We start from the raw sequence: 133,673 nt of genomic DNA, 5'->3' as shown, positions 1-133,673 counted from the left end.
GTGCCCAGGCTCTGGGGCCACTAGTAGACCCTGCGCCTTCAAACTCTGGGATGAGAACCGATGACAACCTCGTGGATCACCTAAGACCACGTCCAGCAGCAGCTGGTGGAAGGCATGGCCATCCCTGAGAATCATGTGCAGATCATTTATCTTCCTGTATGACGACAATGTGTCCCCACACCCAGCCAGCTCCAACTTTTGGGTGTCCTTCATTCTATACCCCCAGCTTCTGCTTTTTAAGCCAGCAAGCACCTCACCTAAGAAGACGCCTTGACTGGTTGCTTCTCTGCAGAACCAGCCCACAACAGGACACAGTGAGGCTAGAAAGACTGAGGGACTCTCACCAACTCCTAGGAGAGCAAGTGGCAGAGGGAGGCAAAGGCCCTGGAGGCCCCTCCTATGACTCATTCCTATCACCCAGGTCAGGAAGGGCTGGGAGGCAGGGGGAGTACAGGTAGACAGACCACATATTTTAGCCAAGCCCTGACTCCTGAAAGCGGGGCAGGGGCCTCCAGTCTCGGCCTGCACCCCGCCTTGGGCAAACAATGACCAGAATGCACTCTGAGATAGCTTGCCTGGGGAGCTGGCCTTGTCGCTTAGATGTTCAGATAGGGCTGCCTGCCCTTCACCCTACTCACCTGAGTCAGGTGGGTTTCCAGCCTTCGATTCTGGGGGAGGGGCCCTGACCCTCTCAGCGGGTCTCCCCACAGGGTGTCCTGTATGCACAGCCCCCTAATTGTACTGGAAGAACAGGGGTTTCTGGCCTCACCCCCAGGCAGGTGGGGAGGGGTGATAGATGAGAAAGCTGCCCTAAGGTCACCTTAGGGCCCTTTCTGCCCCTCACCACCTGCTCAGCTCTGTCCTTCCTGTGTTAAACACGAGAGACCCGAGTGGCCAGCGTGCGTTCTCAATGGGACTGAAGCTAAGAGCTCCCCACCGCTTCTCTGCTGTCATCTCACAGCGATCCTACCAGGCAAACGCTATTACCACTTCCACTGTTCAGACTTTGGACTACAGCCCGCTGAGGTCACTGCTAAGAGGCTGAGACCAGTCCTGACCCAGGCAGGTTGAGCAGGTGCCCAGGCAGGGGAACCACCCCTGCAGAAATGTTCCACCCCCCACAGTCCCATGTACCCTCCAAGATGGGTCTCCCCAACTCCCCCAGCTACATACAGGTTCTCAGACGCCCCTGTTCACCTTTGGAGTTTCAAAGGGCCACTGTCCCCTGAAGATGCTTGCATTTCAGCACATGCATGCATGCGCCCTCAGTCATGTCTGACTCTTTGCTACCCCATAAACTGTAGCCCACCAGGCTCCTCTGTCCATGGAATTTTCCAGGAAGTAGGTTGAAATTTCCTTCACCAGAGGATCTTCCTGACCCAGGGATCGAACCCAAGGCTCTCCCATCTCTTGCACTGGCAGGTGGATTATTTTATCACTGTGCTACCAGAGAGTATGTGTGGGCACCAGGACCCCATCCTTCCCACCCCGGATACACTTCCCTCAAGGAGATTGTTCTTCCAGCTAGGGTGAGAGAACAGACCCCCAGAGAGTGGACACCCCCTCACAGTCTGGCTAAAAGGACCTTGTATTTTATTTGACACAGCCACACCATCAGATGTGTTCTTAAGTCCCACCGACCTGCCTGGCTCCAGAGTCACCAGGGCCTCAGCCAGCCATGGTGGCTCATGCACGAATTGAAATCGATTTGAAACTCAGGTCTCTTCTCACCTCGCTGTTGGTTACCCACTCCAGTACAGAGAATGACCTCACCTCCTATTTCTAAAAAAAAACTTTTCTAAGGACTAAAAATTTAAAAAGGGAGGAGGAGAAGGAAAAAGGGAAGAAGTTGTTTAGAGGAATCTCCTGCTTGGTTGTCCTCGCTGGGTTCTTTGCTTTCTCCTGGTCCTTTCCATAATACAAACCTACCTCCATCCTCTTGGGCCCTAGGGAGTTGGGGGAGGGGGTAGGAATGAGGGCGGGGCCTTCCCTTGCCCAAGCCCCGTCCTCCTCCCAGCATCCCTTGCGGCCCACAACCTTCAGCCGCCACCTGCTACCTGCTGGGTTACACCTCAGCTCCCGCCCCTCCAAACAAGACCAAGGTCAACACCGATGGAGCCACAGAGTAACAGCAAGACCCAAATACAAGAAAACAGCAACAGCCCCAATCAAACCAAAAAGACCCCAAAGCTCTCCGCCCACTGTGCTCTTCCCCTTCACAGCCAGACTTCCGGGAGAATCGTCTCCAGGCCCGTTCAGAGCTGAGCCACTTAGAGCACGACAGTGGTCACCACCAACCTATGAGCTCCCCAAGGCAAATAAGCTGGAATTCAGGTGATAGGACTAACCTCTTCTTTTGTGTGAAACCTAGTTTCAGTGGCCTACAGGGAGCCGTGTGCAGATGCCTGGCACCTAACACCTCACCAACACCCTGATTGGCAGCCACCTTGAGGAGAAGCTGCGCCCCGCAGTCAACCCAAGATGGCGGTAGTGGGCCGTGTGCACAGACGCTGCCCCGCCCGTCAGTCTGAGGTTCAGGGAGCAGCGCGCCTGCGCCAGACCTCCAGGAACACGCCACGCCCGCCATAGCCCAGAGCCTATAAAGTAGTCCCGCCTTTATTGAAAATTATTTCCCTGCAAGCATGAAAGAAATTGCAACTCTGAAATCTTGAGTGCAATAGGACAATGCTTCAGACACACACACACACGCACGCACACACACTCAGATATATATTTGAATCTCATTATTTGCAGTATTTTGGTAAAGTTACCACAGACACTGGCTTAGTAAATAGTGAACTACTTCTCCTAGGGTAAATATAGGATCGGGTTCTGTAAGCCTGTGGTCACTACATTTTCACCAGCAGGCAAATACATCATTTGTTCTATCTGTTTCTATTTAAAGGTACCTTGTTTAATGTAATTTGTTGATTCATTCACATTGAACTCACGGTCAACAGCACTCTAATTTATTCTTGAATGAACCTTATTAACACAGGCATTTTCTCTGTAAGGCATATTGCAGCTTTTTGGTACTTAGTCAACAGCAGCCAGCATTATGCTTGGGCACTATTTGAAAAAGCAAAATAACCAACACAAGGCACAAAAATGCAAAACACATGGCACTAAATGGACCATAAAAAGGATGCTTGATATCAGGACAAGGGCTGAAACCTGAAGGCAGAGCATCACCTTGTTCAACCTCAGCCAAAAATTGTGTATCAGGCAAGTCAAGTTCCTAAGTAGTCTGCATATGTCCACATACGGCTGTAGAAGTGCCATGAGGGTTGATTTGGGAGTTACAGGTGAAAATTAGCAAGTGGGTCAACTCACAGTACAGAACCAGAATTAATGAGAGGCAGTTGCACATATGGCTTCCTTGGTGGTTCAGTGGTAAAGAATCAGCCTTCCAAACGAGAGACACAGGCTCAATCCCTAAGTCAGAAAGATCCCTTGGAGAAGAAAATGGCAGCCCCCTCCAGTACTCTGGCCTGGGAAATCCCATGGACAGAGGAGTCTGGCAGGCTACAGTCCATGGGGTCTCAAAAAGTCAGACACAACTGAGCAACAACAACAGTAATTGTACATATCGTTGAGGAATACATGACTGAAGTTGTATTCAAGACATTTGGCAGATACAAGACCTTTTTGAATTTATCCTCCCAGTTTGTGGTTTGGCTTTTTTTTTTCTTAATACTATCTTTTGAAAAGCAGAAGATTTTATATTTATGAAGACAGATTTACCAAAAATCAGTCACCACCTGCTCCCTACTGGGTTACACCTCAGTAACGGCACATTTTTGTGCTGTTTGTGTTTCTAAGACACCTCAGTCTTTGCCTACCCCAAAGTCTTGAAGATTCTTTTTCCTACACTATTTTCTAGAAATTCTATTGATCTAACTTTTGTGTTTAGATCTACGTTCAATTTTGAGTTAATTTTTGTGTGTAGCCTAAAGTGAGATTGATATTTTTTTTTTCCTGTACAAATATCCAAGACTTCCAGCACTACGTGTTGAAAAGACTATGCTTTTCCTCATTGAATTACCTTGGCGCCTGGGTCAAAAATCAGTTGGCCATATTTGTCAAAAATGGTTTCACAATATGCTTGTAGTCTATTTCTGGATTCTTTTTTGTGTACCCCCTGATTTGTGCTATCTTTTAGTCAATACCACACTGTTGTACTTTTATAATAAGCCTTGAAAACAGCTATTGTAAGCCCTCTTTTTCCTTCTTTTTCAACATTGCTTGACTCTTCTAGGTCTTTTACATTTCCATATCAATTTTCTGCCTAAGGAGTCTATGATTGGGATTGCGCTGAATCTACAGATCAATTTTGGGAAAACTGACATCTTAACAATAAGAATCTTCTAATCTTTAAATGTGGCATATCTCTCCATTTATTTAATCTTCTTTAACTTCTCAGCAACTATTTTTTCTTTCTTTTCTTTTATTTTTGATGGTACTGAAGAATTTATTTGCAGGGCAGCAACGGAGAAACCGACATAGAGAACAGACTTATGGACATGGGGAGAGGGAAGGAGGGGCTGAGATGTATGGACAGAGTAACATGGAAACTTGCATTACCATGTGTAAAATAGATAGCCAATGGGAACTTGCTGTATGTCTCAGGAAACTCAAACAGAGGCTCTGTATCAACCTAGAGGGGTGGGATGAGGAGGGAGATGGGAAGGGGGTTTGAGAGGGAGGGGATATACATATACCTATTTTGGGGCTCCAAAATCACTGCAGATGGTGACTGCAGCCATGAAATTAAAAGACGCTTACTTCTTGGGAGGAAAGCTATGATCAACCTAGATAGCATATTCAAAAGCAGAGACGTTACTTTGCCGACTAAGGTCTGTTTAGTCAAGGCTATGGTTTTTCCAGTGGTCATGTATGGATGTGAGAGTTGGACTGTGAAGATGAAGAATTGATGCTTTTGAACTGTGGTGTTGGAGAAGACTCTTGAGAGTCCCTTGGACTGCAAGGAGATCCAACCAGTCCATTCTAAAGGAGATCAGCCCTGGGATTTCTTTGGAAGGAATGACGCTAAAGCTGAAACTTCAGTACTTTGGCCACCTCATGCGAAGAGTTGACTCATTGGGAAAGACTCTGATGCTGGGAGGGATTGGGGGCAGGAGGAGAAGGGGACAACAGAGGATGAGATGGCTGGATGGCATCACGGACTCAATGGACATGAATCTGAGTGAACTCCGGGAGCTGGTGATGGACAGGGAGGCCTGGCGTGCTGCGATTCATGGGGTCGCAAAGAGTCGGACATGACTGAGCGACTGAACTGAACTGAGCTGATGGCTGATTCATGTCTAGGTTTGACAGAAAACAACAAAATTCTGTAAAGCAATTATACTTCAATTTAAAAACAAACAAATTTAAAAAAAGAGAGAGAGAGAGAAACCCGAAAGAGGGAGGGACCCAAGAGGAACTTCCATGGACAGAGAGAATGTAGAAAGACAGCCACAGTGTCTGTTTCATGCACCTTCCAGCTGCCCTCTGTGGACTTGGAGGGATGGAACCAGAGGGCAGACAGCAGAGAGGGGCAGGGCCTGGGTCATACCAACTTGGCATCCATCCTGGTATTGTCCCCCAAAACCTGGAATGATGGATGCCTGCTGGGATCTTGCCAAGCAAACCACAGTGGCCATGCTGTTTTGGGGGAGGTGAGTGTCATCCTTGAAAAAAAAAACTTATTTTGAAATAACTTAAGACTTGAAGAAACTGCAAAAATAGTGCAGAGAATTCTCACATTCCCTTCTGTTACGGGCTGACTTGACATGATCTTACACACATTGTCAATATCCTTCCTTTTTATGCTACTGTATATGACATTTTCATTTTAAATGTTTGGTGCTATATGTGGAAATGTAATTGATTTTTGTATACTGATCTTGTATGACCTTGCTAAGCTCATTTAATAATTCTAGTAGTTTTTCATAGATTCTGTGGGCTTTTATATAGATATAATCATGTCATCTGTGAATAAAGACATTTTATTTTTTCCTTTTCAATTTGGATGCCTTTCACTTCTTTTCCTTGCCTTATGACACTGTCTAGGACCTCCATTACAACACTGAATAGTTGTAGTGAGAGTGAGTATTCTTGCTTTGTTTCCAATGTCAGAGAGAAAGCATTCTGTCTTTTACTACTAAACAAGGTACTTGTTGGAGGTATCTCACAGATGGTTTTGGTCAGGTTAAAGTTGTTGAAGTTTTTGTTTTTTATTTTCTGAGAGATTTAATCATGAAAAGTTGCTGAATTTAGTTATATTTGTCCAATGCTTTTTCATCATCTGTTGAGATAATCAAATGGGTTTTCTTTAGTCTGTTAATATGGGGAATTACATCAGTTGAATTTTAAATGTTAAACTAACTTCACATTGTAGAATATGCTCCCGTTGGCCATGATGTATTTTTAATGGATTTGTAGAAAAATGCTTTTTGTTGAATTCAACCTTCTAATATTTGCTAAAGATTTTGTGTCTTTTGTGTTTTGGCTTATAAGGTTTGTTGTTCTATAATAGTCTTGTAATGTGTTTGTCTAGTTTGAATATTAGGGTAAGGCCTGTCCCATAGAATAAGTTGAGAAGTTTTCTCTCCGTTTCCATTTTCTGAGTTCTGCAGGATTAGTATTATTTTCTTTTTAAAATGTTTGGTTAAATTAATCTGCACCTGAAGTTTTATTTGTGTGATAGCTCACATCTATCTGTTCAGTTCAGTTCAGTTGCTCAGTCATGTCCAACTCTTTGTGACCCATGAATCGCAGCACGCCAGGCCTCCCTGTCCATCACCAGCTCCCGGAGTTCACTCAGACTCACATCCATCGAGTCAGTGATGCCATCCAGCCATCTCATCCTCGGTCGTCCCCTTCTCCTCCTGCCCCCAATCCCTCCCAGCATCAGAGTCTTTCCCAATGAGTCAACTCTTCACATGAGGTGGCCAAAGTACTGAAGTTTCAGCTTTAGCGTCATTCCTTCCAAAGAAATCCCAGGGCTGATCTCCTTCAGAATGGACTGGTTGGGTCTCCTTGCAGTCCAAGGGACTCTCAAGAGTCTTCTCCAACACCACAGTTCAAAAGCATCAATTCTTCGGCGCTCAGCCTTCTTCACAGTCCAACTCTCACATCCATACATGACTACAACGAGGTCTAAAAGCTGCTCAGAAGTTCTAAAATGTGGTCTAGAAACTCAAATGGGGAATCCCCTGGAGGGTCGCTAAAGGATATTGTGGATGGGCTGTTTGGTGAAGGAATCTCAACATCACTATCTATCCCAAGAAAGCTACTCCTTTGCAGGTCACTAATTAACTCCTGCTCACTGAATGTAGTTGACCTGAGGTCAACCCCAGTCTTCCTGACCTCTCATCAGCAGTTGATACCATTGGGACTCCTTGCTTCGACACTGCTTCCTTCCTGGGCTTCAGTGACTTCACACTGTCCTGTCTCCCATCCATTTCTCTGGCTTGGTGACCTGCAGCATTCCATGTGAAGCTACCCTGCTTTCTGCTCTGTGTCCACATTCTTCCTTGAAGAAATCACTCACACCCGTGGGACGATGCCTTAGTCCATTTATCACCTCCCTTTATCTCAGCTCCAGATCTATGGACACAACTGCCTACAGAGTCTTCTAACCCCTGAAAGTCATGCCTCCATTTGATTGAGCTGTTTGTATCTTTCAGTAGAGATTTACTGTTTTCCCCTTAGCAATTCTGCACATTGTCTCTTATGTGTGTTCCTGTGTTCTTTATAATTTGTGTTGCTATCATGGCTAGAATCTCTTTTATGTTACTGGTCATTCTGGGACACTGGCCACTTGACAATTTCCTATGGGGTTGCCTGAATCTGGCCATCCTAAGCCTCCCTTGTATTTGCTCTAAGAGTTTGTCCACTGATCTTCTTGGACTATGTCGGAGGATCATGTCCACTACAAATGAAGACTGGGTCAACCCCAGGGTCAGAACTAATGGTGGAGGAGTGGGCATGCATGTCCTATTTCATCCTTAAATGGAAGGAATGTTTCTAAGGCTTCACCCTTAAGTTCCAGGTTTACTCTGGTCTGTACGATGAATCACATTAAGGAAATTCTCTTTCCTCCTAGTTTGCCAAGAGATTCTTTTCAAGAGTGTGTGTAACTTTGATCAGTGTTTCGGGCCTCTCTTGGAGCAATCCCAAGGTTTTCTCTTTTAAGCTGTTACTTGTTACAAAGAGCTGGACACGACCGAAGCAGCTTAGCATCCATGCACTACTAAATTAAACTGATAGACCAGTGAACCAATTCAGAAGCCATTGTTCTGGCAGCCTCCTGGACACCCTAACCCCATCATGTGATGATTTTTCCTTCTCAGGGGATCAGACAGAGAGAATAAACCAGGGCTCATGTTCTCAGGCTGGTTTCACCAGGATCTGTGGCACTCACATAGCAGCATTGCGTAGATCTGCACACTTTCCATCTCTAACCAGTCTTTGAAGACCAGGCTTGCTTATTGTTTAGAGAACAGTTTCATTCCTCATGTTCTGAAGGAGGAAGGAGCCAAGGTAGGCTGTGCTCCAGACCTGTGATTTCTGCTTTCAGAAAGCTAGCACTCAGAACACCCCACCCCCACCCTCAGTCATGCCCTTGAGACCTGGCTATGGATTGTAGGCAAACCCCTCCAAGTCCACCTCTGGATCAAGGGTGCCACCGACACTGGAGCCCAGGACATTCAGGCTCAGGAGAAATTGCACCTTGGGTAGAGAGATGGTAGGGATGAGCAGTCCTTTGGCCTCCGTGTCGTGTTGTCTTGAAACTTTGCTCCCAGACAACAAAGGAATCAAAGAAAAGCTTTACCCAGAATGAGGAATAATTCCAGCAGGAGCCAACACACTAATGCTGTAGTGTTCTTTATGTAAGCCATAATTTATTTGGGATTTTTCTTTGGATGCACATAAAGGGTTGATAGAGTTGTCTTTTTATGTGTTGCCCAGCCTTGGGAAGCTTTAAAGAAATACAGCCCTGGACCCAAGTCCTGGAGAGTCTCATCCATTTGCCCCAAGGTTGATACAAGAATCTGTACTTTTAAGAAGCTGATTAGAGTGTTATTATCAGTTTTTAACCATTTTTAAAATGTTATTTTTCGTGGCACTGGGTCTCCAGTGCTGCGTGTGGGCTTTCTCTAGTTGCAGAGAGTGGGGCTGCTCTTCACTGCGGTGTTCGGGCTTCTCCTCATGATGGCTTCTCTTGTTGGAGAGCACAGGCTCTAGGCCATGCAGACTCCAGGAGCTGCAGAATGTGGGCTCGGTAGGTGCGGCTCTCAGGCTCTAGAGCACAGGCTCAGCAGTTGAGGCACATACGCTCAGCTGCTCGGTGGCATGAGGTATCTTCCCGGACCAGGAGTCAAACCCCTGTCCCCTGAATTGGCAGGCAGATTCTTATCCACTGCACCACCGGTGAGGTTCATTTTTTAACCACTTTTAAGTGAAGTATAGTTAATTTACAATGCTGTGTTAGCTTCAGGTGTACAGCAAAGTGATTCGGTTATATACGCATTTGTGTGTGTGTGAATGGCACCCCACTCCAGTACTCCTGCCTGGAGAATCCCACGGAGGGAGGAGCCTGGTGGGCTGCAGTCCATGGGATCGCTAAGAGTCGGACACGACTGAGCGACTTCACTTTCACTTTTCACTTTCCTGCATTGGAGAAGGAAATGGCACCCCACTCCAGAGTTCTTGCCTGGAGAATCCCAGGGACGGGGGAGCCTGGTGGGCTGCCATCTATGGGGTCGCACAGAGTCGGACACGACTGAAGCGACTTAGCAGCAGCAGCAGCATACATATATTTGTGTGTGTATATGTGTGTATATGTGGAGTTGGGCAAAAAGTTTGTTTGGGTTTTTCCGTAAGATGTTACAAAATACTTGAACAAACTTGAACTATTTGGCTAACCCAATGTATACTTTTTCAGAGTCTTTTCCATTATAGGTTATTACAAGGCACTGAATATAGCTCCCTGTGCTAGACCAGTGGTCCTTGTTGTTCACCTGCTTTATACATAGTAGCGTGTATATGTCAAGACCAAGCTCTTAATCTGCCTACCCCCACCCTCTACTGTCCTCTCTGATAAGCATGCATTTGTTTCCTATGTCTGTGAGTCTACTTCTGTTTTGTAAATAAGTTCACTTATATCATTCGTTTACCCCCACATATAAACGATACCATATGATATTTGTCTTTCTCTGTCTGATTTACTTGACTTAATATGACAATCTCTAAGGTCATCCATGTTGCTGCAAATGGCATGACTTCGTTTCTTTTTATGGCTGAGTAATATTCTACTGTGGGTGTTTGCATATACATATATCTCGCATCCTTTTTGGAAGGCCCTGATCTCAGCATCGTTATCACTGAAACCTAGAGTTTCACGGAGGGTCTCAGAGATCACCTGGACACCTTACAGCCTGATCCTCTAGGGCCAGCTCTAGCCAGAGTGAAGCAGGAATGTGTGTGTATGTGTGTGTGTGTGTGTGTGTGTGCGTGCGCGCGCGCGCACATGCACACTGCCAAGTCCAGCTCTCCTAGAGAGCTGGGGGGCTTTCTGATTTTATAAACCTATGGCCCTCACCCCGAGGACCCTGGGGACTGGATCTGAGCATCATCTGTAATTCAAGCTCCTACATGCCCTTTAGCGCTTTTTTTCAGATATGTGTAGATGTGTTTGTGATGCTAACAAGCATCATTTAAAAACATAACCAAATTCAGAGCAGCTTTCTGTTGGTTTTTATTTTCTTTATCAGCAATCATTAGAACTGCATCTACTCTTAGATATATCTCGGGGAAGGAGCCAGTATATGGTTTTTATTTTTTATTTTCCAGATTCTAAATAGAGATCTTCATCCATGGAAAGGCTGGGGATTCAAGGGGAGAAGATCTCTCCAGAATCAGCAATGGCCTTTGAGTTAAGGAGCAGTTGTGTGGCCAGCAGCCATCCCCCCCCAGCTCCGCCCCACTGGGGTGACCCACTGGCCAGATGCCATCAGGGATTTGAGCCACACCAGTCTGTGACAGTGAGGGCTTCATAGGAAGGGAGGCTTCGGAAGGGAGGGAGCCATTTGACCCATGCAGGAGAGGGAGGCAACCTGGCGGCCATCCAAGTGGATGCCTCCCCACCCCACTGAGGCTGACTCACATTCTTAGGGGTTTCTCAGCATGCCCAGCTTCTGGGCACTAGCAGCCTCAGCCTGCTGTAAGGCCCCAACACACCAGAACAGGCCCTCACTGCCGAGCAAACTCAAGGCCCCTCTCTAGGTGTGACTGAGCAATGAATGCGGAGAAACCCAGTGAGCGTAGACTCCCAGGCTCACATCACATGTGCTGGCCACTGGAAGTCCCACGTGGCTTCCTGCTGAGGGGAGGGCAGGCTTTGTCCCTATGAGTCCCAGGACACAGAAGCCCAGACAATGGTGCCATTTGAGAGTAGGCAGCAGTGTGAGTGCGTGTGTGTGTGTGTATATGTTTGCACACATATGTGTAAGTAAAAGACTGTATTTTCCTGAACTATCTTTTTTCAAAAATACATATTTATTTATTCACTTATTTGGCTATGCCAGATCTAGGTTGTGGCATGCAGGATCTTCCAACTCTGTTGGGGCGTATGGGATCATTTGGCAACCCACTCCAGTATTGTTGCCTGGAGAATTCCATGGACAGAGGAGCCTGGCAGACTGAAGTCCAAGGGGTCGCAAAGAGTCGGACATGACTGAGTGACTGAGCACGGGATCACTGGGCTTCCCAGGTGGCACCAGTGGTAAAGAACCCGCCTGCCAGTGCAGGAGACGCAAGAGACCTGGATTTGATCCCCGGGTCGGGAAGATCCTCTGGAGTAGGAATTGGCAACCTGCTCCAGTATTCTTGCCTGGAAATCCCGTAAACAGAGGAGACTGGTGGGCTACAGTCCATAGAGTCCCAGAGTTGGACACAACGAAGTGACTGAACACACACACACACGGGCTCATTAGTTGCAGCATGCAAACACGTAGCTGCAGCCTGTGGTATCTAGTTCCCTGACCAGGGATTGAACCGCAGCCCCCAACATTGGGAGCACAGAGTCTTAACCACTGGACCACCCAGAAGTCCCTCCTGAACTGTCTTGAATCTCCACCCTATTCTCACGGCTTTTCCCCCAAGCCCATTCGCTCCAGCTAGGAAGTCCTATTTGTCCTGCTGAGCTTCTGAAAAATCATCCCTCCGACCTTCTCAAGGGAACCTCAGGCCTTGTTGTTCTCGCCCCTGCCAACCAGTGCTCTGTTTTGCAAAAGCTGGCACGACACATGCTCAGATCGCTGCTCTTGTGCCCACTCTCAGAAGTCTGGTCTCCGAGGATCTCCATTTCCAAATCCTGAAATACTCATTCTTGCTCTAGTACTTTGGAGCAGTTTCTTTGGAATCTGCCTTCCTGCTTTACAGCTTAATAACAGGAATTCCCTCAGGGTTCTTTTTAGCTCAGTAGAAGGGAAGGAGGGACTAGATGGGACCCAGTGTTGGGAGTGGTTTATTGCTCTGTTGGAAGCCGCCAGCTTTGGGCAGAAGCTGCCAGGGAGGGCTACCAAGAAAGCTCTGGGTAGGAGGGAGGCTCTCACCAACCCTGGGAGCAGAGGGTGAGGGCTCTTGGAAGTCTGCTCACAGCTGGTGGGCTTGGAGTAAACAGAAATAAAACCCCCAGGGTGGTGGGTGAGGACAGCTGGAGGTTGGAGAGAAGTCTTGCTCCCCACTAACAGCTTGGGACTCAGAAGGGGAGTGCTACTCACATTCCCGTGGGGCCTCTGGAAAGGGCTGGACAGGTTCAGGAAGGAAGAGGCTGCAGATGGCCGGAGAGGCACGTCACCAAGCGGGACTTCAGGAAGGGGTGCGGCTATGGGGGTCTCTTCTGAGGACTGCTGTGGTCCCAGCATTGGCAGAGGGCCTGAGGTTAAAGTCCCCTTTAAAAGGACACACACGGGTTTCCTGAGGGCCACAGAGAACATGGCTCGTGGGCTTCAAGGAATGACCCTGGCTGCAGGGATGGCAATCCCCCTCACCCATGATGCTCCCTGGTAGCTGCCCAGAAGACGTGTCCCGGACCCAGCTCAGGAGGCAGACGGAACATGTACTGGGCCTCTCTTCCTGGCCTTCAGGATGATATGCTTTTAAGAGTGTTTGCTGGTGGCTCAGTGGTGAAGAATCCACCTGCCAGTGCAGGAGACACGGTTTGATCCCTGGTCTGGGAAGATCCCACGTGCTGTAGAGCAACCAACCCCATGCACCACAACTACGGAGCCTGTGCTCTAGAGCTCTGCAGAGGAGAAGCCGCTGCACTGGGAAGCCTGTTTACCACAGTTAGAATAACCCCCATCGCTGCAGCCAGAGAAAAGCCCGCACAGCTATGACCACCCAGCATAGCCGCAAATAGATAAATATTTTAAAAAAAGAGTATTTGTCAACATGAATCTTAGTAACTGAGCTCCTATGAACCAGAGGTCATCACCACTTCCATAGCGACAGCTCCATTTGTAGGATGAAAAATCTTACCCTGATTGTTTGGTTATATCTGCGATGCTCCCAAAGAGAGAGACTCCTAGTTTAAGTTTACCAGACACTGAGCTCATCCCCAGGAATGAGATGAGACAAAAATACTACCACCCTGCTGTGTGGGCCCCTACAGATTCCCCCAGAAGCAGAGACAACTTTCTTTCTAAGAAATCACCATTGTCCAAAGTGAAACTTAATCTCAGGACTTACAGCTGCTTACTCAGGCAGGGCTTCCAGTGAGGGTCTCATGGCTGTGTCAGTCTCCTGAGTGAGGGACCCGGGGTTCTGCCTACTGAGTGTCAGGAACTGTTCCCCATGAGCCTGGAATAACAGTCTCAGCCCCAGTTAATGAGCCGCTTGGTATACCCTTGTTTTATTTTTATTTTTTTTTGCTTTTTTTTTTAAAAAAATATGTATTTATTTATTTTTGGCTGCACTGGGTTTTAGTTGCAGCAGGTGGGATCATTCCTCGTGGCGTGCAGGCTTCTCTCTACTTGTGGCATGCCAGTCCAGAGCACGTGGGCTCTGCAGTTGCAGTGCGTGGGCTTTGGTGGCCCACGGAAGGCGGGATCTTAGTGCCCCGACCAGGGATTGAACCCATGTCCCCAGCATTGGAAGGTGAATTTTTAATCACTGGACCACCAGGGAAGACCTATCTCCTTGTTTTAGACCCTGAGAAGTAACAGCAGCCCCAGCCCACGCAGCTGGCTTTTTCTGACTTCTTCATTGGCCATATGGCAGAGGTTGGACTGAGTCTTCCATCAGTTGAACAAGGAAAGGTTGTTTTCTTTCTGCCCCTTAGCCCGTAGGCTCTCTCTTTGCATCACTAATCAAAGAAAGAACCTTCTGAAGATTTCCAATGCCACCTAATCACCATTTGCAAGCCCTGCAAGAGAGGAAGAGAGGCAAATGGGATTCTTTCAAGGCTAGTCTTTGTAGTCTTCCAAACATATTCCAGATCTGGAATATGTTTGACTTGAACTGGGATGCTGCTGCTGCTGCTGCTAAGTCGCTTCAGTCGTGTCCAACTCTGTGCGACCCCAGAGATGGCAGCCCACCAGGTTCCCTCATTCCTGGGATTCTTCAGGCAAGAATACTGGAGTGGGTTGCCATTTCCTTCTCCAATGCATGAAAGTGAAAAGTGAAAATGAAGTCGCTCAGTCATGTCCTACCCCTAGCGACCCCATGGAGTGCAGCCCACCAGGCTCCTCCGCCCATGGGATTTTCCAGGCAAGAGTACTGGAGTGGGGTGCCATTGCCTTCTCCTAGTAGGGGACTATAGCTCCTAGGAATCCCACATCTAGCAGTTCAAGTTGGAATGATTTACCTGTGTAGTGGGCAAGCATTTCCAACTGCACAATATTTCTTTGAGAAGAGAGATACTTTCTACTAGAATGATCAGTTTCTACAGGGTAGCAGGTACTGCCTCATTCAGTAAACAGAACAGGGACTATTGGGGGAGCTCTGCCTGCCCCCTGGTGGTTGTAACTATAATTTCTTAAATGCATTTTTATTCATTCCGTTTAATCTGAGCTCGGTCTTTGTTGCTGCGCATGGGTGCTGCCATGGGCTTTCTCTAGTTGCAGTGTACGGGCATCTGGTTGCAGCGGCTTCTCTTGGTGCACAGCAGGGCTCCAGAGCGCAGGCTCAGCAGCTGTGGCCCAGGGCTTAGTTGCTCTGAAGTATGTGGAAGCTTCCCGAACCAGGGATCAAACCTGCATCCCCTGCATTGGCAGCCGGATTCTTGACCACTGGACTACCAGGGTGGTCTCGTAACTGTAACTTTTTAACCATTTTAAAGACGTTTCATAACGAAGGACACATGTTTAGAGTATACACTTTGGAAAATGTTGACATTGCATGTACAGTGAAACTATCACCTGAGTCAAGATAATAAGCATACCCGTTGTTTGCAAAAGTTCCTTATACCCTTCTGTCATCCCTCCCTCCACCCTCTCCTATTCCCAGGCAACCGCTGATCTACTTTTTGTTACTATACATTAACTTGCACTTAATAGATTATTACAAAAAAGGAATCATACAATGAGATAAATCTTGTCTGGCTTGTTTTACTCAACACGGTTATTTTGAGATGCATCCATGTTGGGTATGTATCCTGCTTATCTCTGAGCAGTAATCCTCATGTGGACATAGTCCAGGGCATGTATACTTTCACCTGTTGAAATATACCTGCATCGGTCCAGGTTTTGCCTATTATGATTAAAGCTGCTATGAACATTTATACTCCAGTCTTGGTAAGGCTTGCTTTCTCTTGAATACATGCCTAGAGGGAGAATGGCCAAGTTGTAAGTGTATCTTTGACATTTAAGCTGTCAAATTGCTTCCAAAGTGGGTGTGCTAGTCTGCATTCCCATCAGCAATGCACAACAGCTTCAGTTGTCCCAGATGCTCACCAACATTTGACAGTAAATCTTAATTTTGGACATCCTAATTGGGGCATAGTGGTATCTTAGTGGTTTTTATTTGCATTTCCCTAATTATTGATAAGGGCTTCCCTGATGGCTCAGTGGTAAAGAATCTGCCTGCCAATGATGCCAATGCAGGAAAAGAGGGTTCGATCCCTCGACTGGGAGGATCCCCTGCAGAAGGAAATAAGCAACCCACTCTAGTATTCTTGCCTGGAAAATCCCATGGACAGAGGAATCTGGTGGGCCATATAGTCCATGGAGTTGCAAAGGGTTGGACATGACTTAGCAACTAAACAATTCTTAATAAACATCTTTTCAAGCCTGTTTACCAGTGCTATATCTTCTTCGGTGAGGTGTCTGTTCATGTGTCTTGTCCATTTTTTATGGGGTTGTTTCCTTTCTTATTGCGAGTTTTCATAATTCTATATGTATCTGAGTACAAGTCCTTTATTAGACAAGTGATTCGTGAATATTTTCTCCAGCCTGTGGCTTATCTTTTCCACATCCTCAACAGAGTCTTTGAGGAGAAGAAATTCTTAAATTTGATGCAGCTTAATTTACCAGTATTTCATGGATCATGTCTTTGATATTCTATCTGAGAAATCTTTGCCTAACCCATGGTCACAAAGATTGTTCCTCTCTTTCCATCTGCAAATTTTGGATTTGGGTATTACAAATAAGTCTAGGAAATATTTTCAGTTAGTTTTTGTATATGGTTTGAAATATGAATCAAAGCTCATTTTTTGTATATGGACATCCAACTATTGTTGGAAGAGGGTGTTGCTTTCAACAGTGCACTCTCTGGGCAAAACTCTATTAGCCTTTGCCCTGCTTCACTCTGTACTCCAAGGCCAAATTTGCCTGTTACTCCAGGTATCTCTTGACTTCCTCCTTTTGCATTCCAGTCCCCTATGATGAAAAGGGATCTTTTTTGGGTATTAGTTTTAGAAGGTCTTGTAGGTCTTCAGCATTGCTGGTTGGGGCATAGACTTGGATTATTGTCATATTGAATGGTATGCCTTGGAAACGAACAGAGATCATTCTGTCATTTTTGAGATTGCATCCAAGTACAGCATTTTGGACCCTTTTGTTGATTTATTATTTTCAGCCAAAGATAGAGAAGCTCTATACATTCAGCAAAAACAAGACTGAGAGCTAACTGTGGCTCAGATCATGAACTCCTTATTGCAAACTTCAGGCTTAAACTGAAGAAAGTAGGGAAAACCACTAGACCATTGAGGTATGACCTAAATAAAATCCCTTAAAATTATACAGTGGAAATGACAAATAGATTCAAGGGATTAGAGCTGATAGACAGCATGCCTAAAGAACTACAGATGGAGGTTCATGATATTGTACAAGAGGCAGTGATCAAAACCATCCCCAAGAAAAAGATATGCAAAAAGGCAAAATGGTTGTCTCAGGAGGCCTTACTGAGAAAAGAAGAGAAGCTAAAGGCAAAGGAGAAAAGGAGAGATATACCCATTTGAATGCAGAGTTCCAAAGAGTAGCTAGGAGACATAAGAAAGCCTTCCTCAGTGATCAATGCAAAGAAATAGAGGAAAACAATAGAATGGGAAAGACTCAATCTCTTCAAGAAAATTAGAGATAACAAGGGAACATTTCATGCAAAGATGAGCACAATAAAGGACAGAAATGGTATGGACCTAACAGAAGCAGAAGATATTAAGAAGAGGTGGCAAGAATACACAGAAGAACTACACAAAAAAGATTTTCACGACCCAGATAACCACGATGCTGTGATCACTCACCTAGAGCCAGACATCTGGAGTGCAATGTCAAGTGGGCCTTAGGAAGCATCACTACAAATAAAGCTAGTGGAGGTGATGGAATTCCAGTTGAACTATTTTAAATCCTAAAAGATGATGCTGTGGAAGTCCTGCACCCAATATGCCAGCAAATTTGGAAAACTCAGCAGTGGTCACAGGACTGGAAAAGGTCAGTTTTCATTCCAATCCCAAAGAAAGGCAATGCCAAAGAATGTTCAAACTACTGCACAATTGCTCTCATCTCACACACTAGCAAAGTAATGCTCAAAATTCTCCAAGCCAGGCTTCAACAGGATGTGAACCGTGAACTTCCAGATGTTCAAGCTGGATTTAGAAAAGGCAGAGGAACCAGAGATCAAATTGCCAACATCCGCTGGATCATCGAAAAAGCAAGAGAGTTCCAGAAAAACATCTGCTTCATTGACTACACCAAAGCCTTTGACTGCGTGGATCACAACAAAGTGTGGAAGAGATGGGAATATCAGACCACCTTACCTGCCTCCTGAGAAACCTGTATGCAGGCCAAAAAGCAACAGTTAGAACCAGGCAGGTTCCAACAACAAACTGGTTCCAAATTGGGAAAGAAGTACGTCAAGGCTATATATTGTCACCCTGCTTATTTAACTTAAATGCAGAGGACATCATGGGAAATGCCAGGCTGGATGAAGCACAAGCTGGAATCAAGATTGCAGGGAGAAATATATATAACCTCAGATATGCAGATGACACCACCCTTAAGGCAGAAAGGGAAGAGCCTTGATGAAAGTGAAAGAGGACAGTGAAAAAGCTGGTTTAAAACTCAGCATTCAAAAATGAAGATCATAGCATCCAGTCCCATCGCTTCATGGCAAATAGATGGGGAAACAGTGGAAACAGTGTCAGACTTTATTTTGGGGGCTCCAAAATCACTGCAGATGGTGACCGCAGCCATGAAATTAAAAGACGCTTGTTCCTTGGAAGAAAAGCTATGACCAACTAGACAGCATATTAAAAAGCAGAGACATTACTTTGTCAACAAACGTCCGTCTAGTCAAGGCTACGGTTTTTCCAGTGATCACGTATGGATGTGAGAATAGGACTATAAAGAAAGCTGACCGCCGAAAAATTGATGCTTCTGAGCTGTGGTGTTGGAGAATACTCTTGAGAGTCCTTTAGACTGCAAGGAGATCTGACCAAAGGAAATCAGTCCTGAATGTTCATTGGAAGGACTGATGCTGAAGCTGAAACTCCAATACTATGGCCACCTGATTTGAAGAACTGACTCATTTGAAAAGACCCTGATGTTGCAAAAGATTGAAGGTGGAAAAGATGGGGACGACAGAGGATGAGATGGTTGGATGGCATCACTGACTCAATGGAAGTGATTTTGAGCAAGCTCTGGGAGTTGGTGATGGACAGGGAGGCCTGGCATGCTGCAGTCCATGGGGTCACAAAGAGTCGGACATGACTGAGCGACTGAACTGAACTGAACTGATCCAACTATACCAACACTGCTGGTTCTATCTTTTTCTCACTGAATTGCCTTTATATCTTTGTTGAAACTCAACTGATCACATTTGGTGGATGTATTTTTATACTCTATTCTCTTCCATTGATCTATTTGTCTATATTGATGCCAACACCATACATCTCAATTTCTGTAGCTTTTGAGTCTGTGCTGTGTGCTATGCTGAGTCACTCAGCCGTGTCTGACTCTATAGCCTCCCCAGACTCCTCTGTCCATGGGGATTTTCCAGGCAAGAATACTGGAGTGGATTCCCATGCCCTCCTCCAGGGGATCTTCCCAACCCAGGGATTGAACCCAGGTCTCCCACATTGTAGGCAGATTCTTTACCATCTGAACCACCAGGGAAACCCAGCTTTATAGTCTACTTAATCCCAAATATTTTCTAATTTGCCCAATTTAATTTTCTCACAGCCTTGTGCTATTTACAATATTTTCCAAATATTTGGATTTTTCAGATATTATTGATTTCTAATTTAAAACATTTGATCATAAATACACTTTGTATGACTTGAATCCTTTTATACTGGTTGAAACTTGTCTTCTGGACCATAGTGGTAAGTGTCCTAAATATTCTTGAATCTAAATGTAAAACATAAACCTCTTCAGTTCAGTTCAGTCACTCAGTCGTGTCCGACTCTTTGTGACCCCATGAATCACAGCACACCAGGCCTCCCTGTCTATCACCAATTCCCGGAGTTCACTCAAACTCATGTCCATCGAGTCAATGATGCCATCCAGCCATCTTATCCTCTCTCATCCCCTTCTCCTCCTGCCCCCAGTCCCTCCCAGCATCAGGGTCTTTTCCAATGAGTCAAATCTTCACATAAGGTGGCCAAAGTACTGGAGTTTCAGGTTCAGGATCAGTGCTTCCAATGAACACCCAGGACTGATCTCCTTTAGGATGGACTGGTTGGATCTCCTTGCAGTCCAAGGGACTCTCAAGAGTCTTCTCCAACACCACAGTTCAAAAGCATCAATTCTTCGGCGCTCAGCTTTCTTCACAGTCCAACTCTCACATCCATACATGACTACTGGGAAAACCATAGCCTTGACTAGATGGACCTTTGTTGGCAAGTAATGTCTCTGCTTTCGAATATGCTATCTAGGTTGGTCATAACTTTTCTTCCAAGGAGTAAGGGTCTTTTAATTTCATGGCTGCAGTCACCATCTGCAGTGATTCTGGAGCCCAAAAAAATAAAGTCTGACACTGTTTCCACTGTTTTCCCATCTATTTCCCATGAAGTGATGGGACCAGATGCCATGATCTTTGTTTTCTGAATGTTGAGCTTTAAGCCAACTTTTTCACTCTCCTCTTTCACTTTCATTAAGAGGCTTTTTAGCTCCTCTTCACTGTCTGCCATAAGGGTGGTGTCATCTGCATATCTGAGCTGAGCAGGCCTCACTCACCCCACAGTCCCAGGAGGCCACCCAAGGCTGGAGCGTCCACAGCAGGACTGTATGCACAACGGGGTGAGCCACGGAGGCACGCTTCCACCAAGGATGGGTTTCTCCTGGGCTGGGAGATTTTATTTGCTGATGAAAATTCTAGTTCCTTTTTGAAACTGTTTCCTTCCCTAGGATTGCAAGGCCCCTTTTAAGAGTTCAAAGTGAGGCAGCGGGGATGTACACAGATCATCCTTTGGGTGCATGGTGCTCCAAGCATCAGGTGCTAAGTCGCTTCAGTCACTTCAGTCCCACCCTTTGCAACCCTATAGACTATAGTCCACCAAGCTCCTCTAGCCATGGGATTTCCCAGGCAAGAATACTGGAGCGGGTTGCCACTTCTCTAGAGGAACTTTCCAACCCAGGAATTGAATCCTCATCTCCTGTGTCTCCTGCCCTGGTAGGCGGGTTCTTTACCATTAGTGCTTCCTGGTAAGCTCAGATCAGCCTTTGATTTGGGTCAGATCCCAGGTGCAACTTGCTGGGCAGGTGGCAAATTCTGCTGCAGAGCTACAAGGTCCCACCCCTCTTTGGGACAGGGAGATTGAGTCAGATTAGTCTCAGGGCTGAATGGGGGGACAAGACTAAGTTGAGATATGCTTTATACTATTTAGTTTGATGTAGTTACTTTAAAAAGACAAAAGAAGGGGAAGTATTTTTAATCTTAAATGAGAAGAGGAAAAACTCTTGAGTTTTTCTTTTTCTACATCCAGGATTCAAACCACCATGGCCTGTGTTTTTTAGCAGGTTTGTCTTCGAGGCAACTAACACCAATTTTTAAAGTTCTGATTCAATGATGAGGCTCATTAACACATACAAGAGAGCAACAGAAGATGAGATGGTTGGATAGCATCACCTATTCAACGGACAAGAACTTGGCAATCTCTGGGAGATGGTGAGGGCCAGGGAGGCCTGGCGTGCTGCAGTCCCTGGAGTTGCAAAGAATTGGACACAACTTAGCGACTGAATAACAACATATACACAATTTTGCGTCTTTTCTCCCGAGCCCAGCCTGCCTTTGGCCTTTCCAGCTCTGCCCCAGGAGCCACTCTGGTCCCCACAGAGATCACAGTCTTTCCAGCCTTCAAGACTCTCCAGGCGCACCTTGCCCCCCTCTTCTTGCTCAGGCTCTCCTCCCTGTCCTCTCGCAGAACCCATCTGTGCCTGTTTCCTTCTGTCCTGAATGTCTCGGCTCTTCCCCCGGGTTCCCCAGCAGAGTGGCTCTGACCCCCTCAGAGATTGCCATATCTATCCGGCAGCTTCCCAGCGTGAGGAGCAGGGCCTGACCATCCTCCGGGGCCAGTGCCTGCTGCTCCTCTGCAGGGAAGGCTGCCTCCTCCCTCCAGGTAACCACTGCTCACTCCTCAAGGGTCCCTTCCTCCACAAGCTCCCTGGACCCCGAGCCGGAGCCAGGCTGGGCTGGTGGGTGCTCTTGGGTCTCTTCTGCGCTCTCCTCCCAGCATCAAATGAGGTCATGTGAACAAAGAACCTATGGGGTCCTAGGCACTTAGCAAGAACTGGGCAGTGCTGGCTCCCTCCCCGCTCCAAAGTTCAAGGCCAAAGTGACTGCCCTTAATCCATCGCCCAGCAGCTCCAGCACGGAGTGCAGGGACCACGGGGCAGGGTTCCCAGTGCTGGCTCCTGGGGCTCAGGGAAAGGGGATGGGAAGCCAGAGCGAGTCTCAGCACCGGCCCTGCAGCTGTGGGCAGGACTGGGAACTGGCGCTTCCTGGAGCCTGGAACCAGAGGTCACAGATGCTAACTCACCCAGCAGAGAGACGAAGAAGTCCGCCCTGAGGCCAGCTGGAGCAATGGTGAGGGCAAGAGTGTGAAGACAAGGAGTTCTGAGTGCTGGTTTTTGACAGAGATCATTATTAAGGGATGGTGACCATCGCTTGCTAAGACCCAAAGTGTGCGAAGCGCCTAGCCGAAGTGGTTTTGTTAGGCTCGAGTTTGGAGGTGGAGTGCAGACCTGGGACGCAGGAGCCAAGTCCCCGCCCCTACTCCCGGGTGGTTCAGGGCGAAGCCCGACGGTCTAGGGCGGTGGCAGGGCCCCGCCGGCAGCGGCCTGGGGGTCCTCTTTCCTTGGCCCCGAAATTCCGGCCTCAACCCTCGCGGGTGCACCTGGCTCCCGAAGCAAATGCTCGGTCAGCGCGGAGCCAGAGACGCGCGCCTCTGATTCCGAGGTGGACACCCGCGCGCCTGCATGGCCACCGGAACGGCTTCGGGCGGCCACAGGCTGCCCAGGGGTTCCGCGGTCTTCACCACCTTCCCCGACCTGCTCTTTATCTTCGAGTTTGTGAGTCGCGGAGGACCAGGGAGGGCGGGCTGGGACGGGATGGGGTGGGCAGTGCCGCGCGCGCTCTCCCCGGGAGAGCGCCCTGGTCTGGGCACTGGGTGGGGTAGAGAAGGAGAGTGAGGACTGTCTCTTCCCCACAGCCACACGCAGTCTTCTGGCCCCTTCTAGCCCACGACGACGGGGAGACCGTCACCGGGGCTTAGCTGGAGAAACCAAACACACGGCTCAGTGGTCGGAAGCTGGCCCGGGTCCACCGGCAGCGGGCCGGTACCAAAGCTGCGCTCCCAACTTGCTTCCCATGGGCTTCTTGGAGATCGACGTCCTTGTAGAGGCGCCCAGCTCTCTCCATGGTTAGGAATTTGTTTTAAAAATATAAAAATCGGCAAAAGAAAGATGAAGTATTACCAAAAGAGGTGTGGGGATAGGGCTGGTGTTGGAGGAGAAACCGAATCCGGATTATTTTCTCTTGGACGTTTCTGGCGAGTGAACGGAATTTCGGCAATCTGGAAATGATAAAAGCGGCGTCGTTTGCTCGCCACAGTCATTGTGCCCAGTGTGAAGGATGGAGGGAGGGAGAGGGGCCTGTGAGAGCCGGGTGACCTTGAGCATCCAAGGTCTCCTTCCCCTGCAGTTGGTCCCTCCTTACACTGGAGCCGCACAGCTTCAACCCGCGGCTGCGGGAACGCACTTCCTCCTCTGGGCTCCTGTGAAGTGCTCCCTGTGGGACTCAGCCTAAACTTCCCAGGGCCTCGCCTAAAGGCGGTGGAGGGGTGGCAGGCAGGCTGTACTCCTTCTGTGGCTTTAACACCAGAAGCCTAGAGTCTCAGTTCCCTGCAACCCCACCGCAGAAATGGCAGCCTGGAGAGTCCCTTGGAAAAGAAAACGTCCAAACCTGTTTAGAAACGGGACCCCAGCTTCTTGTCTCCTGATTGTGAAGGAGATGTGAACAGCAAAGGAAGCAGGTTCTGTCTTCCCTGGAGGGTTGGGGGAGATGGCAGAAGGGGTCAAGGTAGCCTGGTCAAGGAGCTGACATCTAGGAGAGGCCCTGGACACCTCTGGAGCTAGCCAGCCACACCATTTGTAGGTGGAGACACTCAGGCCCAGAGTGGAAAGGACTGGCATCCACTAGAATGTCCCTTCCCAGACCACTCATCTCCGCTTCCAGTCAGCACTGAGCCTGTGCTTGCTCAAGGTTTCTGGAAATGATCCTGTAGAACCTAAGACCAGGGAATAAGTAGTAAATGGCTGGTTCCTTCAGAGCCTACTGTATTTACAAAGGCAAGTTTTGTGACCGAAAGAGACGCTGGCTAAAGGTGAGGTGCGGCGGGGCAGAGAGAATTTTTCAGCAACAAAAGGACTTGCTAGTGTCTCGTAGGTTGCCCTGATGAGCGGCTTGCTCTGCCTTTGTAACTGTTTGGGGGGCATTATAACAAGAGTCAGGAGTGTGTTAGCTGGGCTTCATGCAGAAGACTCTGGTGCACCCTCCTCCTCTTGCGCGGACAAGGTCTGGCTCAGGTGGCAGCAAGTGTGTGTGCTGGGGGTAGGGGGATCCCGGCATCACAGAAGGGACCTCCCAGTGCCCTCGGCCTCTTTTGTCATCACAGATTAGTGGATGGAGTGCCAGAGTGAAGGATGAGCCCAGCCTGCTGGGGGGAGTCCTAGATGATGAGGAGGATCTCCCTAAATCAACAAAAGTAGAAAACCAGGTGTAGGAAATCTCAGCTCTATGGACTACCTGAAATGCGTCATTTTGATGCCTGCAGATAGTAGCGGCTTCTAAGAAAAATGTCTCCTTTACCCCAGATCCTTCTCTCACACCTGTCTTAGAAGTAATTTTTTTCTCTTCCCCATCAGCCCCTGCTTTCAGGATCACACCCCTCCCACTTCTAGAGGGCCCTGATGCCTCAGTGTCATCCCAGATTTTTTACTTCCTCCTTGAATTGGGGATGGGCTCACTGGGTGCCTGGGAGGGCAGAAAAGAAAGCAGAGGCCCGTTCTTTATATTTTCGTCTGTACAAGTGGTACACATACAAAGCTGTACGTGCTTTGATGTGTGGAAAGAGAACTAAAGGGCCTAGGAAGGAGCTGGTCAATCTGGGAGGGTTGTTTATGTTTTTTTAATTATGAACCGTTTCAACAACAAAACATATACAACCCAGTTAAGAAGATGGACAAAGGACTTTGGAGTACACAGTACTCCAGAGAAGACATGCAAATGGTCAATAAGCACGTGAAAAGATACCCATCATCATTCATCATTAGGAAAATGAAATCAAAGCCGCAGTGACTACTGACCCGTTGTGCGACAGCTACTGAGCCTGCAGGCCCCGGAGCCTGCGCTCCTCAGCTAGGGGAAGCGCTGCCAAGAGCAGGCTGCGCTGCAGCTGGAGAGGGGCCCCGCCCCACAGCTAGGGAAGAGCTTCCGCAGCAGTGAAAATAAAATGAAAAAGTGAAATATTTTAAAAGCACAATGAGCTACTACTCCACGTGAAATTAGGACTACTGTTATCAAAAAACTGGGAAATACGTTACGGCTAAGATGTGGAGAAATTGGGACCCTCAGACATTGCTGGTGGGAATGTAAATTTGTTCACCTGCTATGAAACACAGTTTGGTAATTCCTCAAAATTAATTACCAGCCATCATCACAAAAATCTACAATGATGGAGAGGATGTGGAGAGAAGGAAATGCCTCCTGCACTGTTGGTGCAAACGTAAATCGGTACAACCTCTATAGAGAACAGTAGTATGGAGACTCCTTAAAAAACTAAAATAAAGCTGCCGTATGATACTGCAATCCCACTCCCGGGCGTATATCTGGAGAAAAACATGGTCTGAAAGGAAATGTCCACCTCAGTGTTCTTTGCAGCACAGTGTAAAATAGCCAAGACATGGAAGCAATCTAAATGTCCATTGACAGATGAATAGGTAAAGAAGATGAGGAAATACATGCAGTGGAGTATTACTCAGCCATTTAAAAGAATGAAATAGTGCCAGCTGCAGCGACATCAGTGGGCCTGGAGATGACCATACGAAGTGAAATAAGTCAGATATCCCATGATATTGCTTATGTGCAAATCCAAGTATACAAATGAACTTATTTATAACAGAAACAGACTCACAGAGAATAAACGGCTACCCGGGGGAAGGGGCAGGGGCAGGGATAGATTGGAAGTTTGGGATAGACATGTACACACTGCTATATTTTAAATAGATAACCAACAAGGACCTACTGTATAGCACAGGGAACTCTGCTCAATATTATTTAATAACCTAAATTGGAAAAGAATTTGAAAACGGATAGGTGCATGTGTATGTATAGATGAATCACTTTGCTGCACACTCGAAATGAACACAACTTTGTTAATCATCCATCTTCCGATGTAAAATTAAAATTTTTAATTAAAATTTCAAAAACATAATAATAATCACCACATGACCCAGCAAGTCCAAACCTAGGTTTATGACCGAAAGAATTGAATACAGAGAGCTGAATAGGTTCATAAATATGCATGTTTATAGCAGCTCCATTCACAATAACGAACAGGTGGGAATAGCCCAGATGTCCCATCAGCGGGTGAATTAATAAAGAAACTGTGACATTCCATGCAATGGAATATTACTCAGCCTTAGAAAGGAATGAAGCATTGATCCAAACTGTAGACCTAATAAATCTGAAACCGCCATGCTCAGAAACCGACACAAAAGGTCACATGGTGCAGGATCCCATTTATATGAAAGGCACAGAATAGAGAAAGCTATAGACACAGAACACAAATCAATGGTTTACCAGGGCCTGAGCAGAGAGGGAAACGGGGAGCAGTTTAATGGGCATGGTGCTTCCTTTTGGGGTGATAAAATGTTTTGGAGTTAGAGATGGCAGACTGCACAGCATCATGAATGTATTAAATACCACCGACTGGTCAAGGTGAAATGGTTCATTTCCTGTTGTGCCAATTCCACGTCAGTTTGTTTTTTCCAGGTTCGATGCATGAGACAGGGTGCTCGGTGCTGGTGCACTGGGATGACCCAGAGGGATGGGATGGGGAGGGAGGTGGGAGGAGGATTCAGGATGGAGAACACATGTACACCCATGGCGGATTCATGTCAATGTATGGCAAAACCAATACAACATTGTAAAGTAATTAGCCTCCAAAAATAAATAAATAAAAAGCGAATCTAAAAATAAGAAGAAGAATAATTTATTTATTTGGGCTGAGCTGGGCCGTCGCTGCTGTGCGGGGTCCTCTGGTTATGGGAGTGGGCTGACTCCCACTGTGGTGTGTGGGCGCCTCCTCTTCTCGCCACGCACAGGCTTGAGGGCATGCGGGCCTCAGCCGCGTGGGCTCCAGGGCACAGGCTCAGTAGCGGCCCACGGACTTAAGTGCTCCGAGCCACGAGGGCTCTTCCCAGACCAGAGTTCAAACCGGCCTCTCTTGTATTGGCAGGTGGGTTCTTTACCACTGGGCCACCAGGGAAACCCCTCCACTTCAGCTTCTTAAAAATTAAGAACTACTTCAAACATTATAGAAAAGTATATATAATATTTTTGGAGAAGGAAATGGTAACCCACTCCAGTATTCTTGCCTGGAGAATTCCATGGAAAGAGAAGCCTGGCGGGCTACAGTCCATGGGGCTGCAAAGAGCTGGACACAACCGAGTGACTAACACTACACTGTATATAATACTTTAATGAATACCCTTGTACTTATCACTGTTTTGTCAAATCTTAATGTTCTGCTCAGTATTAAGGGAATAGAACTTTCAGATGACATCTAAGCCCCCTGGATACTCTGCTTATTACTGTCTCTTCTTCCAGCTACAGAACCACCCCTAAGCTGAATGTGTGTTCAAGATTAAAACTTGACTGCACCCCTAACTACCTATGATTACACGTGGTGTGGTTTTATGTTTTCTCACTTTATGAAAGTTTTGTTGCCCTGTACATATCCTTGTGCAACAGGCTTTTCATGCAGCCTTGTTCTGAGGTTCGTACATGTTGACGCTCTTTACGCATCTTCTGTTGATTGGCGTTTGGGCGATTTCCAATCTGCTTCGTTTTGATATTGCAGACGGCACTGCCAAAGAACATTCTTGGATGTTGGGAATTTCTTTCAGGAACACACACACTGGGTCATAGGGGTTGCACATCCTCCTATTCCCAAATGTTAGCACATCAGTGTCCAAAAGGGTTATTCCCCCTTCCACAGCCCAGGAGCGGAGTTACCAAGAAGCTAATAAATATTAATTAAGCTCGGGACCCCTGCTTGCGCAGACTGTTTCCAAGACCCTGGCCTGCTTTGCATTCTTTTAGAAAGAAGGTTCCCATATTGTATAACCTTCCTGACTCCCACCAGCAGCTTATCAAAGGCTCCATTGTTCCCAGACCTTGCCTCACTCGGTAGAGTCAGACTTCGTAATTTTCTGCTAGTCCAACAGGTGTGAAAGGCTTGATCAGTTTTTTAAATCTGTGGTCCAGTGAGTTGTTGCTTACTCCCAGGCCATACTCCCATACCTGACTTCCCAATAGCCCGGGAGTTGCAGATGCCAGACCTTCAGCCTCCAGGTCAGCAGGGTGGACACCACTCCCCCCGCAAGACCAGGACACTGCCGGGGAGCAGGGAAGAGTGGTATCTCTGGTGGGGAATGGCAGCTCTCCCCGGGCCTGCACCCCTACCCTGGAGCTCCTGACCTCTGAAGGCTGCAGGGCCGTCACAGGAAGAGGGAGACAGGCACGACCGGGTGCTGTAAGCCTGTCTCTCTGAGCCACACACACCACGCAGCTGTTGCCAGAAGTGGGGTCACGGGGGGTGGGGGGGGAGGGCCACTTCCTCTGCAGTTCACCAGCCCCAGGGCCGAAGGACAGCTGGCAGCAGGAGCAAGGCTCGTGGGGCCGTCTCCTCGCCACCACTGTGGCTCTTCTCCCGGCCATTCTAGAGCCGACCCTACATACGAGGGCAGTGTCATGGTGAGCTGCCCTTGCGTCACCTTGTGTAAATGTCTCACACACGCAGGGGTGTGTGACCTGGGCTCCACAGCCAGCCTGTCGAAGCTGGCACTCAGCAGCTGTGGCGATGTGAGCAGGCAACTGTGCCTCAGTGTTTGCATCAATAAAATGGGGACATGGCAATATAAACCTGTGGGATGCTGTGAGGAATAAGCGAATGTCATATACACAAAGCTCTTAAGACAAGTGATGCACACAGTTACTGCTCAGTAGCAATCAGGTGCAATTATTAATTTATTAATGCCTCAAATGCATGGTCTGAGATCACCTGGCTAGTGTGTGCTGAAAGTGGGCAAGTGGGGAGAGGGCAGGGGCAGTAAGGATGATCCACACCACCTTTTCTTTAGAGGCCCTTCTCAGGCAGGACGCTGAGTAGATTCGGGGGTGGGTGAGGCTGTTGAGGGAACATTCAACTTGTCTCTGGGTCAAGTACCACACAGATAACCTATCTCAAGAAGGGTGTCCCAAAGACTCTTCTCCCCAAAGAGGGGAAACGGAGGGCAGAAGTGGGCATGTCCTCTGCCAGGAGCCGCTCTGGCCAGCCTGACCAGGGGTGGTGACCAAGGAGAAGAGGATGCTGTGGCTGCCCCTCCGGTCTTGTGCCTTCAGGGTGGCACCAGCACGGTGCCAGGACCCTGGGGAAAGCTCTGTGAATTCTGAGCATGTATTAATAGCAAACTGCTATATCTGCCAGAAGGCGTAGCAGCAGTTACCACTGGGCCTGTCGTGTCAGTTTATCACCGTCTGGCAGGACACTGTTTCAGGGCAAGGGCACCCCTGGCACTAAACCTTGCCCCCAATCTCCCAGAGCCTCCATCGTGCCCTCCAGCTGCCTGCTGATAAGCCAGACACTGTGGATCGAGGGACCTGGCCAGAAGGGGGCCACCCTTCCAGCTCTTACGTCTTAGGACTCCTCCCTAAGACAGACCAGCCCTCAGTGGCCGCCGTTCACGGTGCCCCACTGTGGGTGCCGGTGTGGCTAAGCCCTTCATACCCCGCTGACCTGGAAGCCCACTCTGAGAGCACCCTTTCCTGTGCTGCAGGCCAGTCCTGGGGTCTGTTCCCTGCCTGACATGTGACTCTGCCCATGTCCCTGGCACACACACGGGGCTCTCTGAGACACTAGTTCTCAGCATGCGTCCACAGGGAAGGGACTGGCATTTATCTCCTACCTGGCCAAGGTGTATGAATCAGAAGAGAATCCGCGACCACAAGGGCAGAAGGGTAAAACTGATGCCCACACCCTTCCCAAAGAGAGAGCCTGGGGCCCTGCAGAGCAGTGCCGTTGGCTGGGGCGCTCTGCTCACTGCTGCAGGCACACTGCTGTGAGCTCACCACGCTGCCGGCCCCCTGGGTGCCTCCCATCAGATCTCCTGTTTTTCTTGCACAGAACCCACTCCTGTCTGATCTAAGCGTCCAAGGATTTTTTTTTTTTTTTGTCTCTTACGGTTGACATTCATATTTTTCATGAAACCTCCTTATTCCTCTGTATCCTGCTGGGTAAAGCCAGTGGGCACAGGGAGAGAAGAAGGTCCATCCAAACGAGGGCAAGCCTGTCTACAAGCCCTTGGCTTTGTGGATCTGAGGTCATGACCTCTACATCTGTCCTTACGCTCCTGGAGCTCCCTGACCCTGAGGACAGCAAGCAGAGTGTCTTCTGGATAATGACGAGGAAAAGAGTACTTCTCTCATGCCTGCCCTAGGTCATCCAAGACCAGGCCCCCTTGGGTCCTTCCCACTCCTGCCATGCCTCCAGTAGATAGAGTGCTTCCTGGACTTGGTCATTTAGGGGCCAACTTTTTTTAATGCTAATAGCATAGTGTAGCTAATTCATTTTGCAAAGTAAAAACCAAAAGGATCAACTAGTCACTACCATTTTATAAAAGAAAGGATATTTTTATATCAAAAATACTTGCTGTTATTCAGTTGCTCAGTCATGTCCGATTCTGTGACCCCATGGAGTACAGCACACCAGGTTTGCCTGTCCTTCACCATCTCCCGGAGTTTGCTCACACTCACGTCCATTGAGTCAATGATGCCATCCAACCACCTCATCCTCTGTCATCCCCTTCTCCTCCTGCCTTCAATCTTTCCAGCATCAGGGTCTTTTCCAATGAGTTGGCTCTTTGCATCAGGTAGCTAAAATATTGGAGCTTCAGCATCAGTTCGGTTCCAATGAGTATTCAGGGTTGACCTCCTTTAGGATTGACTGGTTTGATCTCCTGGCAGTCCAAGAGATTCTCAAGAGTATTCTCCAGCACCACAATTCAAAAGCATCAAGTGTTTGGCACTCAGCCTTCCTTATGGTCCAGCTCTCACATCTGTATATGATAACTGGGAAAACCATAGCTTTGACTATATGGGCCTTTGTCAGCAAAGTGATATCTCTGCTTTCTAATACACTGTCCAGTTTTGTCATAATTTTTCTTCCAAGGAGCAAGCATCTTTTAAAAGATTTCATGGCTGCAGTCACGGGATTTTGGAGCCCAAGAAAACAAAATCTACAACAGTCTCCACTGTTTCCCCATCTATTTGCCATGAAGTGATGGGACCGGATGCCATGATCTTAGTATTTTGAATGTTGAGTTTTAAGCCAGCTTTCTCATTCTCCTCTTTTACCTTCATCAAGAGGCTCTTTAGTTCCTCTTTGCTTTCCAAAAATTAGGAAGGATATAACCTCAGAACTAGCTCTTCTAATGATAAAACTGGATGGCATAAGTCCTTTCTAGTGCTAACAAAATTTTACCTTGTATATGACTCAGTTTGCCCATCTCACAAATGGTTCAGTATGAGGATTAACAGAATTAATATTTGTGAAGAGCCCTGGCTCCCCAGAGTAACCTCTGGGCCTAGGCTCTCCTGGTCTGACCGTCACCCCTTCTCTCCCTCCCTCTGCAGGTCTCTGGGGGGCTGGTGTGGATCCTCATTCTCTTGACCCAGGTGCCTGTCCCCCTGGTCCAGGGCTGGGTCCTGTTCGTGTCTGTGTCCTGCTTTGTAGTCACCACGCTCCTGCTTTTCCTCTACACTGTTGGTGCCCATAAGAACTGGAATTTCTGGATCACCCTGGTGAGTCCAGCCCTGCATGTCTGGGGCAGGGGGTAGTGATGGACGCTCTCCCCCGGGAGGCGGGCTTTCCCAGTGCTGGGTGAGGAGCCCTGTTGGTGTCTCCCGCCCGCTCTCCAAGGCCGAGCGGCCCACAGCAGCCCGGGGCTCCCGCGGCAGGAGGCTGACTGACACTGTCCCTGCCTGGGTCTCCAGGGCCTGCTCTGCCTTCTCCTCTGCCATCACCCCTTTCCTGGAAACCAGCAGCCCAACATCCCTCCCTGTCCCTCCCGCACCTGCCAGGGCTCGGTCGGCCTCTCCCACCACCCAGCAGGACTGGCTTTCGCCTCCAGGGAGGGGCCGGGGCGCCGGGGGTGGGTCCCGCTGCCCAGTGTGAGGCGAGCTCACTGCCCCGCTCCCGTCCCCGCCTCTAACGCGGGGTCACCAGAGAGGAGCCTGGCCGGGGAAGAGGGATGGCCTGTGATCTCCCTTCCGCATGAATTCTGCCTTGAGGGCCGTGAAGAGGGGAAACTGACACCTGGGCCACCTGCGCTGACCTCCCCTGGACGGGGGTGGGGCCGTTAGCCAGGCCTCTTCCTCTCCAAAGGCCTGCAGCCTAGACTTTAGAAACCCCCTCCATTCACAACTACTCAAAGCCCCGTTCTAGTACTTTTCTCCTTTTAACTATCTGGAGCCCCACTAGACTGCTCCCCAAAATGAACAGTGAAACAATGGACAAGGCCTAACCTTTCCACTCTGCACTGGCGCCAAGACCACATCTTAGCTCCGAACTGTGACCGTGCATAACACATCTCACGTCCCAAACTGATCTCCAACAATCCAAGAGGCCCTCTCCCAGCCCTTACTAGATCTCGTCTCAGGTGAAAGTCCCTGCTCCTTTAAAGTCCTTACTCTGGCTCCCAAACCAAGGAGCAGCCCTGGTTAGTTAATCAGTCCTTGTGAGGAGGGGGCTGGGGTGGATCGGAGGTTGGGCGGGGAAGGGGCAAAAGGAAACCATGGAGGGTAACAGAGGGGCCTGGCCAGGCAGCGACAGGTGGGGTCAACGGGCCCCCCTGGGACCATAGGTGCCCACGCCACCACTGGCACCCCATCTCTGATGGCCCTCTCTGACCTGCAGGACACAGCCTACCATTGCCTCGCCGCCCTGTTTTACTTCAGCGCCTCTGCCCTGGAAACTCTGGTCACTATCGGCCTGCAAGACGACATATACAGACATTACAGTGAAAACATCTCCGCTGTGGTGAGTCCTCAGCTCAGCCTCAGTGTCCACAGCTCCGGCTGCCCACCGACGGGGCTTCTGAGCAGAAGGGTTCCTGAGTCCTCCCTGGTGGTTCTTAGTTTGCTTAGTTCTCAACCAAGTAAACCTTCCCCCTCGTTTCTGGAAAAACAAAGCCCCAGACGAGGGAACTGATGCGCCCAGACCCCCTCGGGCACAGTCAGAGCTGCAGTGCCCAGGCCCGCGCTAGCCAGGGGTCTGAGCCTGGGCGGGCTTTGACGGGGCAGACGTGGGAGGGGGCGTGACCGTGGGGGCCTGGCGCTGTCGGAGCGCCTGTGAACAGTCTCATTTTCCCCTCACAGCAGCCCGAGAATGCGGGTGCCGTTATCACACCCATTTCACAGACGGGGGACCAGGGCCCCGAGAGCCTGCACAGCCCCCCCCAGGGGTGACCAGGAACTGGAGGGGCCGGGGGTCCAGGCCAAGTGCTTCGTCACCCACACTCTTAGCACAAGTGTGAGCAGAGAGTCTGCCCACCTGGGCTCCAGGCTGTCCCTGAGGGTCTTCCAGGGAAGCTCGCGGTCAGGGTGGGGGCAGTGTTGAGACCAGGGATGGGAAACTGAGGGCCAGTGCCTCCCAGGCCCTGGCTGTGGGGCTGCGGGGAGGCCCCTCCAGGCACAGCGTGTCCAGACCTCCAGCTGTGGGTGTCTGCTTCTGGGATTAGCCCTTTGTCTCTTGTCCACGGTATCTCCTTCCTGACTGCTCTGCGAACCTGTGCAGTAAGAGGGTGTGAACCTCACACTCATTCTTTCTGCGAGTCTCTTGCGCCTTCCGAGCCTGTTTGCTCACCTGTAAAATGAGATAGCAGTTCTTTTTGTTTCCCTGGAGGATGAGAGAGCTATTAAACCACTTCTTTCCAAGGCTTCCCAGGTAGCAATGGGTAGAACAGGGGCTGGAACCTCCCTCACCCTATTAGAATAGATGGGGTGAGACTGTGTCTCAGGGGCACCTTGCCTGCAGGTCCCTAAGCTCTAAAAGGAACATCCTCCCACTTCGGGGACAAGACCCCTTAGGGGGCCATGAGTTCATGACTTAACTTTCTCGTTGCTGAAATGGATCAGAATGACAGGGAGTTCAAGAGAGAGGGGACATATGTATAACCTGTGGCTGATTCATGTTGACGTATGGCAGAAACCAACACAATACCGTAAAGCAATTACCCTCCAATTAAAAATACATAAATTAAAAAAAGAATGGCAGGGAATGAGAATGTATTGTTTCCTAGAACTCTTTTCCAGAGTTGTGCTTGTGTAGGCTTGCATCAGGGTGCTAATTCATATGAGATGCATTCCTAACCATAAACATTGTTTAAAAGGCAAGAAAAAGTTGAAGAAACATTACTCCTTACTTAGATTTCTAGGAAATCCTAGGTCATATGTGATGACAGACCACAACATGACCATCCCAGGTGCCAAAGCTGTGTTCCCTCACACCTTTTGGGAAGGGTAGATCAGAGGGCAGCAGAGGACGAGATGGTTAGACAGCATCACTGACTCAGCGGACATGAACTTGAGCGAACGGGAGATGGTGAAGGACAAGGAAGCCTGGCGTACTGCAGTCGATGGGATCACAGAGTCGGACACCACTGAGTGAACAACAGAACAGAGATTGAAATAAAACCCACGGAGTGGGCGCCGCGGGGCTCTGGGAAGGGGGTTAGTGTGGGTGCCCTTCCTGCTCCCAGAGGAAGGGGTCCCGGGGATAGAGCCTCGAAGCCTGTCTGCTAGCCTCCAGGGGCCCATCCCCTTCCCTGGGGAAGCCACATGCTCCCCTCAGCTCCCAGCCGCTCCCCAGTTCCATTAGCAGGGCCCGCTCATGGTCCCTGGGACCCCCCTCAGCTGTCCCACAGAGTGGGAGCCTCTCCCATACGGGTGCATCTCCCAAGCTGGCGCCCAACTACAGCAAGGCAGCACCTGGGCTGCTCCTCCTCCCCTTGGGAGGGTCATCCGCCTCCTCCGTCACCTTCAGATGACTGTTTCTACACCCCACAGTAGAGAACCCGTAGGTACCTCCCTCATCCCAACCCCAGCAGCTGGAAATCTTGACCCCACACCCAAGGCCAAGCCAGATGCAGATGTTTGCTTGTGGGCAGGCAGCCCTCAGGGCCAGCCGCTCCGAGCTGGGTGATAGGCTAGACGGTGCCCAGGTGAAAAGATGGCAGGTCAGGGCCTTGACCAGGCACAGTGTGACTGTTTGCCACATTTCTCAGCCTCTGCTCCCAGCAGCTTTCTCAGTAAGCCCCTTCCTTTCAGTAAAAGCTCAACATTCCTCCTTCCCATGCCAGTCCCTCACTTCCTGTGTCCTGGCTTCCTGGCCTATGGTTGTGAAATTCAGGATCTTAGCGTAAAATTCTGATGGGGGTCTGAGGATGTCCAGGCAGCAATGAGACCTTAACCAGAGCCAGCAAACCCACGCGGTCATATTCTCCGAGCCAGGCTGCTGGAATCAAAGCTGGGGGACTCTGGTCGTCCTGGTGTGCAGGAAGGAGGTTTTCCATGAAGAGCAGGGGATATTTGCCTGCAAATATCTTTGGAAGGGTCTCTGAGGGCCCTCGTTTCCAGCTGGGTGGCACCAAATGGAGATGTGTGATGGCAGATGGTTGACTTTGCATGCCAAGGTCAGGGAATGCAATAGGTCACTGGAGTCAGTGCCTAGAGCATCCTGGGCTACACTTGGGCTCTGAAGGAAAGGATGACTGTGTGAGTGATGGGAAGCAATGGCTGTCCACACACTTCAGGGCCAAGTGTCATGCGAGCAGCCAGCCCAGCTTGGAAGGCCCATGACTTGCCCTCTCACCAGGCACCCCCGTTAATGATTATTTTTCTTGGTTGCAGGTGTTTTCAATCATAGCCACACTGCTGTACATGGTCCATGCTGTGTTTTCTTTAATCAGATGCAAGGTTTCCTACAGGAACAGAGAACATTCCTGAAAACAGACAGTGGTCACTAATCAGGCCGTCTTCCAGCATAACATTTGAGGCTGCAGAATTGCTCTCGATTGTGGAAAAATAAAACAAAAAGCGACGTTCTCTCTCTTTGTGGGTACTGTGTTGACTGTTCATGTACCTTAGTGTCAGGGTAAAGGGCTTGCTACCTGTAGCCTCCAAGAGTTGAGAAGTTTTTCTAGGGTCATTTCCTATTGAAGGCGGTGGTGGCGTGGGAAGTGGGGACTGTGATCTGAGAGACCACAAAACAAGGATCCCCACTGGTCTCTGGACTGAGTCCTTGTTACTGTCAATTGCAATTTTCCATGGGCTCTTCTGAGTATTCATCTTGCAGTGTGTTTCTAGGTCTTCAAGGATATCTTACATCTTCAAGGATATTCTAGTCGTCACAGAGGAGAAAACTCTCCCAGCAAATATTTACCGATGTGCAGGAAGAAACATGATAAACTCTTCAAATAATTTATAAAGTGCCTTTATGGTCAATACTCTCATGGGGTTATTTTTTGTTTTTTTTTTTAATTCTCCCATGTGGGCAACACCATCATGTCAGCTTTCTTTCTAAGGAATCCTTGCTTAGACCAAATCTCAGAAGCAGCATCAAAGGGCAGTTCAGATGACAGCTGTTTGTTATTCCAGAGTAACTGTACCAGGAAAGGCCACTTTCACTGAATCTACTTAAACCTTCAGCTAAAATGTTCCAGTAGGGACTTCCCTGGTAGTCCAGTGACTAACACTTCATGCTGTCAATGCAGGGGGCCCAGGTTCCATCCCTGGTCAGGTAACTAGATCCCACATGCCACAACTAAGACCCAGCACAACCAAATAAATAAATTCTTAAAATGTTGCAGTAAATTAGGGGCAAAAGATTTGATCGGGGCTTATCCTGAAAATTTTGAATACAAAGAAGTGATAGGAAGTTTCACATGTTTAACAAAAATTGCAACCAAGTGTTGACCGAGGAAGTCCCATTTTTTCATAAAGTACCAGTGATGCTAACACAGGCTCATGTTCAACCCCCCCCAAAAAAAGAAACTGCAGGCTTAGCTGAATTTCCCAAGTTTTCTCAAGGTTTTGAAATTTCAGTCATTCTCTTTATAAGGAAGCTGTGACATGCTCTCTTTCCCCCTTTTCAGCTGCCAGTGGTCTAACACTAAAGCCTCGTTAGTCCCAAGCTTTGCAGAAGACTCTCTGACGTGACTTTCTCACCCCTCGTATCCTGAGTCATTTTTATAATGTGCAGTTTTAATGGCATTTGATTTGCATCCTCTTCGCACTGGATGTAATGAAGATGGGAAGCCTCAGAAACTGCCCTCCCTGTTTCCCTTCACCCAGACCGCTGGCCTCCCTACCCCCAGCAAACCTTGGTCCAGTCTTCCTGCTGGTGCATCTCATTGCTCAGCTCTGTCTGCATCCAGCTGTTTAGGAAGTGTCTGCAGGTACAAGTTCTGGCCAGTGGGCAGTCCTCCCTGCTAAGTGCAGTGCTCCCAGGAAACCCATGTGGCCTGGCGAAGAGGGCATGTAAGAAGCTGGGCAATAGCAGAAAGGTCCTCAGACCACAGAGACTGGATGCTGACGGAGCACCTACTCTGTGCTGGGACCTCCAGGTGCGAGGTGCTGTCTGCTCCCCAAGCCCCTCATGGCTAGCATGCCTCAGTTCTTCAGTTCTGCCCTTGGGTCTTGAGCAGGAGGGAACGTCCTCTGGGGCGAAACTCATTGCTCTCCCCAAGGACAGTGGGACATGCCTCAGAGGTTGTCTTCTTGGTCCAGCCCTGTCCTGGACCAAAGGGCTGGTCACACCAAAACTCAAACACAACTGCCCAAAGGACCCACATTGCACTGTGACCTTGTTGCCTGCCACATTTGGAGCTCTTGCCTTGGGCCAGGCAGCTCCCGTATAGAGCACCTCCTGTCATCCTCCCAGTTGGGCACAGGACACAGCCACAACTGTCCTTTCACAGGCAGGGAGATGGGTGCACTCGCTGGTCAGAACTGGAGCTGGTGGGGCTGGGCTCCTCTGCCCTTGAAGCTCTGTAGTCACTCCCTGTCCTCAGGTGCCCAGACCTGTCCCCACGAAGGTCTGTCCTCTGGCTTCTCAGGAAGTGACAATGAGACAAGACCTTGTAGTGGACCTGAGGCCAGTGGGCAGAGGACATCGGGGGGGTGGGGGGGTGACACTCGGCACAGGGAAGTCCTGGACCACCAGCAGACTCTGCAGGTGGCCACGCGGCTGGGTCCAGGTCCTGGGCACAGTGCACTTCCTGAAAGGGCTGCCTGCTCTGAGCAGCAGTCAAGGCCAGGCCCGTTCAGGCAACCACCGAGCTCCACATTGCAGCCCCCATGAGGCCAAAGAACCCTGTTCAACCGATGCTTTGTGAAGGTGTATACTTGGGTGTTTTTAAGTTCATGGAACCAAGACCCAAGACCCTCCTTGGGCCAGAGAAAGGAGTCAGAACCTGATGTCTCTGTGTGACCAAGAGTCAGAGGTCCATATTGCAGCCCCCTAAAATCAAAGCCCCCACCCCCAGTCCAGCTGGTGCTTTGTGAAGAAGTTAACTGCATGTCTTTAAATTCATGGAACAAAGAGCCAAGTCCCACCCAGCCTGAGCAGCCAGGCCTCAGCACCCTCAGTCTGCCCCACGCCTGCCCTAGGGGACAGCAGTCCCAGGAGGGGCTGGGGCCACTACAGATGGAGAACAGGAGGCTGCGGGGCACCAGACTGGCCAAGTGCGCCCACTGGGTTGGTGCTAGGGCTGGCACTCGCGGCGGGCCTCCTGGGCACCCTCTGCCCGCTGCTCCGTTGCCTTCCTGCCCTACTGCCCTCCATTTGTCCCCTCCAGTTTTACTAAGATCCAGTTGTCACGTAACACTGGAGAAGCTTAAGGTACACAGCATGAGGATTTGCTCCAAAGAAACCAAAGGCCTAAATGTAAGGCCCAAACTTGTAAAACTTTGAAGAGAACACAGGGCAAACGCTTCATGACACTGGATTTAACAATCATTTCTTGTACAGAATGCCCTGCTGCTGCTGCTAAGTCGCTTCAGTCGTGTCCGACTCTGTGTGACCGCATAAGACAGCAGCCCACCAGGCTCCTCTGTCCCTGGGATTCTCCAGGCAAGAATACTGAAGTGGGTTGCCATTTCCTTCTCCAACAGAATGCCACAGATGAATACAATAAAAAACAAAACTAGACTTTATGAAAATTAAAAAATTTGGCACCTCTCCCATCTGGAAATTCATGTGTACCCTTTATCATATCCTTTTATACCAAACTGGCAGGCAGAAAGTCATAGCAACTTCTGATTTATAGTTATCAGTCCGAAGCCTAGTAACAACCAGACTTGCGACTGGCTATGAAGTGGGGGTGGGCCAGTCCTGGGGAACTGAGCCCTTAGCCAGGGGAGTCTTGACGTTAGCTCCAGGTAGGCAGTGTCAGAACTGAGCTAAACTGTAGGACACCCAGCTGGTGTTGCAGAGGATTGCTCGGGAAGGAAACACCCCTCCACTCCACCCCCACATCTGCTATCAGAAGTGTGGGAGTGTGGCCAGCATGTGAGTAAAGGGAATACACAGGAGGGCAGCTTGGCTTCGCCCCACTCAGAATGGCAAAAGGGCTCTAGGAGTACCAGGGAAGAATGACCGGGAGAGCAAACCATGGGTCAGTGAAATAGGCTCTTCTTCTTCTTGAGCTTCGATATTGCGTTTGATGGTTGAAGCAAAAGTATAATGAGTCTAACGTGGTTCTCAGTGCAGGCAGAGGAAATTCTAAAACAATTATACAAACAGGGGAGGTAAAGGGATTTGAAGACAGGTAAGGTTCGTATCCTTCACTCAAACCAGTACAAAGTCAACACCAGTAAGTGACATAAGCATAATGTAATACCTAGTGTGCGCACACTAAGTCGCCTTAGTCCTGTCCAACTCTGCCACCCCTTGGACTGTAGCCCGCCAGGCTCCTCTGTCCATGGGATTCTCCAGGCAAGAACACTGGAGTGGGCTGTCATGCCCTTCTCCAGGGGATATTCCCAAACCAGGGATCAAACTGGCATCTCCTGGAGCTTCTGCACTGCTGGCAGATTCTTTATCGCTGAGCTATTAATAATACCTAGAGCAACCACCCAAACACAGATACAGAGGTTTACTAAAAAGAGAATTTCTAGAGTCAAAAAGAACTACGCTTGCATGTTTTCCTCAGCTTTCTAATTGTGTTACAGTCAAGAAACTGGCTGCACATTATTTTTTATCAGGTCAGACTAGAAGCCCTGCCTCCCCAATGCATTTGATTTTTACTAGTTTAAATAAATATTTGAAGTAGTTTTTAACTAAGACACGTATGTAAAGTTCCTATCATAGTGACTGGTATGTATGATATGCTCAATCAATTACATCTGCATTTTTTATTATTTGTAAATAAAGAAATGTAAGGTTGGCCTTTCCTTTTTTAAAAAAAACCCAACGATCTCAAGTGTGAGAGAATGAGTCTCTCCCAGGTGCGGGAAGCACCCAGTGCCAGGCTGGCTGAGGCAGGAGGGAGGCCTACATGGCAGCTCTCTTTAAACCTGACCACACAGAGCGCTTCATTCCCTGCATGGCCTTGACGTCGTCCCAGTCCAATTTGATGTCTGGAACCTCATCTTCCGGCTCCGGATCCTTTCTCAAGGCCCCCTGTGGTGAGGCAACCACGATGGGCAGAGGGCCACATTCCTCCCGGAATTCCACAACATGAAGACTCTTCTTATCAGCCAGCTGTTGGTGGGTTTCCTGGGCACAACCAAACAGAGAGAACACCACGTTAGGTCTGTGAGGCTGGTCTTACGTGGTCTGCCCCTGATGTTCACCTGGCCTGGCAGAACTGTCTGCCTGATTAAAATGTAGCAACTCTTAAGAGTTCATTAACTGAGGGTGATTAATACAGCAGGAAATGTGGCCCAGGTAATATAATATCAGGTTTATTAGCTAACTGAATACATGTAAGAGTGATTGAAAGTAAGATTTTACTTAAAAAAAAAAAAAGACACAAAAAAATCTGAAGTCTTTACCTTAAACAGCAGGAACTTCCTGCGGCTATGCTAATGGTGACCTGCTAGGGGCAGCAGCATCCCACCCCACCTCCCCACCCCCAAGGGGCATGAAGAAAGGGCCTTGGCCTCCGGTCTCCTGTTGTCCCCACCCTCCCAGTCATGTGCCATGCTGCGCCCCAAAGTGAACTTGAATCTCATCATGCCCCTGCTCTAGCTGCCAATTTACGGGACATGCAGGGAGAGAGGACGTCAAGTATCCTCAGATATCCAGCACCAGACTGGGACAAACAACCCGATTTCTTCAACAACAAAAAACATAGAGAAAAAAGAAAAACAGAACTTCCAGATTAAAAGTGATTTAAAAGACACAGCAGAGATTTTAAATGTATTGATCTTTTCTGCCATCTGATTCAATAAACTATATAAAAAATGTTTTTTAACCTGACATGGATACATTTCTATGAACACTGACTAGATGTTTGATATTGAGCTACTGGTGATTTTTTAGGCATGACGGTAGTACTGTCTGGTACTTTTTAATCCTTATCTTTTAGAGATACATGATGCAATATTTATGTGTGAGATAAACATGTCTGAGATTTGGTTCAAAATGACTGGGGGTGGCTGGGGGTGCATGAGCAGCTAACTGTTGGTGTGTAACAGAGCCGTGAGGATTCATAACAGATGGTAGCCATAAAAGTCTGGACACAGGGGAGTAAACTCGATAGACGGTTTACAGATAGTATATTAAAATACCTAAAACACCGTGAGGGTAGTACACCTTGCACTATTCTAATTCTGCATATATTTGAAGTTAGAAGAGAGAGGTGCTAATTCATAAACAAATAAACAAACTGGAGTGTCTTATCATCAGTGGCACGTCGCTTGCACTGGTGTCATTTTCTTTGAGTAGCACAATGCAACTTTTTATAGCTGATGCCATTTTAGAAGAGAGGATACACAGTCACTGTAGCCAAAGATTCAAAGTACTAACACAAAACAAAATATCACACAGAAGAGCAGGTCTGCTTGACCATAAATATAACCCCAAAACAAAGGTTTTAAGTTACACCCAACAATTAAGTCTCTAAAAGTAAGTTTAAATTTAGAAGTGCTTTTGAAAGATGTTTTCAGACAGTACTAACACACAGCTGATCAAAAACGTTCTTTGAGGCAAAGCTTTTCTTTCAATTAGTTTTCCTGTTTTGAACAGTGACCACTACAATTACTCCCTGGATCACTTTATTCAGAAACAGCCAGCGCACTCTGTCCGCCCGCCGAAGTCCGCAGCAAATGGAGGCCCGTGAATGCCTCTTGAACCCGGCTATCCTGCTCACCCAGCCCTGCTGAGGTCCACCCAGCCCTTCTTTCAAGGGACAAGCCAGCCCTGCAGACCTGAGGAGGGGCCCCTGCAATGACAGCCCTTCCCCCCTGCCACTGGTGCGACTGTGAGCCCAGCCCAGGCTGAGGGTGAGCTGGGCAGGGGCCCGGTGGCCCCATCTCTGTGGAGAAATAACCTGAACCACCGCGTGCACGGCTCCTACTGACTCAGATGTCGCCCTGAACAACCTCTGCCGGCGACATGAAACTGACTCGGGACCACTCTCGAGTGCAAGTGCCCAGGGGTCTCCACCCTAGTTCCAGCTGAAAGGACAGAATTAGCAAAGGGACTTTCTCTTTTTATTTAACATTTTTATGTTGTCGGAGTTTTTGAACAAGCACATATTCTTTCCATAATAAAAGCAGATTATAATTACTGGCTTTTAAAAATACTTAACTTTAAAACTTCAAAAACCCATGCAGCTTTTTTTAAAAGGATAATCCCCATGAATTACCTCTTCAGTTGGATTAATTAACCTGATGCAGCCAGAGACTGCCTGGTCCTCAGGTGGCCCAAGAGCAACTCCAGGACTGCCCAGGAGACGCTGGTCTCAGAGCACGCCACGGAAATACAAACTGGCTCCTCAGTTTCCGAGCGCAGGGCTGACCTACCTGGTGCGAGAGCCCCTGGAAGAGGCCCCGGGTGAGGTTGAGCATGTTGATGGAGCCAGAGACCTTGGCATACATGTCTTTGATGCCGATGAGCCGGCAGATGGTGGTGATGGCTCGGTGGCAGCGGAGGCCATAGCCTGCAAAGAGGAAAATCAAGTCAAACGCCTGCCCACTCGCCCACGGTGCAAGTGGCGCCACCTGCTGGCTGCACATGGCTTCCAGCTCTGGGTTCAGATGTTGGTTCACATTCTGGGTTCATCACTTCCCAGCTGGGTGGCCTTTCACAACTTCCCAAACTTCCAGGATGACACTGATTTAAACGAGATGCTATAAGGACCAAGTAAATAATATATATGTTTCTGGACTTCCCTGCTGGCTCAGTGGTGAAGAATCTGCCTGCTAATGCAGGGACCGTGGGTTTGATCTCTGGTCCAGGAAGATCCCACATGTCTCGGAGCAATTAAGCCTGTGCCCCACAACTCCTGACTGTGCGCACACCGCAACTAGAGAAAGCCCGTGAGGAGCAACAGAGATCCACACAACCAAAAACTAATTAAATGACTAATTTTAAAATATACATACCTATAAGTTTGTTAAACACATGGACAAAAAAATAGGGCTGTTAAGACTAACAGAGAGCCTGAAGTTTCTTGGCACCCCATGTCCATGTTAGCTAAGGCTCACCAGGCACCCCTGTTCTCACCCTCCTTGAATGGTCAGCTGCACTGAATAGAGACATCATCCACTTCCTCCTTCCGGAAAAACTCTTGGCTTCAGTAACACACCCTCCCCCAGATTGCCTCCTAGTTACTGGCCCGCCCTTCTCACCTCCGTGCTGGCCTCTAAATCTTCAGTGGTTTCCTCTCCAGCCACTCACCCTACTCTTGGCTACCTGTAATCCCTTCCCATGTTGTTGCTGGTTAGCTGCTCAGTCATGTCCAGCTCTTCATGACCCCATGGACTGTAGCCCAGTCAGGCTCCTCTGTCCATGCGATTCTCCAGGCAAGAACACTGGAGTGGGTTGCCACTTCCTTCTCCCAGGTATCTTCCTGACCCAGGGATCGAACCCGCATTTCCTGCGGCTCCTGCATTGGCAGGCAGATTCTTTACCACTGCACCACTTGGGAAGTTCTCTAGCACTCTGATTAGCCAGGCATAAGACTCAGCACATATCTTAAAGCTGAGCTGAAAAATACAGCTTTAATCAGAAGACAGCAAAGATTAAAAAAAAAAAAAAAAGTAAGTTCTGCAATTAGAACCAGCAGTCTTTCAAAAATCATTCAGATAAAGATGTATCCAAATAACAAGTCTAACAAAAACATTACGCAAGCCACAAATGCAAGCCATATATATGTTTCCAAATTATCCTGCAGAAACATTTGTACTTGAATTACATTTTTACTCAATTACGTGAACAGCTTATCCGGGAACAAAGCCAAAGATTTTGTTTATTGGTGACGTGATTCATAATGCTGGACCTCATCGGGATAAGAAACTCAAGTACTACATCCCGGAAGTTGTTTACACTGGCGTCTACCCGCCTTATGCAGGAGGAGGCGGATTCCTCAAGGAAGCAGATTCCTCTACTCCGGCCACCTGGCCCTGAGACTGTACAGTGTAACTGACCGGGTCCTTCTCTACCCCATCGATGATGTTTATACTAGAATGTGCCTTCAGAAACTCGGCCTCGCGCCAGAGAGACACAAAGGCTTCAGGACATTTGATATAGAAGAAAAAAGCAGGGGTAACATTTGTTCCTATGTAGAGTTGATGTTGGTACATAGTAGAAAACCTCAAGAGATGATTGATATTTGGTCTCGGTTGCAGAGTGCTCATTTGAAATGCTGAATTATGTGCAAACTACATTTTACATAGAAATGTATCTCAAATAGTTCCCATTTGCGTTCTCTTTCATTAGAGGTTATTACTATGTAAAACCATCAAAATTGCCTTTATAGGTCATGTCCATTTGACGGCCTCTAAACCCTTCAGTTCAGACGGTAAAGCGTCTGCCTGGAATGTGGGAGACCTGGGTTCGATCCCTGGGTCAGGAAGATCCTCTGGAGAAGGAAATGGCAACCCACTCCAGTATTCTTGCCTGGAGAATCCCATGAACGGAGGAGCCTAGGGGGGCTACAGTCCACGGGCTTGCAAAGAGTTGGACACAACTGAGCGACTTCACTCACTCACTCACTCACATATTTAAAAGATGTTTTCAAAGGAGGTATGTCTACAACATTATCATTTCAATATGCCATCAATACCATAATATTTTTGAGCTATTCCTTATTTATTTATTTTTTCATATGGAGTCTTTGAAATCTGGTGGTATCTGACACAGGGGCTCCCAGAAGCCACCTTTCAAGTACTCAAAAGCCAAATGGGACAGCACAGGTTTAAACCTTAATGTCCAAATGCTCAACTCAATACTTTTTCTAATGATAAATGTTTGTATTATCTGGCATATGAATGATTACTCATGATTTTGAAGCAGAAGGCAAGTTCAGGTGCACTAATATAATTGGTGCTGCATTTGATTTTTTTTTTTTCTTTCTTATTTCCATGCCATGACTCTAGCAAAGCTGTACTGAAGCTTTGGCATGAAAAACTTAAATCCTGTGTGCATTCTATCTCCTGAGCCAGACTTTTTCAGATATTACCTAGAGTTACGCAAAACCATTTTTACTGTAGAACCACAGGTGAAACACACATCAGAATGTTTAAGAATTCCACTGCCTGAGTATACTGGGCATAACTGGCATAGCCCCATGACCCTAAATTCTGACTGACTGCTCTTCCCAAGACAGGACAAGGGCCCATCTCCAGATCCTCAGAGCCTGGTGTGCACCTGGCTCACCAAAGTTGTTCAATTCACACTTAATGATGAGAGGAAATTAATGGAACTGAATACACTATTGGAAAAGAACCATCTGTAGCATCCATCAGTGAATTCTCTAGGAGTAACCAATGCTTTTGAAGAACTGATGCTTTTGAACTGTGGTGTTGGAGAAGACTTTGGAGAGTCCCTTGGACAGCAAGGAGAGCCAACAATCCATCCTAAAGGAAATCAGTCCTGAATATTCATGGGAAGGACTGATGTTGAAGCTGAAACTCCAATCCTTTGGCCACCTTATGTGAAGAACTGACTCATCAGGAAAAGACCCTGATGCTGGGGAAGACTGAAGGCGGGAGAAGGGGACAAGAGAGGATGAGATGGCTGGATGGCATCACCAACTCAACAGACGGGAGTCTGAGTAAACTCCAGGAGCTGGTGACGGACAGGGAGGCCTGGGCTGCTGCCGTCCATGGGGTCGCAAAGAGTCGGGCACGGCTGAGCGACTGAACTGACTGACTGAACCGATGTTCCCACTACAAACTCAGCTGCTCCCCCAGCTGCTGCGTCCTGTTCACCAAGTGCTCTTCCCACCTACAGTTGCCCCTGGAATGCGTAATCATATGAGTCTAGGTAGGTTGCCTACTTTTTTTACAAAAAACCATTGAATTATACATTTAATTCATTTACTTTCTGTCGTGATTTGCAGCACGTGGGATTTCAGTTCCCCAAATGGGGATCGAACCTGAGCCCCCTGCATTGGAAGCTTGAGGTCTTAACCACTGGCCCACCAGGGAAGTCCCAAGGCTGACTGCTTTTTACTTCCCCAAAAACCTAATCTACTTAAATCTAACTTAGGCCTGTCCATTTTGGTGTTTTCAAAATGAGTTTAGGCAAAGGTGAGCAAAAACAGGGGTCAGGATGAAACTGGTACAGTTTCTCTGCTTTCCCTCCAACACATCATAGGAATTTTTTAGTTACCTCTGGGCTGTTTCTTCATCTTGATATGTGTCCTTTTAAATGTTAAGGAAATATCATGGTATACTGGAGGGTAAAAACAGAAACAGCAAGGGTTAGGGGTACAGCTTTAATGCCCTTGCAAACACCACAAAGCAACCGACACGACCCCAAGCAGCCATCATGCGTCGGCCACGGATGAGCAACCAACTCTGATTTCACTCATTACTAACCTTCTCATGAGAGCAATTTCGTTTCTACATTTTATATATTTATATGAAAGAAGGTAGTAACATGCAGAGAAACACAAAAATACCCACAGAGACATATTGCCACACATAAAGAAACAAGTGTGAGCCTGAAAAGTTTAAAAGAAACGATAAACACTCACTGGTATGGTCTTCATATCGTTCTATATAATGCAAATAGTGAACGGCTCTATTCTTTGCCTGAAAGAAAGAAGGAAAATCATTTTCTTAGATCTCTTGTTGGGAATTTACATTTTCTCAGAGATTCAAAAAATACCTTTTATAAAATATTTTATTATGGAAACTGCAAATTTACACCAAAATTTCAGTAGATGCTTCCAAAGGTCAAGGATTTAATTTTGAAAAAAAAAATAATAATAATAACATCACTACCACAGCAAAAAAAAAACCCAAAACCAAAACCAAATCAATAATTCCTTAATACTGTTTAACATTCTGTCAGTGTTCAAACACTCCCCACTATCTCATAGTCCCAGTAAGCAATCACAAGTTCAGAAATGATGCAAGAACACAGGCCCTTCTGAAATTGCCTTTTATGAGATCAGTAACTTTTGACAGTATTTTTCTATGGTTCCCACGAAGTCTAGCACAGACATTATTGATCTTTTACTGTTAACAAAGAAAAACATGTACATACTTTTCTGAAAGCATCTGCCCGTTCAGCGGCTTTCCCAATGGCAAAACCTTTTAAAGAAAAAGTAAAGATATTTGAGGTGGCAATTTCACTGCAAGAAATTTCCCCTATCAGTATACTTGCAAAAGTACAATAAATGACATGCACAAGCAGCTCACTGTTGGGCTTCTCCGGCGGCCCAGTGGTAAATAATCTGCCTGCAGAAGATGCAGGCATGACCCCTGATCTGGGAAGATCCCACACGCGGTGGAGCCTGTGCACCTCAGCTACTGAGTCTGTTCTCTGCAGCCCGGGAGCCACAGCACTAAAGCTCCCGCACCCAGAGCCTTCTCTGCGACAAGAGAGGCCGCTGCATGAGGAGCTCATGCACGGCAACTAGAGAGCGCCCCGCTCAACAACGGCAGTGCAAAGCCCGCGCAGCAGCAGAGACCCAGGACGGAAAAAATAAAGAAACCAGGTCATCTCTACAGAAAATATATGGTGGTATAGGAGAAAGAATTTCTGGGTAGAAAAGGAACTGTTCAAGAGTCGTTTCCTTTGGCAACATTCTATCTACAGGTATTATAAATAACTGTTTTATCAAGTGTCAGTATGAAAAAATAAATAAATAAAGTGTCAGTATGGATGTAAATAGGCAGTTTTCCAGTTTTCTTTCCCTTACACATTCATGTGTCCATTTCAAAAACAGATGTTCACTGTGGAAACTTTACTGAAGAGTATCAAGAAGAAATCTGAGGAACCGGCAAACATACTAATTAAACATTCTTAATCTTTTCAGTGCATACTCTTCCAATCCTTATAGGCTTTTCTTTGCACATAAACATACGTTTTAAAAATGGGATTATGTTAGTCTTACGTGAAGTGGTTTTCAGTTTGTCTGTTCGGCCTAACGCTTCTTTGGTGAGCAATTTCCCGTAACTGTTTACTGGCTGTAAAGTGCCACAATGCTTGGTCACGCACGCTCTCCTGGTAACGGTGTCCCTGCTGTGGATATTTACCGTCTCTCTCCCACCCCCAGTCTTCTTTCACTATTACACATAATACACCCGGGTCTTCAGCCTTTTAAAACAGTCGCCGTCCTCATGGGGAAAAGCAGGTGTGGGAAGAGCTCTCTTTTCCCTCTAAGGCATTACTTGGGCTCACCACAAGGTCTGCGAGCCTGAGCCACTAAAAGACAGTCAGTGGAATCAGCCTGAAGCCACTGAGGGCACAGCTGCGCGCAGGCCGTGCCCGTCCAGCCCCAGCACCAGCTCCTCATGCCCTACCCCGCACCTGCGGCTCCTCGGCCGTTGCCCACAGCGACCAGGACGCGGACGGATTTCTTCCTTCCCTCCTTGGCGGTCATGTTGAAAACATTTCTCACCTAGAGGACAAGATGGCCATACATGTTACCCCTTAAGGAAATTCTGGAGTAGGGAACCGGAGGAGCCTACAGACACACAGACACAGACACACACACAGACACACACAGACACATACACACACAGACAGACACACACACACAGTGAACACACACACAGTGAACACACACACACACAGAGACACACAGACACACACACACAGTGAACACACACACACAGACACACACACACAGTGAACACACACACGCACACACACACACAGTGAATACACACACACAGTGAACACACAGACACACACAGTGAACACACACACAGACACATACACAGACACACACACACAGACAGACACACACACAGTGAACATACACACACACAGTGAACACACACACAGTGAACACACACACACACAGAGACACACAGACACACACACACAGTGAACACACACACAGTGAACACACAGACACACACACACAGTGAACACACACACAGACATATACACAGACACACACACACGCACACACACACAGTGAGCACACACACAGTGAACACACACGCACACACACAGACATACACAGTGAACACACACACACAGACACACACACAGACACACACAGAGAACACACAGACACATACACACACACACACACAGTGAACACACACACCATCCCTCACTCCCACGAGCACAAACAGCACACTTCCTCCACAGGAAACCTCCATCTGGGCTCTTCAGGAGTAAAATGGAAATAGGACTTTCTCTTCTTATTTTACAAGCTGGTTAGATGATCTGACTGAGATAACTTCTAAAGAGATTTGAAACTGTAAAACACAGTCTATCTTATTTTAATGAAGGCACCACATGAAAGAAAAAAAGTTGCTGATTAGACCTGAACACAGTTGGTAATCGACTGACTGACACATCCCAATAGCAGAGATGCTAAAATATGAAAAAGTGTCAATCTTACAAATGATAAAACGCAGGGTTCAGAAATAACCAGCACAGAAGTGGATCTCTATGGATCAGACTCAAGAGAAGACAGAAACTTCTGAAATACCTGACTGCTATGCACTGTAGAAAAACCTACATTTGGGGGCATATTTATACATTCACCAAGAACTACCAAACTGCTAACTGCTTACGCAGTGGCCCCTTTCCCATAAAGTGAACTTAAAGAAAAAGGGAGCTCAAGGAAACCACCCCCACGGACAAAATTCTTCAAAGGAACTAACTTCCACAAGCGGTACACCAAGACCCAAAGACGTAAAGTACTTGTAAATGTATTTTAAACTTGAATGTAATTGATACTGAAGAAATAATGTACGCAATCAATCACAAACTCAACACATTCCATATGGCATTTAATACCAAGTGTGAGCTCAAAGGGAAGTTGATGATTTCAGGAAATGCCCTGGAAAAAGCGATCGAAGTTGACCTGATACAGACTTCAGTTCCAAGAGCCTATAAGCAGCCCAGCAGAACCTTTCCTCAGCAAGAGCTGGACACCATTCACAGTAACTGCAAGCTTTCTATCCCTCCCCATGTCTCCCCTCAACCTCTGCTTCCTGAACTAAGTGTCAGATACAGTTGATTCTGAGAGAAGCTGCTACTGCAGCCTTTGCTTTAAGGAGGAAATTTAACGCAGTCTCCCAACTCTGCTATCAACACCACCACTGAAGCCACCTTGCCGCGAGACCCTGACGAGCAGCACCCCAAAAGGGCAGCAGTCAGGGGAGAACCGGAATTGAAGTTTCACCGTTTCCTCCCACAAAGCAGCCCTACAGCTCAGAAAGCCGCACATCCAAGGCTCTCCCCACTGTTCCTCCTGCCGCACCCCTCAACATCTACTGCCCCAGCTTCTCCGGAGGCTTAACTCGGTATTTAGTTCAGCATGCCTACCTCAAGTATCCTGGTATCGAAATCATCATACGTTTCTGCAGGGAGAGAAAAAAACAGGAATATAGGTAAATGCGTCCATGTAATTAGTACATGACAGCATTTTCTAACAGCGGCACGGTCACTGGCGTTTCACTGAGAATCTCAGATATTTTGGTGCCACTGTCAAGGCCGTACCCTGGTCCTCATCACTACCAGAAACTGTTCCACCCCTAACTTCATAAACCCGGCCACCATCTTCCTGACTGCTTTCTCCTACCCCTCCAGCTCGCACTCAGCGACTCAAAGGTACTGGTTCTTGGGGCTTGGCCAGCATCTCCAGACTCTTGACCCCCGCTCCCCTTTCTCCATCACCCCTCTGGTCCTCCAGCCTCTGCCACCCAGTCAAGACACTACCGTCCACCACTTCCGCTAGGTCTTGTGAATGTCCTCAACTCGCTCGCCTCCTCCCCCCTCCACCACACCATCCAGGATGCAGTCAGTGCAGCTGTCTGGCCACACCTGACCTGCTGGGTGCGACAACAGAGAAGTCAAAGCACAGCACACACTGGGGCCACTAAAAACTCACGGTCTCCAATTCAGCTGAGTGCTCTCAGCTGTCTGCGGGCCTTCTACGTCCTCTTACTTAGGTCTCTCTCTTCTCACCACAGCAGCTATTTCAAACACTCCCTGTTCTTTTGACTATAGAAAATCTACATCCATAGACAATGGAACAACCAGCAAAATGTAAGTTTATGTACCATTAGCTGGCTTCAGTGATTATCAACTCACGTCAATCTCCTTTCCTCTAAATTTGGTCCAATTCCCACTCCACTGGGTAATTCTGAGGCCAGCCCCAGACACGTTACGTTTGCATCAACACACTCTGGTGGCCACACTTGTCCATGTGCCCATCTCCTTCTCAAAGACTCAAGGAAGCCTCTGGAGAGACGACACTCACACTGCCAAAATACAGCTCACCGGACTCTGCCCACTGCCCTTTCTTATGTCACAAGTTCATCCATTTATCTACAGGCTAAATCTGGACCCCCAAGAGGGACTTAAGGTCATGGGGTTTTTTCCTCTCCCCCCATATCGTATTCACCCAGTGGAAGTATTCTTCTAAGTCCTCAGTGTGCTCGCCTGAGTCTCTCCATCTCAACCTCTCCTCTCCTCTCCTCTTTAAGCCAAACTTAAGAAAGCAGCCAAACTCTTGCCTGCTTTCTCATCTCCTATTCACAGACACGAACAAAATTTTCAGATGGTTTTTACTTCTTTACATACTCAGGAAACAGTGGGGGAGATGACTTTGTTTTCTAATTTCATCTGATAAATATTATCAACTTTTATTTCATGTGTTGTTTTAGGATGCTTAATGACAACTATCCGGTTTCTTCTGTTATCAAAATAGCATTCCCAAGGCATGTTGCTCCATACCAACAGCACTTGGGAAACTGCGTGCTATGGGTGACTCGGAATAGGCGTAATGCACACCACCACACTGGAAGGCTCTGAGAAGCCACACAAGAAAGACACCAGAACCCAGTGCTTTGCATCCTATCTGTGGAATACTTCTTGGTTTACAGGCCTCTAGTGTCTCATAAAATACAGTTGGTTAACAATGTGAAGTTATTCCAGTGATATTCAAATTCTCATTTTAGAAAAGGGCAATCTAAACAGAGGAGTAAATAGAAGCATATTAAAGAATTCCAGAAACTAGCAGTGCCCTCTCCATCACAACATAAGTGAAACCAGGACTCTGCTACCTCCATTGGGACCAGGGTCAGGGGGGCCAAGACTGACGCCACCCCACGAGTTTCCGCTCCATCCTCGCTCCCGTTTAACCTTCATCTTCCTCTTCCGCTCCCACTCTTCTCTCTGTTGGACCATATCCACCTCCACCTTTTCTTGCTCTTCCTTGCTTCTTTGAGTGATGGTCTGTATAGCTCCACTTTTCATAAGTGGGGCATTCAGACCAGGCCATAGGAAGCCACGGCGCCCTGAAGGTTTAAAAACACACAGAAATAATTCTTTTAAAAGCATTCATTTCTTGAGTATTAAAATGCCAGGCAATGGGCATACAGATAGACACTGCTGGTGGGAGCTTACACTAATATACTCACTCTACAGGCCACTTGGCACCGCCTACTAAAATTTTAAACATGCCCATCATAACAGCCAATAATTCCACTTAATGGTACTGCCTAGAGACACACTGCCACTCGGTTATGAAGCATATGTGTGCTTGAACAAGGGTGTCCACTGAAGTGTTATTTGGAAAGGCCAAAAAGAGAAACAATCTAACTGTCTAGCAATATTGAAACAGCAAAATGAACTGTGGCTTATCCAACCTATGAAATATGCTGCATTAAACTCAAAGAATAAGGCAGCCCTGTAGGTCCTGATATGGAATAACTTCTAAGACCTATTACTGAGTGAAAAAAAATGAAGTATAAGAGAATATGTACCATGTGATATGATCTAATTATTTTTAAAAGAAAATGTATATTCCTCTTAGGTTATGTATACAAAAGCATTAGAAATGTCAGGATTGTTAATCGGCTATAACCCGATACAAAATAAAAAGTTTAAGTTAAAAAAAACAGAAAATGTCAGAAGGAAACACATCAAAATGAAATCAGTGGTTTCCTTAGCAGAGGCAACTGAGATTAAAGAAAATAAAAAAGGCATCAAGGGACTTCCCTGGTGGTCAAGCAATTAAGACTCCTCACTTTCCATTCAGGGGATCCCCAGTCCACAAACTAAGACTCCCACATACTTGTTTTTTGTAAATAAAGTTTTATTGGAACACAGCTATGCCCATCCGGTTATGTATTACCTATAGCTGTTCGTCTGCTACAAGAGCAGAGTTGAATGGTTGTAACATGGACCATCTGGCTCACAAGGCTGAAAATACTTACTTCCTAACCCTTAGCAGAGAAAGTTAGCTAATTCTAATTTTCTACAACTGAACTGTAAATTCTTTGAGCACAGGGCCTTTCACAGCAGATGCCACACAAGGGCACTTAAGGCCTGTGGAATAAATAGCTCAATGAATGAATCTCTTTCTATGGGATTTTCTTCCCCTGAATCATGGGGCAATAAGCCATTTGGCTGGACTCTAAAACCACATTTCCTAATGCCCTTCATGAGAAATGGTTTGATGTTTCTAGTTCGTAAAACATTCTATCAAGTTTTGGAGAGAAAAAAAAACCTTAGAGAGCACAATCGCTGTTCTCATAAGTAAGTTTACCTTCACCAATGATCTGACCCCTGTTCAAGTCCTTCCTTCTCTTTCTCTTGGTTCTTTTGCCTCTTCCTTTTCTTGCTCCAGCACCAGTTTCTGCTAAAGCACCCTTCCAGAGCTCGTCTGCTGTCACTGTAAAGAGACAGGTGTCACAGAATTTCTTCAAGCAGTGGTTCAGGGCCTACTGACTTACTCCTGCTGAGTAAAAACGGCTGGAAGAAGGTGGGTCTCCTGCATCACTATGGCAATGAAAGCAAAATTAAAACATCCTTTGCACATTCCACATGATTTCCATTTGAAAAACCCAAGATTTGACGCTACTCCTTTTACAGAATATGGCCTCCCGAGCATAACAGACAACCAACATTTACATCCCAGTTACTTTTCTATAGATGTGTTTCCTGAACATTTTATCACCTGTGTGACAGGGCTCTTCCCTGCCCTCTTGCCTCCACTGTAACTAGCCTAGAGGTTAAAGCGTCTGCCTCCAATGCGGGAGACCTGGGTTCGATCCCTGGGTCGGGAAGATCCTCTGGAGAAGGAAATGGCAACCCACTCCAGTATTCTTGCCTGGAGAATCCCCTGGATGGAGGAGCCTGGCAGGCTACAGTCCACGGGGTCGCAAAGAGTCGGACACGACTGAGCAGCTGCACCTTCACCTTCAGCCCAAAGAACCAACTCTACAATTTGAACCCATAAAACTTAATCATTTATTTGTCTGCTCTATTCTGAAAATGCCCTATATTTCTGTATATCCTTCAAAACAAGATGCCCAAATTCGTCTTCAACGCTAATGAAAACCTAACCAACACTTGGGAAGGATGAGCATGCATGGGGTCTGACAGTCAGTCTTCGCCCATGCACGTCTGTACTTCTTAGGTGATTATCTTATACTGTGATGTACAGACCCTAACACCACTGATTTGTTTCCATCTGTGAATTTCTGGGCTCTGCCAATCTTTCCTGCCATACATTGCAGAGAGTATTTTCCCCTCTGTACTTGTGGAACATTCAGATTCTTTACTTCTGATTACTTCTGAATTTTACTGGTATAGCCACATTGTTTATTAGATTTAAATTGTCTTCACAAGGACTCTGCCTTTCACGTGATCACCAACTGATTTTATGACGACCAATTATTCCATTACCAATTTAATAAAGAATCAGAGCCATACAAACGTTGTACTAGTCAAAAATCTAAGACACATATATCTACATGCCTGAAATACTAAACACATTCTAGAAGTCAAACGAGCATCTTCATTTTCCTTTTCTTATGAGCCCTTAGGCTTCAAAGGTTCTACCTGCTTGCTTCCTGAAAGGCCTTACACTTTGATCCTTTGGTTTGATAAAATGAAAAGAGGAAAATGTTTTGGATTTACAGTATTTTTTAATGTTTCACATCTATCGAGTACCCTGTTTTTCAAAATACACATATTATTAGAACTAATCTTTGCAACCGAAGCTCAGAAAAATAGGTCAGTTTCCACATCACATGCTGCTGTGTGTATTCCTGATCAAAGCAAAGAGTTAAACTCAAACTTTAGACTGACACTGATTCATTTAAGAGAACCACAGGTTTGAAATAAAATTACCAACCTCAAACTAAACTCTCACTAAACACTGACTTTCTTTCTTTATTCCTTGAAAAGGATGGTATCTATAAATGCCATCAAAAACTTGAAAGTTCACAGTACAAGCACTTTTAATGGAGATAAATCTGGATTCCAGAAAAACATCTACTTCTGCTTCACTGACTGTGCTAAAGCCTTTGACTGAGAGGATCACAACAAACTGTGGAAAATCCTTCAACAAATGGAAACACCAGACCATCTTACCTGCCTCCTGAGAAACCTGTATGCAGGTTAAGAACCAATAGTAAGAACAGGACATGGAATAATGGACTGGCTGCAAATTGGAAAAGCAGTACATCAAGGCTGTATATTGTCACCCTGCTTATTTAACACACGTCATGCAAAATGCCGGGCTGGATGAAGCACAAGCTGGAATCAAGATTGCTGGGAAAAGTATCAATAAACTTGGACATGCACATGGCACCACCCTTATGGCAGGAAGCAAAGAGGAACTAAAGAGCCTCTTGATGAAGGTGAAAGAGAGAAAAAGTGGGCTTAAAACTCAACATTCAAAAAATGAAGCCTTTCGATCCTTGCAGTTAGAGGAGCAAGGTCGTGAGGCAAAAAGCGGTAGTTTTGCAGCCGCCATTTCTTCCACCTCCGGTCTCTGGATCTTTTGTAGAGCGTCCAACAGCGCTATGTTGGGACAGGGCATCCGGAGGTTCACAACCTCTGTGATTCGTCGGAGCCACTATGAGGAGGGTCCAGGGAAGAATATACCATTTTCAGTGGAAAACAAGTGGAGGTTACTAGCTATGATGACTTTGTTCTTTGGGTCTGGATTTGCTGCACCTTTCTTTATCGTAAGACACCAACTGCTTAAAAAGTAATCCATGAGAAAGATAGGAAGAGGAGCATATTAAGAGGTGCAGTCTCTTAAAGGATCAGTCCCTTGAACTCAGCATCCTAAATATGTTTGTAAATAAACTTATGGCATAAAAAAAAAAAAAAAATGAAGATCATGGCATCCAGTCCCATCACTTCATGGTGCATAGATGGGGAAACAACGCAAACAGTGACAGACTTTATTTTCTAGGACTCCAAAATCACTGCAGATGGTGACTGCAGCCATGAAATTAAAAGATGCTTGTTCCTTGGAGAAAAGCTATGACCAACCTAGACAGCATATTAAAAAGCAGAGACATTACTTTGCCAACAAGGTCCATCTAGTCAAAGCTATGGTTTTTCCAGTAGTCATGTATGGATGTGAGAGTTGGACCATAAAGAAGGCTGAGCACCAAAGAACTGATGCTTTTGAGAAGACTCTTGAGAGTCCCTTGGACTGCAAGGAGATCAAACCAGTCAATCCTAAAGGAAATCAGTCCTGAATATTCATTGGAAGGACTGATGCTGAAGCTGAAGTTCTAATACTTTGGCTACTTAGACGCTGGGAAAGACTGAAGGCAGGAGGAGAAGGGAACGACAGAGGATGAGATGGTTGGATGGCAACAATGACTCAATGGACGTGATTTTGAGCAAGCTCTGGGAGTTGGTGATGGACAGGGAGGCCTGGCGTGCTGCAGTCTATGGGGTCACCGGACATGACTGAGCGACAACAATACAACAAGAACAATCTGGATTTGGCCCCAGACCACTGCAACAAAGTGACCAGCACAGTCAAGTGAGCCACACAAATTTTTGGTCTCCAAGTGCATACAAAAGTTACGTTTACACTATACCGTAGTCTTTAGCATGCAATAGGATCACGCAGAGTCGGACACGACTGAAGCGACTTAGCAGCAGCAGCAGCAGCATTATGTCTAAAAGCATTATGTGTAAAACAACAGTATACACTTTAATTTTAAAAATATTCTATGGCTAAAAATGTTCATCTTTAGCAAGTCAAAGTAGCAACATCAAAGATCACTGATCTCATATCACCATGTCAAATATAATAATAACTCAAAAGTTTGAAATATTGCAAGAATTACTAGACTATGTCACAAGAGACACAAAGTGAGCAAAGAGTGTTAGAAAAAATGGTGCAGACAGATTTGTTCCAACACAGGGTTGCCACAAATGTTAAATGTGCAAAAAATGCAATATCCTCAAAACACAAAAAAGCAAAGTGCAATAAAACGAGGTATGCCTGTACATCATGTATTAACCTCTGAAGTGTAAATTCGTTTAAGCAGAAGAAAAAGCAGAAAAATTAAGATACCAAAGCACCTTTTATTTTCCTGTTTCATGAAATGGGAAGTTTGTGGCCAGACTACATACATTTAGTGAAGAAACTATAGGATCTGTACTGCTGGGCCGTCAAGTTGCTGGGAGCAGAAACGCAGCACTGTGTCTGTAGCACGCGGGCCAAGCGGGTAAAATGACAGCTGTCTCTGGTTCCTGCAGATGACAAAGGGCCTGTAGGTAGACAAGAGTAAAACTGTTAGAGGCTCCACGCCTGTGCAGAAACACTGCCAGCGCCGGGCAGCGCCGACAAATTAACTCTTACTGATAAAAACAAGTCACTAAAATGCTGAACTTTTAAGAATCGTATTTTGAGGACAGTTCTTTCTTTAAAAAATAAAAGCAAACTTTTGGACACTGGCTCAGATAATACAGGGAGATCTCTCTGGACCTGTCAGCTTGCTGAGTAAACGGTTCAATTAAAAATAAACAGAAACTAGTGGCTTTTCATTTTAAATAAATTCGGGTCTTCAACAATCACTCTACATCCCATTACGCTGGACACATTTTAGTTTTTCTTGTAACCCCCTCAATGTTCAACAAAATACCAAGTACACATTAATTTATTCTTGCTGTTTAATGTTGCAGTCCTTGAAATACTCAGCTCAGCTCAGCTCAGTCACTCACTTGTATCCGACTCTTGCAACCCCATGGACTGTAGCCCACCAGGCTCCTCTGTCCACGGGATTTAGATCGCATCAAACCTGTGCTTGCGTCTATGCTCAGAAAAAGCAGACATGGGGCTTAGTTAAATCTTCAATTAGCAAAACGATGTTAACAGGGAAAAGAATAATATACACTATCTATTTGTAAATATAACCAAGTAGAAGTTAAAACAAAGTGTCACTGGAAAATGAGAAGGCCTAGCAAAGGGAAATGGTTTTAAGGTATAAACCTTTTGGTATTCCTTGAAAGTGTAGTATTTAAGATAGCAATCTTCAAAGTAGGAACTACTCTCCTCATTTTACACACAAGGAAGCTGAGGGTGTCGTTTGGTCGTGGTTGCACAGGCAGAAAAAGTGGAGGACAACTGTGTCTTCATTCCACCAGACATTACTCTCCTCGCCCCAGAGCCTCCTGTGGGACTGTCCCCCTAGCAAGAGTGCTGCTTTCTGGCCTTCCTCGCAGAACCCTTCTCCAGGCCCTGTATCAGCTCAGGTTGGGACACTGCCGGGCTCAGAGTCAAGGGCAGAGTAGGTAGTTTATGACTGAACGCATCACCTGAACAACAAAGAAACAGATGCAGGAAGAGCCAGGCGCTCGGACCACTTGAACAAGCACAAAGGCGTCTCAACTGCAGGGCTAACAAGATGAAAGGAAGACTAAAGGCAAAGTCCAGCCTGGGAAGGACACAGCGAGACTCCAACTCTGCCCTAACCAGAGACCACGCAGAAGAGGCCACAAGCATAACTGGCCATAAGCATGACATGATATTCCCAGGTGGCTTGCTCAGGTGTAAAGAACCCGCCTGCCAATGCCGGAAGTGGGAGGTCAATCCCTGAGTCGGGAAGATCCCCTGGAGAAGGAACGGCAACCCACTCTAGTATTCTTGCCTGGGAAATCTCATGGACAGAGGAGCCTGGCAGGCTACAGTTTATAGGGTCACAAAGAGGTAAGGTTCGTATACTTCACTCAAACTAATACAAAGTCAACACCAGTAGTGATATAGGTATAACGTAATACCTAGTGTGTGCACGCTAAGTCGCCTCAGTCCTGTCCAATTCTTTGCAACCCCATGGACTCTAGCCTGCCAGGCTCCTCTGTCCATGGGATTCTCCAGGCAAGAATACTGCAGTGGGTGGCCGTTCCTTCTCCAGGGGATCTTCCCGACTCAGGGATTGACCTCCCATCTCCCGCATTGGCAGGCGGGTTCCTTACAGCTGAGCAAGCCACCTGGAATATCATGTTATGCTTATGGCCGGTGGTCAGAGAGTCAGACACGACTTAGTGACTGAACAACAAGAACAAAGCATAACACGGGCTCAGCAAGCACCAGCTTCCTTCCTGTTTGCAAAGTGAGTGAAGAGAGGGCCTGGCACTGTCAGGAAAGAACAAAAACCTTCTGCAAACACTGTGTTTCAAGGAGGCGTCACAATATTCAAAACACCTCAGGACCCAGTCCTGCCATTACTGGCTGTGCGACCTGAAGCAAGTCACTTAGCCTCTAAGAGACTCATTTTAGCATCTGTAAAATGGGAATAACAACTCCATTACTAAAAACTGGTGTGAGGATTAACCAAGATAACATACTATTAACCTGACACACAAATCATTATTCAATAAATCGTGGCTGTTATATCTTAGAGCCTTGAATTATAACAGCCATTATCATTAAAAATTTGAAAAATACTCTTTAGACCTTACCCATTTCTATTATAAAGAATGTACTTCATTCACTTACATTTTAGAAACTACACAAAGTACTCTTAACATCAGATCTTAGAAGAAAAGGTAGTTAGATAAATAATCTCACCATTGCTGGGAACAGCCTTCAACGCCCAAATGGAAGCTGTTGGAAAGGTGTTTAGGTAAAGCTGCCTGGACCATAAATGACCTGTAAATTAAAAAAAAAAAAGTTAAGATATATTTCTACATGAAAAGGAACATTTTTAACACCTAAGGAATAGCAACATCTATAGTATAAAAGAACCAAAACAAGTAAATGAAGTTTCTGGGCACCATGACCACTTGCCCAAGCAGATGACATCACATCACACTGACTGCTTCACACTCACACCTGACCTGTTACCAAGTCTCACACATTCTCCTCAAAAAAGGGCATTCGTTAACCATCAGTTTAGTTCAGTCGCTCAGTCGTGTCCGACTCTGCGACCCCATGAATCACAGTACACCAGGCCTCCCTGTCTATCACCACCTCCCGGAGTTCACTCAGACTCACATCCATCGAGTCCGTGATGCCATCCAGCCATCTCATCCTCGGTCGTCCCCTTCTCCTCCTGCCCCCAATCCCTCCCAGCATCAGGGTCTTTTCCAGTGAGTCAACTCTTCGCATGAGGTGGCCAAAGTACTGGAGTTTCAGCTTTAGCATCATTCCTTCCAAAGAAATCCCAGGGCTGATCTCCTTCAGAATGGACTGGTTGGATCTCCTTGCAGTCCAAGGGACTCTCAAGAGTCTTCTCCAACACCACAGTTCAAAAGCAGCAATTCTTTGGCGCTCAGCTTTCTTCACAGTCCAACTCTCACATCCATACATGACTACTGGAAAAACCATAGACTTGACTAGATGGACCTTAGTCGGCAAAGTAATGTCTCCGCTTTTGAATATGCTATCTAGGTTTATCATAGCTTTCCTCCCAAGGAGTAAGCGTCTTTTAATTTCATGGCTGCAGTCACCATCTGCAGTGATTCTGGAGCCCAAAAAAATAAAGTCTGACACTGTTTCCACTGTTTCCCCATCTATTTCCCATGAAGTGATGGGACCAGATGCCATGATCTTCGTTTTCTGAATGTTGAGCTTTAAGCCAATTTTTTCACTCTCCTCTTTTACTTTCATCAAGAGGCTTTTGAGTTCTTCTTCACTTTCTGCCATAAGGGTGGTGTCATCTGCATATCTGAGGTTATTGATATTTCTCCCGGCAATCTTGACTCCAGCTTCTGTTTCTTCCAGTCCAGCGTTTCCCATGATGTACTCTGCATAGAAGTTAAATAAGCAGGGTGACAATATACAGCCTTGACGTTCTCCTTTTCCTATTTGGAACCAGTCTGTTGTTCCATGTCCAGTTCTAACTGCTGCTTCCTGACCTGCATACAGATTTACCATCTGGCAAGTGCAAATCAAAACTACAAATTTAGACCACGTCACCTCCACTAAAATCACTATAGTTAAAAAGACAGTAAATAAGTGTTGACAAGAATGTAGAGAAATAAAAATCCTCATGCTGGTGGGAATGTAAAAAGGTACAGCGACTTTAGAACACAGTCTAGCAGTTCCTCAAAAAGTGAAACATGGGAGTCTCCATTCAATCAAGCAATTCCACTCCCAAGTACACAGACATGAGAAATGAAGATAGACACACAAAAACACTGCACACAAATACTTACAGCAACACTACACACAACAGCCAAAAGGTAGAAACAACCCACATGCTCAAGTGATGAATGGATAAACAAAACGTGGTACATACACAGAAGAGAGTATTATTCTGCCCTAAGAAGGGAGAACTCATTTATGCTACAACATGGACAAATCTGAAAAACACTATGATAAATGAAAAAAGACAGTCAAAAAAGATCATATATTACATGATTTCATTTATACGAAACACCCAGAACATGCAAACAATAGAAGAAAAAAAGTAGATTAGTGGTTTCTGGGGGCGGGGGGAATAGGGAACTGGAGGACATGATGGGTAAGGTTCTTTCTGAGGAGATTACAATGCTTTAAAATTGATTATGGGGATGGTTACACAGCTCTGTCAGTCAGTCAGTGCAGTCGCTCAGTAGTGTCAGACTCTTTGCGATCCCACAAATGGCAGCACGCCAGGCCTCCCTGTCCATCACCAACTCCCAGAGTCCACTCAAACTCGTGTCCACTGAGTCGGTGATGCCATCCAACCATGTTATCCTCCATCGTCCCCTTCTCCTCTTGTCCTCAATCTTTCCCAGCATCAGGGTCTTTTCAAGTGAGTCAGCCCTTCGCATCAGGTGGCCAAAATACTGGAGTTTCAGCTTCAACATGAGTCCTTCCAATGAACACCCAGGACTGATTTCCCTTAGGATGGACTTGTTGGGCCTCCTTGCAGTCCAAGGGACTCTCAAGAGTCTTCTACAACACCGCAGTTCAAAAGCATCAATTCTTCAGCACTCAGCTTTCTTTATAGTCCAACTCTCACATCCATACGTGACCACAGGAAAAACCATAGCCTTGACTAGACAGACCTTTGTTGGCAAAGTAATGTCTCTGCTTTTGAATATGCTATTTAGGTTGGTCATAACTTTCCTTCCAAGGAGTAAGCGTCTTTTAATTTCATGGCTGCAATCACCATCTGCAGTGATTTTCGAGCCCAAAAATATAAAGTCAGCCACTGTTTCCCCATCTATTTCCCATGAAGTGATGGGACCAGGTGCCATGATCTTAGTTTTCTGACTATTGAGCTTTAAGCCAACTTTTTCACTCTCCTCTTCCACTTTCATCAAGAGGCTCTTTAGTTCTTCTTCACTTTCTGCCATAAGGGTGGTATCATCTGCATATCTGAGGTTATTGATATTTCTCCCAGCAATCTTGATTCCAACTTGTGCTTCCTCCAGCCCAGCGTTTCTCATGATGTACCCTGCATATAAGTTAAATAAGCAGGGTGACAATATACAGCCTTGACGTACTCCTTTTCCTATTTGGAACCAGTCTGTTGTTCCATGTCCAGTTCTAACTGTTGCTTCCCGATCTGCATACAGATTTCTCAAGAGGTAGGTCAAGTGGTCTGGTATTCCCATCTCTTTCAGAATTTTCCACAGTTTATTGTGATCCACACAGTCAAAGGCTTTGGCATAGTCAATAAAGCAGATGTTTTTCTGGAACTCTCTTGCTTTTTCAATGATCCAGCAGATGTTAACAATTTGCTCTCTGGATCCTCTGCCTTTTCTAAAACCAGTTTGAACATCTGGAAGTTCACGGTTCATGTATTGCTGAAGCCTGGCTTGGAGAATTTTGAGCATTACTTTACTAGCGTGTGAGATGAGTGCAGTTGTGTGGTAGTTTGAGCATTCTTTGGCATTGCCTTTCTTTGAGATTGGAATGAAAACTGACCTCTTCCAGTCCTGTGGCCACTGCTGAGTTTTCCAAATTTGCTGGCATATTGAGTGCAGCACTTTCAGAGCATCACCCTTTAGGATTTGAAAAAGCTCAACAGGAATGCCATCACCTCCCCTAGCTTTGTTCATAATGATGCTTCCTAAGGCCCACTTAACTTCACATTAGAGGATGTCTGGCTCTAGGTGAGTGATCACACCATCGTGATTATCTTGGCCGTGAAGATGTTTTTGCACAGCTCTGTAAATATACTAAAAACCACTGAACTGTATAGTTTAAGAAGGTGAATCATATGGTGTGTAAGTTACATCCCAATTAACCACTATGAAAAAAAATATTTATACACTAAAAAAAAGAAAGAAAAAGGCTCTGGAACCAGGTGGTATGGCTGCAAAAACCTGACGTCCTTCCAGTCTAACCTTGAACAAGTTTCTCAACCTGTGTGTCCTAATTCCCTAATCTGTAAAATGGGAATGTAAAGGTATCTATCTCATAAAGACATTGTGAAGATGAAGGAAAAAAGCATAAAGAGCTTAAGACAGACCCTGCTACACATAAGAACTCAGGGAGGAAAGCTGCAGATGCTAGGTGCTATTTGAACAGGGCTTTGAAAAAAGAGGAGGTGGTCACAAACATAAACAAAAGTAAAAATATTTCTCAGGTCAGATTTTCCGACAAAGGATTTCAGGTCAAGTTTCCTAACAAAACAAGTTACAAAAGAGAACTTTTCGATTTTCACAGATCTTTAGATTTCACAATTACGAATGCTGGATTGCAGGTTTATAATAAAATAAAATAGAGCGATCAGAGGTCAGGTCAATTGTATACTGGTTCCTAGAGATAAACGTTGTGCTGGAGGATAGTAGGCTGCCTCTCCTCGGGCTGCAAACAACGAACATGGGGTGGGGGACACTACCAACATCCTTCTTTTTAATAAAGAGCATTGATCAGCCCGAAATCTAAAAGAACTGAAACTAATCCTATCCGCCTCAAGCTGGAGGACAGCCTATTTCCCTTTCGAGCTTCTCTGGCCTCGATCTACCCGCAAGTCGCGCCCGCGGGGAAGGCGATGCTGGCTTGCAACCATCCTCCTCACTTAGCCGAGCATGCACCAGCCGCCTGGTGAACTGGAAGGGACCCTGGACCTCGTGCAGGCCATCCTCACTTTACACACCCAGGCCCTGTGCGAACGCACGCAAGGTCACACAGCAGACCCCAATGAGCCGGTAACCCGGCGCGAGGGGCCAGGAGCTGCGGCTTCCTGCTTTTTCCCGCCCGGGCGAATGCAAGCCCCGGGAGAGCCGCCCCCACCCCCGCTCCCGCTCGGCTCAAAGCTCCGGCTCCCAGCGTCCCGGCTCTCACCCGCCGAAGCGCCGCACAGAGCAGGGAGGAATCCCGCAGCGCGTACCGCCGCCGCCATGGTGGAGGCCCACGAGCGCCTCCGGCCGAGCAGCCTTCCTACCGCCTGTCGTGACTGCTCTCCATCCACCGGCCGCGGACCTCGGCCCGAGACTGAATCCCCAAGGTCCGGGGGCCGCGCCGCAGCGCAGGCCCGAGTGAGGGGGTGTCCGGACAGGCAGCGGGGTGGGGCGAACCCGGCCTCGCTGCGGACAGCCCCCCGCGGGGTCCTCGCGTTAGGACCCAGGGGCGGGGCTTGGGCCGGCCGCCGGGGTGGGCGGGGCTGGCGCGCTGTCTTCTGCGGGCGGGACCCCGGGATCTAAAGAGCTGCGAGCGGAGTGGACCGCTGACTGAATGAAGCTGATGCTGTGGACTCTTCCCAAACCGAAATGAGAGGTACGGACGAGCACGGAGCGGGGTCTAAGTGAAGGTCGAAGCGGGGAATGGTGCACACGGAAGAATAAAAAAGCCGTTCACAGCCAACTCCAGCAGCGCTCTGGATTGGGGAGAAGCACTGCGGCGATGAAGGCGAATCCATATCCAGAGTGTCAGAACAAGCGGCTGCTCCTTTCTTAGGAGAACTGGCCCGATGTGGTCAGTCTGCAGCAAGTTAGCTGACTGAGCCTTCGGGGTGTTCTGTCTTACTGAGGGCTCAGTGTTGGTCTCTGCTGTTAGGATATTGAACGCTCGACAGTGGCTATAGCCATATTGGCCCTAGTCAGGGAAAGTCTGTGTTGTTGAGCTCAAACATAACTTCCATCCCTAGTGCATTGCCCTTGAGTCCATTTGGCTGGGGAAGGAAGCAGACTGACATTCTCAGGTTGGTTATTCTGTCCACCTCATTAAAATCCTCCTCTTTGGTAAGCATTCATATGGAACATAATTAAGTTCACATTCTGTGCCAAATTAGAGAAGTCTGTCCACACCCTCTTCCCCACATCTCCTTGAATTTTCTAATCCCATTCCTTTCAAGTACCTGATCATCCAGCCCAGCCATTAGCCATAGTCCATGAAAAAGTATAGATCTTTACATCTGATCGGGCAAAATGAACAACCAAGTGCACTGCTCAAAGTTCTGTCCACTGAGAGGATTTTCCTCCACCTCTGTTCCTCAGAGCTTTCCCAAAGTGGAATGTTGTGCAGCTGTGTCCTTTTAGGCCATGCCTACATACCTTGCAGAACCTAAGAATTTTGTTCTTCAGGCACCTGGTCGCATGGAAGTTACCGTGAAGCTGTAGGTGGGGGTTGAAGGGAGAAGATAATACAGCAAGAATAGAGGGCACCCAGTTCATGCTGGACAGCTCAGATTACAAGGGAATTTGACCCATAGCCAAGCATTCAGGTTCTGCTTTGTTTTTTTCTTTTATTTTAAAATAATGATAGATTTATAGGGAGCTGCAGAAATAGTACAGAAAGGGCTCCTGCACCTTTCACCCAGTTATGTCCAACGGTAGCATCTTCTACAGTCATCCCTCAGTAGCCACAGAGGATGGGTTTAGGACCTTCCATGGATACCAAGACCCACGGGGGCTCAGGTCCCATAGTCGGTATTCTGAATTCATGGTTCCATATCCATGGATTTAGCCAACTGCCTATCATGTTTTTGTTGTTTAGTCGCTAAGTCGTGTCCCATTCTTTTGTGATCCCATGGACTGTAGCCTGCCAGGCTCCTCTGCCCATGGGATTTCCCAGGCAAGAATACTGAAACAGGTTGTCATTTCCTTCTCCAGGAGATCTTCCCGACCCAGGGATCAAACCCACATCTCCTGGGTTGGAGACTGGCAGGCAGATTCTATACCACTGAGCCACCAAGGAAGCATATCATGTAGTACGACAATATTTATTGAAAAATTGTGCATATAAGTGGACCGATGCAGTCCAAACCCATGTTGTTCAAGGGTCAACTATGATACAGTATCAAAACCCTTGTACATATTGATAAAATTCACAAAATTCGCTTGGATTCTATCAGTTTACATGCATTCGTGGGGTGGAGGTGATGTGGGTGTGTATGTAGTTCTATACAGTTTTTGTCACGTGTGGATTTCTGTAACCACCACAATCATGGTAGAACTGTCATCACAAAGATCCCTTATGCTTTCTCTTAAGAGTCACTTTCTCCCTCTTCTGTCTTCCTCCACCATCCCTAGCCCTTGGCAACCACTATTATGTTCTCCGTGTTTAAAATTTTGTCATTTTGGGAATGTTATGTAAATGGAATTAGTTACATGTGCTTTGGAGATTACAGCATAGTACCCTTGATGTCTTTCCAAGTTGTTGAATGCATCAGTAGTTTCTTCCTTTTTGTTTAACCATTCATCATTATAGAATATGTATATAGTTTATCTTCAGTTTTTGGCTATTTCAAACAAAGCTGCTATGAACATTCATGTACATTTTTGACATTTAAAAAATTTTGCTATAAAATATGCATAAGATAAAATTTACTATCATAACCAAGTGTACACTTCAGAGGCATTGAGTCCATTCACATTGTTGTGTGGCCATCCCTATGATTCATCTCCAGAACTCTTTTCATCTTGAAAAGATGAAAAACAGGAACTCTGTACCTATTAAGCAGTAATTCACCATTCCTTTCTCTCTCCAGTCTCTGGCAAGCACCATTCTATTCTTTGTCTCTATGAATTGGATTAATTATCTCATATAAGTGGACTTATACAGTGTTTGTCCTCTTGTGACTGGTTTATTAAACTTAGCATTATGTTCTCAAGGTTCATCCATGTGTAGCGTGTGTTAGAATTTCCTTCCTTTTTTAAGGCTAGGTAATATTCCACTGTGGGGCTTCTCAGGTGGCTCAGTGGGTAAAGAACCTTCGTACAATGCGGGAGATGCTGGAGATACAGGTTCAATTCCTGGATCGGGAAGATCCCCTGGAGGAGGGCACAGGAACCCACTCCAGTATTCTTGCCTGGTGAGCTCCATGGACAGAGGAGCCTGGTGGGCTACAGTCCATGGGGTCACAAAGAATCAGACATGACTGAAGTGACTGAGCACAGCACAGCATAATATTCCACTGTTTACTGTATTGTTTATTCATCTGCCGATGGACGGTTGGGTTGCTTCTACCTTTTCGCTCTTGTGAATAATATTACTGTGAACGTGGGGTGTGTGTTCGGTCATGTAAATACTCAAAAATAGCTTTTCTAGTCCCTGCTTTCAATACTTAGAGGTATATACCCATCATGTGGGCTTCCCTGGTGGCTCAGTGGTAAAGAATGCCTGTCAGTGCAGGAGACGAGTTTGACCCCTGGCGAGGGATCCCACATGCCACAACGAAGACCCAGCACAGCCAAATGAACAAATAATTTTAAAATGAACTACAACCTAAAGAACTTCAGTTGCTCCTGTTGCCTAGAGAAGTAGCTCTTATAAGGGCCTCGGTTCATGTGAAGAAGATAATATGGAAGTGAAAGGAAATGCTCTAGCAGATCATGATGCCAAACAAACTGCCTTAACCTAGGTGAGAGTCCTAACTGAACCCTCAAAGGGTAAATCTCTGGAGGAATTCAGAGAGACCATTATGAAACATCAGCACTTATCCTCTGATTCTGAAAAAGAAGAATGTTTTTTAAAAAATGTAACCTTCACTCATGGGCTTCCCAGATGACACAATGGGAAAGAATCCACCTGCCAATGTAGGGACGCAGGAGATGCGGGTTCGATCCCTGGATCAGGAAGATGCCCTGGAAAAGGAAATGGAAACCCACTCCAGTATTCTTGCCTGGAGAATTTCACGGACACAGGAGCCTGGTGGGCTACTCTCCATGGAACTGAGACAGAGGAGCCTGGTGGGCTACACTCCATGGAACTGAGAAAGAGTCAAACGAAACTGAGGATGCAGGCAACTTTCACTCAGGTCATTACTGGCGCTCCCAAGACAGCCACTTGGAGGCGCCAGAGGATTTCAGATGGATACCAGCTAAAAATTTTTTTCCCCCATAAAACTTTACATCATGATACAGACAAATTGGTTACTATCTTAAATTAACATTGATAAATAAACTGAAAAAAAAAAACTTTTAACAACTTATATTTAGGTCATGTGACACGTGTAAATATAATCTTTGAAGAAAAGTGGAACATGGCCAGCAACCAAGGCCTCAAAGATCACTGAACACTTTCAGATGGATTTTATCCAGCTTCTACCTTTCATGAAATTAGAATGAGTTTTACTTTTTTTTTTTTTTTCGGTTATAGCTCAGTTTTATTTGGCAAGCAAAGGAAAATACTTCCTCAAGGCATGAAGGCAGGCCAACCCAAAAGAAGTGCGGCTCAACTTTGGCTCCTCTTTTTCTGTTTTTCTCCTTCCCCTGAGCCTGCCCTATGTAAACTGGGCTAGCCTGGAGGCCTCTTTGCTTCACCTGAAGTTCTCACTCTGGTCCTTGGACCTTCCTTGTTCTGCTTTCGTGGGCTTTTTCCTCTTTGTCTTCTAGCCACTGCTATTTTGGACTCCTTTTTCCTATTCTACTTACCTAACATTCCCTGCTCAAGAGAGGGGAGGCCCAATTCTTTGGCAGTAGGGGTGTTGAGGTCTCTCTGGCTTCTTCCTGCTGAACTGGGACAGCGAGGGCGTTTGGGCCTCCCCCTCTTGCTAATCTCAAGCCTCAGAGTCCTTATGGCGGTGTTCATCTACAGGTGAGTGACATTTTCCATGGTCGACTGTTTTATGTATTCTTGTTGAACTGGCACTGCACGTTGTAGCTTGTTGACCTAGGCAGAGACAAAACAGGTTAGACAATTGATAATACATGGAGCAATCATAAGCAGCATCAGTATGGTGATAACAGGGAATAGTAGGGACATTCAGTTCAGTTCAGTCGCTCAGTCATGTCCGACTCTTTCGACCCCATGAATCGCAGCACACCAGGCCTTCCTGTCCATCACCAACTCCCGGAGTTCACTCAAACGCATGTCCATCGAGTCGGTGATGCCATCCAGCCATCTCATCCTCTGTCGTCCCCTTCTCCTGCTCCCAATTCCTCCCAGCATCAAGATCTTTTCCAATGAGTCAACTCTTCACATGAGGTGGCCAAAGTATTGGAATTTCAGCTTTAGCATCAGTCCTTCCAATTTATACCCAGGGCTGATCTCCTTTAGGATGGACTGGTAGGACCTTGTAATCTAAGGGACTCGCTCAAGAGTCATCTCCAACACCACAATTCAAAAGCAATAATTCTTCGGCGCTCAGCTTTCTTCACAGTCCAACTCTCACATCCATACATGACCACTGGAAAAACCATAGCCTTGACTAGACGGGCCTTTGTTGGCAAAGTAATATCTGCTTTTTAATATGCTATCTAGGTTGGTCATAACTTTCCTTCCAAGGAGTAAGCGTCTTTTAATTTCATGGCTGCAATCACCATCTGCAGTGATTTTCGAGCCCCCAAAAATAAAGTCTGACACTGTTTCCACTGTTTCCCCACCTTTTTGCCATGAAGTGATGGGACCGGATGCCATGATCTTTGTTTTCTGACTATTGAGCTTTAGGCCAACTTTTTCACTCTCTTCTTTCACTTTCATCAAAAGGCTCTTTAGTTCCTCTTCACTTTCTGCCATAAGGGTGGTGTCATCTACGTATCTGAGGTTATTGATATTTCTCCCAGCAATCTTGATTCCAGCTTGTGCTTCTTCTATCCCAGCGTTTCTCATGAGGTACTCTGCATATAGTTAAATAAGCAGGGTGACAATATACAGCCTTGATGTACTCCTTTTCCTATTTGGAACCAGTCTGTTGTTCCATGTCCAGTTCTAACTGTTGCTTCCTGACCTGCATATAGGTTTCTCAAGAGGCAGGTCCGGTGGTCTGGTATTCCCATCCCTTTCAGAATTTTCCACAGTTTATTGTGATCCACACAGTCAAAGGCTTTGGCATAGTCAATAAAGCAGAAATAGATGTTTTTCTGAAACTCTCTTGGTTTTTCCATGATCCAGCAGATGTTGGCAATTTGATCTCTGGTTCCTCTGCCTTTTCTAAAACCAGCTTGAACATCTGGAAGTTCACGGTTCATGTATTGCTGAAGCCTGGCTTGGAGAATTTTGAGCATTACTTTACTAGCATGTGAGATGAATGCAATTGTGCGGTAGTTTGAGCATTCTTTGGCATTGCCTTTCTTTGGGATTGGAATAAAAACTGACCTTTTCCAGTCCTGTGGCCACTGCTGAGTTTTCCAAATTTGCTGGCATATTGAGTGCAGCACTTTCATAGCATCATCTTTCAGGATTTGAAATAGCTCAACTGGGATACCATCACCTCCACTAGCTTTGTTCGTAGTGATGCTTTATAAGGCCCGCTTGACTTCGCATTCCAGGATGTCTGGCTCTAGGTGAGTGATCACACCATCGTGATTATTTTGGTTGTGAAGCTCTTTTTTGTAGTTCTTCTGTGTATTCTTGCCACCTCTTCTTAATATCTTCTGCTTCTGTTAGATCCATACCATATCTGTTCTTTATCGAGCCCATCTTTGCATGAAATGTTCCCTTGGTATCTCTACTTTTCTTGAAGAGACCTCTAGTCTTTCCCATTCTGTTGTTTTCCTCTATTTCTTTGCACTGATCACTGATGAAGGCTTTCTTATCTCTCTGTGCTATTCTTTGGAACTCTGCATTCAGATGCTTATATCTTTCCTTTTCTCCTTTGCTTTTCGCTTCTCTTCTTTTCACAGCTATTTGTAAGGCCTTCCCAGACAGCCTTTTTGCATTTCTTTTCCATGGGGATGGTCTTGATCCCTGTCTCCTGTACAATGTCACGAACCTCCATCCATAGTTCATCGGGCACTCTGTCTATCAGATCTAGGCCCTTAAATCTATTTCTCACTTCCACTGTATAATCATAAGGGATTTGATTTAGGTCATACCTGAATAGTCTAGTGGTTTCCCCTACTTTCTTCAATTTAAGTCTGAATTTGGCAATAAGGAGTTAACGATCTGAGCCACAGTCAGCTCCCGGTCTTGTTTTTGCTGACTGTATAGAGCTTCTCCATCTTTGGCTGCAAAGAATATAATCAATCTGATTTCGGTGTTGACCATCTGGTGATGTCCATGTGTAGAGTCTTCTCTTCTGTTGTTGGAAGAGGGTGTTTGCTATGACCAGTGCGTTCACTTGGCAAAACTCTATTAGCCTTTGCCCTGCCTCATTCTGTTCTCCAAGGCCAAATTTGCCTGTTACTCCAGGTGTTTCTTGACTTCCTACTTTTGCATTCCAGTCCCCAATAATGAAAAGGACATCTTTTTTGAGTGTTAGTTCTAAAAGGTCTCGTAGGTCTTCATAGAACCGTTCAACTTCAGCTTCTTCAGCGTTACTGGTTGGGGCATAGACTTGGATTACTGTGATATTGAATGGTTTGCCTTGGAGACGAACAGAGATCATTCTGTCGTTTTTGAGACTGCATCCAAGTACTGCATTTTGGACTCTTTTGTTGACTATGATGGCTACTTCTAAGGGATTCCTGCCCACAGTAGTAGATATAATGGTCATCTGAGTTAAATTCACCCATTCCAGTCCATTTTAGTTCACTGATTCCTAGAATGTCAACGTTCATTCTTGCCATCTCCTGTTTGACCATTTCCAATTTGCCTTGATTCATGGACCTGACATTGCAGTTTCCTATGCAATATTTTTCTTTACAGCATTGGACCTTGCTTCTATCACCAGTCACATCCACAATTGGGTATTGTTTTTGCTTTGGCTCCATTCCTTCATTCTTTCTGGAGTTATTTCTCCACTGATCTCCAGTAGCATATTGGGCACCTACTGACGCAGGGAATTCCTCTTTCAGTATCCTATCATTTTGCCTTTTCATACTGTTCATGGGGTTCTCAAGGCAAGAATACTGAAGTGGCTTGCCATTCCCTTCTCCAATGGACCACATTGTGTTAGACCTCGACAGGGCTGTAGTCCATGTGATCAGATTGGCTAGTTTTCTGTGATTATGGTTTTAGTGTGTCTGCCCTCTGATGCCCTCTCGCAACACCTACCATCTTACTTGGGTTTCTCTTACCTTGGACATGGGGTATCTCTTCAGAGCTGCTCCAGCAAAGTGCAGCCACTGCTCCTTACCTTGGATGAAGGATCTCTCCTCACGGCCGCCCCTCCTGACCTTGAAGGTGGAGTAGCTCCTCTCGGCCCTCCTGCGCCAGAGCAGCCACCGCTCCCTGGACATGGGGTTGCTCCTCTTGGCCGCCTCCAATGCCAAATTCCCCATTGCGAGAAGAAGGATCCCCCAAAGAGAGACTGTAGCCACCCTAAGGACTCTCCATCTCGTTCCTGTAGATCTGCATGTTTTTCTTGAGATTGTGAGACTTAATTTAACTTAGCTGGAGGTATTTACCTGGAAACAACATGTCTCATTCAAGATGGATCAAGTCCCTCCTTGTACAGGGGTCAGATCTATCTCCTGTCTATTTTGGGGTACAACCCCTGCCAAGCTGTGTTGGCTCTTTAGAGCTATCCTGGGAAATCCTATCCCCAGAAACTTGATTTTGGGGATGGCACTCATTTGTAGTCCTGAATAGATATCTGAGACCTCCCAGGGGCTCACAGGTGTATCGAGTATCCTCTTCGGTTTTCTTCCATGGCTTGACTCATGAGTAGTGAATCCAGGAGTCATGTCCTGGTACCTTGACTGGTATGGGGGTAGAAAGTATTACAGGATAGGGGCCCTTCCATGTGGGCTGGAGTTGGGCCTTTGGGGACCCATCTTTCTGGACTTTAATTAGGGCTTGAGTCCCTGGAGCATATAGTGGTGGCTCTTTAGAATCTTTTGGGTCCTGGCTGACATCCTACAAGCATATATCCTGTTGGAATTGCACAATGGCCATGGCATAAGACCGGAGGGTCTGAGCCTCTGGATCTGGGAAGAGGTCATTGACATCAACAAAAGGTCTGCCATATAGCATCTCATAAGGACTAAGACCAACCTGTTCCTTAGGGGCAATGCGGGTACAGAGGAGAGCTATTGGTAAAGCCTCCTTCCATCTCAGGGAGGTCTCCTGGGTTATCTTTTTTATTGCTGATTTTAAGAATTGGTTGGCTCTTTCTACTTTTCCTGAAGACTGAGGCCTCTGGGCACAATGGAGATAAGAAGAACTGTACAAAAAAGATCTTCATGACCAAGATAATCATGATGGTGTGATCACTCACCTAGAGCCAGACATCGTAGAATGTGAAGTCAAGTGGGCCTTAGAAAGCATCACTACGAACAAAGCTAGTGGAGTTGATGGAATTCCAGTTGAGCTATTTCAAATCTGGAAAAGATGATGCTGTGAAAGTACTGCACTCAATATGCCAGCAAATTTGGAAAACTCAGCAGTGGCCACAGGACTGGAAAAGGTCAGTTTTCATTCCAATCCCAAAGAAAGGCAATGCCAAAGAATGCTCAAACTACCGCACAATTGCATTCATCTCACATGCTAGTAAAGTAATGCTCAAAATTCTCCAAGCCAGGCTTCAGCAATACATGAACCGTGAACTTCCAGATGTTCAAGCTGGTTTTAGAAAAGGCAGAGGAACCAGAGATCAAATTGCCAGCATCTGCTGGATCATGGAAAAACCAAAAGAGTTTCAGAAAAACATCTATTTCTGCTTTATTGACTATGCCAAAGCCTTTGACTGTGTGGATCACAATAAACTGTGGAAAATTCTGAAAGAGATGGGAATACCAGACCACCTGATCTGCCTCTTGAGAAACCTATATGCAGGTCAGGAAGCAACAGTTAGAACTGGACATGAAACAACAGACTGGTTCCAAATACAAAAAGGAGTACGTCAAGGCTGTATATTGTCACCCTGCTTATTTAACTTATATGCAGAGTACCTCATGAGAAACGCTGGGATAGAAGAAGCACAAGCTGGAATCAAGATTGCTGGGAGAAATATCAATAACCTCAGATATGCAGATGACACCACCCTTATGGCAGAAAGTGAAGAGGAACTAAAAAGCCTCTTGATGAAAGTGAAAGAGGAGAGTGAAAAAGTTGGCCTAAAGCTCAGTAGTCAGAAAACGAAGATCATGGCATCCGGTCCCATCACTTCATGGCAAATAGATGGGGAAACAGTGTCAGACTTTATTTTTTTGGGCTCGAAAATCACTGCAGATGGTGATTGCAGCCATGAAATTAAAAGACGCTTACTCCTTGGAAGGAAAGTTATGACCAACCTAGATAGCATATTCAAAAGCAGAGATATTACTTTGCCAACAAAGGCCCGTCTAGTCTAGGCTATGGTTTTTCCAGTGGTCATGTATGGATGTGAGAGTTGGACTGTGAAGAAGGCTGAGCGCCAAAGAACTGATGCTTTTGAACTGTGGTGTTGGAGAAGACTCTTGAGAGTCCCTTGGACTGCAAGGAGACCCAACCAGTCCATCCTAAAGGAGATCAGTCCTGGGTATAAATTGGAAGGACTGATGCTAAAGCTGAAAGTCCAATACTTTGGCCACCTCGTGTGAAGAGTTGACTCCTTGGAAAAGACTCTGATGCTGGGAGGGATTGAGGGCAGGAGAAGGGGACAACAGAGGATGAGATGGCTGGATGGCATCACCCACTCAATGGACGTGAGTCTGAGTGAACTCTAGGAGTTGGTGATGGACAGGGAGGCCTGGCATCCTGTGATTCATGGGGTCACAAGGAGTCGGACATGACTAGCGACTAAACTGAACTGCGTGACCTTAGAAGTAAGTGATGTCCCATTGTCCCTTTATAATGACCTGGGAAGACCAAATCTCGCACTGATTTCATGGAGCAGTTTTTTTACCACCTCCTCGGCCTTCTCCAGGTGGGAAAGCCTTCAATCCATCCTGTGAATGTATCTGTCATGACTAATAGATATTCATACCCTTGAGAAACTGGCATCTGGGTGAAGTCCCTCTGCCAATCCTCTCCTGGGTAGGTCCCACGAGTGTTTTACTTTTTTAATATGTCTGTTTTAATGGTGGACTGAAGGATCTAATTGCCATGAAAAGCTATAGTCCTTCCTAAAAACTGCTTGATTTTGTGTTTCCAACTTAGGACATCCCATTTTTTATATCAAGTGGTCAAGGCACACACTTTACAGAAATCAGTGGCATTATTAACATTACCAAAAATCTCAGAAATCTTTTGCTGCCTGGTGAAGGGTACTCTCACAAGCACCTTATGGCCATATGGTTCACTCCCTTGGGAATACATCAGTTGTCTAAGAAATGAACAGTTATTTGGAAATTCCACTTCCAATACTAAACTACCCTGCTGCATGCAGACATGGCAAAAATATTACAGGGGATTCATATATATCCAGTCCTGTCATCAATAGGTTAAGGACAGCTTCCCACAGCCACTTCCTAAATAGCCTCTTTGTGATCCTCAACCATGAGATTTTTTTTGTAAGACATCAGAGAGAAACTGCTCTTGAGCATTACTGTATGGAACCTTATCAGATGCTGTTAACTAATGCAGCAGTGAACCTCCAGAATGTCAATTCTTCCATACATATTTTACAGCTAAAGAAGAGTTTCAGAAATGACACAACTGGAAGTCTATTCCAGCAGAGGACTTCAGACTGAGGATTTTCCAAGGTGCTCTAAAGCAACTGGTCTCCAAACCAGCTGACTGAAGACCTTCGGAATAAATAGAGGACTTCAGATAAGGGATAGCTTCTGCCCAAGATGTCAGACCAACACCTGTGGTAAAGCCCTGTTTTGTCTACCATGATACTGTAAATCAATTTTATTTTCAAAAAAAAAAGGAACCCAAAAAACCCCTATTTTATTTTTCATCTGCTTGCCCATAGTTACTCTTCTCATTTCTATTGATCCCTAGTTGTTATCCATCCATAATGACCTGTTTTCTCTTTTCTTTCCTCTTTGTTAGGTCAGAGCATACTCATTCGAATACCATTTTTCATGCTTATATCATGCTCACACGCTCAGTCATGTCTGACTCTTTGCAACTCCATTGATGGCTCCTCTGTCCATAGGGTTCTCCAGGCAAGAATACTAGAGTGGGGTGTCATTTCCTCCTCCAGGGTATCTTCCCCATTCTTAGATTATCCTAAATAATTGCCACTGCTCGAAATCTTACCAGCTTCTGGGTATGCCATCCATTGGCAGATCACCATGACAAATATATTTGAACAGTTCTAGTCTCACCAAATGACACAATGGAGAATTAAAGCCAGTGGCTTTTCCATTATCATCTACAGGGACAAATTATCATAAACAAATCAACCTGTGACTTTGCTAATGTCCCTCTCTCCCAGTCTTGAGGGGGACTATATCCTTAACCTGTGGCATTTAACCCAACACTGGTAGTTGGAATGAGATTTTATAAATAAAATTGCAATAAATTTTCATGCACAAATCCAACAAGCTACCCACAAAACGTAGAACAATACTAACCTATACCTGAATTTGAAAAATAATTACAGGAAGCAATATTGTATTTTTTTAAGAAAATATTTAATTGGTAGTTTGCTAGAAGGAAAGATTTTTATCTAGTATGAAAATTTGTAGTCAGGGTACCAAGAAAACATGGGCAATACAAGTTGTTTTTCAAGTTAACACATGATTAGTAAGCATCTATTGGGTGCTCATTTCTGAGAGGAAGTATGAGAAATGACCTGAAGCAGCTGATAATCTGGTTCAGGAGACAAGAAAATGGCAATATAATAAACAACCAATGATTTAAATAGATTAAGACACTGATAAGAACTACTCCAAGTCGAGATATCTTTCACTTGCAAATATTATGGAGGACTAACCTGGTAACACAGTGGATAGGAATCTGCCTGCCAGTACAGGGGACACAGGTTTGATCCCTGGTGGGAGAAGATTCCAGTTCAGTTGCTCAGCTGTGTCCAACTCTACGACCCCAAGGACTGCAGCACGCCAGACCTCCCTGTCTATCACCAACTCCCAGAGTTTGCTCAAACTCATGTCCATTGAGTCAGTGATGCCATCCAACCATCTCATCCTTTGTCATCCCCTTCTCCTTCCACCTTCAATCTTTCCCAGCATCAGGGTCTTTTCAAATGAGTCAGTTCCTCACTCAGGTAGCCAAAGTATTGTAGTTTCAGCTTCAATATCAGTCCTTCCGATGAATATTCAGGACTGATTTCCTTTAGGATGGACTGGTGGATCTCCTTGCTGTCCAAGGGACTCTCGAGTCTTCTCCAACACCACAGTTCAAAAGCATCAATTCTTCGGTGCTCAGCTTTCTTTATAGTCCAACTCTCACATCCATACATGACCACTGGAAAAACCACAGCCTTGACTGGACAGACCTTTGTTGGCAAAGTAATGTCTCTGCTTTTTAATATGCTATCTAGGTTGGTCATAACTTTCCTTACAAGGAGTAAGCATCTTTTAATTTCATGGCTGCAGTCACCATCTGCAGTGATTTTGGAGCCCCCCAAAATAAAGTCTGACACTGTTTCCACTGTTTCCCCATCTATTTCCCATGAAGTGATGGGACCGGATGCCATGATCTTAGTTTTCTGAATGTCGAGCTTTAAGCGAATGTCTTCACTCTCCTCTTTCACTTTCATCAAGAGGCTCTTTAGTACTTCTTCACTTTCTGCCATAAGGGTGGTGTCATCTGCATATCTGAGGTTATTGAGATTTCTCCTGGCAATCTTGATTCCAGCTTGTGCTTCCTCCAGCCCAATGTTTCTCATGATGTACTCTGCATATAAGTTAAATAAGCAGGGTGACAATAGACAGCCTTGACGTACTCCTTTTCGTATTTGGAACCAGTTTGTTGTTCCATGTCCAGTTCTAACTGTTGCTTCCTGACCTGCATACAGATTTCTCAAGAGGCAGATCAGGTGGCCTGGTATTCCTATCTCTTTCAGTATTTTCCAGTTTGTTGTGATCCACACAGTCAAAGGCTTTGGCATAGACAATAAAGCAGAAATAGATGTTTTTCTGGAACTCTTGCTTTTTCAATTATTGAAACAGGAGATGGCAAGAGTGAACGTCGACATTTTAGGAATCAGTGAACTAAAATGGACTGGAATGGATGAATTTAACTCAGATGACCATTATATTCACTACTATGGGCAACGATCCCTTAGAAGAAATGGAGTAGCCATCATAGTCAACAAAAGAGTCCAAAATGCAGTACTTGGATGCATTCTCAAAAATGATAGAATGATCTCTGTTCGTTTCCAAGGCAAACTATTCAATATCGTGGTACTCCAAGTCTATGCCCCAACCAGTAATGCTGAAGAAGCTGAAGTTGAATGGTTCTATGAAGACCTATAAGACCTTCTAGAACTAACACCCCAAAAAGATGTCCTTTTCATTATATGGGACTGGAATGAGAAGATTCCACATGCCAACTAAGCCCGTGCGCCACAACTACTAAGGCCATGCTCTAGTGTCAACAACTATTGAGCCCAAGCACTGCAACTACTGAAGCATGCATGCTCTAAGGTTTGACAGCCACAATTAATGAGCCCCTGTGCTTCAGCTACTAAAGCCTACACGCCCTAGAACCCTCACAGCACAACTACTGAGTCTTCATGCTACAGCTACTGAAGCCCATACCCCTAGACCCTATGCTCCACAATAAGAAGCCACCACAGTGTGAAGACCGTGCACCACAACTAGAGAGTAGCCTCCACTCTCTAGAACTAGAGAAAGCCTGTGTGCAGCAATGAAGATCCAGCACAATCAGAAATCAGTAATTAAAAATAATACTTACGGAAAAACAGATGCTTTTACAATTGCAATTGAGTAAGATCTGACTTCCCATCAGTATTCAAGAGAATTCTTCCCAGATGAAGGGACATTTGAATAGGGTTGACTGATCACCAGGCTTTAGACAGTGGAGAGGGCATTCCAGGCTGGTGGAACAGCTTAGGCAGAACAGCCCAGTCTAGGAAGTGTGGACACATGTTTGAGGTATGGCAAGCAAGCTAGTTTGTCTGAAATGGAGGTTCTTGTCAGGAACAGCAGGAGGTTAGGGCAGACTGAAGAGGGCATTGAATGTCAAACTGAGAGGTGAGCCTTTATCCTATAGGCAAAACAGAGGCTTTGGGGTCAGGATGGGGTGGCAGGATGGGTGCCTACTGCTGAGAATGATTAACATGGCCAGAGATATGTAAGACAAAGGGACTATGTTAGGCAAAAACCAGCTACAAAGTTGCAGGCATCCAGGCATATAAAGTGACCTGAGTGAGGGTTAGAGGACAGTTGGGGAAAAAAAGATATATATATGGGGCTTCTCTTGTGGCTCAGTTGGTAAAGAATCCGCCTGCAATGCAGGAGACCTGGGTTCAATCCCTGGGTTGGGAACATCCCCTGAAGAAGGGAAAGGCTTACCCACTCCAGTATTCTGGCCTGGAGAATTCCATGGACTATACAGTCCATGGGGTCACAAAGAGTCAGACACGACTGAGCAACTTTCACTTCACTTTGCCCTTTGAAAGAAAACCTGTTACTAATGTAAAATATGTATGAGTTATCTGGCGTTGTTTCGGGGATTTTCGTTTGCTTTTGAAACACTATGTGACTGAAGCCTGTGCTATACTGATCACACTGATGAGGCTTCCCCCCAGTATAAATTCTCCCATGTATGGAGACTTCCCTGGTGGTCTAGTGGTTAAGACTTCACCTTCCAAAGCAGGGGGGTGTGGGTTCAATTCCTGGTCAGGGAGTTAAGATCCCACATGCCTCATGGCCAGAAAACCAAAACATAAAACAGAAACAATATTGTAACAAATTCAATAAAGACTTTAAAAATGGTTCATATAAAAAAATCTTAAAAATAATAAATTATCTGATGTTGAATGTGTGACCCACTAACTAAAGCCTTTCCAAATCCATGATATTCACATAGTTTCTTACTGGTTTGAATTCTCTCGTGTTTGGTAAGGGAGGAGGTATGATGAAAGCCCACCCACTCTTAATAGAGCTTCGGTTTGGTGTGTCCTGTCTGATGTTGAACAAAATGTGTCCTGTGTCCTCTGACCAAAAGTCTTCCCACATCCATTGCACTCCTAGGATCGCTTTCTAATATATAATTCAGTACATCCTCTGAGCTTTAGTGGTGTGTGTTTTCCAGCTGAAAGCCTTCCTGCATTGGCTGAATTCGTAGGGTTTTTTCCCCAGCATGACTTTTCTGATGTTTAATAAGGGAGGCAGTGTGAGCAAAGGCTCTCCCACACTCATTACATTTGTAGGGTTTCTCTCCAGTATGGTGTCTGTAATGCTGAGTGAGAGAGGAACTCTGGCTAAAGGCTCTCCCACACCTGTTACATTTGTAGGGTTTCTCTCCTGTATGAAATCTGTAGTGTACAACGAGAGAGGAACTCTGGCTGAAGGTTCTCCCACATTCTCTGCATTCATAGGGCTTCTCTCCAGTGTGAGTTCTCTGATGTTTAATAAGGGATGAAGTATGACCAAAGGCCCTTCCACATTCATTGCATTTGTAGGGTTTCTCTCCTGTATGAAATCTGTAATGTAGAACAAGAGAGGAACTCTGGCTGAAGGCTCTTCCGCATTCGCTGCATTCATAGGGCTTCTCTCCAGTATGAGTTCTCTGATGTTTAATAAGGGATGAAATATGACCAAAGGCTCTTCCACATTCATTGCACTCATAGGGCTTTTCTCCAGTGTGACATCTCTGATGGCGCTGAAGTTCTGACTGGAAATGGAACACCTTCCCACATTCACTGCATTTGCAAGATTTCTTCCCTGATTGGGTTCTCCGAGAGTTACTTCTCCCTGAAGTCTGTCTGAATTCTGTATCACAATTATAGTATCCTTCTCCTATGGGAACATGGTGTTGGTTAATAGGGACTGATCTTAAACCTGAACTGGTCCCAAATTCACTCCATTTATGACCTCTCTTAAGGGTGGGAGGAGATTTTTGAGTGAGTGGCGTTTCTTTCAGATGTCTCTCCTGTTTTTTGGGATGCATCTCTACCTGGTCATCCCAACCACAGGTTGCTTTCAGTCTGGAGGTCCTGAGTTCATCACTAATGTGTTTCTCCACTGATGCTCTCTGAAATAATTCTTCTTTGGAAAGTCCCTGACTTAGCATAGGTTCCTTGGTTTGAGGCCTCCTCTCCCAATCTGGAAAAAAAACAAAAAAGACAGGCTGGTATTACCTGTTCTATGTGCCAAGAGGAAGTAAAGTCCTATGATAGATGTAAGATAATTAACCTTTAAAATAATACCTAAAAGAGGGTACAGTCTCTTCCAAGAATGGTGTATGTCTGAAGAACATTTTGGAAGTGCCAAGAATAAGATAAGCAGGTAACTGGAGATTAGAAAAACTTGAGAGAACAGTGTTGGGACTCCAGTACACAAGATAAGGGCTTCCCTGGTGGCTCAGTGGTAAAGAATCAGCCTGCAGTGAAGAGATGCAGGTTCAATCCCTGGGTCAGGAAGGTCCTCTGGGAAGGAAATGGCAACCCACTCCAATATTCTTGCCTGGGAAAGTCCATGGATAGAGAGGAGCCTTGAGGGCTATAGTCCATGGAGTTGCAGTCGGACATGACTTAGCTACTGAACAACAGTAACACAAGGTAAATCCAAAGACTGTAAAAATGAGAGGAGGGTAGGAAGATGCCCTCCACAAAATCTTCCCTCAACACCTCAGTCCACACCACACATTATTGTGTATTATATACATAGTATAATATACATACTGTATACATTTAACATCTATTACTGCATGTAACTGTGATAGCAGAATAATTATCCCCCAAAGATGTCCAAGTCCATCTGAACATATTTATGTATTCAAATCCCAGGAACATATAAACATGTTACTTTAAATGGCAGAAGAGACTTTGCAGATGTGATTAAAGGCACAGACCCTGAGGCCAGGAGATTATCATGAGTCATTCAGGTGGGCCCAGTCTAATCACATGAGTTCTCAAAACCAGAGACAGTTCCTGGCTGAGTCAGAGAGATGTGGTGTGAGAAAGACTCGACCTATCACTTCTGGCTCTGAAGGTGGAGGAAGGGACCCACGGGCCAAGGAATGTAGTAGTCTTTAGAAGCTGGGAATGCTCCTCAGCTTATAGCCAGCAAGAAAATGAGAAACTTGGTCTGACCACTGTAAGGAATTGGTTCTGCCAACAACACAGATGAACAGGAAACAGACTGTCCCCTAGACACTCCAGAAAGGAACTCAGCCATGCTGATACCTTGATTTTAACAGTGTGAGACTCATACTTGATTCTGAGTTGTGAACTATGAGATAATAAACTTGTGTTGATTAAAGCCGCTAAGTTTGTGACAATTTGTTTCAGCAACAATAGAAAGCTAATACAATAATAGTGACCCTTCTGAACAGAGAAATGACTGGCAATGCCTAAGCAGGGCTCCCACAGGCCAGATTTTGAGCCAGTAGGTCTTGTGGGGATCCTGAGGATCTGAATGTTTAACAAGCTCCCCTAGAGATTCTGAAACACACTATATTTGTAGAACACTGTAAACAGACAGATACTGATGATGAGACTAGATCCAGATGCCAGACCCTTGCCCTCATTCTGGAAGGAAACACGATCAAGAGAGTACCAATACAGAGATCAGCATCTTCTCTGTCCTCTTCTGGAGTCCTGAGGCCCAGACTGCACTCTCAGGATTTGAGCCCTGCTTTGGGGAGCTTCAGCTCTGGCCTGAGGCTGATTCTGTTTCAAAGATGGACACGGACACAGACTGTCATCTCCTGCAGTATGCTTGGGTTGCACGTGGCAGGCAGGAGAGCTTTGTGTCCGGAATTTTGTCCCAAGGGGTGGAGCCTACCACCCCGAGGACTCAAGTCACCTAGGAATTCAAAGAGATGCCATCAAGAGCTGGTAAGAAGTGGTCTTTGTTCTTAGAACCACCTCTGTTGTAGTTCAACTTAATAAAGCCTGAAGTGTCTTCACCTTGATCTTCCTGACGTCATCTGTCAGGATGTCCCTGCTGGTAGCCCTTTAGTTTCTGGGCTACTTAACTGTTCTGTTTGATCTGCTGCTAACTCTTTGTTATCCTTGCTGATATAGGACTTAACAACTGTTGGTCCTTAGACTCCATCTAACACTGATCGTGTGACATCTACTGATGATGCATAGTCCCAAAAACCCTGAAGGGTGAGCAGAGATGGGCAGATGTTTATTTCTTATCCACATTACTCACAAGAAACAAAGGAAAGATAAACACTAGAGAAGAAAATGGACATCTTTTCATACCAGAAAACATGATAGAAGCCTACAAGTATTCAGAATACTGGAGTGGAAGGCTCTTGCCAAGCAACTTCACCTTTTCAAAGAAAAGGGCTCCTGGCAAGTGACCACACCTCAAAGAAGAGGCCCCTGACCAACGGTTTAAAGGAACTTTCCAGTCACAGTTGGCCCTTATGATGTGTACTCTTGTTTTAGCCTGACTCTCACCTGAGTGGACACCTGTTGAGATTGCTCTTTCTAAAATACAGGGCTCTTCCCCTTCCTCCAACTGGCAGATCATATATGGTTTGGACACTGGAAACCCTGGTGGTAGAGAAGGAAAAGGATCATGGTATGGGTATGTAAGAGGCCAACGCTTGTGGACAGCCTGCAACTAAGCATGGTGAAGTCATAAAGCTTCTTACTCTGATCTCGCATACAGCGGGACTTTCCTACGAGGAGAAGAAATACTGAATCTCCTGGGCCCCAAGAGCAAATAAATGTCTAATTCTGGAATTTCAGGGCAAAAGCCAGCCAACAGGCCCAGACACCCCTAGCTTTTAAACACCAAGGAACTAAAGATGGCCTGATGGGCAGGCTCTGGGCTTTGGAGGAGCTGAGCTCACCCAGGGAGGCCAGGTTCTTGAAATTCTCCAGCATCACCTCCCGGTACAGGTCCTTCTGAGTAGAGTCCAACTGCCCCCACTCCCACCAGGTGAATTCCACAGCCACATCCTCAAATGTCATCAGGTCCTGAAACACAGAAGACAATCTTGCACCCTCAGAGAGTACACTCATGGCCCTGAGAGGAGAGGAGACGGGTGTCTGAATAGAACCTTAGGGTGTACAAAAAGGCCAAGAGTTCCTGGCTATCACAATGCCAGGTTTTATCATCTGAAAAATATTTTAAGCTGCTCCAGGGACTGTGTCATCCTTACTACTCAGTATCCCACGCAATGCCCACAGATCTCAACACCCAACTGCTTAGAAATATAATCAGGGCCTCAGGAGAATCAAACCTTTAGGGACACTCCACTTATGTGAGAGAAATAAATACAATCCATTTCCTCAATTTTCAGAATGTCTCACAATTTAGTGACATTTAAATAGAATCAATAAAAATAACAAACTGATTAAAACAAAAATAACAAACTGCATTCTGAGTGTATTATAGTGTCAACAGTCTTCTAATTAAGTATTTTTGAAACTTGTGGCCTAGGATTTCTACGATAATTCTTACCAAGGCCAAATAAAATCATTTGGGGCTTAGGATAACTTATCCCATAATAGCTGCCAGCATACAGTTCAGTGAAAGTATGTAAAATGGACTTACAGTGAACTAGTAAGTCTTTTGTGAGTCTGATTACTATAAATCATCTCCCCAAAAAGCCTAATCATTTTGCAGTTTCTAAATGTGCAAAGTTGAGAGTGAGAACCCCAGATCTCAGGGCCTAACAAGGTACAACCATTCTGTGGGTCCCAGCCAGAACTATCCTGTCAGCCTCTATAACGAAAATACTCTCAATTGACTTACATTGTACAATAAGCTATAAACTATGAACTAAAAAGCAAATAAGTGAAGGTAGTATAAACTCCTTTTACTTTCCCCTCAAAATGTTTAAAAGTCAAATCCCATTTAGATACTGATTCCCCAGAATAAGCCAAACTAACAATTTTACATTAAAGGCAGTCCAAAATAATCAAATGTGGAAAACTCACTACCTTAGTGACCCAAATGATAGATTGTCCTATTTGTGCAAAATGTTCATTGGCCCTCCCTACAGAATTGATTTTCCTACCCCACTGACTCAGGTGTACTCAAGTCCTTCACTGTCACGTTCGGAATGTGAAGCAAGTGGCATGAGCTACTTATGAGCAAAAGCTTTCCCAGTCAGCTTCTACAATTGCTGCTCTGAGAATGGCAAATGATCCCAGAGTGAAGATGTGGGGCAAAACCATAGCTTGCATGTAACGTGGACAAGAAATAAACCGTTGTTGGTGTAAGCGTCTCAGGATTCGCTGTGTTATCACAGTATTACTAGCCTCAACGGACTCTTTTATAAAGCTGGTACTCCAGGTGTTCTGCCATAATAAAAAAGCCTAAAATACATGATAGTGGCTTCAGGGCCAGGCAGTAGAAAACACTGGCAAGATGGCAACCCATATAGTTTGGTGGTGAACTGTGTGCTAAAACTTGATGCGATAACTTGAAAGAGGAACAGTGCAAGCATGAGCAGGTGATGTGATGAGACAAGGAGGGAGGCATAGCGTCAGCGGTATGAGCTGGGTCACTGGCTACCTGTGGCCAAAGTATGACACACACACAAAAATTAGTCTAAGAGTTTGCTGATTTGCAAAATTAAAATGTAAGGCAAAGAAAGTGTCCAGAGGGGCTTCCCTGGCCGCCCAGTGGTTGAGACTCTGGGCTTCCAATTCAGGGGAAGTGGGTTCAATCCCTGGTTGGGGAACTAAGATCCCACATGCCACATGGCATAGCAAATATATATATATGTTTGGTTTTTTTTTAATATTTTAAAAGAAGAAGAAAGTGTCCCAGAAATTCCAGGACTTGCAAGGTTGGAGACTTAATGAATACTCATTTCCAACTGGTCAAAGACAAAATAGATATAGCTTTTGCATGACAAAAGATGATTAAAACCCAGCCTAATGGCAAGGACTAAGTCATGAGTGTGATTGTCAGACCTTTTGTTTCAGTTCAGTTATGGCTCCCAGTAAATCCTCAGTGGGACCGAATTGCTCAGAGTGACTAAAAGTAAGGTTTTGCCAAGGAAACCCCAGAAGCTCCACAATTAAGTCTAAAGAGAGGGGCATATTTCAATAACAACTGTGGGAAAAGCTGTTGATATACAGAGCTAATGGCAGCAAATGCACAAAAAGCTGGTCAGGTTTTTGAGAGTCACACTGAAGGTGCAAGACTTGAAACAGTCCTTGGGCCATCAAACTACTCAGGATAAAAAAGCTGCTTAGCCCTCAAAAAATGTTTAGTATCATCTTCATATGCAACCAAGGGAGATACTGCAAAAGGAAGAAACTTCTGGAGGGCAGAGCCAAGAGCCAAGGAGAACACTGGACTGGGAGCTATACTCAGACAGCAAAACCAGGACACATAAAAGACCCCTCCCCAATCCCAAGGCCAGGGTCCTCAGCGTGTCACCACACTAATCCAGGAAGATAACAGGTGCACAGGGGCCCAGTCTCACTCAGCAGAGGGCCCTGGGGCAAGGAGACCAGCAAAAGCCTTGATGGGCTCTGCCTCCTGCAGAGCAGGAATTGGGTCCAGTTCCCTTTGGCTCCAGAGAAAAGGAGGCAAAACTCTCCATAGTTCAGGCATTTGAGAAAAACTTACAGAGAACCCCAACTCACCTGCGGTCTGGCTTTCAGGAATAAACTGGCTGTTCCCTTTTCTCCTAGGCATCTCTCTGGAGGAAGAGCAGGGTCCTGAGAAGGGAGAACTAGGAAGGTAAAAGGAAGGTAATAAGGCTAACCCTCATGAGATTTACAGCTCCCAGACTCCCCCAGTCAGTGTGTCGCCCCCATGGTTTCTGGGGATGAGGCTGGACCTACGGGAGCTGAGGGACAGGCTACAGGCTGCCTGTGCACACTGCTGCATGAGGCCCCCCCTTGTCCATAGGCCACAACAAGCTGTAGGTAGCTGGAGGGTGACCAGTTTGGCCACTCCTTTGTGGTCACTGGACCTCCAGTACGCAGGTCCTATATTAGGCCTTTTGAAAATATAAACATGGAGAAGTAGTTCAAGGAACTTTAAATGTCACCTGAGGGTATAAGACAGGTTAACAAGACAAAATAAAGCCTAGGACAAGACCACATAAAGATATGGGACTTTGCGGAAGTCACACCTCTCCTTGGGAAGTAGTGCAGAGGCCAGGTCTTCCTGAGACGCTTTCCTGAGTGTTCTAAAGCATCATTAGGTCTCTGAAGCATATTTTAAGAGCCCCTTTATTATAAGGCCAGGGCTTCCCAGGTGGCTCAGTGCTAAAGAATCCGCCTGCCAATGCAGGAGACTCGGGTTCAGCCCCTGGGTCCGGAGAAGGAAATGGCAACGCACTCCAATATTCTTGCCTGGGAAATCCCAAGGACAGACTCTGCCCCGCCAGTGGGGCTCCCTGCCCCCATCCTATGGTCCTCCTTCTCCTCCTAGACCCAGACTGACTCCCCAGGAGGGTTCCGGCCCGCGGCACCCTCGAGAGCCAAACCTGAAACTCTGAAGTCCATAGCTGGGGCTAGTCCTTTCACTAGGTCCAAATCTCTGTCATTCTGCGGCGGCCCTGCGATCCTCCCGGGGCTCAGAGAGCGGGGAGCGAGCCAGATGACACCGGGCATCCCCACTTCGCGCAGGGACGCCCAGCCGACCCGCAGGACCCAGAGCTGGGCCGTCAAACCCAGACTGGCGTCCCAGCTGAGCGCAGTGCGGCTGTGGCTGCGGCTGCGGGGGGAGATGCTCTTTCCCCTCTCGGACTCCCAGACGCCTCAGAAGCCCGGCCGCCGCCTTCCTTCTGAAGACCAGCTCCCACCGAGACCACTAGGAAATGGCCACAGCCATACCCTAGATCTCGGTGCCCCGCGCTCCTCCAGAATTGCTTCTGGAGAGCTCACAGGGAACCGATGGGCCCTGCAACTCTGCGCCCAGTTCCAGGCCTCCTCAGCCCCTCGCGGGCGGGCAGACGGAGGAACACTTCGCACTGTCACTGGCTCAGGGCGCAATGCCCATGGCTGGCCTGCGCACCAGGAGTAGCTGAATCCACAAAGACCCAAGCAACACCCGGATTCCAGCCCCGCCTCCCGAGACCCGTCCTGAGCCTGCGCGAGAGGAAAGCCACCACGCCGTGGTCCCCAAAACAAGCGTCGGGGGCGGGTCTGCGGGGGGAGGTCGAACGAGCGGCGCCTGCGCACTGGCAGCTTGGGAACCTTGGGCGCTCTGCTCTGGCAAATTGCAGACAGGGCAAGTGCGCACCAGCTACCTGGACAGAGGTTTCACTCTGCCCCTAACTCCTTTTCACCCCCACCCCCCCACGCCACCCCTGATGAAAGTGAAAGAGGAGAGTGAAAATGTTCGCTTAAAGCTCGACATTCAGAAAACTAAGATCATGGCATCTGGTCCCATCACTTCATGGCAAATAGATGGGGAAACAGTGGAAACAGTGGCTGACTTTATTTTTCTGGGCTCCAAAATCACTGCAGATGGTGATTGCAGCCATGAAATTAAAAGACGCTTACTCCTTGGAAGGAAAGATATGACCAATTTAGATAGCATATTCAAAAGCAGAGACATTTCTTTGTCAAAAAAGGTCTGTCTAGTCAAGGCTATGGTTTTTCCAGTGGTCATCTATGGATGTGAGAGTTGGACTGTAAAGAAAGCTGAGCACCAAAGAATTGATGCTTTTAAACTGTGGTGTTGGAGAAGACTCTTGAGAGTCCCTTGGACTGCAAGGAGATCCAACCAGTCCACCCTAAAGGAGATCAGTCCTGGGTGTTCATTGGAAGGACTGATGTTGAAGCTGAAACTCCAATACTCTGGCACCTGATGCGAAGGGCTGACTCATTTGAAAAGACCCTGATGCTGGGAATGATTGAAGGCAGGAGGAGAAGGGAACTAGAGAGGATGAGATGGTTGGATGGCATCACCGACTCAATGGACATGGGTTTGGGTGGACTCCGGGAGTCGGTGATGAACAGGGAGGCCTGGCGTGCTGTGATTCATGGGGTCGCAAAGAGTTGGACACGACTGAGCAACTGAACTGAACTGAACTAATGTTAAGGTAATTAATCATCAAGTGTAACAGTTAGAGGAAGCCTTTTCCCAACTTTCTCAGCCATAATTTATTGCTTCTTCCATTCTACTCGCATAGTGTCTTGGGCATGACATAATTGTAGCACACACTGCTTTGTGTTGTAATAATTCCAAATTCTGATTTGTCCATTGAACTATGAGTTCCTTTGGGGGCAGTAACTGTGTTTTATTTGTACCAATGCCTTGACTATTGTAGGCAGTTTAGGGTTTTTTTTAGTTTAAGTGTAGACTTGTTCCTGACTGTAGACTTTATCACATTTTTGGGGGGTATAATTCAAGTCTTCCCTGGAGCTATAGATCAGTGGTCTTAGCTTTAGCTGCACTTGCATACAGAGAAATTTGTATGCAGGTCAAGAAGCAACAGTTAGAACTGAACATGGAACAACAGACTGGTTCCAAATTGGGAAAGGAGTACATCAAGGCTGTATATTGTCACCCTGCTTATTTAACTTATACACAGATTAGATCATGAGAAACGCTGAGCTGGATGAAGCACAAGCTGGAATCAAGATTGCCAGGAGAAAATATCAATAACCTCAGATATGCAGATGATACCACCCTTATGGCAGAAAACAAAGAACTAAAGAGTCTCTTGATGAAAGTGAAAGAGGAGAGTGAAAAAGTTGGCTTAAAAATTAACATTCAGAAAACTAAGATCATGGCATCTGGTCCCATCACTTCATGGCAAATAGATGGGGAAACAAAGGAAACACTGAAAGACTCTATTGGGGGGGGGGGCTCCAAAATCACTGCAGATGGTGACTGCAGCCATGAAATTAAAAGACGCTTACTCCTTGGAAGAAAAGTTATGACCAACCTAGGCAGCATATTAACAAGCAGAGACATTGCTTTACCAACAAAGGTCTGTCTAGTTAAAGCTATGGTTTTTCTAGTAATCATGTATGGATGTGACAGTTGGACTATAAAGAAAACTGAGCGCTGAAGAATTGATCCTTTTGAACTGCGGTGTGGAGAAGACTCTTGAGAGTACCTTGGACAGCAAGGAAATCCAACCAGTCAATCTTAAAGGAAATCAGTCCTGAATATTCATTCAGGAAGGACTGATGCTGAAACTGAACTTCCAACTTTGGCCATCTGATGCAAAGAACTGACTCATTGGAAAAGACCCTGATGCTGGGAAAGATTGAAAGCAGGAGGAGAAGGGGATGAGAGAGGATGAGATGGTTGGATGGCATCACCGACTGGATGGACATGAGTCTGAGTAAACTCTGGGCGTTGATGATGGACAGGGAAGCCTGGTGTGCTGCAGTCCATGGGGTCGCAAAGAGTCGGACTTGACTGGGCGACTGAACTGAACTGAGGATCACTTGCAGATCTTTTCAAACTCTCACTCTTCAGAAGGAGGCCCAGGCATCAATAAGTTAAAGCTCTTCAGGTGATTCTGGCATGCAGCTACGGTTGAGAATCCCTACGATGTCTCCAACGAGGGTCCTTCCAGTAGCACCATGGAAGGCTGGCTTCTGTATGCTCAAAATGTAGGAGTCCGCACTGTTGCCCAATTAAATACACGTATATCTTGAGTTCTATCTTAAGCAGAAAAATGTGCACATGCGCAGCCCCATCCTCAGACACAAAGTCTGCGTCTCTCCTGCCCAAACTTTATAACCGACAGTTAAAAAATAACCTGAAGCAGAAACAAGGCCCTTCGGAAATCCTTCTCAGTAGGGATGAGTCCCAAGGCTGAGAGACATATTTCCTTAGGACGGCCCTCCCATCGGAGGTCCAGAGGGACGTGAAATCACACATAAGCAGTACTTCCAGGGGGAACAGAAGCCTCACAACCATCCAAGACCGGTTGCTTTTTCATGACCAAGCTGCCGCACTAGCACGTAGGATTCGGTCCAGCGCCGCCAACTCGTCTCAGAAGCGTACGCTCGCGCCGATCTTTAAACGTCATATTAAAGCGCTCCCACCGCTGAGACTTCTGGGAAATGGAGTCCCCAAGGCCGAACTATGGTTGGGAGCGCGGGCGTCAGAACTCTCTGCGCAGGCGCACTGGTTTCCCGACCCGAAGAGGCGCCGTCTTCCTGGGTCCTGAGCAGTCTGTGCCGGAGGTGAGAGCTGCGGGTGTGTGCTCTTGAGCCGCCGAGAGAGCGCAGCGGCAGAGAGAATGGGATACTGAGAACTTGGGGGAGGTGCAGTAGGAGTAGAAGAGGTGAAGCGGGCGGAGCCAGCCTGCAGAACGTGTGTGTGTTTGTTGTGCGTGCGGCGACGTCCCTGCTCGGACAGGTGCGGACTAGGAAAGTTGTACCCGCATCCCAGTGTGTGCGTGTCTCGTGTGGGCACTGTTAGCAGTGGCCTCTCGGCGTGCCCCCACTGTATGTCAATCCCGGCTCTGCGGTTGGAAGTTAGCAGGCTTCCTTCGCCCCTCCGGCACCTTCTCCTAACAATTGCTTAATAAACGTGGGTGGAATCGACACTAAATCTAGGGTTCCGCCCACTCCAGTTCCTCTCTTTTCCAAAAAGCGCCTCAGATTGTCTCGTTTAGCTCCCCTCCCTAGACCTCTGTACGGGTGATCAGGGGGCCTTCGTGGCGGAGGTAGGATTTGCTGTGGGAAAAAAAAAAATACGAAAGAAGTAGCGAAGTGATAGGCAGATTTGAGAAGGAAATGCTTTTTATAAGAGTGAAGCGTCGAGGAATAGTGGGAGACAAGGATGGGGAAAAGCACACTGTGGTCAGGGCATAGAGGATCAGGACAAGACATGGTCAGCAGGATGGATTTTATGGGGCTGATCGGGGATTGACAGGAATAAAGCTAATTTCGGTGCTTTTATTCTAGAGGTCACATTCATAATTAGAGAGGGGAAGGGACTAGTGTAGGGAGCCAGTCAGGAATGCTTGGTAGTGGTCATAGTCCTGAATCAAGCTGTCATGAGCCTGAATTATGATGGTGTCAGTGGTAGGGAAAGATACAAATGACATTGCAAAAGAAGAGTCTGAAGGACCTGGTAACTTTGGGAGTTAAGAGAGCCAGGAGAGAGTTTGAATTTGGGGCACCTGGGAAAATAATAAAACATCTGCTGTAAGTGTAAGGGCTTCCTTGTGGCTCAGCAGTAAAGAATCTGCCTGCCAACACAGAAGACGCAGGTTCAATCCCTGGGTTGGAACAATCCCCTGGAGGAAGAAATGGCAACCCACTCCAGTATTCTTGCCTGCAGAATCCCATGGACAGAGGAGACTGGCAGACTATAATCCATGGGGTCACAAAGAATCAGACTCAACTTACTGACTAAACAATAAGGAGAACTGTAAGGGCAGGGGAAGGGATTGATGTGGGGAACTGCATAGGGATAGATGGTTTAAAATGCTGACAGAATGCCTAACTCGAAATACTTAGTCATTTGGAAATGCAGGATGAGTTTGGAAGAGAGAGTGGGACTAGATTCAAGAGGCATTTCTGTAGAGGTGGAAAATTAAGTACCAGGTGTGCGTGGACTTTCTGCGAGACAGCAAGAACACAGTCTGAGCGCTGGGCAGCATGAGAAACTTGCCAAAACAGTCAAAAAGCTTCAGAGAAATAAAGAGAAGAGGACTATTGGAATCAGAGCTCATAAATGCCTTGGCAGTTTTCAAGCGTACAGTTTCAGGTGTGTGCAGGGTTTGTCCAGTACTCTGTGACCCCATGGACTGCAGCACACCAGGCTTTCCTGTTCTTCACTGTCTCCTGAAGTTCGCTCAAACTCATGTCCATTGAGTCAGTGATGTCATCCAACCATCTCACCCTCTGTCGCCTCCCTTCTCCTCCTGCCCTCAATCTTTCTCAGCATCAGAATTTTTTCCAGTGAGACAGTTCTTTGAATCAGGTGGCTAAGGTATTGGAGCTTCAGCATCAGTCCTTCCAATGAATATTCAGGACTGATTTCCTTTAGGATTGACAGATTTGATCTCCTGCAGTCCAGAGGACTCTCAAGAGTCTTCTCCAGCACCACTATTTGAAAGCATCAATTCTCCAGCACTCAGCCTTCTCAGTCGGTAAAGAATTTGCCTGCAGTGCAGGAGACCCGGGTTCGATCCCTGGGTTGGGAAGATCCCCTGGAGAAGGAAATGGCAACCCACTCCAGTATCCTTGCCTGGAAAATCTCAGGGACAGAGGAAGCTGGTGGATTGCAGTCCATGGGGTCGCAAAGAGTCGGGCACAACTGAGCGACTAACACACAACACACAGCCTTCTTTATGGTCCAGCTGTCACACCCATACATGACTACTGGAAAAAGCATAGCTTTGACTTTGCAGACTTTGTCGGCAAAGTGATATCTTTGCTTTTTAAATATGCTGTCTAGCTAAAGCTAGGTTTTAAATAGCTTTTCTTGCAAGGAGCAAGCATCTTTTAATTTCATGGCTACAGTCACCACCTAGAGTGATTTTGGAGCCCAAGAAAAGAAAATCTGTCATTGCTTCTACTTTTTTCATCTTCTGTTTGCCATGTATCTTAATCAATGTGTAAATACTCAAAACACATATATAAAATTGCAATTTATTCTATCAATGAACATGAAAGTTGTTTGTAGTTTACCCTAGTGATCTTTTCCCCACTTCAGATTTGTGTTGCCACTGCAGTCATATATCAAGGTTTCCTACATACTTGTATGTGTTTGGGGATTTTCAGTTTATCAGTTTAACAGTTTATCAGTCTGTTATTTACATGGCTATCTTTTTCATGAAAATAAATCATTATACTGTAGAGATTTAAAAGTGCTAGCTGTTCCTGGGTTCAAATTCTGCCTCAGCCTCTTACAAAGCCTAAATTTCCTAATCTGTAAAACAGTACCTACCTTACTAATTTACGAACATGGAATTCAACTGTTCTTGTAAAGAGTACTTAGCATAGTGCCTGGTAAGTAGCAAAAGTTCAGTAAATGCTAGTTATTACTAATATATCATAAAATAATATTTTAATATGATACCATTACTATATTAACATGATAATATCAGTTATATTCCATTGTGTGTATGAACTGGACCATACACACAATGGCATCAAATCCTGTATTTTTAGAAACTTAAGATATTTCAAGTTTTTGCTCTCCTAGGACTTCCCCGGTGGTCCACTGGTTAAGAATCCACCTTGAAATGCAGGGGACACCAGTTCAATCCTTGCTTCAGGAAGATTTCACATGCCATGGGGCAGCTAAGCCTGTGTACAACTACTGAGCCCAAGCTCTAGAGCCCATACTCCCCAATAAGAGTAGCCCCCACTTGCCACAGCTAGAGAAAGCTTGTGCACTGCAACCAAGACCCAGCGCAGCCAAAAATAAGTAATTTTTTTTTTTGCTCTTCTGTAGATTAAATGAGATGACATATAGAGTGCTTAGGAGGTTGCCTCAGATGGCACTCAGTAAAGGTTAGCGTTAATGATAGTTAATAAAAAGCTTTGTGTATGTTTTTCTTTAGGAAAAACTCCAAAGCAGTTGCTGAGTCAAAAGTATGTGTTTTAAGGCCCCTGATAGAAATTACAAATTCTCCAGGCCAGAATACTGGAGTGGGTAGGCTTTCCCTTCTCCAAGGGATCTTCCCAACCCAGGGATCGAACCCAGGTCTCCCACATTACAGGCGGATTCTTTACCAACTGAGCCACCAGGGAAGCCCTTCTGGTGGGGTCAGAGCCTTATGGAATTCTAAGAATAAATACAGCTAGTCTACATGCAAATTGGGGTCCAGGCTGATGCTGGGGTGAAGTAGGGTTTCAGGGGCCAGGGATTCTTGGGGCTTTGCTTTCAATGCTTCACCACCAACATACTTGCCTGTGTTAGTCTATTACAGCCTGTTCTCTACCCCGTGCCCCCCACATACTCATGGATTCTGCCTCCTGGTACCTTTGGTTCCTCTGACCCTCATGGCTACTTCTGTCCCTCATGATATACTTTCAGCTCATTGCCCACTGGTGGAACTAGGTTCCTTTTATTTTGTGAAAGCCTCTTAGGCTTTGTGTGAATCTTTGTCATTAAACTTTACTTGAGTTAACTGAGTATATCTCAGTTTCTCACATAAAGAGTCTAATTAAGACATAGTCAAATCAAGCATTTGGGGGATTCATGAGTGGGGCATGGGGATTGTGTGGTCCTGAGAAGGAAGAGGGAAAGGTATATCTGAGGCTTGCTGAGTACTGTCCTGCAGTTAAGGCAGTGTATTCATTGATCCTTGTTATGCATTTGCCCATCTAACTTGTGGTCCTGGCATTTCTTAGTTCACGATCCTGAGGATGGATGTCATCTTTTGAAGCCAGACCACAAATCAGTCCACGGGTCAGCCTCTGGACTGCCCACCTGTGGCCTAATCAACATGGCCCCAGGATTGAGACTCAGGGTCATGTGGAACAAGCTGTGGCTGCCCCAGTGTTGCTCCATTAGCACCGGGTGTTGCTGTGAATGGGGTACTTTTCTTTTGAAGAGGCTGTAGGTGTTTCCTTGACTGGACTTGCCCATATAGCCATTCATAAAACTTCTTATACTTTTTGTCTGACTCTTTGCAACCTCATGGACTATAGCCGGCCAGGCTCCTCTGTCCATGGGATTCTCTAGGAAAGAATACTAGAGTGGGGTGCCATTTCCTCCTCCTTCAGCACCACCTGGGAAGCCCCATGATGAACAATATTTAATGTGAATTTATAAAGACAATATGAGCCTTAATATATTCTCAACTGCCAGGAATAGAACTTTACCTCTAAGATCGTGGTAAAACCAAGCACCACACTGTTTTCTGCACAGCCTTGCACTCCATTTCTGGGATGGGGTGGGCTTGCTCTTGGCCTTGCTTTTCTTTGCTTTCCCTTTGTGTAGGGTGTTGAGGATGAGGGTGGGTACATAACTCACTGGTGAGTGGAGATTTCTTGCTTCATGGGTCACAAAACTACTAAACGAGACTGGTCTTTCTCACATCCTGCTTCTCATCCCACCTCTCTACCTCATTAGGACTCAGCTCTTCTCTGCAAGGAGAGCACACTGGAGGGAATGGCTGCTGTGTCTCCAACGAGATGCCAGGTGAGGCAGACTCTTGTGTTTCTGAAATACTGTTAGGCTCCAGAATGTAACCACTTTTCTTTCCGTCTTGGGGCTTCTTGGCTTCTTTGCTCAAACCCAACCAGGTGGAGAAAGGACTCCATAAGGAATGTCTCCTTCCCATTTGACTTGTGTTGGTATCTTTCAGTGACCCCTTCTCGCCTTGAATATGTGCCTGCTAGCCTGTCACCAGGGACACAGCCTCCATTGCCTTCACTCTGATTTTGCCTTAAAACTGATGGTAGGGGTCTGATGAGAAGGTCTGTGGAGCAGCAGGCAGTTTCTAGTTCTGATTTCCCTTTAGTACATCCACAAATGGACTGAAAGTAGGCCCCCATATTCCAGGGAGTGTTGGGTTAGGCAGAGAATGTGACACATACTATAAAGCACCCCAGTGAGGTTGAAATAGTCCTAAGAGAGTTTTTGTGCAGGTAGGGACACACAGCTTACCCCCTTTCTGCCCCAGGGCAGAGAGTTTTTAATTCTGAGCTCTGCTTAGAACCTCTGCAGACATTATACAAGAGAATATCCTTGTTTTTACAAAATATACACTGAAACATTAATGAGTAAAAAGGCATCATGTTTACAAGTTACTTTAAAGAAGTTTGGAGAAAAGATAGGCAAATGTGTATATTCTGAGACAAAGATAAAACCAATGTGGAAAATGTTAACATTTGGGGATGCTGGGTGAAGGGTCTTTGTTCTATTCTTCCAAGTTTTCTGTAAGTCTGATAAAAGAGCCCCTGATACTCTGAGGCTCAGCTAGAAAGGTAGTGTGGGGTTATGCCCAAAAAGTCATGCCTCAGGGCTTTATGGCACTTTCCCCAAATGCTTCAAAACTGTTCTTTGTCAGAACCATTTTCTTTCCACTCCCCCAGCATCCTCCAAGCTGTTGTCATATATGACAGTTTAGTCTGGTCCATGTAAGAGAAGGATTATGAATAAGGGAGAACATGATTGTGTTTCCAGGACCCAGTGACATTCGAGGATGTGGCCATAGTCTTCACAGATGAAGAGTGGAGGAGTCTGGTCCCTACTCAGAGAGACCTCTACAAGGAGGTGATGCTGGAGAACTACAAGAGCATCGTCTCATTGGGTAAGGAGAGCTTTCCACCAGAAGTAGAGCCTGTACGGAGTTGATGTGGAGTTGAGAGGCTAACATATTGACACCTCTTCTTCTCCCACCGGAGTGGGAGCCCCTGAGAGACAAGCTGAAAGAGCAGAGGGATGTGACTTAGCACTTACACTGACAGTGGCTTGCTTAATCCTGAACCCCAGCCTGCCAGGGGTCGTTGAGCTGTAAGCAGACTGGACAACCACAGGCCCCCCACTGAGCAGCCTAGCCCTGCACCACAGAGGGCTCACCACAACTAGAGAAAAGCCTGCACAGCAGTACAGACCCAGCACAGCCACAAATAAAAAAAATTTTTTTTAATGGTGAGGCAGAGCTGTGCTGATTAAAATAATAGTTTAAATTTATTATTATGTGAAAAAAATCAAGTTTACAGTTCAGCATTATTTCATTATCCAATTTTTTTAAACCATCTGAGCCACCAGGGAAGGCCTCCAGTTTTAACTTTTGTTTTTTAATTGGGAGACTTCTGCCTAAAATGATCTTTTACATATAAAAGGGTCTGGCGTGTATTACATACAATAAGTCATGATGGATTTAGAAATTATCAACTTGCAGATATCAAAATAAATCAAATAGAAATTATTTTAGATGGGGTAGCCTTATTTTCCAAATAATGCTCTCCAGTAGTTTTTTTTTCCCCCAAAATTGAGATATAATTGTCATTATTCAGTTTTTAACAAAGTATATCTATAGGTATCTTTCTGTATTACAGTGAATAGAAAGAAAGAAATGGGGACTTCCCTGGTGGTCCAGGGGTTAAGATTTCACCTCCCAAAGCAGAGGGTGCCAGTTCAATCCCCAGTCCGGTTTGATCCCTGGCCTGGGGGGTAAGATCCCACATGCCTCAAGCCAAAACACTGAAACGTAAAACAGAAGCAGTACTGTAGCAGGTTCAATAAAGACCAAAAATGGTCCACAGCAAAACAAAAGAAAGAAATGAATACAAAATACAAAAGGTGATTTTTTCTTATTGTCTATGCCTCTAGTTTTCCTACAGTGAACACAATCCAATTGCTTAAGTAAAATCATACTTAATATGTTTATGTTAGTTGCTCAGTTGTGTCCAAAAATAATTGTACTAAAGCATAAATAAGCAAAAATGGGCACCTACATTACACATTCTTATTCAAGGTAATCTTTTTTCATTCTCATCTTCCCTGAGGTAAGGACTCTTCTGCCATCCTACCAGTGCCAGAGCTAGAAGCATCCCAGTCACTTCATGGGGGAAGAATAAACACATTAATTCAAATAGAGTCTATCCACTCTGACTAGATGCCACTTATTCCCTTTTAGAACCTTAGTCTTGACCTCCATTCAGAGGTTCCTGCACTTCTGCATACCTCATGTGCACTTCCTGCCTTTTGCATTTTCTCTCTGAAATACTTAAGAGGCTGGAATTTGCTTTGGAATCGTTGTGTATTTTCATCACATATGACCACCTGGGTTGTTTCTTTCTCCACAAGCAGGACTTCCAATACCCGGACCTGATGTGATTTTTCAGTTGAAGAGAGGGGACGAGCCTTGGCTAGTGGAGTTTCATGAATTTGAGGGAAAAGAAGGTGCAGAGAATGTCTCTCTAGGTAATCGAGTATGAACTGGGCAAGAGAGTTTTGTTTTGCTTTGTGTTTGGTATTTGGGTGCATGTGGGAGGGAGTATTGAGTATCATATTTTTCCTCAAATTCAAGTCTTCTCGTATATTTTTTATTCTCTGTCACCCACAAGTTTCTTTTTTCCCCATCTATACCTTGAAGTATTGTTCACCTTCATTCACCAAATGTTTACTTTTTCAGACTTGTCATGTTGTCCATTCAAACCCCTCCACTTAGCTGACACTCCTAATTAATCTGGCTCTTTCCTGATGGAAATTCTCCTCTTTTTTGAGATTTTCCACTACCAGTTCTATTCCTTGTTTCAGTCCCAGGTCTTGGTTTCTCCCTAGAGTGCAATATTATTTGTGGAAGCAAGCAAAGTGACTGTCATTACTTTTCAAATTTATCACAGTATCCCTCCTTTCTGTGCTAACATTTCCTAACCCAGGAAAGAAACATGCATCTGTATTTTCTATCCATTCCAGATTGGGAGACTAAGCCTGAGATTCAAGCTGCTTCAGAAGAAGGAAAATCAGAAGGATCATTGAAGGAAAAGCTTGGAAGAAAAGGTCCTCCATCTCCTAAATTTGAAGTTTATGTACTGGATGGCAGGTTGGGAACAGAGAAGGAAAGCCCTACAGTTGAGGCCTGCAAGAAACCCCCTTCTCTGGAAGAAAGCTTGCAGCACAGGGCAACCCCTCCCAAGAAATTTCTCACTAAAGAGAGAGACCAGGAATGCAGCAACTGTGGGAAGACCTTTTTTGACCACTCCTCCCTCATCCGCCATCAGAGGACTCACACTGGTGAGAAGCCCTATGACTGTCCCGAGTGTGGGAAAGCCTTCAGCCACAGGAGCAGTCTCAGTAGACACCTGATGTCACACACAGGAGAGAGCCCCTATGAGTGCAGTGCCTGTGGGAAAGCTTTTTTCGACCGTTCGTCCCTGACTGTACATCAGCGAATTCATACTGGAGAGAAACCCTTCAAATGCAGCGAGTGTGGAAAAGCCTTCTTTGACCGCTCATCCCTTACCCGCCACCAGAGAATCCATACTGGAGAAAGTCCTTATGAATGTAACCAGTGCGGGAAAGCCTTTAGCCAGAAAAGTATTCTTACGCGACACCAGCTAATCCACACAGGCCGGAAGCCGTACGAATGTAATGAGTGTGGGAAAGCCTTCTATGGGGTCTCATCACTGAATAGACATCAGAAAGCCCATGCTGGAGAGCCTCGCTACCAGTGCAGCGAGTGTGGGAAGGCTTTCTTTGACCGCTCCTCCCTGACTCAGCACCAGAAGATTCACACTGGAGACAAGCCATACGAATGCAGCGAATGTGGGAAAGCCTTTAGCCAGAGGTGCCGGCTCACCCGACACCAGAGAGTTCACACAGGAGAGAAGCCGTTTGAATGCAGCGTGTGTGGGAAAGTCTTCAGTTCTAAATCATCAGTTATTCAGCATCAACGGCGTTATGCCAAACAGGGAATAGACTGAGTGGGGTGAAAGCTTTAGTCCAAGGATCTCCACGAAAACTCAAGATAGGTCTTCCCCCTCTTAAATCCATCACCTGGTCGTCACACCTATGCTGGCTACCCCTCTCCATTTTCTGCCTCTCTGCAGCCACAGTGTTTGAAGAAACACTGTCCATCCACTGTGTTACAGAGGTGATGTGGGATGCCAGAAATTAGGATGTGACTTTAAAGAGTCAGCATTCTGAAGACATTTGTCAGACACTAGGGACAAAGGTTAGGAGGCAGTCCTCAGACAAACCTCTTGTCCAAAGCCCCAGGCATCTCTGCACTTTATATAACTGGAGGCCACAGCTGGACAGGAAAGGCACCCTTTATGTCAGAGCAGCACTGTTGTTTCCAGAAGTTCTTTTTTTATAGCCGTTAGTCCCTCAGAGGATTTTGGGCACTGACCTTGTCCTGTTGTGTCCCATCATCTAGATCTCTTAATACTACTGCTAGTAGCTAGCACTTATTGAGCGCTTATTATGGATTAAGCACTCAGCTGAGAGTTTTGCAAGAAGTAAATTATTTGGTCCTTTCAACAACCCTTTGAAGTAGGTACTGTTACTCCCCACAATTTACAGATGAACAAACTGACATTTAAAGAGTAACTTGTCCAATGTAACAGCTAGTACAAGGAAAGTCAGGTCTTGAATACAGGTCTTCCTTCAAAATCTCTACCATAAGGCTATAGGGTTTGCTTTATTATTTATGTATGTGTATTATCTCAACTAGATTGTAAGCAGAGACATGACTTATATGTCTTTGTATCTCACACAGTGCCTTGCAAATAATAGGTGCTCAATAAATATTTATCTGAATTAATAACTTTTTGACTACCAAATTCTATTTAAAACACCTCTTAGAGTCACAGCCTTTCTCTGAATTTCAGTCTCACCTGTACTTTTGTCATCTTGGGCTTCTATTACTGTAGTAGTCACTCCCTGGTCTGAATTCTTTCCTCCTATTTATTGAGGAGGGGGATATCAAGCTATGGCCCAATAATAGGCAAACCCCAAATAAACCAAGATTCATTTCTCACATAAAATCAGATGTGAGTCAGTCTTTCTTCCTCACCTTCATCATTTAGAATATGTTGCCTCCAATGTCCAGAAAAGGCAATGGCACCCCACTCCAGTACTCTTGCCTGGAAAATCCCATGGGCAGAGGAGCCTGGTAGGCTGCAGTCCATGGGGTCGCGAAGAGTCAGACACAACTGAGCAACTTCACTTTCACGCATTGGAGAAGGCAATGGCAACCCACTCCAATGTTCTTGCCTGGAGAATCCCAGGGAGCGGGGAGCCTGGTAGGCCGCCATCTATGGGGTTGCAGAGTCAGACACGACTGAAGCGACTTAGCAGCAGTAGCCTCCAATGTCATCATGGGGGATATTCTGGGATATTTTTAAAGGCCATCACTTATATCTCATCAATCAGAACCCAGCACCAAAAGGCTAGAAGGTCAACAGGCACCTCAATAATTGGTTAATATTGACAGCCCCTGTCCCAAGTTACATCTTTCCATATCACTGTTAGGTCAGCCTTTCCAAGTGACCCCCTTCCTGCCCACCATTGCCTTATTCAAGACCTAAAATAGCTCCCTGTTTAATGAAGGTGTCTCTGAATATTTAAAGTCTGCCCTGACATGACCCTGCATTACTCAACTTGAAGCCCTGACTCCCCAGATCCTCCTGTTCCCTGTTGTTTAGTCACTAAGTCATGTCTGACTCTTTTGACCCCATGGACTGTAGCCTGCCAGGCTCCTCTGTCCATGGGATTTCCCAGGCAAGAATACTGCAACAGGTTGCCATTTCCTTCTCCAGGGGATCTTCCCAACCCAGATATAGAACCCATGTCTCCTGCACTGCAGGGGGAGCCTTTACCACTGAGCCACCAGGGAAGCTCTATTTCCTGGGCCCTGCCCTATATTTTTATTTTCTTGAAGGGGAGGCACCAGGCAACTTTGACTCCAGGCATCTGCATTCCCTTTGTTTACTTAAGGTGAAGCCCAGAAGATCTGATTCTGAAAGACTGGAATGTAGCTACCCTGCATGAACCCTAATGGACCAAGATCCATTTCTCCCTGGGAGTTGAAATCTAGTTCAAGAAACTGGATTGCCAAACAGACCCTTCCCTAATCTACTCAACCCTACTGGTCTACCTGTCTTAAAGCAGATGAGCAGCAGGGAAGACTTTTCACATGCAGACTTTCAAAGCAACTTGAGTTAAAACCAGAGTGCAGAATCTGTTGGAGTGGATAATATGTGCTATTATTTAATAATGTCAAGTAGAAAATAAAAGGAACTACTGCCAAACTTTTGGCTGATGACTGTTCTCTGAGAGTTCTGAATCTTTATTGCCTTGTTAAAAGTAAGCTGAAGGTCCAGTATTTCCCTAAGATGCTCTGCCATTGTCAGCAAGATTAGACAAGAATGAATTCAGAATTCTAATCGACATTTGGGTAAAGTGATAATTGAAACAGAGTGGGAACATAAATTCAGCAGTTCTCCTTTTGTTACCTTTTAAAACTTGGGAGATGTGCAGAGCATTTTTAAAAGGTAAAGTACCTTTCCATCTCCTGCCAACAATTCTGAGGAAAGGGCCATTTACCTCTTAACTGATACCTCCCAGTAGGACATGGAGTAATGGAGGCTTTTCATTTTGAGGTTTTAGCTTCACCGGATGGCCACTAATAAGATCAAATCTTGGAATCAGAAATTGGCATTCTGAGCATATAAGGCAAAAGACTTGGTAGTGTTTGTAGGGTTTTAGCCTAAGATTTTAAAAGTGGTTTTGAAGAAATGAAATAATTTCTCTGGTGCTTAAATAAGCCCTAAGTTTTAAGAGAGAATTGAAAACTTACCATACAGATTACCAGAAGCACTCCAGGAATCAACTCTTCAAAGAAAAGGATGAACTCTGAGATAAAGTGAATATGGTAGAGCAAACCTGTGCAGCAAAGCCTGGGGCAGATAACTGGTGGGACTACTAATCCCAGAAATTTATCTGGGATGCCAGGATGGCCAGGTTGGCCAGCTTCTGAGCTCTGCAGCACTCACTCCCTCACTCACCCCCAGGCCTGTGCTACTAAGAATACATTAACCCCCACAACTCATATGAATAACCAGAGGTGAGGAAGAGCTGGAGAACAAGGTTACCAGGCGCCAGTCACTAGGTAACATGTTGATAAAGCCAGAATCGTGATTCCTCAAGAAGTCGAAGAGAAAAACAGCTGTGGATGTTAAATTCCTAAGTGGTCTCTGCTACTGAGGCGGGACTTCTATGGTAAAAAAGCAGAAAGTAGTTGAAGTGGCCCATGTTGAGCTGAGGTGATCCTTTCCAGTTTTTCCCTCTTACATGGTGATTCACTGGTTCCCTGTTTACCTCTCTTAATATCAACTTTCACGTCAAAGTTACTGGCCTCTGATGGCACTGGAGCTTCTTAAGGAAGACAGGGATGCTTTATTGGAACGATGTTGTGCTAAACACAAAGACAGACTAGAAGGCGACAGTGACCCTCAAATTTAAATTTAGGAAATCTAATAAATTTATAACTCAAGGTCCATCCACCCTTAAAACAATGAGGACTCACTGGGGACCAAGGGATTCCAACTCCACTCTGCTGTTTTGTGAGACCAAGATCTAACTTTTGAGATGCTACTTTTCCTTATTCCAAGGTGCTGCCTGGTTACTTGAGGTAATCTGTCTCCACCCCACCCCCACCCCAAGCCGCAATGGTGTGGAGGCGCTGTAGAGGGGAAGCGACGGAGTGGAGTGAACAGCCGTTGGGATGCGGGCGCCTACCCTCCGACGGAGCACAGTGGTCAGAGAGAAATGCTGGTGGGTGGGTGGCGCCCTCTGCCAGTTACAGTTGCGGAGCGAATGTCCCTCTCAAGGCGGGTTTTGGCTCGGCAGCCCAGAGTAGACACTGAGGAAGCGGCGGCCCCTGTGGCGTCCAGGAAGGAGCTCTCCGAGGGGCTGAGCACCTCTAGAGACCCAGCACAGCCGCGAGGTTCCACGGATGCCCAGCCTCGAGCGCAGAATGTAGCCTGGCCAGCGGCCCGCGGGGTCCTCTGGGAAGCAGCATCCGGTAATGCGCGCCGCGCCCCGCGGAGGATTCTGGGAATTGTAGTTCAGCAGCGAGTTCGGGCCGGCGCGACTCAGCCCCGCAGGCTCCTAGGTGCCTTTGTCGCCCGCCGAGCTTACTCAGTGTTGTTCATGAGGTCGAGCCTGGGGTCCAGGAGGACTGAGTGCGTGTTCTCTTGAGTCTGAGTGCCCCGAAGGAGGGCCGGGGAAGGCCCCGGGGTGGAGGGCGCCGAGCTGCCCAGCGAGGGTCGCGCGAGCGTTCCCGGGCCTCTAGGTGGACCGGCGCGGTGGACCCCAGGCCCCTCGCGGCTTCCCCGCTCCCTTTTCCCGCAGTCGTCACCAGCGCTAGCGTGGAGGGAGTCGCCGTGGAGCCGAAGGGCAGAGGTGAGGATTTCAGAGGGATGCCGCCTGCTGGAGAGAAAAAAGGAGAAAGGCTGCCCTCTGGCTGGGGCAGGCTCAGTAAGAACGCACAGAACGTCTCCTACGAGTTGATCTCACTTTGGGGTTTAAGGCCCCGACCTGCATTGCCCTGCCGGTCTTTCGGGTGCCCTGCCGTCTCTAAGTTGATGTATGCCTTCTTTGCCCACGAAATCGACAGATCTGAACATTTGGCTTTTTGATAATGACATTTGTTCTCACAGGAGCCCCGTAAGGCTGTTGTAGAGGAAGGAGAATATCCAAACGGACCCATTTGGCAGATGGGGAAAGTGAGGATTTGAGAAGTCACAGGATTTGTTTAGTGCCCTGGATTTTTTTCCCACATGGCCCATTGCTTTCCTGAGAAAGCCAGTATCCAAAAAGAATTTAACTAGTCTTTCACCCTGTAAACCTGGAATAGAACAGGAAGGACTCATTAAGCCAGGCAGGGATTGACATAAGCGGGACTCCGCGTCTGTTTTGACTGTCACTCAGCAGATAAGAGATATAAATAAATATGTCTTTAAGTGTCCAGGATCTTACAGCAACGTTCTGCTGGAATTTAAAGGCAGAGTAGCGGTTTCATGCATTTGAGAAGGAAAGGGCAACCCACTCCAGTGTTCTTGCCTGGAGAATCCCAGGGACGGGGGAGCCTGGTGGGCTGCCATCTATGGGGTCGCACAGAGTCGGAGACGACTGAAGCGACTTAGCAGCAGCAGCAGCAGCAGCGGTAGGAGATTCCTGAGGCAGCCATGGTCATGGCTGTCTTGCTTCAGAGATGTTGTGGAATTGTCCGTTGGTTCCCTGTGTTGATTCTTCCTAGGTAACAAGTAGTTGTGTCTGGCAGTTTCTGGGAGTTTACTGCAAATAAGAGTAGTCACCCTGGTTCCTGTTTTCTATTTATAGGGTCACTTTCTGAGGATTCAGACCTTCCTCAGGCTGGAAACCCCAAAGAAAATGGCCTGACCACTGTGCTGCTGACCCGGGCATCCCAGGTGGGTTTAAATTTCTTATTTTTTTCTGTTCTTGGGACATGAATATGATTTCCAGCATTGTTATGGATTTGCTCAGCCCTGATTCCTAGCCCGCTGGCTTCATCCTGATAAACTGATGAGTGATGAACCTGATAGTAATTGCTCCTGTCTTGTGCAGAACTTTCCCTCCTGGCGTGACTTCGCTGTCTGCTCAGTGCTAGATGCGCACACGCTATTCTGTGCTGTAATTGGCCTGCTGGTGAGATGCAAAGGAATAAAAGCCAGTTGCCTCTGCCTCCTGAAGTTTGCTGAGGAAACAAGGTATAGATAAGGAAGACAGTTAAACAGGGGCTTCCCTGGTGGTCCAGTGGTTAAGAATCCACCTTGCGATACAAGGGACACTAGCTGAATCTGTGGTCAGGGAAGATCCCACGTGCCTTGGGGCAGCTAAGCCCTTGCACTGCAACTAATGAGCGCATGTGCCACAACTACCGAAGCCTGCACACCCTGGAGCCTGTGCTCTGCAATGAGACAAATGACCACAATGAGAAGCCCTCACACTGCAACTAGAGAGTACCCCTCGCCTAACACAATTAGAGAAAGCCTGCATGCAGCAACAAACACCTAGCACAACCAAAAAAACAAATAAATATTTCTTAAAAAATAATTAAACAGCAAGAAGAAATATTTATTTTTCTAAATGCAGAAAATTGTTAAATACTGAAATTACTAGTACAACAAAGCATTAGCTCCAGTTAAAAATAAATTAATCAATTACAAAAAATTTCACTTCCGACCACAGACTCTACATTGCCTTGTAAGAGTGGTGGCCACCAAAAGAACATCATTTCCTTTCATTAGTTGTGTATAAGGATTTAATTCTTGACTGTAAGATTTTTAAATAAAGAAACTTTTCAAAATAAAATAAAAAAGAATAGAAATAAATTACTAGTACAGACAAGTCATCATAGGCCTTAAAGAGGTTTTTCATCCTCTATTTAGGGGGGGATGTGCTGGCATAAAAGCTGCATTTTGAAAGACAAGAGAGAGTACATAGTTGGAAAATAGAATATAGGAATATTCCAAGAGAGAGAACAGCTTTGGATAAAAGTCTCCAAGTGATGAGAGAGTCAGAGATTTTCAGAGGAAATGTGTGTCACTGTGGAGTAAGCTGGATGGAGTGTGGTGAGAAAAGCACATGCCTGCCGTAGCCAGACCACAGGAAAGTCTGCACAGGATCTTTTGTAAGTTTTCATTTATTTTTTGAAATTTATGCTCGGTTGTGCTGGGTCTTTGTCGCTGCGCTCAGGCCTACTCTGGTTGCCACAGTGGAGGCTGCTCTTTGTCGTGGCGCGGGCTTCTCATTGTGGCGGCTGCTCTCGTTGCAGAGCATGGGTTCTAGGTGTTTGGGCTTCAGTAGTTATGGCTCAGAGGCTCGGTGGTGGTGGTGCACGGGCTTAGTTGCTCCTTGGTGTGTGGACTCTTCCTGAATCAGGTATCAAATCTGTGTCCCCTGCATCAGCAGGCAAATTCTTAACCACTGGAAGGGGTTAACCACCCTTCCTAACCACCAGGGAAATCTCACACAGGATCTTATTCCAAAGACAGATAAAGCCCCATGAAAGTTTTTAGAGTCCCAGCAAGACAAAACATGCCATGACTGATTAAACAGAGAAGATGAGTCAAGGTGCCCTGTAGGATCTGGAGCAGGGAGAACCCTGGGAGAACAGGAGACCTTGTGGTAAGGCATTGGGACTGCCCGTCATCCTCATACCCGCCTCACAGCATCCAGGTGCTGACGATTTATGCAAAACTCTGGGAGGAAACACCAGTACTGATTCAGACCTGAATGGGTAGATGTCTTTCAGAGGAGGAGAAGTAGGTGACAGAGGATGAGATGGTTGGGTGGCATCACCAACTCAATGGACATGAGTTTGAGTAGGCTCCAGGAGACTGTGAAACACAGGGAAGCCTGGTGTGCCGCAGTCCATGGGGGTGCAAAGGGTCCGACACAACTGAGAGACTGAGCAACAACAGCTTTCAGAGGAAAGAGGGGAGATCTGCTGCCTACTGGACAGTGCGTGATTGTAGGCCCCACACAGGCACACTGAGCAGCAGTTCCCTCCAAAAATGAGTTTGGTTGCTGAGGTTTTCTCAGAACTAAAGCCTGAAAGGAAGTGCTAGGTAGTCTGTCCCTGCTACTTTGCTTGTAAAGAAAAGACACTGTATGAATTATATTGCTGAAGCAATATGAAGCATATGACCTTAAGGGACCCTAACTTAAAATGGGAAGTGATTTCATAGTTAGAAAATAGTGTTAGAAAAATAGTTCACTTATTTTGAGCAGAGAATATTCAAGTAGGTAGTTCTTTTCACTTTATTTCATTATGTGAATTACTTTACCAGTTATTTTTGGAGGATATATATACATATGTGTGTGTGTATGTGTAGTCATAATTGGGGCTTAAAATGCTGTTTTATAAATAAATCTATATGTGTAGGAAACATCTTAATTTTTTTAATATATACACACTGAACAAACTTTTTAGCCAGTCCAATACATTTATATTCAAGGGGCTATGGCAAAAGTGGTGTTTCAGAGAAACCCATAACTGGTTCATTTGCTACCATCCCAGGGATTGGTCTGTTTCAATGTGTCTCCTTTAACTTGAAGTTGTATAAAAAAAGTTTTAATAGAATTAGAAAAATTATGAGACATTTGTCGTTCATGAACAGATTCAGGTATAGATTCAAAGGAACATTACCCACCCTGCTCACTCTCCCTACATTTGAGTGAACAATCTAAACTTTTTGCCTGTCATCTAGGTCAAGGAAAGGTAAAGTAAACACTTCTGCAGTGTTTTCAACATTTGATAAACTTCCGTTCCCCTCCCACCTCTGTCCCCATGCACACTTTCATAGAACACCCCATTTAAACTTGTTTCTATTCATTCTTGTTCAAACATTCCTCCCTTCAGCTCATTGACAAATATTTACAGTGTTCCTGCTCTGTGCCAGAGACTAGGGCTGCTTCATTGAGCCAAATTAAACCTGGTCTCCACTCCTGTGGAGATTAGTGTCTAATGGGACAGACAGATGTTCATCACAGAGTCCTCTCACCATGTGCATAACCCAGGAAAAGGGAAAACCCATGGTGCTACAACCTAGAGAGTCAGGGAAGGCTTCCCTGAGCTGAGAGCCAAAGTGTGAGTAGGATCGAAATAGCTGGAAGGGGGACTTCCCTGGTGATCCAGTGGTTAAGACTCCATGCTTCCAAAGCAAGGGGCACAGGTCCGATCCCTGGTATGGAAACTAAGATCCCCCATGCCACATGGCATAGCCAAAAAATTTTAAAAATAAATACAATTTTTTTAAAAAACAGCTGAAAGTATGGGGCAGAGGGGGCACTTTCAGGAACAGGAAGCAACGTGTATAAAGGGGCGGAAGTAGTTGTGGTCCACATTTCAGGCAGCCACCAGCTGGAGCACAGAGTATATAGGAGGAGTGGAGTGAGATGGGATAGAGAGTAGATGGTGGGGCTGGGTGGCAGAGTAGTCAGACTGACTGGGGAGAAATGGCGAAAACACTGGGAACTCATAATAATTGGGGCTTAAAATGCTGTTTTATAAATAAATCTATATACTGTGACACATGTAGCAAGCATCCTAATTTTTTTTTTTAATATATTGGACTGATTATATTGTCAAAGGAAAACTAGAAGGAAAAGTAATTCCTATTTATTGAATCTCTTGTATTTTTAAACCCTACCATAAAGAAAGTGCTTAATTTATAATTAGATTTCCTCTACTCTCCCATGTCTAAATAGTAAGGATTTCTATAGTTCTATCATTTAACTTGTCGATACATAAACTAGGAGCTTGGTATCCTCGGATTTTACCCTGAAGGTGTTCCTTCCCAGCTGCAGGTTATATTAGATTCTGGTGCATGGAGGTCAGGAACGAGTCTGTGGTTGTAAATACATCAGTGTTGGAATGGTAGAGGTCATTTTGCCTAACCTTCATATTCTCCCTGTCTTCCTTCTCCTATGCCATCTTCTTGAGTCCTGCCCAGAGGCTTCTGGTAGGAGGTCCCTTGGTGAGCACTGATGTGGTTGGTTTTCAGGGATCGACGATCAGGGACATGGCCGAGGCTCTCACCCAGTGGGAACAGCTGAACCCTCCGCAGGGAGGTGAGCCTGAGAAGCCTAGGAATCTGGTCTTGCTTGGTAAGCAGCACTCCCACCCCACCCCCACCCTGTGAAATTACCCAGTGTGGTAGCTTGGCTTCCTCAGTTCCTAGGAGCTCTGAGGTTCTTAGATGCAATGATTCCTAATCCTGGGGTAAGGCAGGTATCTGCTACTCTTTTGTTTCTAAACACAAGCTTAACACTTTTAGAATCAGAAATGAACACCTTTTAAAAACTGTATTTGACAGGGCAGTAACCATCCTTCTTCCCTGTTTCTCGGCTGAGGATGCTGAGACAAAGCTCTAGGAGAAATACCTCTTAAGAAATGGGTGTGGAGAAGAAATGGCAACCCACTCCAGTATTCTTGCCTGGGAAATCCCACTGACACAGGAGCCTGGTGGGCTATAGTCTATGGGGTCGCAAAGAGTTGGACACTTGGCAACTAAACAACAGCAAATACTATCAATTAGATTGTGATCTGGGAAGTATTTCTTCATGAAAATGGTACATAAAATGGAGAGTGAAGTGACCTAGTAATATGGAATATAGAATTTTATATGAAATTTGTATAGAATAATAGTTGCAAATATTCAAATAATAAATCTGCGGCTAAAGGGGAAAAAAAGGAAATTTGTGCTTATTCTTTTAATAGGGAGAGGTGAAAACAAGTGATTCACTGGTTCTGAACTCAAGTAGACCCCATATCAATCTTCCTAACTTCCTCAGAGAAATCCTGTCTTATCCTGTTCTCTCTGACAAGCAAGTCGCTAACACTGAACATATATACTGAGACTCCTTTTTCTTTCCCTGTAAACAGGGCTTCCAATTTCCAAGCCTGATGTAATCTCTCAGTTGGAGAGTGGGGAGGCGCTGGAAAGAAAAGTCTCAAAAGCAGCTAATCCAGGTGAGTGACGGTTGGAAACCATGAACAGAAAATCCAGATGGGAACAGCATCTTAGAAATGCTTGATTTTGCTAGACCTAAGGAAAGGTTAAAATGCCATTCTCCTGGGCCTCATTGTATCTCTGTGGATAATGATCTGTTATAAAATCGTAGGTTTATTTTTTGGAAAACAAATACTTTCCATCCTTTCAAATCAGTTCTGTTCTCCAAATAAGGTGAAGTGAAATCAACTCTTAAATATTTATTAATAATTTGGGTACAAGGCTCTAAACCAGGCTTTTTAATATATGCTATTTTATTAATATCTCTTCAGGATAAGTTGACTTTTTGTCTCAGACCAGTGACCATAAATTGGTCTCTGAGTTTTCCCTTGCCTTACTGTCTATCTAAATGGGGGCAGCATAGCATAGTGGTTAAGAGTGCAGACTTTGGAACCACTTTTCCTGGGTTCAAAGCCAATTTGAACTACTCATCAGCTCTAACCTCTAACAGGTGAATTATCCATTTGTTTGTTTAGTCAATAGGTTGTACTGAGCTCTTTCGCTACCCATGGACTATAGCCTGCCAGGCTTCTCTGTCCATGGGGGATTTCTGGACAAGAATACTGCAGTGGGTTGCCATTTCCTTCTCCAGGGGATCTTTCCAACCAAGGGACTGAACCCATGTCTCCTGCATTGGCAGGTAGATTCTTTGCCGTCTGAGCCATCTGGGAATTATCCATTCTGTGACTCAAATTTCCCAACAGTAAAATGGGGAATATGTAATGCAGATAACAATAGCTCTTAACTCATAGGGTAGTTGTGAGGATCAAATGAAAGAGTCTAAGAGAAATGCTTAGAACAGTACCTGGCTATATGCTAAGCAAATGATAACTAAGGATTTGGTCCTGCTAACTCTTTAAAAGATTTGAGCCTGTCTCTTCTATCAAACTGGATGCTGTGATAGACCACCAGCTAATTATACTTTCTTTAATTTTTAATTTTATTTTCTTATCCTTGTCTACTTAGGCAGCATATTACTGCCAGATTCCCCACGGTGAGCTACTTAACTCTTCCAGTTCCGTATTCCTCTTCCTGCCCTCAAGACCTTTGCTAATCTACCTGCCTAGTCATTGTACCTTCTCTCTTCAGCTTGAACCCTTAACACCAGACAGGCTAACCACGTGTTCTCTATGAATGTTTGGGGCTTCGGTTCTTCCACTCCCCTTAGCTGAAAGTCCGTTTGCCTTTAACCTGTTTCTACCTACTTGTCCTTAAAAATCCCAGCACTTCCCTGATTATATGTCATTGAGAACATTGTATTGTATTGATTTATGTCATGTAAAGTCTTGGTTGTAATGGATACTGATGACCATTTAAGCCTGGAATATTTAAACATTGCTAGCGGTCCCCTCCCCGTCCCCTCCCCCAAACTGTTACTAAAAAGTCTAGAATTTGAGGCTCAGCCTGGACTAATCTGAGTCTGTGAGGGGTTTGAACTTCCCCTCCCCACACACTGCTCGTTTTTTGAAAAAACTTGGTTCTGGCTTACTCTTTCAAGTGTTTTCAGTGTGGAGTGATCAGAGCTGCTAAGTTGCCTTTCAGTTACTAATTTAATTTGTAGATCTGGACTACCTTGAATGCTAGCTTCTGGGATTTGTGTCACACTCTGAGACAGTGGAACCAGCAAAGATTTTTGTGTTAAGAGGTATGGTTTTAGAAGTTCAGTCTGCTAGCAGTGATTGGGACATACTAGAACAAGAAAAGATTGGTGGGAAGGTCAGCTGACAATGGACATTCTCAGAACGTGATGCTCTGATAAGGTTGTGACAGTGGGCAGTCCCTGGAAGACCATCCCTCTCTGATCCCAGCCCAGTCTCCACCAGACCATGTTTGTTATCTGCTGTTTTCCGCGTCACCTCTGTTTCGTCTTGTTCTATTTCTCTTTCTCATTTCCTCCTCTGCTAGACACAGGACTGTTGAGTACCTGCTCACCTCTCCCTTTATGCTTCTGCACCCCTTTGCCCAGTCATTTTTCTTTTCTCATACTCTCTTAAGATTGCAAGGCTATTTGTGAGAACTTCCAAGCTCCTCTGTTCCCTGTAAGCATTTTTTGTTTGCTTCATTATTTTCCTTTCACAGCAATTATTTTTCTCCCAGTGTAAGAAATGATAACATTGTAGTTTTGTTTATTTCAGACTGGGGTACAGGACCAGAGAGCAAGGAGGTAACCCCAGAGCAGGATATTTCTGAAGAAGAATCAACCCCTGGGGTGTTAGTAGAGAGATTTCCAAAGGAAAGTTCCAGTGAATGTGAAGATTCTTTAAAGAATCAGCAGGAAAACCATGAGAAACATTTAATACAAGAGGTTGGCCCTCAGACGAAACCTTCTGGGGAGAGAAGCTACCAGTGTGATGAATTTGGAAGAAATTTTAGTCGGAGGTCATTACTCGTCCAACAGCAAGGAGAGAGACGACACAGCCGTGATTCATTTAAAAAGAACTTGAAGCAAAATTCAGATCTAATGAAACGTGAAAAAATCTGTGCAGGAAAGAAACCTTGGAAGTGTAATGAGTGTGAGAAGGCCTTTAGTTATTACTCAGCTTTTGTCTTGCATCAGCGAATTCACACAGGAGAAAAGCCCTATGAGTGTAATGAATGTGGGAAAGCCTTCAGTCAGAGCATACACTTGACTCTGCACCAGAGGATTCACACAGGAGAGAAACCTTACGGATGTCACGAATGTGGGAAAGCCTTCAGTCACCGCTCAGCCCTTATTAGGCATCATATAATTCATACTGGGGAGAAACCTTATGAATGCAACGAATGCGGGAAGGCCTTCAATCAGAGTTCATACCTCACTCAACATCAGCGAATTCATACTGGAGAGAAACCTTACGAGTGTAGTGAATGTGGGAAGGCCTTCAGCCAAAGCACATTCCTTACCCAGCATCAGGTCATCCACACTGGAGAGAAGCCCTATAAATGTAATGAGTGTGGAAAAGCTTTCAGTGATCGCTCAGGCCTCATTCAGCACCAGAGAACTCATACCGGGGAGAGGCCTTATGAGTGTAACGAATGTGGGAAGGCCTTTGGCTACTGCTCAGCCCTGACTCAGCACCAGAGAACTCACACTGGGGAGAAACCCTACAAGTGCAACGATTGTGCCAAAGCCTTCAGTGACCGTTCAGCCCTTATCCGTCATCAGAGAACACACACTGGAGAGAAACCTTACAAGTGTAAGGACTGTGGAAAAGCCTTCAGCCAGAGCTCATCTCTTACAAAGCATCAGAAAACTCACACTGGAGAAAAACCCTATAGATGTAAGGAATGTGGAAAGGCTTTCAGCCAGAGTTCATCCCTTTCTCAACATCAGAAAACTCATTCTGGTGGGAAAGTCAGGGAATATGGAAAAGCCTTTAGTGAGCATTCAGCCTTCAACCAGCAAAAAAGAATTGATACTGGATAAAAGCAATGTAAATGCAATACATTCAGAACATCCTTACTGAACAACTACTATAATGCTGTGAGGGCTACAAAGGAATTAAGAATATGTTACAAAAGAGATTTAATTGAGAAGTCATTGGTGATATGGGACACAGCTTACTCAGAATGTAAGAAAAGGGTTTTGCATTTTTAAAAAATATCCTGACAGAGGACACTGAATTTCCCTAGGGAGAGAGGAAAATTATTTCCAACACCCTGATGTGTATGTAAGCTACCAAATCCTTGCACAAGAAACAGGGTGTGCCACGATGGAAAGAGGACATCTTGACTGGGCTAGATGTTCTCATAATACTAAGGGGATGACATTTTAAAGGGATAAATGGTCCTTTTAGGCAAATTGAATAGAAATCAGAGGTTGGCAATTTGCATTGTCTGTCCAGAGTTGAGAGTGGTGGTGGAAGAGACGTTGTCCTTGGTCTTAAATACAAGAATTAAGTGTGTGCTCAGTTGCTAAGTCGTGTCTAACTCTTTGCAACCCCTTGGACTGTAGCCCGCCGGGCTCCTCTGCCCGTGGGACTTTCCAGGCAAGAAGACTGGAGTGGGTTGCCATTTCCCTCTCCAGGGAATGTTCCCAACCCAGGGATCAAACCTGTATCTCCTGCATTGGGAGGCAGATTCTTTACCACTGAGCCACCTGGGAAGCCCTATCTAATATATAGTCAGTTTTATTTCATCCACAGTTATCCCAAAATGTCATTTACAGCTCCACCATCCATTTTCAATCGATTATAACACATTGCATTTTCTTTGCCCTACCTCTGTAGGCAGCTTCAGTCTAGAATGATCTTTCAACCTCTTTTTGTCTTTCATGACATTAACATTTTGAGGAGTCAAGGCCAGTCATTTTGTGGAATGTCCCACAGTCTGTATTTTCTGATTATTTTCTCATGATTAGAACCAGATTAAGCATTTTTAGCAAGAAAGCTACCTGGCTTGTGTAATCCTCAAATCGTATCAAGAAACTCAAAATGCCAGTTTGTCCTGCTGTTCCTAATGCTAAGTTTGATTACTTTGTTCACATGTTTGTCCAAATTCCCTCATTATAATTAATCATCTCTCCTTTTCAACTTAATAAGTCATCTGAATGTATTACTTCCCAACAAAAGTTCACCTCGTGTTTTGGACTCCATTGAAGATCCTTGCCCGTATCAGTTATTCCACTGTGCATTAGTGCTAAGTCCCTTCAGTCGTGTCAGACTCTTAGTGACCCCATGGACTGTAGCCTGCCAGGCTCCTCTGTCCATGGGATTCTCCAGGCAAGAATACTCGAGTGGGTTGCTGTGCCCTCTTCCGGGGGATCTTCCTGACCCAGGGATCGGACCTGCATCTCTTATGTCTCCTGCATTGGCAGGCAGGTTCTTTACCACTAGTGCCACCTAGGAAGCCCAACTATCTTGTATGCATCAGTAATTTGTTCTTTTCCACTGACAGTATAGTATTCCATTGTATGAATATACTACAATCCGTTCTACTGTTGATAGATATTCGAGTTGTTTCTAGTTTGGGGCTATTATAAATATAACTGCTACGAACATTCCTGTTAGGCCTATGCTTTTCTGTTGAGCGTATACCTAGGAGGAAAATTCCTGAGTCATGGAGCAGACGTATATTTAGCTTTAGAAGATAATGTCAAGTGGTTTCCAGACAACTTTTACCAATTTAAAACACCTCTGTCATTAAAGCATGAGCATTCCAGTTTGTCTACACTCTAATTTTAGTCTTTAAATTTTTTAACAATCTGGTTCATGTGTAGTGGTCTCTCGTGGTGGTTTTAATTTTCATTTTTCTGATAACTAATGATACTGATCACTTTTTCAAATGCTAATTGAACATTTGGATATCTCTTTTTTTAAGTGACTATCTTACCAAGTCCAAGCTACTATGACTTGCCAAAATGACAGGGAAATAAATCTAGAGACGAGTTGTTGGGGCAAGGAGTAATGACTTGTTCAGAAAGCCAGCAGACCAAGAAGATGGTGGACTAATGCCCCAAAGAACCATCTTCCCTGAGTTAGAATTCAGGCCTCTTTTATACTAATAGGCAAGGATGTAAAGTCCTGATTCTGGCCAGACTCCAGCGCAGACTGTTAATTTCTTCCTGCTTGTAGCCATTCACAGGTGGGTATGGTCAGGATGTTTACTGTGAGCTAAACAAAGGTCTTTTCACTGAAAACTCATTACCGGGGAGGCAGGGTTCTCAGAGACTGTTGTTTAGTCACTCAGTCGAGTCCAGCTCCTTTGTGACCCCATGGACTGTAGCCCTGCCAGGCTCCTCTGTCCATGGGATTTCCCAGGCAGGAATACTGGAGTGGGTTGCCATATCATTCTCCAAGGGGTCTCCCCAACCCAGGGATCGAACCTGCACCTCCTGCCTTGGCGTGTGGATTCTTTACCACTGAGCCACCTGGGAAGCCCCTCTCAGAGATGGACCAGTAGATATGATTTAATTTATAGGCAGCATCCCTTTAGTGATTGACTTAATAATAGAACACAAAGTTTCCTCCCTGTTAACAACTATTTAAGTCATTTGTTCATTAAAAAACATTCTGATTCATTGGTGGAAGTTCTTTATATGTATTCTTGATATAAGTTCTTTGTTAGTTATCTGTATTAGGAATATTATCTCCCATCATTTTGTTATAATAAAATGTAGAAAGTGAGAATCCTTGCTGGCCGCTCCATCCTTAGTCTGACATGGAAGGGGTTCCAGGCTTACTTTTTTTTCTTTCCTTGTACCGAATCAGAAACCAGCCTTTCTCCAAAGATCCTTGGTTTCTTTTAGTAAGAAGTCCTTCTTTTGGTTTTGATGTCTGAAGGTAGCTCTTATATTTTTATAAGCAGACCTATGATGTTTTAATCCAGCATTTCCATTTGTGTAGGGATTTTATTTTTAAAATATTTACTTATCTATTTTTGGCTGTGTTGGGTCTTAGTTGCAGCACAAGGGATCTTTCTTGTGAAGTGAAGGCTTCTCTCCAGTTGTGGCCTGTGGGCTCTGTAGTTCCCACATGCAGGCTTATTTGCCCCATGGCATGTGGGATCTTAGTTTCCTGGCCAGGGATCGAACCCATGTCCCCTGCATTGGAAGGCAGATCCTTAACCAGTGGACCACCAAGAAAGCCTCTGTGCAGGGAGTTTTAGAAAGAAAAGCTGTCTCATCAAACCTTGATGTAATAGTTTACATGAACGTGGAAACGCTCATTCTCCTTGTTTTGCTGCTCACGTAGAACTGGACTTCTCCAAACTGGAAATAAAAGGAAACTCATATACTGTTGATGGGAAGGTGAAAATGCTACCACCACTTTGGAAAAATGGCTTAGCAGATTCTTAGAAAGTTAAATGTGTACCTACCCATTGACCCAGAAATCTAACTCCTGAATATTTACCCAAGAGAAATGAAAACACTTGTTCACAAAAACACTTACACAAGATTGTTCCTAGTAGTGTTATTTTTAGCACTCAAAGCTGGAAACAGCCCAAATGTCACCATCAGTACAATGGAAAACTAAATTAAGGCTTATTCACACAATGGACTACTGTTCAACAATAAAAAGAATGAGCTACAGACGTATGGGGGCTTCCTAGGTGGCTCAGTGGTAAAGAATCCACCTGTAATTCAGGAGACCAACTGCAATGAAGAGACCCGGTTCAGCCCCTGGGTCAAGAAGATCCCCCGGAGGAGGAATTGGAAACCCACTCCAGTATTCTTGCCTGGAAAATCCCATAGACAGAGGAACCTGGTGGGCTACAGTCCACCGGGTCACAGACCAGTCAGACAGCACTCAGCCGCTAAACTAAAGCCACTGTCCTTTTAAGAACTTCCCTGTAGTTCCCTTTGTCGTCACCGGGTGGCAGTGTCATACCAACCAGTCTGGAGCTGGGACAGGTCAGCTCACTGGAGACACCTGTGGTCTCCGGAGCCCCTAAGGACCTTAGAACAGGTTTTGTTATCATCATCGTTCACTTTGGGGCAGGTGATATTACTCATCCCGATTACCTATTTAACTTACCAGCCTCAGCAGAAAATGCCTTTCATCTTTTTCCAGCCTGCGGAGGAGTCTGAAAAATGATTTACCTTCACAGAGCCATGCCCCTGAGATTTTCAATTTATTAATGAGCCCCAGACCATTATACTGGTAATTACCAACCTTTGTTGAGCGTTTGCCACACAGCAGGGACTGTGGAAGTGCTGAATATACATGAAATCATTCCTGCTTTCAGAGGGAGGGACTATTCATAGACCAAACTTTCAGGTTGCAAAACAGATGAAAAGGAGTCCTTGCAATGTCCCAGTGTTGGGAAGAGAGGAGCTGGGCGTGGCCCCAGCAGTTGGGCTCCAAGCGCATGGTCAAGGCCTGGGCCTCTCCAAAGCAACAAGAGAAAGGTTTTAGTTGGCGTTCCTATGACGGGACTTGCCTTTTCATCCCTTCCAAATGCTGGGGTGGCCTCCCCACTTCAATGCTTGTCAAGGTTAGTGCTTCCTGTGGGTTTGCCAACAGGATTTTCAGTCTGTCTGCTTCAAAGAGGAATAAAGTGGTATGTCTCTTTAGAAGCCTTGTCTATGGAGAAACAGCATCGAGAAAATTGATTCTCTCTTGTCATCACAGAGCACACCTCCTCCCTGCTCCCTTCCCTCCACGCCCTGTATCGTCAGGGAACAGAGTTGCAGAAATATTCCTCCACATACCCGTGCTTCCAGCTCTCAGCACAGTGGCAGGTACACAGTGGGTACTCAGCGAAGGTTGGTGGACCGAAAGGGCTTTTGGCAAAACACACCTGAAATTATTTTTAGCTCTATAATTCTAGCTTGCCTCATTATGTGGGATGTCCTGTTCTCTGTTGGACTAATTGGGTTTGAAAGATGCATTTTTCTCCGGGGACGACTTCAAGTCACATTTAGGACTTATGGTTTTAGATTTTAGCAGCACAGCTTTGTCCAAGGTTTCTGTTAAGGACTCTAAATTCTAGCCCTTTGTTTCAGCTTTTTACACACACACACACCCCAGAGGTTGTAAATGGTCCTTTTCCCGTTCAGTACACACGTTTGTTCAGCCGGGGTGGGCTGCTGCTTTCTGCTCCTGTGGCCTCTCCAGGCCAACAGTGGCTCATGGCTCATCACCCAGCCTCCCACAGAGTCAGGTCTGTAAAGCTGTTGCCATAGAAATGACTGGAGGCCCCAGGAGAGGGGGCAGAACACAACCTGCAGTGGGGAGATGGCTCTGGCCCCGGCGTTTCAGTGGGGGAGAATGAGGCCCCTGTGCCTTGAGCTGAGGCTCCTTCTGACCGTGCATAGGAGGGAGGCCCAAGACCCCTTGCCTGGAAACGGGCCCCTGAGTGGTTCTGCCCCCAGCAAAGCCTTCCCATGGAAACCCAGCCCAGCCTCCCCGTGAGCCTGCCCTGAGTCCTCCCAGTGGTGTAGACTCATGTCTCAGGAACATGAGTCAAGTGGAGGGAGGAGCAGAAACAATCGCTCTCAGGGGAGAGGTCTGGCCATGGACACTCGGGCCCTGGCCTCGCTGGGTGATGCAATCCGACACTTGGCTGTTGTTTTTAGTCACTTGGTCGTGTCCGATTCTGTGACCCCATGGTCTGTGGCCCTCTAGTCTCCTCTGTCCTATGGGATTCTCCAGGCAAGAGTACTGGAGTGGGTCGCCATTTCCTTCTCCAGGGGATCTTCCTGACCCAGGGATTGAACCCATATCTCCTTCCTTGGCAGGTGGATACTTTAGTACTGAGCCACCAGGGAAGCCCGAGTCTGAGGCTTAGCCACTGAGAACTTCAGGAGGGTGCTAGTTCTGAGACAGTCTGTTCATCGGCAGAGAAACAGGCACAAAGCCCTGGCAGGTTGGGGGCAGGGCAACTTCAGTGAGGCCGTCTGGGGATGCAAGGGCACAGCAGATGTCACTGGAGATAGTAGTCCCCTGGGAGAGGTCTGACCAGCCTTCGAAGAGGTGGGAGACTGCCTGATCTGCTGGGGGCTGTATTCAGTAAGGAGCCTAGATCTCAGAGCTTAATCTAACAAGGATGCGTTTTTCAGGCTGGTGGCTGAGGTTGGGGGTATGTGGCCTGGGGCAGGAGTAGAGGGGTGTTGGGTTTGGCAGCTCTGGTATCCAAACTGATGGAGGGGCCACTTGCGTGTTACACCTCCTTCACAACACCATGTGGCCGCGGGGCCTCCCGGTGAGAGAGTCTTGGGACCTGCCCTCCTGGGCTGTGGCCAGGAAGTGACTTCCTCTGCTTCTGCTCACAGCACGTCCACTGTGGCCCACCAATCACACGGCCTCAGCCCAGCTACAGGGGAGGCTGGGAAATGCAGTCTTCCCAGAGGCCTCCAGGAGAGGAGGCTGAATGGGGCTGGTGAACACAGAAGTTGTCTTTGGTGCAGCACCTGACCAGCACTGGGGACAGAATGTTATTAGGGGCATGAGCAGCCCTGAAGTGTTGCAAGGAGGGAAGTGCTGTGACCAGATGGGGTCCCCGCTGGGCTCAGCCAAGGTCTGGGTGGTCCTCCTCTGCCTTTGGCCCCGGGATGAGCAGAGGGTATGCAGGTGCTGCTGAATCACAAGGATGTTCACCGGCCAGAGAAGCAGGAGAGGGATTCCCGCTGTTCCCACTTCCCTGGGTGATGCTCATGGACTGTGGCCCACCAGGCTCTTCTGTCCATGGGATTCTCCAGGCAAGAGTACTGGAATGGGTGGCCATTTCCTACTCTAGGGGATCTTCCCAACGCAGGGATTGAACCCAAGTCTCTTGCATCTCCTGCATTGGCAGGCGGATTCTTTACCAACTGCCCCACTGGGGAAGCCCCTCTCTCACATGAAACAAAGGCCGTGTCTCCCTGAAAGTGTCCAGGTGCTTCTGGTTGCCTGACATCTACCCAAGAGAGGCTTTTCATGGGGACTTGGGTTTGGTGGAACCTGGGTTCTTGAGCTGACCCTGGAGGGCTCTCCACAGGCTCCAGAGTCAGGGCCTCCTTCTCCCTGCTGCCCTGGGTCAGCTTTCCTGCCCTGGATGCCTGCTACCTGCCTGCTGAGACTTGTGTTCGCCTGCCAGAGCCTTGATACCTGCGCTCACCTGGGCGCCCTCTGTGTATCTAATTCTTGCTGTGCTTAGCCTGATGCTACTGTGTTTTATCTGTTTTTGTTTTTTTGACTGCACCCTGCTGCCTGCAGGGGATCTTAGTTCCCTAACCAGGGACTGAACCTGTGGCCTCGACAATGAAAGTGCAGAGTCCCAACCGCAGGGCCGCCGGAGAATTCCGTATTGCCATCTCTTGATGCTGAACTTCTGCCCTTTGCTGGTTGACCACCTCATTGTCTCACTGACTCTGACTCCATACGTCCTGCCTGGCTCCCAGTTTAACCTAGATCCTTGGTTCCAGAGCATTCCCTCAGCTCTTCCTCTCATTGCACCCACACCCCCACTTTCTCCCACCTCCTTTTCAAGGACCAGTCTGCTCTGGAGCACAGCATCCCCATCACCAAGGTGCACTCCTGACCTGGCCCCCCGGAAGCAGTCCCAGTGTGCAGTCATTTATCCCACGGGTCACAGGGCTTCAGCATTCAGCCCCTCCTTTGATGCCCTGATGTTCTCTGTCTCTTGGGCTTTCACCCCTCCTCCCTCTGGGCCAGGAAGACCCAGGCTCTGTCCCCTTCAGCCCTGAAAAGGAGTGTCCTTGCCTCTAGTTCCAGGCCTGCCTCCTCTTTGGGAATGATGCTGTCTAGGCCAGGACTCACCCTCCTGGCCATCAGCAGAAATCAGCCGTCAGTCACTTTGTCAGGCTGAAGGGCCAACCTCAGCAATTAAGCAAGACCAAACCTCCCTTCTGCGTTTGAGATCCTTAGAGGTTAATGAGGCTGAAGTGGGAGGCCAGAACCAGAGTCAGCCTCTCTGGTGTGATGTGTCCGTGAAGTGTCACCCGCTGTGTACACAGAGGGAGCCTGAATTCCAGCCTGAACGAAACCTTGACATTAGTACCCTCAGATTACAAGCTGGGGTTTCCAATACCAGGGTCTGAGGCAGGAGGAAGACATAAGGGGACACAGAGGGGGAGGGTCCTGAGGGCAGAGAGCCCCGGGAGAGACCCCCTGAAGAGAGCCGAGCTGGCTGCTAGGAATAATGACAGACATTTCAATTTGAAGTCTGTTTTTTTTCCCTTCCTCTGCTGCAGTCACCTTCCTTTACCCCCTAGCTATTAGTCAGAGATCCTTACATAATTGTTTAAGTGGTGAGTCAGGGATGAAGAAAAAGGACCAGCTTCCCAGATGCCAGGTGGTGGCCAGCTGCAAGGTGAACAGGGAACCCGAGATAGGCCTCCTTTGCTCCAAGACCTCCGCCACAGAGGTGACCTTGAGAGGAAGTGGAGGTGGGTGGTGCGGGGTGGGCATGGAGCTATCTGAGTTGGACACAAGTGGAGAGGAGGAGTTGGGGACCCTCCTTCTCAGAGGTCCAGGCCTGGGGGTGCAGCTGGCAAGATGGGCCCCAAGGCAGGCCCTGCAGCTCCCCTGTGCCTTGAACATTGTGCCTGCAGCTGTTGTACTGGCCACACATGCTGTACCGCATCTGAAAAACAACACAGTCAAATATGGACAGAGGAGCCCGGCAAGCTACAGTCCAAAGTGTCGCAAAGAGTCAGACACAAGTGACTAAGCACATCAAACATGAGTGAAAGGGGAAAAGGGAGACATGAATGACGTGGCTTGAGCTTGACGAACACAGGATTCTTTTTTGATACAATTTAGGGATGATTGTTTCCCCACTCCGGTATTCTTGCCTGGAAAATCCCATGGACGGAGGAGCCTGGTAGGCTGCAGTCCATGAGGTCGCACAGAGTCGACCTTCATCCCTGACAACTGAGCGACTTCACTTTCACTTTTCACTTTCATGCATTGGAGAAGGAAATGGCAACCCACTCCAGCGTTCTTGCCTGGAGAATCCCAGGGACGGGGGAGCCTGGTAGGAGGCCGTCTATGGGGCCGCACAGAGTCGGACACGCCTGAAGCGACTCAGCAGCAGCAGCAGCAGGGATGGTTGTTTATGCTTTCTTTGTGCATGCCTACTCAGCCACTCAGTCGTGTCCAGCTCTTTGCGACCTTATGGACTGAAGCCCGCCAGGCTCCTCTGTCCATGGGATTTTTCAGGCAAGCATGCTGGAGTGAGTTGCCATGTCTTCTTCCAGGGATCTTCACAACCCAGGGATCAAACCCACATCTCCTGTGTCTCCTGCATTGGCAGGCAGATTCTTTATCATTTGAGCCACTTGGAAAGCCCGTATTTTCTTCAGTGCTGCCTCATTTGGCCTTAAAATACTTTCACTACTCAGGAACTAGGAGGATAGAACATAAATGTATTGGGCAGCTAGACATAACACATTTTTCTGCAGGTTAAAGGAAAACGCACTTTATGCACTGTGCTCTGAAAATGAGTCATCTGTAGTTACACACTCTTGGAGAACCCAGGGTGGTAGTGAAAGCTGGATCTAAGCAGTGTCCACACTCCACATTTTCCTGGAGTCACAGGACCCTGGCTTTATTCCAGGCACGGAGCACCCAGCCCAAACAGCACTCCCCAGCCTCCCTGTGTGGCCTTCTGATTAAGCCCTGGTCAATGAAATGTAAATTCAGGGTCTGGGAGTGACTTGGGGTGGGTGTTTAAGAGTGGTGGGGTAGAGGGTGCTTTAAAGGAAGTTGCCTTAGCCAGGAGGGATATCAGCCCCTTCCAGCTGTCTGCCAGCCTGAGATGTCAATGTGATGACCAGACCTCCAACTCTCATTTTGTTCCATGAGGCAATCATGAGGTTAGAAACTGCCGGAGTAAACAAAAGGGAGGAGGGGCCTGGGTACTGCTACTTCATCCAACTTCTGGCCTAGCTCTGGATGACCAACCTCCTATCTCACTTTACATAAGAATCCATTTTTGTTTTGGCTTACCCATTGTCATTTTGGATTTTCTGATGTGGTCAGTTGAATGTAATCCTAACAGAAACGGCTTGCAAAGAAGACTTCCTTCTGTAAGAGTCAGAGTGCATATTAGCCAATTCAAGACAAATGAGAAGCTTCACAATGAAGAAATCTATCATACACAGAATTCTAGAGATGTCCCTTGAAGATTCCTGTCCCTTGGTTAACTTTTTTAAGGATTTATGTATTCATTTATTTTTGGTTGTGCTGGGTCTTCTTTGCTTCCTGTGGGCTTCCTCTAGTTGCAGCTGGCAGGGCCTACTCTCCGCCGCAGTGCGCGGGCTTCTCACCGCGGTGGCCTCTCTGGTTGCAGTGCACAGGCTTCTCACTGCGGGGGCTTCAGCACCTGCAGCACGCGGGCTCAGCGGTTGCGACCCCAGAGCTCCCATGAGCGCAGATCTCATATGAAACTCTTCCTGGACCAGGCGTCAGACGTGTGTGCCCTGCACTGGCAGGCAGATTCCTCACCACTGAGCCACCAGGGAAGTCCTGTCCCTGGGTCAGTCAATTGAATTCTATTCTAGGCACTGCTGTGCTGGGACTTTGCCAGTGTAATTAAGGTCACTAATCATCTGGCTTGAAGATGGAAAGCCAGTCCCGGAACATTCAGGTGTGAGTTCCTAATCACAGACTGGGAAGCAGAGGAGCTGAGCAGCAAGAGGAGGCGGAAGAGGCAGGAGAAGTATGATAGATGAGGAAGTCAGCGTGGGAAGGGTCCCACCATCTCAGCTGGCTGAGGGATGCAGAGTCCCACCGTGGGGAACAAAGAGCAGCCAATACAATCTGCCCACGACTGACAGCTGGCTGGGAATCGGGGGCCCCAGATTGAGGCCCCGCTGCCCTCTCCTCTCCGTTTGGAAGCTGATGCTCCCCTGTCATCTGGGGTGAAAAGGCACCGCTCCACTGTCTTCCCAAGAGACTGCTCCTTTGTCAACTATCTGGGATGTCCCTGCTCCATCACCGTCTGCATCCGGAGGTGGTCCTCCTGTCTGCTCCACGCGGGGAAGGCGCTGAGCCCCACCCTCTGCATCCGGAGGTTGTCCTCCTGTCTGCTCCACGCGGGGGAGGCACTGAGCCCCACCCTCTGCATCCGGAGCCTCTGCTCCACTAGCTCTTGTATTAGGACATCACTGCCACTCTTGCGGCTTAAGGGGGTGTGAAGTGGAAATCTCTCATGCCATATCAATAAGCAAAAAAATGTCACAGCTATCAGCAATTTCTGGCCTCCAAATGTGAATGAGGGCTCCCAAAACGGATCCAGCGGATGCTGCCGCTCCACCCCCCACCCTCACGCTCCCACTCCCCATACCCTCCCGCATGGTGATTGCTGAGGAGCTGGGGAATACAAGAAGCAAGGTAAACAAGGAAACAGAGTTGGCTGCAGATAGCTGAGGTGCATGTGAAAGGAATGAATTAGCTGAGCTCAGAGGCTCGCATCTTCCCATACAAAGAATGCTAAATTCCTCAACTTGAAACCTGATCTTTGATGGTCAGGCTCCCCGCTACCTTTATTGCAAACTTGTCTATAGGCTATCTTCCCTGGGGGCTTCTGCTTCCTGGGGGCATTTTCTCAGAGCTACTCTCCCGGCTCGGAGTCCTAAACATTCCCACCAAATAAAATAACTCTCTGTGACTATATTTTCTGGTCGACAGTCCCTGCTCCACTGTCCAGGGTGCTTTAAAGACACAGCTGCGGTGTCCTTTGTGCTCCGACAGCACTGCCCGCCATCCTCTGAACAGCTCCGCGGGCCACTTCCCTGGCTTGTTCTGCTAGTGTCTGCATCTGGAGTCACTGCTCCACAGTCCTTTGCTTTTGAAGGAACTGCTCCTGTGTCCTCCGCATCCTCGTTGAGCTGATCTACTCACCTCTGCGTTTGGGAAAGACCCCTTCACCCTCCTCTGTGTTCAGAGGAGGCGCTGGCCCACTGTCTTCTGCATTTAGAAAACACAGGCTTCCATTGTCCCTGCCCCTCTGTCGTCTTGATTTAAAAGTCCTTCTACGCTGAAGGACCAGCTGGAGTGGAGAGCCTAAGCTACTCCATCTTGTAAAAGAACTCCATTTTGTAAAGGTTCCGGGCAAACAGACTTAGACTTTGGATGTTACCCAACCTTGCCCCACTGCTCACGAGCCAATCGGCCCTTAGGTTAAACCTCCTGACTTTGCGTTCAGGAACTTGTGATTTACCTTGAAAGTAAAAACCGATCAAGAATCCACACACAACCCTATAGAAGAAGGTAACCAATCAGTTGTCCTTCAGCCTGAACACCCCCTTTTTATCCTTTTACCTGAATATTCCCTATAAAAGCAGTGTAACCCAAAACTCAGGGCTCTTCTCCTTAGCCGCTGCGTCGGTAACGGTGGGAGCCCCAGCTCGAGCTTGGTAATAAAAACTCTCTTGTTTTTGCATCGGATATCGGCTTCCTGGTGGTCATTGGGAGATTTCACGACTTGGGCATAACATCTAGGGGCTCGTCCGGGATCTCCCATCGGCTCCACGGGAAGACCGATCCGGAGAGTTATCTGTAACTGGTAAGGTTTTTTTTTTCTGCTTTTCTTTTCGTTTCTGACAAGGCCTATTTTCTGAGACCGGTATATGACTCACGCGGATGCGCCGACGGGTCACCGGTGTGGGTCGTTAGGAGACGTCCCCGACCCCCTCGGAGGGGATGGAGTGCCCCTCTTTTCTGCAGACGATAGCGGGTTGCCCCCACTGAACGGCCAAAGGCTGTTTTCCTACTTTCAGTTTTGCCTGTGGACTCCCGGAGGTCTATTTCTTCTGTCTCTCTGTCTGTCTGTGTGGCTGTCTGTATTGTTTGTGTTAATTTACCAACATCTGATTGATCCAGGAACGATGGGGCAACGTCAGTCTAGCCCTATTCCTCTATCTCTCATGACTGAGCATTTTAAAGAGGTCAAGATGCGTGCTCATGACCTCAGTGTAGAAATTAAGAAAAATAAACTTATTACTCTTTGCAGCACAGAATGGCCATCATTCCATGTGGGCTGGCCTTCAGAAGGCACGTTTGACTTGGAAACTGCATACCGAGTCTGAGACATCATCTTCCGACCGCGGATCGGACACCCTGACTAAGTCCCCTATATCATAGTGTGGGAAAATATCATAGTGCACCCCCCTCCTTGGGTAACATCTTTCTTGCCTCAACAGGAACTTTCTACCACTCAGGTGTTGGTGACACGGGTGGGAGAGAACCTGAAGAAACCCAAGGAAACTGGACTAACAGCGCCGCTATATCCCATCATACAGGGAGGCACAGAAGAAGAACTTCTCTTTCCTCCTCCTTACCAACTCCCCAAATCACCACCGGCCCCCGTTATCCCGTCACCCAGGGGTGAAATACAGGGTGGGGGCCCCGCACAAAATACTTGCCACAGGCAAGCCCTACCCCAGGAGGGACCGGCAGACTTGACAACTGCCATCCCCTTACGAGTGGCCGATCCCCCTGATGAGGAAGGAAACCAACCTCATCAATATTGGCCCTTTTCTACTAGAGACCTATATAACTGGAGATCCCAAAATGCTAAGTTTTCAGATAACCCTAGAGATCTAACTAACCTTCTGGAGACTGTGTTTTTACTCATCAGCCCACCTGGGACGACTGCCAACAATTGCTCCAGATGCTCTTCAGCACAGAAGAGAGAGAGAGAATACAGAATGAGGCCCGGAAAAAGGTCCCAGGGGCAAATGGGGAACCCACCACTAACATAGATGAAATTAACCTCTCGTTTCCTTCATCACGACCTGATTGGAACTACAACACGGCACGAAGTAAGGAGAGGCTCTGGGTCTACCGCCAGACTCTCTTGGGGGTGCTTAAGGCCGCTGCAAGGAAACCTACTAACTTAGCTAGAGTAGGAAATGTTCAGCAGGACCCCACTGAAAGTCCAGCAGCCTTCCTGGAAAGGCTAATGGAAGCCTTTAGACAATACACCCCCACGGACCCAGAAGCGGAAGGCAGCCAGGCTGCTTTAATAATGCACTTTGTCAACTAGGTGGCTCCCGACATTAGAAAGAAGCTCCAAAAATTAGAACGCCTGGGCGAAAAGAATATCCAGGATCTAATAACAGTGGCAGAAAGGGTCTACAACACCCGCGAAACCCCCTAAGAAAAGCAGGCTGAAGTGGCAGACCGCCAAACCGGTAATACGGCGCGCATCCTGTCGGCTGCAACGGTTCCTGACTCGGAAAAGAGGGAGCGCCAGCTCCGCCGGCTGGCCACTGAAGGTAAGAGCCGCCCCCGTACGTGACCAACGTTGGGAAAAAACCAACATGCCTATTGTAAAGAAGAGGGACATTGGGCTAAAGAATGCCCCCAAAAGATAAAGAAGGGACCACAAAAGACCCCCATCCTGGCCGTCGGAGAGCTGAACGATTAGGGGGGACAGGGTTCGGTGCCCCTCCCCAAACCCAGGGTAACCCTAAGAGTGGAGGGGACCCCAGTTGACTTCCTTGTTGATCTGGGGCTCAATATTCGGTTTTGTTGAAGCCCCAGGGAAAACTGGCTGGAAAGACCTCTTGGGTACAGGGGGCCCCTGGAATGAAACAATACCAATGGACTACCCGAAGATCGGTGGACTTGGGTGCTGGCTGGGTATCCCATCTTTCATGGTCATTCCGGAATGCCCCTTCCCACTGTTGGGAAGAGACCTGTTAACCAAAATGGAGGCCCAGATTCATTTCCTCCTGGGAGAAACTAAAATACTTGATCAGGCGGGCAGGCCGATACAAGTATTAACTATTCAGTTAGAAGATGAATATCGGCTGCACCAGAAACCTACATCGCCCCCGGTGGACATTCAAAAATGGCTAGATGAATTCCCCGAGGCATGGGCCGAAACAGGGGGAACCGGCTTCACCAGATACCGCCCTCCTGTGTACAAAGAACTCAAGCCAGGGGCTGACCCGGTCCAGGTCAGACAATACCCCATGACCCTAGAGGCCCGACAGGGGATCACCCCCTATATCCACAGGCTCCTAGCCCAGCAAATCTTGAGACCCTGCCAGTCGGCTTGGAACACCCCCCTGCTCCCTGTCAAAAAAACAAATTCTTGTGACTATCGGCCAGTGCAGGATTTACGAGCGGTCAGCCGCCGGGTATTAGATATTCATCCCACTGTGCCAAACCCTTACAATCTCCTGAGCTCCATCCCACCGGACCATCACTGGTACACGGTCTTGGATTTAAAGGACGCTTTCTTCAGCCTCCCCCTGGCGCCCAAGAGCCAGGACCTTTTTGCTTTTGAATGGTCAAACCCAGAAGAAGGAATCAATGGCCAGCTGACCTGGACCCGCCTGCCACAGGGCTTTAAAAATTCTCCCACCATCTTTGACGAGGCCCTCCATGAAGATCTGGGTGAGTTCAGACAACAACACCCCCAACTCACCTTGTTACAATATGTAGATGACCTCTTAATTGCAGCAAAAGATCAACAGACTTGCCTTATGGGCACCCGAGAACTATTGCAGACCCTTGGAAAATTAGGATACCGAGCCTCAGCCAAAAAGGCACAGATATGCCAGCCAGAGGTCACCTACCTAGGATATGTATTAAGGGAAGGGCAGAGATGGCTGTCAGAGGCACGGAAGGAGATGGTACTCAGAATCCCTACCCCAGACTCACCTCGGAGGGTAGAGAATTTTTAGGGTCCGCTGGTTCTGCCATCTCTGGATCCCAAATTATGCAGAACTGGCTAAACCCTTATATGAAGCCACAAAAAGTACCACACCTTTCAATTGGACAGGGCGGGTGGAGACCACTTTCAAGACTATTAAAACAGCTTTGCTGTCAGCCCCTGCCCTAGGGTTGCCTGACGTTACAAAACCCTTTCTCCTGTACGTAGATGAAAAACAAGGAGTGGCAAAGAGGGTACTGGTGCAGCACCTGGGACCTTGGAAGCGGCCGGTGGCTTACTTGTCTAAACGCCTAGACCCCGCGGCGTCAGGCTGGCCCCCACGCCTCCGCATGATTGCAGCAGTGGCCCTAACGGTCAAGGATGCACATAAACTGACACTGGGGCAAGAGTTGCATATCACCGCTCCCCACGCCATTGAGGGCATACTAAAACAACCCCCAGATAGGTGGATCAGCAACGCTCGGCTGACCCACTACCAGGGACTACTGCTAAACCCCTCCAGAATCATCTTTCTGCAGCCTACTGCTCTCAATCCGGCTACACTGCTTCCTAACCCAGATTTGGAGGCCCCAGTCCATGACTGCAGCGACATACTAGCCCAGGTACATGGAACACGAGAGGATTTGCAAGACCGCCCTCTAGCGGATGCTGAAGTTACCTGGTATACAGATGGAAGCAGTTTCGACCGAGATGGGCTCAGGTACGCAGGGGCAGCCGTAATCACAGAAACCCAAATCGTGTGGCGGAAGCACTACCTCCGGGCACTTCAGCTCAAAGGGCTGAACTAATCGCCCTAACAAAAGCCCTTCAGTTGGGAAAGGACAAAACACTTAACATTGTTACGGATAGCCAATACGCCTTTGCTATTGCCCATATACACGGAGCCATCTACAGAGAGAGAGGCCTCCTCACGGCCGAAGGTAAAACCATCAAAAATAAAGAAGAAATAAAAGCCCTCCTCGCCGCATTATGGCTGCCTAAAAAATTAGCTATAATACACTGCTCGGGACACCAAAAGTCAGACACTCTGACTTCAAAGGGAAACAATTTGGCGGACAGAGCAGCCCGAGAGGCAGCCCAGGGCACCGTGGTAGAAGCCACCCTTCAATTGCCCGACCCTGGGAGCCCCATACTGCCAGCTCTACCCAACTACTCACCAAAAGACTTGGACTGGATATAAAGTTTGCCTACGATTTAACAACTGGCTGGGTGGTGGAGGGCAGCGGACAGCTCCCTAATCCTCCCAGAAGAACTAGGAAAGCAGGTGTTGCTGAAGATGCACCACGCCACTCACCTGGGAACCCGCAAGATGCAGGACCCGATTAGACATGCCAAGATTACCACGAAGAATGTCAGGTCAACGATAGAAGATACAGTATTCAACTGCAAGGCCTGCCAGCTCACTAACGCTGTCCCTCATCCGACCAGCCAAGGACCTAGAGTAAGCAGGAGCCGGCCAGGAGCCTACTGGGGGGTGGACTTTACTGAGGGAAAACCGGGTAAATATGGATATAAATATCTGCTGGTGTTCATAGATACCTTTTCAGGGTGGGTAGAAGCTTTCCCCACCAAGAGAGAGACAGCACAGTTGGTGGCCAAAAAGCTGATTGAACGGTTCGGGTTTCCTGCACAGGTGGGCTCAGACAATGGGCCAGCCTTCGTATCGCAGGTAAGCCAGGGAGTAGCCCGGGCCTTGGGGGCTGAATGGAAGCTGCATTGCGCTTACAGACCTCAGAGCTCAGGACAGGTAGAAAGGATGAATAGAACTCTTAAAGAAACATTAACAAAACTAGTTGTTGAGACTGGCGGGGACTGGGTGGCTCTCCTCCCCTTTGCCCTATACCAGGTACGAAACTCCCCCTACCAACTGGGACTTACACCCTTCGAAATTATGTATGGGATACCTCCCCCAATAATTCCTAATCTAAAAATAGAGATACTAAAAGAGATAGATGATCAAAGATTACTTTTTTGTCTCCGGTCCTTACAATACTCCCACAGGGGCACATGGAAGCGGCTTAAGGCATTATATGAATCAGGCCCGCCACCTGAACCCCACCGCTACCAGCCAGGAGATTGGGTGTACGTGCGCTGTCATCGTCAAGCGACCCTAAAGCCCAGGTGGAAGGGGCCTTTCCTAGTCGTCTTGACAACACCTACTGCTCTCAAGGTTGACGGCATCTCCGCTTGGGTTCGCTACACCCACGTACGGCCTGTGGACCTGTTCGCCTTATGAGAAGAATTCCTCCCCCAATGGAAGACCAAACTGGACAAAACCAACCCACTCAAACTAAAGCTAT

The 133,673-nt window shown here is 46.6% G+C and overlaps 4 protein-coding genes and 1 pseudogene across 14 annotated transcripts; 3 read left to right on the top strand and 2 right to left on the bottom strand.

Annotated features, from left to right (window-relative positions):
• Nucleotides 1-22,727: 22,727 nt before the first annotated feature.
• Nucleotides 22,728-43,084, top strand: LOC138437166 (myelin and lymphocyte protein-like). Of its 3 annotated transcripts, XM_069583963.1 has the most exons (5): nucleotides 22,735-23,018; nucleotides 23,159-23,368; nucleotides 31,924-32,091; nucleotides 33,206-33,328; nucleotides 36,199-36,393. In XM_069583963.1, exons 2-5 carry the CDS (start codon nucleotides 23,366-23,368, stop codon nucleotides 36,292-36,294), a joined length of 390 nt encoding a protein of 129 aa, XP_069440064.1. In that variant the 5' UTR covers nucleotides 22,735-23,018; nucleotides 23,159-23,365; the 3' UTR covers nucleotides 36,295-36,393. The 3 variants fall into 3 exon arrangements, with proteins under 3 accessions (XP_069440063.1, XP_069440064.1, XP_069440065.1); XM_069583962.1 differs by lacking the exon at nucleotides 23,159-23,368 and having other exon boundaries at nucleotides 22,728-23,018; XM_069583964.1 differs by lacking the exons at nucleotides 23,159-23,368; nucleotides 36,199-36,393 and adding an exon at nucleotides 42,542-43,084 and having other exon boundaries at nucleotides 22,737-23,018.
• MRPS5 (mitochondrial ribosomal protein S5) lies at nucleotides 40,690-65,844 on the bottom strand. The gene is made up of 12 exons (XM_069583961.1): nucleotides 65,439-65,844; nucleotides 60,783-60,863; nucleotides 58,346-58,483; nucleotides 54,498-54,623; nucleotides 53,011-53,244; nucleotides 51,269-51,303; nucleotides 49,286-49,376; nucleotides 48,017-48,063; nucleotides 47,502-47,559; nucleotides 47,135-47,197; nucleotides 43,321-43,457; nucleotides 40,690-41,068 (listed from the first exon to the last, which is right to left on the bottom strand). The coding sequence occupies exons 1-12, from the start codon at nucleotides 65,494-65,496 to the stop codon at nucleotides 40,844-40,846; spliced, it is 1,293 nt and encodes a 430-aa protein (XP_069440062.1). The 5' UTR covers nucleotides 65,497-65,844; the 3' UTR covers nucleotides 40,690-40,843.
• Nucleotides 56,653-57,078, top strand: LOC138437167 (cytochrome c oxidase subunit 7C, mitochondrial pseudogene; annotated as a pseudogene).
• A 13,475-nt stretch (nucleotides 65,845-79,319) lies between the features above and the next one.
• On the bottom strand, nucleotides 79,320-89,513 carry ZNF514 (zinc finger protein 514). Of its 2 annotated transcripts, XM_069583959.1 has the most exons (5): nucleotides 88,866-89,440; nucleotides 88,015-88,103; nucleotides 85,257-85,383; nucleotides 84,859-84,954; nucleotides 79,320-82,546 (listed from the first exon to the last, which is right to left on the bottom strand). In XM_069583959.1, the coding sequence occupies exons 1-5, from the start codon at nucleotides 88,990-88,992 to the stop codon at nucleotides 81,513-81,515; spliced, it is 1,473 nt and encodes a 490-aa protein (XP_069440060.1). In that variant the 5' UTR covers nucleotides 88,993-89,440; the 3' UTR covers nucleotides 79,320-81,512. The 2 variants fall into 2 exon arrangements, with proteins under 2 accessions (XP_069440060.1, XP_069440061.1); XM_069583960.1 differs by lacking the exon at nucleotides 84,859-84,954 and having other exon boundaries at nucleotides 88,866-89,513.
• Nucleotides 89,514-92,465: 2,952 nt separating this feature from the next.
• Nucleotides 92,466-116,207, top strand: LOC138435682 (zinc finger protein 2). Of its 8 annotated transcripts, XM_070292301.1 has the most exons (7): nucleotides 92,470-92,535; nucleotides 97,391-97,459; nucleotides 98,447-98,573; nucleotides 100,076-100,192; nucleotides 100,688-101,673; nucleotides 105,527-105,533; nucleotides 114,804-116,207. In XM_070292301.1, exons 2-7 carry the CDS (start codon nucleotides 97,430-97,432, stop codon nucleotides 115,721-115,723), a joined length of 2,187 nt encoding a protein of 728 aa, XP_070148402.1. In that variant the 5' UTR covers nucleotides 92,470-92,535; nucleotides 97,391-97,429; the 3' UTR covers nucleotides 115,724-116,207. The 8 variants fall into 8 exon arrangements, 4 of the variants coding, with proteins under 4 accessions (XP_069436711.1, XP_070148402.1, XP_069436709.1 ...); XR_011255181.1 differs by lacking the exons at nucleotides 105,527-105,533; nucleotides 114,804-116,207 and adding an exon at nucleotides 103,470-104,025 and having other exon boundaries at nucleotides 92,466-92,535; nucleotides 100,079-100,192; nucleotides 100,688-102,809; XR_011255180.1 differs by lacking the exons at nucleotides 105,527-105,533; nucleotides 114,804-116,207 and adding an exon at nucleotides 103,470-104,025 and having other exon boundaries at nucleotides 92,466-92,535; nucleotides 100,079-100,192; nucleotides 100,688-102,818.
• Nucleotides 116,208-133,673: the final 17,466 nt, after the last annotated feature.

Source organism: Ovis canadensis, chromosome 3 (assembly GCF_042477335.2).
Source record: "Ovis canadensis isolate MfBH-ARS-UI-01 breed Bighorn chromosome 3, ARS-UI_OviCan_v2, whole genome shotgun sequence".
NCBI lineage: Eukaryota > Metazoa > Chordata > Mammalia > Artiodactyla > Bovidae > Ovis > Ovis canadensis.
The sequence above is the reverse complement of the archived record's forward strand: the minus strand, read 5'-3'. Positions and strand labels throughout refer to the sequence as shown.

What these genes read in the sequence shown, in the direction of transcription:
- LOC138437166 (XM_069583962.1), top strand. Translation starts at nt 22,926, where the DNA reads ATGGCCACCGGAACGGCTTCGGGCGGCCACAGGCTGCCCAGGGGTTCC. An exon ending in TGCTCTTTATCTTCGAGTTT is followed by an intron (nt 23,019 to 31,923) that starts GTGAGTCGCGGA and finishes CTCCCTCTGCAG; the next exon opens with GTCTCTGGGGGGCTGGTGTG. An exon ending in GTGAAAACATCTCCGCTGTG is followed by an intron (nt 33,329 to 36,198) that starts GTGAGTCCTCAG and finishes TCTTGGTTGCAG; the next exon opens with GTGTTTTCAATCATAGCCAC.
- MRPS5 (XM_069583961.1), bottom strand. Translation starts at nt 65,496, where the DNA reads ATGGCGGCGGCGGTACGCGCTGCGGGATTCCTCCCTGCTCTGTGCGGC. An exon ending in GGGTCAGATCATTGGTGAAG is followed by an intron (nt 53,245 to 54,497) that starts GTAAACTTACTT and finishes TTAAACCTTCAG; the next exon opens with GGCGCCGTGGCTTCCTATGG. An exon ending in ACGATATGAAGACCATACCA is followed by an intron (nt 47,198 to 47,501) that starts GTGAGTGTTTAT and finishes TTTACCCTCCAG; the next exon opens with TATACCATGATATTTCCTTA.
- ZNF514 (XM_069583959.1), bottom strand. Translation starts at nt 88,992, where the DNA reads ATGCCCGGTGTCATCTGGCTCGCTCCCCGCTCTCTGAGCCCCGGGAGG. An exon ending in TATGGACTTCAGAGTTTCAG is followed by an intron (nt 88,104 to 88,865) that starts GTTTGGCTCTCG and finishes TTACCTTCCTAG; the next exon opens with TTCTCCCTTCTCAGGACCCT. An exon ending in CTCAACAGGTGTCCACTCAG is followed by an intron (nt 82,547 to 84,858) that starts GTGAGAGTCAGG and finishes TTTTTTTTCCAG; the next exon opens with ATTGGGAGAGGAGGCCTCAA.
- LOC138435682 (XM_070292301.1), top strand. Translation starts at nt 97,430, where the DNA reads ATGGCTGCTGTGTCTCCAACGAGATGCCAG. An exon ending in TGTCTCCAACGAGATGCCAG is followed by an intron (nt 97,460 to 98,446) that starts GTGAGGCAGACT and finishes TTGTGTTTCCAG; the next exon opens with GACCCAGTGACATTCGAGGA. An exon ending in TGCAGAGAATGTCTCTCTAG is followed by an intron (nt 100,193 to 100,687) that starts GTAATCGAGTAT and finishes TATCCATTCCAG; the next exon opens with ATTGGGAGACTAAGCCTGAG.